This window comes from Electrophorus electricus, chromosome 3, assembly GCF_013358815.1.
Source record: "Electrophorus electricus isolate fEleEle1 chromosome 3, fEleEle1.pri, whole genome shotgun sequence".
NCBI lineage: Eukaryota > Metazoa > Chordata > Actinopteri > Gymnotiformes > Gymnotidae > Electrophorus > Electrophorus electricus.
Window position 1 is genome coordinate 17,654,205 of NC_049537.1, and position 144,179 is coordinate 17,798,383.

Below are 144,179 nucleotides of genomic sequence, written 5' to 3' on the forward strand. Positions count from 1 at the left end.
TCTCTCTCTTGCTCTCTCTCACTCACACACACACACACACACACACACACACACACACACAAACAAACAAACAAACAAATGCATGTAATTTACAACATCTAAACCTAAAGACAAAAAACATATTTTCCTCCACCAAACTGTCCTACTTAAAGGGATGTTTCACTAACTTCATTTCATTCCTTAGTACACAGCCATATTTGGATACCAAGACCTTTGAACGAACATCGACATGGATCACCCATTATCCAAATTTTTATCAACAGAAAGACAATGGTCCTATTTATCCATTCATACTATACCTTATTTTTAGAATAGGTTTTAAAAGTTACTAAAACAGCTGACAGGTAGCTATTATTTAGCTATTGGTTAAAATACTTACTCATGTGTTAGTTCAGGGCAAATTGCATGTCTTTGTTGAAAAAAGGTATTGGAAAAATTCTTAACATTGTAATTCATTACAGGTCTAGATAAACAATATGGGCATGAAACATGAAATGTATTAATCATATTAGAAAATGAACGTGAAATTCGCTGGTCAATCATCTTTTTTTTCCCCCAACATATTAGCTAGAATAGGATTAGATAATAATGATCTTTATGGAAATATGTCTGTATTTTTCCTGAATTAGCTGCCTGGTTAGCATTGAAGCTAACCAATCCCGTTCAGTCGAATAGAATGCTAAATAGCTTAGCTAGTTAGCTGGCTAGTTATCTACCCTGTTGCGTTTTATATCAGGCGACAGTATGTATTATGTACCACTACAAGCTGAGATATTTATACTTCACAAGCTAGCTAGGAAAGGTTATTGTAAAAGCTGTTAAATGTCCATATTCTGATGATTAATGGCAAATATCTGATATTACCACTGTGTAATAGAGATGCAGATATAAGTACTGAATTGTAGACGTATGTACATTAAATATATTTCTGATTATGTAAATAATATGGCTATTCTTATTCTCATGGCTTGGTAAATTGAATTCTAGGTTGTCGAACTAGAAAAAAAAACATCGTGTCTTTTCATTCACTGGCATACAAAATTATGTCTTTTCACATTGATGAACTACAACTATGATGGATATTTTCTTCAGCATAGTAATGACATATAAGGATAGTCTCACCGTATTGCCCTTAGTGGGCAGGAGGAGCTGTATTCATTTATTTCTTAGTATCTTACCCCATCTAGCGGTCATAAGTGGTTAGTCTTGAATTTATTTCTAACGTGTAATACTTTGGATATTAATGTTTAAGTTTTCTATTGCAGAGCAAGACATAGTTCAGAACAAGTATAGTCATCCAGTTCTAACCTTTTGTTACAAACTTTAACTTGAAAGTAAGTGAATATTTTTACCTAAATTGAACCAATAAGATGTCATATCATTTACATAACACCAATGCTTTACGAGCACTTTATGTGTAAGGGTTACTGTCAATGTGTTCTTTCTGCTTACTGGACAAACATTCTGAACTGAATTAATGCTTGATTGCATTAAATGAGAGGCTGTTATGTGGTGAAAGTACTCAACTGTGTGATTACAGTCAGTCGCAGAATTCTCCTTCCAGAATTCTCCATCCAGAGTCCTGCAACAAATGAAAATGATGTAGAGTAGATGGTTAACCCTAAGTGCACCAACAGTTTTAAGCCCATTTTTGAATGACTTGTAGTTGTCACTTTAACACTAGTTATCTGAAATTTTATTTTGGGGGATTTTATATTTTGTATTTGGATCCTGGAGATTCACAAACCAAGGTCTTGTCAAAAAAGTGAACAATTTTGAGCCCAAAAACCTCTCCAAAGGCATACAAATTCATCAGTCAATATATATCAAGCGGGCAAGAAATCCTTTTTTGCTAAAACATCACAATATTCAACAACTTACTAAACAACAATATTAGCTTCATTATAGCTTCATTGTTAAAGGCTAAACAATATCAGCTTCATTGCAATTAGATTCACTGCCATTAGGCTAAAAGGTTATGCTGGGGAATATACTGTAAATGCTGTAAAGAAATAGTATGCCTTCTTTCTCATTTATACTTAGAATTTGTAGCAGCATTACAAATTTTTCCAGCATTGAATAGAAACATCCAGTGATTTGTGATACAAACATAGTATTCCATGCAAGAACCCACTGTACTGTCTCTCAGCTTCCAGTTCATAACTGCACACAAACAACTCCACATAAACTAAAATAAGCCTAAAAAAAGGCTAAAATAAACCTTTTCCTTACCATGATGTGCAAAAGTATTGATCAAATTATTCAATAAAAACTATATTCACAACTGTATCAGTGTCAGCAAACAGTGTCACACGCATGCGCTACACTTTATCTGATTACTACTCACAAGCAATGTTTTGCTGTGCATATGGCTCTAGCACAGTGGGTGACCATATAAGCAAAGTGAGGTGTCTACGTTTTTGTCTAAGCATCTTCTATTTGTGGAAACAGCTGCCAATCACATCGTTTGTGCCTGGAAAACACTTGTGAAGTAATTTGATAGCTAACTACTACTAACATTAACATTCTACATACTATTTAAACATGACAAAATCTGAAGTTATCTTATACTGGAAGCATGTTTTAAAAGGCCATTTAAAAGGACAGGCATGATTGTTGTGGAAACCTAACAAAAAAACTTTCATTCAGTGTGGGATTTCTGGCTACGGTTGCACATAGAAGGCTGAAAATCAGTAAGCAGGTACTTATATTAGTCCTATGAAATTATATGTGGATAGATGGACTGTATTTTAAGAATATTCACTGCTATCAAGTTATTTATTTGATTATGCTAGATGAGGCCCATGGGCGAAGGGTCCAGTAGGTGGTTATGGTTTGTTTAATTTATGTTAATTTTTGTTAACCCTATTCAATTTTCATGCTGTAGACTGGTGTATTACTAAAATCTGTTGTCCGAGATCAATGGTCTTTTGTTGAATTGCTTAAACTTTGTTGAATGACAAAGTTATCCATAAAACTCAGTGAATCTGCTTCTTGGAATAGGTAACAATTGAAAAAGTCACATTCATAAAATATTAGTGTGACAGCCCGAGTGCTGCAGGGGAAGGAACAGGATGCACAGATCTCTCTCAATGAACAGATATTTATTAAGCAAAAGACAAAACAATGAACAAAGGCACTTCCACATAATGTGCTAGTGCAGCATGATATAAACTATACATAAACACGAAAGCAAAGCCCAAACATGAACGTGAGCAAGAATGCTCACATCAACACTTACGTGAACATGCACATGCTATACACATACAGGGGTTTAAATACATACATAACAATGTGAACAACAAGGTGCAGGTGTATGATAATAAGGGGACATGGTAGACAAGGAGCACTCACAGTCAAAACAGTCAACAAAGACAACTCGACATGCACATGGCAGGTCATAAAGCATGATAAGTGGGAAGGGTAGTGTACCATGACAATTAGGTGCACTGTTTATTTTAAAATGTAATATTTGAAAGAAATCTTGAAACAAGAATTGAATTTCACCCATGAGAATTTTTTTTTTTTTTTTTTTTTTTAAATCCTGGCTATTTCCAATAATACACTGTCATCACAATTACTGATGCATATTTTTTTTACAAATAAAATATTCAAAGGTGTCCAAAACCAGACTCTATCATTCGATTCTACTCGATATTAAAAAGTAGATGTTTAATTAAAACATGCATAACAACATATATAGTTGAAATATCTAAGCAACTCTAAATTCTTATAACCTATAATTTTGGCTGAATTCACATAAGAAGAAAAAGGTATTATTCTTTTCTTGTTTTTATCATTTATTTTAACTCCGTTAAGTACTCAGATTTACCATATTTCATATAGTTGTCCTTACTTCAGACACTGTTCATATTAATTAATATGATGATTATTATTATTAATATGATTATTAATGCTGTCTGATTTTTACAAAATAGTTACAGTTTTTACTATATGATTTCTGAGATATACTGTAACTTATTTTACTGGCACTACATTTACAGTTCTATGTATTTGGTTACTGTAGGTTTTATGCAGTTTTTGTAGCCTAAGCTTTTTCACTTGCATCCTGTTATTAATGTTAAGTTTGCCAAGTTTTAGTAGATTAAAATGATTCAAAGAATGGAAGGTACTTGTAAATAATATAAATTATGATGTGCTGGACATAAATGAAACAATTGTTCTCAGCTCGTAATCATAGGGCTGGATCATATGGCAAAAATATAATAATATGATATAATTTCTTCCTCATATTAATCAATATGAATATTTTTCACAGTATATCATTTGGTAATGCTGCAGTTAGAAGAGTATCCTGATGACTGAAGCCTGAGGAAACCATACGATGCCTTAATAAAAGTTAACTTCAATCTAAAAGAGGTGACTACTATCACAGATTACTTTGGCAGGGCAGCAAACATCTCAACTGTTTGTAGCAGTACAACCAAGACAAAAAAATAAACAAGTGGATCACAAAGGCCCTGGCACATTTAAATGTGTCTGTAATATAAACTAAAGTAATATTAAGTATGTACTGGTTTTATATTTCTCACATTTTAATGGTAAATATCAGTGTAAAAAGTTTAAATGTAAACATTGTAAACTAGTTATGTCATTATATCTAGTTTTTTTTTTTTTGAGTATAAATAAACTGCTCTGCCTTTGGAGGAGGTAAAGAACAATGTGTTAATAATGCAGGGCCTTACCAGTGTCCATATGCATACACAGGGGAGGACTTCAGGATGCAACTGGGGGTAAAGCATCTGGCTCATTTCCTCCTTACCTCGGACAGCCACTTCCTCCTCACGTTTCATGGCCACTTCTTCCTCACATCTCCTAATAGACCTGCTAAAGACCTTTCCAGCTGCATCATTTTGGTCTCCTCTGAGCTCTACAAGTACGGCAGCATCAACTTTGGCTTGAATAGTGTACAGAGCTGCAAGGCTTTCTGATAGAGCCAGAGCAAGCTCCTGGCCAAAGCTGTGGATAACCATGTGACCAAACACCTATGGGACCTGAGTGAAATCAGGGTGGAACTGAAGAGTTGAGTGGTGAGGCAGCCCCTTGTCTGAGGTCAAACTAATCTCAGAGAAGGATGGGTCAGTGGCCAGGACAGGAGGCTGGAGAAATGGGAAAGTAGAATTTTTGGTGCTCAGCCTTTGCTGTGTGTCTGAAAATGCCCTGCAGGCCTATGACAACACCTAGTTAAGAAGAGCAAATAGTGGAGGGTGCCATCAGTTTCCCTGAATACCAAACATATGAACCAAATGCCTATGGAACATATGGCTCATTGGAAATCTAAACATGAACCTTGAATATTTCATAGACTCTTGGCAAACTCTCCATAACAAATGTATTACTTTACATCAGAATTGTTATAAACTTGTAATGTTCAGGTTTTCAGCCATAATGTCTAATTGAGTTACAGCTTTAAAGTACAGCAACTTTGTAAAATTATGATCTTTATAATTCTGATCATTGGCTTTGGTAGCACTAGAAAAATTTGAACTTGTTTTGAAGTACATAAACAAGTGAGTGAACAAGTGAATGATTCTTCCAACACAGAATTGTTTTATTATCAGTACTCTGGAAAACAAATAAAAGTAACATCATTGCCTTTTCCACGTAAATCTGATTTAAACAATTTTTACATTCCTTTTGCTCTTTCTGGATATGGGTAGAACTGTCCTTGATCATATTTGTTGTCAAAGTATTTGATGTATAAATCTATTCTTGTTGTGTCCAGCCTGGATAGGAAAATGTGTAGTGGATGGGAGACTGTTGCTGTGTTGAGTGTAACTACCAGAGACACTTCCACTCTATGATGGAGTGAGCAGAGAGAAAGCAGACACTGTTATGTGTTAATACTGGCCTACACTATAAAACTTCACTTTGTATTTACTCACTTTGTACTTATTCATTTTTTGCATACATCACAGAGTGAGGCCTTATAGACAACAGATGAGTATGTATATATATCAGAGAGAGAGAGAGAGAGCAAGCACGAGAACCATGGTGCAGTGCTTCTGCTTTATTTAATAGAGAAAACAAAGCATAAGAAATAGTCATGCATCAGGGTGGCAGCTGATTAGGAGAAAAGGATCAGAGCGCATGAGGTAGAGAGGACCTGGGTGAGACTCTGACCACAGCAGGGACACAACTTGGAAAACAGCGAATAGAGAGCCACCTCAGATATTCCAGCCAGTAACAAAGCACAACAACAAATAAATACATACATACATACTTGCTTTCTAGTGCTTTTGTGATACTGTACTCCTATTGATGTGGAGCTAAATCTGAATAAGTAGACTTTTAAAAGAATATATGTATTAGTAGGATATTAACCTAACCATCCTGTTATTGTTAGCATAACCATGTCTTTATCAGAACTACAGACTAAGGATTCAAGTCAACTGTAGATTTACATTTTGAGGCTTTTTTTATAGCAATTGTATTTAGTGATTCCTCTGTAAAGATTATAATCTTAAGGGTTTATAAAGACAGCTGCTTCTCCAAGTGTTCTGTGCTTTCTGAGAGTCTCTGCCAACTAAGTCATCTGGCAAGATGTGCATATTGTTTACATTTTGGTACACATTTCCTGATACAAGTGATGCACCAATATTAAAATTATTGACTCAAAGTGAAATATGGCCACACTGGACCAAAGCTTCTTTACACTACTGCTTGTCTTCTCAAAAATTGTGGCTACAAATGGTGGCAGCATGCTAGCAGGGACCTTTCTTTTTGCTTCCGTAGTTTTGCTGCATTCTGCATACTGAACGGGATGTCATTTTTAAATGGTTTACCAGACCTGTAGTTGAGAAATCATTGGGTGCTATTATCCTCTTGAAACTTGATGTGAACAGTGATTACAAATTACTTGTCTAATATCCCTCTCAGAAACTATGAAATGGTTCCACATGGTTGACATTTTCACTGTTGCTCTGTGTCTACTGGCCTAAGAAACTAACAGTTCTGCATGACCAACCAGAATAAATGAACCTGCTGCTAACTACCAGCTCCCATCTGGGCTGGCTAACAGAAGGCTGGACAGTACTGTTCATGAAGGATAATAATAATAATAATAATAATAATAATAATAATAATAATAATAATAATAATAAGGTCCAAATATCATCCAACTGCAGAGCTTTAACCTGCCTACCCACAACATGGAAGCTCCTGTGAGGAATATTAGCAAGCAAACTCATTGAGTATAAATGCGATTACTGAGCACTGCTCAGAAGGGGAATGGTAACAACACCAGAAAAGCACCACCTACTGACAGATAGAACTGTTACCCAGGATTCCAAGATCAGGCTTCCATCAGGAAAGCATATGACTTCATATCAGACCTAGATACTTGCCTAGCCATGTATAAGATCAATAAGACTATAGGGCCTTCATCCAGAATTTAATGGAACACTGAAGGACAACACTAGGAGCCAACTTGAAGATAGTTGCCAAATTGAGCATATACGGTGGTACATATTAAGGGTATTGTCCCCGCTGCTGTTCTGCATAGGCCTGAATACTCTCAGTAATATCATTGATAAGCTTGGGGAAGGGTACAGTTTCAGGATTGTAACTATCATCAGCGATCTCCAGTATGTCCCTAGATGACATCCAGGGACATTAACTCACCGATCAATAGTGTGGGTTTTGGCCATTTTGGCCAAAATCTCTTTGTGTCCAAAATTTTGGTGCAGCAATAACTGATAGTGAGAATACGATATAATAACACATAAGTTAAATTTCATTGTCAAAATGATTTCTTTTAGAATACAGTATCTTCCAATAATCTCTGCAATAAATTCTTAGGTAATCTCAATTTGGCCCAGACTTGTTTTAATGTTATCTTAACCTACACACACTCTCACCCCCCCCCAACAACAACAAAAAAAAAACAAAGTAAATAGCACGGCATCTGTAACAAACTACAATGGCTAGTAAGATTCAGAGTATCTGTACAAATATTGTGATGGATTAGAGGTTCATACCAACTAGAGAATTTGGAGCACTTAATGTCCACTGTGTAGAAAACAACATGAACCTATGCAGAAGGAAATAGAGAAAAAGGTTCAATCAAAGAACTATGCATGTTTGAAAATCAGATGTTGAGATGGGGAAGCCCTGTCCTCAGTTAAGCAGAGTCCCATAGAGTTGAGCCTTGGTGAGACTATCTTTCCTTGACAAACCCAGCGAACTAAATGTTTGGTACTGTGCTGGTGGCTGGGGGGTGGGAGGATTGCTTCCCTGAGGGGAGGCACTATGTCGATCAGGTTGGTAGTGCTGGAGCTCTGCTGCAATCTCCAAGGAACCATGGTGCAGGGACCCACTGGAGCTGTTGGGGCTCACCTCCACGTACTCGCCTTGCTGGCTGGCCGCAGCTACAGCCTGCTCCTCAGGGCTATATAGGCTGTGCTCTGACTCCTGGCTGTCATCCTTGGCTTGGAAGAGGTGAGGCTGGCTGTGTGGCTGCCGAAGCCCTGGGCTCACCTCTGGGCTGGGGCTAGAGAAAGGATCCAGAACCCCCATGTGGTGGTGATATATGTCAGTCCCCTCCTGGAAGCTACTGTAGAGTGGCCCAAGCCGGATCTTTGCAGGTCGCAGGGAGAAATGCTGCTCAGAGAAGCTATAAGGTGAGGCACGTCCAGTGCTGTGATATGAGTGAGCACTCACATCCTCCACACTCAACTGCCTCCATCGACCAATCAGCTCTTCCTCCTCCGGGAGTAGTGTGCTTCCACGGCGACTGTCACCATAGGTGGTGATACTAGGAGAAGTGGAGTGTGGCAGGGGTTCATAAGGCTCACTGTAGCAGGAAGACATGGTCCTGCTGTAGATCGGCGAGCTACTGTTGTGGTGGGGGCTGGGCTCAGGTGGTTGGAACGTGTGCGCCTTGTTGAAGGCACTGGGGCTGTCTCTCTCCCAAGAAGAGTTACTCTTGTGTTCAAAATCAGTGGTATCTCTCCACTCCATATAAAGTCCGTGGGGTCGAGGGGAAGAGGCAGCACTGCTGGGAAGGTCTGCCCCTTTATCCTCAGAGCCACCCCCACTGAAACTGGAATAGGAGCTAGAGGCTCCACCCAGAGAGGTGGCAAACTTGCCAAAGTGCTCCTGGGAGAAACCCTGCTGTAGGGAAGGGGATCCTTCCTCTGGAGTGCTGTCTGTGGAGTTCTGAAGGCTGTAAAGTTTCTGATGGTCATGCAGATCCATGCTGGGCCTCCGTTCCCGTTGTCGCTCTTCTGGGCAGTAAAGAGCTGTGTCACTACTGTACAGGTCAGACTTAAATGTGGCACGCAGGCCAAGACGCTCAGGACTGCCCAGGCCGGTACCCACGAGGAAGCCCTGGGGTTGGTGGTGCTGGGGGCTAGGTGAACGTGATGCCTGAATACTGCACACTTCATCAGGCTTCTCCAACACACTGGCTATTACTGAAGCAGGGACAGTGTCAGAGTAGGGGGAGTGGCACAGGGATGAAAGTTCCATATGAAGTCTCAGCCTCTCCTGAAACTCTTCAGGCAACTGTGGAACAGGAAGAAGAGAAGTAAAGGACTTACTCTTACATAAATGAATCAAATGAAGTCCACTGGGACTTTATCACATCTCATCTTCTAGTTGTGACAATATTTGAATAAGTTTTATGTAATTTTTTTTAGTTTCAAGTCAGGTATTTTTATTGCCCAACAAAGGCTCAAAGTAGCTGTTTAAAATCTCTTGCTTATGTCCCATGCAAAGAAGGAAAATATTACCTTTAATCTGTTTCACTCACTTTCACTCCAGTGATAGTTTCACAAAGCAAAAAACATTGAATATAATGTGTAACACAATTATTACTGTTTCAAATGGAGTTACTGTTGAGGACATTTCTCCCACTTAAACCTGAAGAAAAAGAGATGTTTGTATTAGGCCCAGAGACAGCTAGGTTCTCACTCTCTAATTATTCAATTAACCTCAGTGGTCTCCCAATCATATCTTGTCTAATACTTCAGGGTCTTGGAGTAATTATGAGTCCCAGTCCCTCATTTGAAGCTCATGTAAATAATATTTTTATAAATGCCTTTAGCCACTTTTCTCTCCTCACATAATGCAAAAAAGCTAGTCCATACATTTTTCACTTTAAGATTGGATTACTGTACTGCCTTACTATATGACTATATCACTAAGTGCCTAAACAAGCTCCAGCTAGTTCAAAATGCAACAGCTAGAGTTCTTACTAGAACTAGAAAATTTCACTCCTATCTTCGCTACTTTAAATTGGCTCCCAGTAAAATTTTGTAATGATTATAAAATACTTCTAATGACCTGCAAAGCACTGAATGGTCTTGGTTCCTTCTGGCTCCATCCTTTTAGCTATGCTGCCATGGCTAGTTCTGTTGGAGTCCATCTTTGCACATTTTAGTTGCTTAATTTATACACTCTCATACCTGGATATGCGTAATCTTTTCTCACTTTTTTTCCGAGGTACACCTACCCCTGATGTCATGATGTCACTGAGTCTCAACCCATCTCAGCTGCCATGGCTACTCATACCACCCCCTGATGCCCCCTGCTATAGCCCACCATACCTGCAACCCAGCCAACTACTTCTCTGTTGCCCTTGATGAACTTTCTTGTGTGGGATGGGTTTTGGATATGCGCACACCATTGGGACCAGACAAGGACTTCTAGAAAACCAGACTAGACATTAATTGTTTATATTTTAGTATTTTATTATTAATGTAATATCATTTTTATCATTTTATTATAATTTATTTTTCTCTTTCGTTAATTATTCTGCTCCTTATTGTATATATTGTTACTATTATGGTGACAATTGTCTGCCAGAGGAGGATGCGCTAGGGAGCTTTTCCTTGCTACTGTCACCCTTGGCTTGTTCACTGGGGGGTTGGACTTGGACATTTGCAAAGCTGCTTTGTGACAACATCTGTTGTAAAAAGCTCTATATAAATACATTTGAATTTGAATGTAAGAATACATCTTTCTAGATCGCATCAGAACAGTATTGCAGTCCATAACTTTTATGTTAACATTTAAGTGTGGATCGTGTGATTTTTGAGAAATCTGTACTAAAAAACTCATCTTGAAATCATCTTAAAGATCATGAAACACTATAGACAATAAAGTGGCAAGTGTCAGATGATATTTATGTAAGTCTGTAGAAAAGTAGATGTGTATCTTGTGTATTTATTTTCATCATTCAGCTCTTCAGCCTGTTCCAGCACATATTTATGTAAAAGATTAGAATGGCCCTATCCATTCTCCATACCAAGTCTCTCATGACATTGAACTGAAATTATGTAGCAGGAATGAGACATCAAAAGACAAACAAAGGCACTGATATGACAACGGACATAAAAATGGAGATTCTTGACAAGATTGCTCATGCTGTGTTTGAATTAAAAGTATAACCGGATGGTGATGAAATTGAATCAGTAGCTTTGGCATTAGCACTAAAGTATATTTGCCTAAAGAAACCTGGTAGGGGCATGGGATATGAAGCATGGCTACTCAGCATAAAGGAAAATCTGAAAAACTATAGAGCAAAGTTGCAAAAGGCAGGCTGCACTGAAGTAAGTGTTAACAAAAAAGCAAAAAGCAGATGAAAGCCAAGAGAAGTTTTTGTTCTTCAAGTGAAGCATCATTATGGTTGCTTGGATGTTTTGAGACGTGATTTACTTCAGCATGCTTGGCCCTTTTAAGGTTGTAACTACATTGGCCCTTTTAAGGGTGTAACTACAACTAAATGTAGTTACACCCTTAAAAGGGCCAAGCATGGTGAAGTAAATCATGTCCCAAAACATCCAAGCAATCACAATGATGCTTCACTTGAACAAAAACTTATTTTGGTGGAAGAAACAAAAAAGGCAAGAAAAGACATGGGAGTTGTAAGATAGAAGACAAAGCTGACATTTTCCCTAAGGAGAAGAGAGATGATAGAGGACCAACTTAGTGGTGGTACTGAATAGGTGATGTCTTTTTTAGTATGCTAATGGAGTTTTAAGTATTGAGTAAAATTAAACTTGAAAATGAGGTATACACAAAATAGCATTGTTTGTGCTCAACAGATATGTGAAGAATTTTTCAAAGCTACCAACAAAAACCTGGTAGAAACCTTTAGGGCAGTCATTGACAAATGCACTATTAAATTGCTGAGAAAGCCAGGAATGCCAGGAAGTGAGCTTTTGGGCATGAAATGGAAGACTTATGGATGAAAAGGTTTTTTTATTATTTCAGTGTTATGGAACTGTAGCTACACTTGTTAATTAAACCACTAATTTGTAGCCCCAATCTTCATACTAAATATGCTATCATTTATATGTTCATTTTAAGACATCTGACATTGTCAACCAATTAAAGAGTGCTGTGCTAGAAGGTGTGCCTTTGTTTCTAAGAGAAGATCCCTGAAAGTTATTCAGAAATGTTTGGTACATAGTAGACATTAAGAAACATGTATGAGAGGTGAGAAAAGTATTTCTGTGTTTTCTTTGTGTCTCTCTCATAGGATATAGATCCTGAAAATGGGCAGAACAAAGGGGTATCTGTTGGAGTATTTGAAATTTTGGAGGATGATGTCTCTGTTGCAAGCTCTTCAGCAAACATACAGAACATCACTATTGTTGTTGAAGAGACTGGAGAAACATGCAGACATCTCTATAGGCTTGGCATACCTTTTTGGTCTTATGTATGCCCTTAACCTTTTTTATCTAAAAGGTCTTAATGTGATGCCATTCAGAATGTGTTCATGGAAAAGAAAAGATCTGTTAATAAGATACTGCTTTACAGTGCTTCAGATGTTAGTCCATTGTGCTGTTCATTGTGTTTTAATATATGCATGTGTGTGTCTGTATTGCCACGCCCTCTCGTGTTGTTTGCCTGATCCTTTTTGTGTGTAATTGTCATGTGTGTATATAAGTCTCGTGTCGTAAATCTCGTGTCGTGTTAATGTGTGTTTCGAGTCGTGAGTCAACATTAAAACGTATGTCTTTGTTTGATGTGTCTCATCCTCGCATCCTCTTTAATCCTTAATCGTTACAGAAACACCGACCTACCAAGGATGCCTGGGAAAGGCAAAAAGAAGAAGGGGAGGAAAGGAAGTCAACGCCCTCCCACAGCACGTGCAGCGAAGTCTCCCGTGTTCTTGGGCACCCTCCTGACTCCAGGCGCAGGTCCAGGTGCAGAAGCAGGGGAGTCATACGGAACCCTGGCAGGTGACCTGGACTGGTATAACGATTTCCAGTCCTTGGAGTCGGAATCTGTGGACCCCTACTGTCCAGCGGAGAGACCTTCCCTCATCCTGGCCTCGCTTGAAGGAACTACAGGAAGGGAGGAACCCGCTGAACAATTTTGGGGGGGACCTGTGCATGGTCTAGGATCAGACATTGCAGAGTCCTATGGAGAACAGCCGGACCAGGAGGACCGGTAGTCGGAGATGGACTCTGCTGGGTCCTACGACCCCTGCCTGGATGATCAATGGAGCTACACAGATTAAAGACAAGGGAGTGCAGTGATGTCTATCTGCAGTCAGATATGGGGTCTGATCTTGAGGAGAACCCGTCGATGGAGGTGGAGGAGGTACCTCAGGGGAATCCCTCCTCTCTGACTGACCTCACAGACTCCAAGGGTGATGAGCCTCCAGCACCCAAGGCACCACCCAGGGCACACCGCCCAGGAGCAAGCAGGCTAGTAGGGAGGCATCATTGTCAGAGGAGGACACTGCTCCGCCTAAGGCGAAGAGCCCCAGAGCACATGCGTCTACACCTAAGCCTCATAGAGGCAAAAAGGCACCAGCACCAGTGCCTGCACCGGAACCGGTCAACACAGCTAGTGCATGTCCTGATGTGCAAGCTCCAAAACCAGGACAGTCGGCGCTATCTAAGCTGGCGAGGGACACTCCCAACCAGGCTGATTGGTCCATGACCAAGCCGACGACTGGGGGACTGGCTGGGGTTCCTTTCCCCTTCCCAGGACTATTTAATGTATGTGGTGTTGTTCATGTGCCTATCCCTGTCATCGTGCCTGTCCTTGTAAATGTACCAGTTATTTTGTTCCCCTTTGTGTCTGTGCCCATGCCCATTAGTGTGTGCGTCCGTGTCCATCATCGTCTTGGTCCCTGTCCTTCCCCTGCTGCCCTGCTCGCGCTGGCCCGTGTTGGGTTGTCCGGTCCTCCAAAGTCGCCTTTTGGCTGTCAAAGCTGTCGGTGTTTAACCCAAGTAGTGTGTTAATGACATCTTCAATATCTCTTTCAGCTGCGCCGTGGTCCCAACATGCTTCAAGACCACCACCATCGTCTCCGTGCCTAAGAAGCCCACGGTGTCGTGTCTCAACAACTACCATCCCATCGCACTCACATCCATCATCATGAAGTGCTTCGAGAGACTCGTCATGATACACATCAAGACCCAGCTTCCCCCTTCTCTGGACCCCTTGCAGTTCGCGTACCGCTCCAACCGCTCTACAGATGATGCCATCTCTACCACACTTCATCTGGCACTCACACATCTGGATAAAAAGGGCACCTACGTAAGAATGCTGTTCATAGACTTCAGTTCAGCATTCAACACCATTGTTCCTCAGCATCTGATTGGAAAGTTGAGCTTACTGGGCTTGAACACCTCCCTCTGCAACTGGATCCTGGATTTCTTGACTGGTAGACCTCAGTCAGTCCGGATTAGGAGCAGCACTTCCAACACCACCACACTGAGTATTGGTGCTCCCCAGGGCAGCGTACTCAGCCCTCTGCTGTTCACACTGCTGACTCATGACTGTGCAGTGATGCACAGTTCGAGTCACATCATCAAGTTCGCTGATGACACGACCATGGTGGGTCTCATCAACAAAGACAACGAGTCAGCATACAAAGAGGAGGTGCGAGAACTGCTGAGCTGGTGTAAGGTCAACAACCTGTATCGGAATGTTGACAAGACAAAATAAATGGTTGTTGACTTCAGGAGAGCAAGGCGAGATCACTCCCCGCTAGCCATCAACAGCTCCTCAGTGGAGATCGTCAAGAACATCAAGTTCCTTGGTGTTCACATAGCGGAGAACCTCACCTGGACCCTGAACACCAGTTCCATCACCAAGAGAGCCCAGCAATGTCTTTACTTCCTTCAGAAGCTGAGGGAAGCCCATCTCCCATCACCCATCCTCACTACCTTCTACAGAGGTACTGTAGAGAGCATCCTGAGCAGCTGCATCATTACCTGGTTTGGGAACTGCACTGCCTTTGACCGCAAGACCCTCCAAAGAATAGTGAGAACAGCTGAGAAGATCATTGGGGTCTCTCTTCCCTCCATCACGAACATCTACATAACACACTGCATCCGGAAAGCCACCAACATTGTAAAAGACCCCACACACCCCTCACATGAACTGTTCACCGTTTTGCCATCTGGAAGAAGGTACCGCAGCATCCAATCCTGCACCTCCAGACTGTGCAACAGCTTCTTCCCAGAAGCCATTAGACTCCTGAACTCTGGCTGACTCCAATTCCAATTCAGATTCCAAAATGGGCACTTTTATACATGCTTATACACAGACACACACACACACACACACACACACACACACACACACACACACACATACACACATACGTACATACATACATATCTATACACACACTCACACATTGTTTTACATCGGACTAGTGCTGAAGTCAAACCTCACACAAATAAACTACGCACTCCTGTTGCAGTCTTGCACATTGTCCTACTTGCTGCTAGAGTACTGTATTAAACCAGCACTGTACTCTGAACTGTCCTGGCTGCTACCAGTGACTGCTATGTTCAGGGTAGCATGTCACTGATTGCTATGCACAACTCGCTTTACATATGCCCAGTACTTTGTACTGTACTAAATAATTGCACTGTCTACTAACTTTGTATTTGCCCTGTCCTGTATTTATTATTGTTTATTTAACGTTTATTTAATGACATTTTGCACTATATTGGACTGTTTGCACTTGTGTAGCATGTTGTCTGTTGCACTGTTGTTTTTGTGTTGCACCATGGTCCTGGAGGAACATTGTCTCGTTTTTGTTGTGTACTTGTATATAGCTGAAATGACAATAAAACCTCTTTGAACTTGAACTTGAACTAATGTGCATTTCGAGTCATGAGTGTTAAATCAACATTAAAACATATGTCTTTGTTTGACGTGCCTCGTCCCCGCATCCTCTTTAACCCTTAATCGTTACACAGACAGGACCAGGACCCCCAACATATACCTGGAAAGTTTGACTTTCTCAGTCTGGTGCAAGTTGTCCCACTGTTAAAGACCCTCTAAAACTAAAGAGGGGTTCCTGCCATAGAACTTCTGCAAGGGGAGACAAAGACTCAGACTTTTCCTTTTCTAAGTCTATAACCTCTCGGTAAGCAGTTAGACAGACTTGAATCTTATTTTATCCTAGTTTTTTTCTTTCATTGTTAGTTTACTTATTGTTAAATTGTATTCATTGGAATTTGCTCACAGCTTATGTCAAGCAAAGGTTGCTTATAAGTTTTTCTTTCTTTCTTTCTCTTTTCTTTATTACCCTACTAATTAGCTACTTTTATCCACTATAAACCATTTGTGTTCATTTTTGCTTGGTTGCATTGCTTTGATCTTTATTATAGTGATTCTAGTGAACTCAATACAGCAGTCAGTATGCAAACTAGATAAGTAATTGTATAAATACATAGGTGTATATATACATATCCTGTACTAGGATGTATAATATCCTACACCATTAGAGCTACATTGGAGCTTCACACAGGGGCCAACTTTCTTTCTTCAACCCAGCAACCACAACATCACAAGCTCTTCTCAGGAGTCATCAGGTAGACATCTCCCTTCATCTGTGTTTTCTTGAATTAAGAGCATGACACTTCCAGGAGGGTTAACAGTGAGGTCTGGAGTCCCAGTCTCACCCCCACCAAGCTCATTTTCAGACACAATCCATGATGGCCTTCCCAGGGACTAAGGCTGTACCCAGCCCCACTGGCATTAATGTGTACTCGGTGCCACCAGTTCCACATGGATTTTACCTCCTTTTAAACTAAGGCACACCTCTTTATTTCAAACGAGGTGTATATATAAAAATTTTAGAATAACGCAATTTGAAGTAAATTTTTATCTAAATGAATGAGTTGGATAATCCTTTTTCTACTCCATTAAATAAAAGTACAAGAGAAATGTAAACCTTTGTATCCAATTACATTCTCAGTCAGAAACTGCGAGTATGCTCTGTGCAAAAACACAACAACTTTTAGCAAGTTAAACCTGATGGGTACTGCTCTTCAGAAGAGTTTTTGCTTTAAACTACAAGAGTTCCATATACTTAGAAGAATGGATGCCCACAAATTTCAGAATAACAATCTGTTCAAACAAGAATATGATCACATGAATGGCAGTTCTTCCCATTGTTATAGTAATGTTTACACTAAATTGTGCTCCTTGTATTTGTACAGTTTTAGATCAGAGTTCATGGATCAGAGTTCACAGCCTGCCCCGTGCAGGAGGGGTTCACCTTTGTAGCTAGCTACAACCCTATAATGGCACGTGCCTGCACAGGGTTTAATGTCAAGTGTTTGTCTGTCTATTTAAACCCCCGTCAGTGCGTGCCTCAGTGTTGGTCATTGTCAATGTCAATGTTAATGGTCATGTACGTGTTGATGTTAGTGTTAGCTGTTAACGCCACTGTTCATGTTCACTGTTGTTACTGTGTGTGAGTGCTGCTGTTGTCATTCATGTTTTATGTCATTAAATGTTGTCACCATGTCAAGGGAGTCTGTACGTCCTGTTCCGCGCCCTGCTGCACTTGGGCCATCACAATTAGATTACTGAGTTTAATTGCATGTAAACAGTTCTGTTGTAATCTACAGAGTGAATTATTTCAGATTGAGGCAAAATAATCTTTGCATGTAAATGTAACCAGTCTAATACAGCAATCTGCCTGACTTGCTAATGCTAACATTTACATCCATGTTGAAAATTTGATTCTAGTTAGGTATATACAGCGGGTGAAATAAGTATCGAACACGTCACCAATTTTCTAAGTAAATATATTTCTAAAGGTGCTGTTGACATGAATTTCTCACTAGATGTCGGTAACAACCCGTCCCATCCACACATGCAAAGAAATCATAGATGTCCATAAATTATGTGTAATAATGAGAAATGACACAGGGAAAAAGTATTGAACACACTTACTGAAATGTATTTAATACTTCGTACAAAAGCCTTTGTTGGTGTTGACAGCTTCTAGACACTTCCTGTATGGAGTTGCATGCATTGCTCAGGTGTGATTTGGGCCTGTTCTTCCACACAAACACTCTTCAAATCCTGAAGGTTCCGTGGGCTCCGTCTATGAACTTCCTTCCATAGATTTTCAATTGCATTCAGGTCAGGTGATTGGCTGGGCCATTGTAGCAGCTTTATTTCTTTCTCTGAAACCAATTGAGTTTCCTTGGCTGTGTGTTTGGGATCATTGTCCACCCTCGTTTAATCTTCATCATCCTGGCAGATGGCAGCTGATTTTTATCAAGACTGTCTCGGTACATTTGTCCATTTATCCTTCCTTCAATTATATGAAGCATGCCAGTGCCATATGCTGAAAAACAGCCCCAAACCATGATGTTCCCTCCTCCAAACTTCACTGTTGGTATGGCATTTTTGGGGTAATATGCAGTGCCTCCAAACATGGTGTGTGACCTCCAAACATGGTGTGTATTACTTCATTCAAAGAGTTCAATTTTGGTCTGACCAGATTATGTTCTCCCAGTATTTCACAGGCTTGTCTAAATGTTGTTGAGCAAACTTTAAAAGCGATTCAACATGCTTTTTCTTCATTAATGGAGTCTTGCATGGTGAGTGTGCATACAGGCCATGGAGGTTGAGTGCATTACTTATTGTTTTCTTTAAAACAATTGTACCTGCTGATTCCAGGTCTTTCTGTAGCTCTCCACTCTTCTGATATTTCCTTTCACTCCTCTGTCTCAAATCTTGCGGGGAGCACCTGGTCGTGGTCAGTTTATGGTGAAATAATGTTCTTTCTACTTCCGGATTATGGCCCCAACAGTGCTCACTGGAACCTTCAGTAGTTTATAAGCAATATTTCACAACAATAAGGTTGCAAAGGTCTTGAGAGAGCTCACTGGTTTTACCCATCATGAGATGTTTCTTGTGTGGCACCTTGGTAATGAGACACCTTTTTATAGGCCATCAGTTGAACCAGCTGATATTAATTTGCACTAATTGGCAGGATTGCTTTCTAATTACTGATAGATTTCAGATGGTGTCATGACTTTCCATGGCTTGCACCTCTCTTTCTTCATGTGTTCAATACTTTTTTCCTGTGTCATTTCTCATTATTACACATAATTTAATTTATGGATATCTATGGTTTGATTTCTTTGAATGTGTGGATTGGCTGGATTGTTACCGACATCTAGTGACAATTTCATGTCAATAGCACCTTTAGAAATATATTTACTTAGAAAATTGGTGACATGTTCAATACTTATTTTACCCGCTGTACTAGTATAGCAATACTCTGATTATTACACTGCCATGTAATCATCTTATTTATGTAAACATACTGAGTGTGTTCTCACTATGCTCATACTGACTGAAGGGCTTGATTATGGGAGCAGAATGATTGCATGATCACTTACCTCTGAGAGCAGGGCTCTGTAGTGGGACTTATTGCACTGCAAAAGCTGGGCAACTATTTTACAGTCCTTCCTGTACAAGTCCTTCAGAGACAGACAAAAACCATGAGGTCAGACCATTGACAGTCATAACATCTCAAGCCTGCTATGAAGATTCTGATTCTGCCATGTTTACCTCCTATGTGTGGAGGAATGACAACAAACATTTCAAGTATCATTTATGCTATTTTCAATATCTGGTGATGTTTATGTGAGCATTTTTGTGAGTACTGTATTTGTGCACTAGTGTATGGTAACTGTGCCTGCAGCCCTTACATTGTCGTCCTTCAGCTTCTCAATCGTCATCTTGGCTTCCATGAGATGGCTGTTCAGGACCAGGATCTCCCGTCCCAGTGCCCGCTTCTCATCATCATGGTGCTGTGACTGAGAAGGGATGCAGAGAGGCACAAGCTGCGGCACACATCACCATAAGAATTAAGCTTCTCTCTCATTAACTACATTAATGACATAACAGTGCATTCCAACTGCTCTCTCAATACTTGAGTACCTCAAAACATTTTAGTCCAACTGCTCTTAATTACATAATAACCATGTAATCCTTCTGCATGCTCATTAATTTAAATATGACTTAACGATCAGTTGTCCTTTAATGACATCATATCCAGGTAGTCCTGCTGCTTTGATATTAAGTATCAGGGTTATGAACTGCAAAATATTAAAAATGTTTGTTTGATACTAATCTAGAAGTAAACTACTAAATATTAAAATTTTAAATAAAAAAACAATATAAATATGAAAAAAATACTGTTCAAAATCCAATCAAGTTGATTCATCTGTTTTAGATGAGAACATTCTGGATATGATACTGATAATTCCAATGAGCATGTTTGATTGACAGCTTGTTGTCACAGACTAGCAGCATGCTATGCTAATGAAGCAGAGTTGAATATAATGATGCAAGCATGGATTCATTGAATTATACAAGCATAAACGTGACATACCAACCTACCAATGAGGATTTTGCAAATCATTCTGAAGTTACAGCACTAGATATCTTTGAAGAGCTGATGGAACATTAACTTTTTATTTTCTATCAGGATGAAAAGAAATCTATATGCATAGGCACAAATGGCTAGCTTTGTGGATAGTAAGAAACTGACATGACCACTGCAAGATAATATAGCCTTGCATTGACCACCTTTTGTTTTGTTTTTTTAGTTAATGTTACTGTAGCATAATCTAATACCTGTTCTGATATAATTAGAATCAATTCATGATTCTACAAGATTGGTCAGGGTAAAGCTTATGTAAGCTTTGCACAACATTAGAACTGCCCATTTTACATTAAGGTGAGAAATTCTGGCAAAATATATTGGATGTTGGAATGGTATCCAAAGGGACACACTTCATATATCTACACTGCATTCCCAGAAAAGCCAGGTTAACCTTAATAGAAAGAAAACACAAATTAAGATTCCCTGGAAATTAATGTTGTCATCATAACCTTGTGTTTTAGTTGTTCTTATATTAATGACATTAGAGATAAGATCAGAATCTTGCAGCCCATTTATTAATGACATTCACTGTTGAGCAGTGCTAGCTCAGTGGTTAAGGTATTTGACTTATAATTGCCAGTACAAGCCCCACCATTTCCAAGTTACCACTGTTGAGCTCCTAAGCAAGGCCCTTAACCCTTAATTGCTCAAAGTTGTATTTAGCCATGATTGTAAGTCACTTTGGATAAAAGTATTAGCTAAATGCCATAAATGTAAACATTCATAGCATCACAAAAAAATCTAGTGCAGCTGCTATCTTAGTAATGACATTATTAACACGAGAACATGTAATAATGACATTATTAACATTATTAACATGTAGTGAAACTGTCCTCTCATTAATAGCACACATCAAACCATGTAGTAAAGCTACTCTTATATTCACGTTAGTGACATTGTCAACATGTAGTCCATCTCTCTAACACCAATCAATGTAATTTATTAACAGTAGGCTATAGTAGAAAATCAAAATTGTAAATAATAATGTTTATACTGTTGAATATTTTATTCATTTTAAAGGAGCCCACTAATATAAAATATGAGCAGTGAAGTAACCTACTCACAAATTTTAGAGATTGCAAGTGAATTGTTTAATAAAAGAACATGTGGCTGTTATACAATGATCTGTAGCAAGATGGCAAAATCTGTAACAAAATTATGGTCTATTGTATTAATCCTCCTGCCAACACATTCTATGTAATACCATAATAGATGGTACAATACACTCACCATCATCATACTATACTTAACAAAAACAGTGTGAGTATAAGGCATTGAAATTCAAATATCTGTTGTTGTATTTATTTAAAAAAGCACCAAGAGCTAGGCACTCAAGAGGAATTTGCCACAGAAAAATAAAAATCTAGTGGGATATAGGTGATAAACACAGTTGCACATGCAAATGCAAACAGACATGGGCACATAGCATACAACAAAGAAATAAATGTCCAGTAATGCACTCAGAGATGTATGTCTTTTGTCTTGGTTTTGAAAAATCTTTACTCACTGTTCTGTGTATCTTTTCTTCTAGGTCCTGGTTGATTCTCTGCAGTGCTGAATAACTGCTCTGTATTCTGCAGTGGCACACAGAAGACAATAAGACCCTCTCAAACACATCTTAGCTTTGGCTCACTTGTGGAAGCTAATTCCAGTTGGAATAAAAATGAAAATTGTATATATACTAAATTACTGCATAATCTTGTCTCACAAGGAAATATTAGAAAAGAAATATAAATTGTGGTATATTTTTAGCTCCTAGTGTTTATCTGCATACAAGTCTTGCCTAACCTTCAAGTTTGCCTCTATTTTGTCCCTCATATAAGCCCTAGAAATAATTCTACTTCTAAGCTTAATATAATTGTTAAGAAATTAATAATAAAAACCATGTCCTAAGGCTTTTTTTTTGGATGGATAGACTATCTAGGCAGACTCAATATTCTGATAAGAAGGCTTTGAGTATATAATTTCTGAGGTATGTCAGTTTCATTGGATGTATCAAAAGACAAATTCAGCACATTTCTAATTTCCCAACTAAAGTACTTGACATCTAGCAACATTGCCCGTGCTGTGATTTTTACAACCACCTAGTGTTGCAATAGGGAGCTGTTTACCAAATGCTTTTACTCTGTTTGAAACCCTGCTACATTCTCCAGGGATGCTTTATGCAGCTATAAAATCATGTCACCCATGATGTCACTTAAGAGGTAGGTCTGATTTCACAGTGGTGTTTTTGTGTACCCAGTCAATACTGCACTGTCTAAAATAATCTGTGCAGATGGAAGTAACATTTATTAGATATAGTCTAAGGCAAAACTTAATAGCAACGGTAACCTATCTATCAATACTAATTAAAGTCTTAAGAGGTTCAATTGAAGTTGCATCAGAGATGGAATCTCTGCATGAGTACTTGTTTCCAGGAATAGGGTTATGCCCTACTGCTCTGCAGAAATCACCAGCAGCTATAAAACCAGTTAGTGGGAGAAATGGTTGGGCGGAGATACTTTTACCGCCGAAGTTTGTCAGTGAACTTGTCAAGTTCCTCCTGAGCACGACGCAATTCAGTCTCCAGGTACTGCCGGGTGGAGTCAAATTCATTTTCTAGTAGTTCCAGCTTATGAGTGGTATAAGATAGCCGCTTCCGCAGGTCTTCCTTTTGCTCCTGCAATGAGCTGCTCTCCCACACACAAACACACACAGCAAATAAAATCAGTGTATTTGCCAGGTATGTGACACATGCAAGGGATTTGTCTTGGTGAGTGCACATGTAACATACCAAACAAGCTGACACACTGGACTACTTGCAGTAGAATACAGAGAAAAGGAAATACACTGAATTTCTATATATTAAAAATGATAAATTAGAACAGACATGAAAAAAATAATGATGCACATATGAGCAAGGACTGGAGAAATATAAGTGTTAGATACACTATAATATGGTAGTTTATAAAATGGGCATTTGTGCATAGTGTCACAGAACGCTCCCCCCCACGAGTCATGTGGTACGGCTGCCGCATGCAGTGGGAATCATGTCTGTTTGTGGCCACGCCCTCCGTAAGGACACACACCTGCATGGGGTTTATCATTATGTGTTTGTCTGTCTATTTAAACCCCAGATAGTGTGTGCCTCGGTGTGGGTCATTGTGGGTGTAGGTGTTGTTGTAAGTGTTAATGTTTTGTATAATCACTGTTGCTTAGCTTTTGTCATCATTATTAATGTTCACATTGTTAATGTAATAATGCTCACTGTTAATGTTTTGTTTGAGTGCTATCGTTGTCTTGTATGTATTATGTTATGAAATGTCTTTCATAAGTTACTGGGCTTAAAAATTTACTGGGCTATCTGTCATGATGGTAGTATGTGGTGGCAGTGAGAATGTGATCTTTGTTTCTGTTAATTTTGTTTTCACGCTTGTCAATGTTCTGTATGTCCCTGCCTCCTTCAGGTGGTATGTGCTGTCCATTAGTTGTCACACCACCTGGGGGTTATTATGTCATTATGTTGCTCCTTATTTAAGTCTCCTTTTGTTTCCATGTCCCTAAAGGTCATTGTAATGTTATGTTGCTTACTTTTGTTGTAGTTAGTGCACATTTATGTTCATTTTTGTTACTTTTGAGACTCACATTTGCTTCCCTCCCTTTCTTTTTATCTACAGATTCTTTGCCCATGATACTGTCTAACCTTTATTGTTTTAAGGCAGATGGCAGATGGTTGCACAGTTAATGTTTCTCATATTTTTGCAAATAAATTGGATTCTAAAGTTTACTAATTAACACTCTAGTTTCTGGCACCTCAACCTTAGCATAACCTAGTTTTACAACGAGCAATTTACCCTCAGAGCCAGTAAGTCTGCGTCACAACACCATTAAGAGGATTCAATTGTATTTAAGATGCACTTAAAGTTGCAAAGATTTAGGATTTTAGGAACTTTAGGAATACATTTTTTTTTACATCACCTCCGCTTCTGACCATTGGAGTTGTACTAGCTGGGAATATTTCCAACACCTTTTCAAGTTTCTAATGCCTGTTAAGAACTTGTGTGAAACTTCCAATGTAAGAACCATCCTGGTTCAAAATACACAGTCATATCAGAATATTATGGCCATCTAACTAATAGTGGGAATAACCAGCCTTTGCTCTGATGAAACTAGCAAGATGTTGTAGCATGGACTGTATTAGGTGCTGGAAAGTATCCGGAGGCACTCCTGACCATTCCAACTGCAGCACTAAGGTGCTTCAGTTTGTGTGCTTGTGGGTCAGCACGGTGAATTTGCATTGAATTTAATTATAAAAATATTAATACAATCAATAAAGGAAATGTATAACTTTTTGTTTGTAAACACAGGGAAAATGCCTTAGTAAAAATCCCTTCTAGCTGTGTGTGAGCCATTCAAACTATTACTCCTCCAGAGATTTTCTTAAAACTCAGGTGCAATAAAAGTAAGTAGCTTTTACCTGGAAGTCACGGTTTAGAAAAAGTGAACACCTTAAAAGTCCAGAACCTCTCACAAGAAGAACTTGAGTCCTTACATTGTTTAAAGTTTATTAATTTATTTGTTTGTCTTGGTAAGCACTCTGTTTTGTTTATATTTGTCTTATTCTGCTCATTATACACATTCTCAGTTAAGTTGATGTTTAGCAGATTCATGTCATTGACAGAGATGGAATTAGTTCCATCTGGCCAGCATTAATTAGTCCTAATTCGTCAACTAAGTAGTCAGCACCAAGTTACTTTAGAGAAGTGACCGCTCCTACAGGAACATCACAAAGGCCTATTAGATCTACTGTGGAATATAGCAGTTGCAAACAAAATTGGCTTGTGGTGGAGCTTGAGTCCCTCACCACCTCTTTTGGATGTGTACAGGGTCATCATGGTGCATTTGAAGCTACCAGCATCACATGCCAGCTCCCAGAGCCCCTAAAGATCCAATATTATCTAATTCAAGATAATTTTGACTTGAACTCATCCATTAAGTAAGGCCTTAAGGTTGTCTACATGGTCTGTTTTTATGCCAGTTTGCTATCTGTAATCATAACAATAATGTGCACATAGAATTAGTTTAGGGAACACCTGTCCAGTTCAACAATTAGGTGTCCTGTACCCCTTTCCTGGTTTCCTGGAAATCATACCCTGGTTTATCATATCTAAATTCTAAAGCATTTCCCCTAGATTCTGTTGGGGTTTCAGTGGTTGTGGTTATTTAACCTTATTGGCTGGTTTCATTGTTTTATTGTTTTTATGCTTATAGCTTATATGAATATAGCTTTCATGTGTTATTTCCATATACCTGAGTCATATCTGTTTATCTCTCATTTACTGTATTAATGTTTTTTATAAATAAGAACATAAACCTCAAACTATAACACTTGTGACCATGTAAAAAATACAACAGAAGTCATGTAATAGACATTTTCATGACTTTTCACATGACAGTTCAGTGTTCAGTTAACTGATGGCTTTCTAAGTCATTTTACAAAGAGGAAAATGTCTCAACTTTAAAGCTCATTAAAACCTGTCAAATGGACAAATATGTAAATGAAGATCAAGATGAAGCTGATCATCCAAGCTGAAGTCAGACATTAAAAGGTCCCAGGCAGGAAAAGCTCCATAAATACAGTGATGAATATTTAAATTTGGCTTTACTTGCACAGTATAACTAACTCCTCAATGAATTGGCAGTTAAAATTAAGTTATGATTAACTGGGGCACCTCCCTATTTTAGGGGAAAATAATTATTACTTCTAATTAAAAATTAATTAATTAATATTAGTTCAGTCTTGGCTCATAAAATTAGGAAGTTCTATAATGTAATTTCTAAAAACTCATTGACACATTCACCAAGAGATTAGAAACATCACCCACAAATCATAAGATGTAAAACTAACAGGATGTGTATTGATATGTCTGTACAGATTTCAGTATGTAAAACACAGGTTTTATTTTTGCTATTGCTGCAAAAAAAACCAAAATGTTTTACTGCCAACTAGTGGGTAATATGAGAGCAACTTTTTTTCCAGAAAAAAAATTATATTGCGATGCAGCAAGTACTTCTAGTACAATTAAACATTATCTAACAAACATTACCTTCAACTTAAACTTACTTCTGGCTTTAAAAAACTGTTATGCAACTGGAACTGTTTTTCTACCTTCGCTACTTTCTTCACCATTCTTCAATGAGTTTTTTTTGGTTTAAGCATTTGTCTACATGGAGTTTTGTGAGGTTGGCTTGGCAACCCCACCTCTGGAAAGCTGGTTATTGGTTGCTCAATTGTTTGCTTTTGTAATGGGCCAGGCAAAATTTAGACACTTGTGGATAAAAGACAGGGTTTTATTGCAGTTCCACATAATGGAAAAATGAGGTTGCAACAAAATGGGCCAGGTAGAGAGAGTAGCCTGGTAAAACAGTCCGTGTCAAAACCAGAAAGACAATCCACAAATCCAGGCAAAAATCAGTAATGAGAAACTGTAAATCTTAGGTACAATACACATGGTTTTCTTTATTTTAATTTATAGATGATTCTCGGTGGATTCTATGTATTCCTGTATCCACTAAATTATTTTCCCTAAAAGGTGAACACAAAGGCTATTAATATTCATGAAGTAGGCAGACCATTTTCTTAAGACATATCTGAAACACTGAACCCCATCTTCAGTCTGGTCCAAGGTGCAAGCTGCAAAAAACTACTGAAACAAAAAAAGGGGGGGTTGTCACGGACTGCTCCTCCCCCATAGTCACGTGGTACAGCCCACTGCATGCAGGGGGATTCACAAATGTACTGTGTCTTTGTTTTTGTAATCACGCCCCTGAGATTGCACACACATGTATAGGGTATAATGTTAATGTCTTGTGTGTCAATTTAAACCCCTATCCATGTGTGCTCCCTTTATTGGTCATTGTCACTACATATGTGTTACTGTCCATCTTTGTAACCGTAATGTTGGTTTGTGTATGTCACGAGTTACTGTGTATGTGTTAAGTGTAGAGTCACGATTACCGTAAATGTTGTATATGAGTGCCAATGTTGTGGTCTATGTTGTATGTAAATAAACGTGTTTCACCAACGAGGAAGTCTGTGCATCCTGCCCCATGCCCTGTGGCACTTGGGCCAGCAAACGTTACAGAATGACCAACCACCAGAGGACGCTTACTTCCCCGTCACATAACAGACTTCCTAGTGGACAGTGCTTAGGCACAACCTAACCCCCAGCCTAGATCCCAGAAGATTGGGGAGAGTACTGTGACCTAAGATCACAGAACCTCTGGAGGGGGAAAGGAACACCTCATGGAAAATTTTGGGGGGAGCCTAGGGCGATCAAGTCGGCGAGATATACGGCCAAAGACACGAGAGCCCAAGTTCTTCTGCTTCTACAGGCACACCAGGAGGAGGATTGGAAGGGCCCACCCAAAGTCCCTGAGGGGGAGTTCTTCTGGGGCGCTCATAGAGCAGCAGGATAAATGAGGACCGTTAGGGAAGGCTGCACATACAGAACCAGGGCAGATGTGCACCCCCATGTGACTAAAGGGCCCAAGGACACATTTACAGTGACTGCGAGATTAACAGGTGCTGCAGCACAGCACCTTATGTGTTTGTGGATTGACACTATTGTTTATGTGTATTCATGCCTTGTGTTTGTTTTCAGGAGCATCATGTTGTGAGGAGAGTGTCGGACTGACCCAAGAGAGCCAGGCACTCTGCTTTTTTCCCTCACTTGTGGAGGTCTCCCAAGTGGGAGGTTCCTGGTCTGCTTTGTGCTGGGTGGGCACCGGGAAATGCCGTGCGATGTTTGTATGTGTGCACGACGGTTCGCTATCCCGGAAAGGGAAGCGTCGGGAACCACGCCCCTAGGGAGGGGTCATCTTCGAGAAATGCTCCCTCCCCACACTACACATGGAGCATACCGGAATACCATGAGAGAGGCAGGGATGCTGCCTTTTTCCTTCAAGAGAAGTCTCCCCATTTGGCAGTTCCTGACCTGCCTTGTAGTAAGTGGGCCCCCAGGCAGAGCCATGCAGTGTTTATCTGTGTGTGTATGCTTGGCAGCCTGGGATTTGCAGTCCCAAAGGTGGACACTTCGGGAGCCGCGCCCCTTGGGAGGGGGTTCTGTCACAGACTGCTTCTCCCCCATAGTCACATGGTATGGCCCACCTCGTGCAGGGGGATTCACAAATGCATCCTGGGGGCAGTGGTAGCTCACTGGTTAAAGTACTTGACTTGTAATTGGAAGGTTGCCAATTCAAGCCCCACCACTGCCAAGTTGCCAAGTGTATAGGGTTTAATGTTAATGTCTTTTGTGCCTATTTAAACCCCTGTCTGTGTGTTGCCTTTGTTGGTCATTGTCACTATGTATGTGTTACTGTTGATCTTTGTAACCGTAACATTGATTTGTGTATGTCACGAGTTATTGTGTTACTTGTCTAACACTTATGTAGATTCACGATTACCGTAAATGTTGTATACGAGTGCCATCCTTGTCGTCTATATTGTATGTAAATAAACATGTTTCACCGACAAGGAAGTCTGTGCGTATTGCCCTGTGCCCTGCGGCACTGGGGCCAGCAATGTTATGGGGGTTAAGAGGTAAGTCCCCCCCCCCAATGGAACAAAGACTAATTTTTCAGTAACCTGTCACTAAGCAGCTATAAATACTCAAATACAGGTTATCTTAGTTTGTTTTCCCATATTTTGATTTTGATGTTTTTTTTAAATTTATTTTATTATTAACTTACTTATTTCTTATCAGTAGTGTGTATTTGTCAGAATTTGCTCATCATAGCTTATATTGACCAATACACTGCTGTTATCAAACCAGCTCCTGCTTCAGAAAGGCCTGCCTGTGAAGGCCTATATGTCTCTCATTCGTGCCAGCTCTGAAGACCCAATCCCTGATCCAAGAATCCTTTTCCTGGATCAGGTTGAACTCTGGCATCTGAGTTTGTCTTCAAGGTAAGTTCTCTCTCTCACTCCAAAAAAAAAGGGGGGGGGGAGATTAAACAAATAACAGGGACAAGAGGGAATTAATACATTCCCTGACTGTCCAATTAAAATCCCCAAATCATTGACCCACTCCAGAGAGTTGTGAATAACTGGTGAGGCAATACAAGCCTGCTCTCTAATGAGGGTTATACAGTAGGCTTCCCAGTGGACATAAGGATCGAGATGTTTGAAAAGGGGCTAGCTCAGTAGTTAAGGTACTTGACTTGTAATTGGGTGGTTACTGGTTCAAGTTCCACCACTGCCAAGTTGCCACTGTTGGGCCCTTGAATAAGGCCCTTAGTTTCTCAATTGTAAGTTGCTTTAGATAAAAGTGTCAGCTAAATGCTGTAAGTGAAAGTACTGATGAATAGTAATAATTCACTCTGGCCTGGACCTTTTATGAGATTTGTATTTCTGAAGATGAGTAAAAATGCATCTTATACTAGCTATTTTCTGTTTTGATTATAGATCTAGATTAAGTGGCAAAAATAGTATTTTTGCACCTGCCATGCACATTACTGTTGCTGTGCTGCATTCCAACTGCCTGATGTAAAACATTACATTATTTTACATAGCATAATATCACCTATGACATGATTTGCTTAAGGCACTCTCTATTTAAAAAACTTTAACCAAGCTTCAGCTACATTTTTGTAGACTAGGCTAAATTATAGCTACATTTTGAAGTAGGTAGGCGAACACTAACTGTGCTATAGAAAAATCTCTTTACAAAAATAATAAGCAAATTACAACTTTGTTTTTCAGTGATTGCATATTGATATAGTGTTTTTTAACAAGTGCAAACATCAGCATAAAACTGCTAGTGTTCAACCAATACTACTTTTAAGACATTTGCATGCGTTACACTTGTTGAATGGAGTGGGAAAGAAATGATTTTTGAGACATAACAATCATCAAAGTTCTGACAATTTAAAGATCCATTCCTTGCTCTAGTTAAAATTATACCCATCCTTATTCAACTCCCTCCCCAGACTACCCACTTTGTATTATTTACAGGCATAATCACACAATGCACAAGCAACACTGGTTGATGACATGATTCTGGTAGGGAAAGCCATGATTTATTTCCCTCTTACCTCTTTTTCTGATGTTTACCACCATTCCGAGAGGTTTTTGGGGCCGTTTTGCCGATATATATCTTTTTCATGGTTTACTTCTGAATACCAGCTCTCATTAAGGTTTTAAAGAGGTTTTCCCTCTTTAAAATTTGTTCCTTATTTACTGTTGACTGTTTATGTTTTCCCAGATGTTCTTGGAGGCCACAGGTTACCCCTGCAACTCCTGTCGACAGAGAAAAGATTTGCAAAATGACAAGTAAAATGAAACAATCCCTGCCCTAATCAATTAACCAACCAACCAATCAGTGTAGCTTTATTTATATAGCACCTTTCAAACAAGTTAATTGCAATTCAAAGTAATCAAATTGCTTTGCAAGCAACTGACAAAAATGTTAGATGATAAAATGGATTTTGAGACTAATACACATACAATTGAATCAGACAACAATAAAAATAAGATAAAGGATAGGTAATACAGCAAATAGAATTAACCAAAAAATGAAATTATTATTTCCTAAGAATACATTATATAGCAGAACAATAATGTTATATAAAATAACTATGAATGAAAGTAAAATTAATCAACAGTAATGTTGTAATGTTGAACGGTAAGGAGGCGGATGCATATGAGGAGAAGGTCGAGATTTATTAAGAGCAAATCCAGAATCGTAGTTGTTATAGCAATCCAGGGTCATAGAGCCAACACAGAGAGTACAGGGATACATTACAAAAAAACAAAAACACACGAAGGCAAACAGGGGAAGCAGGCTATAACAGAGGCTTGGAAACACGAAGACTAGGATAACAAAACAGGCTAGCATAAACAAAGGCTTTGAAACACAGACGAGCTTTCAGACTTCCACCAAACACATAAATGCAATTAAGTAAACATTTAAAGTAAAAATGCAATTAAGTAAACATTTTAAGTAAAAATGCAATTAAGTAAACATTCAAACAATGAACAGCCAAGACCAAGGGAAAAAGGAAGGGTTTAAATACATTAAGTAAATGCAGGACAGGTGTGGAAAATCAAAAAAGAAGCGGAGAAAATGAAACAATGGCATGCAACTAAAATACACAAGACAGGGAAAACATAGCACATGGAATCTGGGAGGGACTAATCATGGCAAAAATGTTAAACAAAAATAGAATAAAATATCAACAATAACAACAAAATATTGCTCTAACTACTAGAAATGACTTTAGGAGTAAATGTGTAAGCATGAACTGCAGCAGTCAGTGGACCTGAAGCGGTCATACTTACTGATGTCTAAATGTACTGTTCGTGTACAACAAAAAGAAACTTACAAAGTTATTAGGACAAACCATTAGAAATATTAGTATTTGTTCAAATCACTTTTTTGGGATATAATGGTGGCCAAAATCATTGACCCAAACAAGAAAATAGAACAGAAATCTCACTCTTATACCAGGAATGTACCTATTCCATGTTAATACCTGCAGCAGGGCATTTGTGTTGCTCTGCAGCTTCCTCAGAGGGTACAAACAATTACATGGCTGTAGGTGCCGTATACAATTCTACTATGAAGCACAGAATATTCCAATGCCAAGTAAAGTATTAAAAATGGAGTATTGTTTAAAAAAACAAAACCAACAAAACATGCAATCTCTCTCACACACTGCACAACACTGACTGCCAGCAAGCTAATGAAATTGCTATAATTTATCAAGCATTCTGAGCAGTTAATGTTTGTCTGCACAACACCTTGATAGCTAACATTTAATCACATTTAGATGTTAGCCTGCGAGTTAGTTTTACAAGAATCATAAAATGGTGTATGCTTCAGGTAGTGCACATAAAACATACTGAGAAAGGGCATAGTTCTCTAAAGATATGCTCCAACTACTGGTTACTTTGAATGAAATGGGCAAAGTGGAGAATGGCAATCCCCCCTCCCCATCCTCTTGTCCACACTCCCACCTCTAAACAACCTTCAACAGCCATCCTGCATGAACCAGGCCCAAACACACAATCGCTCCCTCATGTCTGGACTTTCCTACTTTATCAGCTCCCCAAATCTTCTTGGTAAGAGAGGTTTAGGACTTCTAGAAGGACACATGGTCATAACTTTATCTACGTATGGACGCATGGTCCAAACTTCTACATGATCCAAACAAGGACATATGGCTAAGGAACCTTGTTTGACCTCTATTATTGGATTTAGTGACCACTTGGAATGTAAGGATATAATCTACATTTTAATCTCCAACTGCACCCACGCCATAATTAAATAAATCACTTGAAAGCATCAAATATATCTTAAAATATATATATAAACTCCATCTATCAATAACAAAAAAATTCATACTGATTTTCAGCCATCTATGTGCAACCGTTGGCCAATCCAAATAATTTACCTGTGCTTTTAAATGGCCTTTTAAAACATGCTTCCGCTATAAGATAACTTCAGATTGTCATAGAAAATTCAATTACCATCAAAGTAACTGTGTGACATGTTTAAACAGTTTATAGAATGTTAGTAAAGTTCTTTATTTGCTTGCTTATATCTTTGTACAAAAACACGAGTTCATTCCTTCATAACCTAACACAAAATATGCAAGCCTTCAGTTACCACAAAATGCATGTTAATCAAATAGCAGTGTTCCTGAATAGACAGCTAAGACCCTCCTTTCTCAGTTTCCGTGGTTGTTATTGGGCCATAAAGAGCTATTTTCTTCCAGTGAGGCTCATTCACACCTACCAAGGTGCTAGGCGGGAAGGGGAGGGGGTGCTATCAAATTACTTCACAAGTGTTTTCCAGGCGCAAGCAGAGTGATTGGCAGCTGTTTTCACAAATAGAGGACAAATAGACAAAAATGTAGACACCTTGCTTTCCTTATTTGGTCAAGCACTGTGTGAGCTACAGCCATGCGCACAGCAAAAAATTGCTTTTGCACTGTAATCAGATAAACTGTAGTGCATGCATGCGACACTGTTTTGTGAAACTGATGCAGTCATGGATATTGCTTTTAGTGAATAATTTGATTGACAATACTTTTGGATATCTTGGAAAGGAAGAGGCTTATTTTAGCTGAAGTTTATGTGGAGTTGTTTGTGTGCAGTTATGAGCTGGAGATGGTTTAGTGGCTTCTAGCATGCACTAGCTATGATGTTTGCATCACAAATCATTAGATTTACATTTATGACATTTATCAGGCACTTTTATCCAAAATGACTTACAATTATCACAGTTTACAACTTGAGCGTTAAGGGCTTTGCTCAGGGGCCCAACAGTGGAAACTTGGTGGGACTTGTGGTGGGACTTGAACTGGGAACCTTCCAATTACAGGTCATATACCTTAAACATTCACTGCTGGAAAAAATGTGTAATTCTACTACAAATTGTAAGGATAAATGAGAGAGTATATTTCTTGATTTATTTTTTTACAGTATTACAGCATTTACAGTTTTACAGTATTTTCCCCAAGGTCACCCTTTAGCCTAATAGCAATGAAGCTAATAGCAATAAAGCTAATATTGTTTATCCTTTAATAATGAAGCTAAAATGAATTTATATTTGTCTTTTAGTAAGTTACTGAACATTGTTGTGATGTTTTAGCAAAACAAATCTTGTACTCTATATACTCTATACTCTTGCAATGTATATTGACTGATGATTGTATGCATTTGTAGAGGTTTTTGGGCAATTTGGAGATGTTTAGGACAGCTAGTGGAAAATACTGTGTAACTACTGAGTAATTTCATGTATATACTCAAAATTGTTCAATTGTGAATGAGGAAATGTATAGCATGACTGAAAATTAATCTCCAACATCCAAATACACATTATAAACCCCCAAAATAAAAGGCGCTTTTTGTTTTTAAAATATTTTCTCCTATATCACATGAGCTCAAATGGAACCTAAATGATGGAAAATATGCCTGGATGTGAATTAATGTCTTGGACCGAGTGTCTACTTCAGTTCCAATCCTGAATGATCATTGTGCTATGTGTATTATTTCAGATAACTAGTGTTAAAGTGAATATGTACAAATCATTCAAAAATAAGCAGGTTAATTAACCCTTGAAGGCACCTACAAGGTGCCTTTAGGGGTTAATTAAACTGTTCACAAAAGAGAACACTTACTGCTTAATGGTCTTTTTATTCTGTGAATTCACAGCACCCCTAAGTGACTGCATTCACGCATATATGGATCACCTTATTGGAAGTAGTGTTGTGAATAACAACTTGAATTGTACTTAGTCATGAACAAGATCCAACTAATCACCCTGGCATCTTTAGGATCCTTCTTTCTCTAACACCAACATATGCTATTTACTTTAATGTTTAAAGTAATGCCTTCATGTAATCTAAGCCTAGGGGGAGAGAAATCATGAATATTCATAATTTCCAGCCGCAGGCTAGTGAGGCAACCTATTCTTTGGGATGCCCCTAGAATCTTGGGGATATATGTACCCAGATGGAGAAAGAGAAAGTAGTTGGAATAGAAAAAAAAGGAAGAAGAAGCTTCAAGTCTAGAACCTCTTGTGAGATGAAACAGTTAGAAACACTTAGAAATGTGCCTGTATGTCATCCTATTAGTTCACTTTAGTTTGTTAAACTGTTTTTTACTGACCCCTATGTCATCATTCTAAAGTAAGTTTGTTTCATTGTTGAGAGAATTAGGATTAGTTCTGTTTGGCTGACTTTAATAGTGCGGCGGAAAAGACACATGGGTACACTCCAAGTGGGAGTCAAAAGGGAAAAGGTGTTTATTGACTCCTAGTGCTCTAGTGCAAAAGAAAAAACATACCAAATTTAAAAAGAAAAATCCAGCAATTATAAAATCTCCCTAAAAAACTTCAAAATCTTCAAAAAGCATGCCCTCTTGAATTTTCACTCTGAATCTTATATAGGGAAAAACATTAAATTAGGTGACATCGCGTCTTTCGGCGGGAAAATTCCCCATAAAAGTCCCCCTCAACACAGTCTATGGTTTATTTTCCCTCCAAAACAACATGGAAGCCTCCACAAAAATAATCACAGGTAAATTCATTTTTATCTACTTTTGTTTTACCTAAATATACAAACATTCCTGGCCAGATAAACATGAAACCTAAACTCTAGAAACATATTATAAGAACAATATTTAATTTATCCTACTTACAATAAATTTATCTTCCCCTGCAGGTCCTCACTAAATAGTACTTTTTCCATGCATGTTAATCACGTCACTCAATAAATCACATCAATAAAGTTTGATCAAACAATTTGTGTGTTAATTTGCATGCACACATATATAAATATATCCATACATAGCATATGTGCATCTCTAATAAAGAGTCCATATGAACACATTGTGGTGGAGGGTAGCTCCATCACACTGACAGTAATTAACTTTAATTAACTTCAAATCCCAGGCTATAGTAGCCTACGTCAATGGCCATTCAGATAACTATACACCTGAAAGCATCTTCGGGACACCTTTAAATGCCTTGTGGACTTTTGCAAAGTTCAACGCAATCCACAAGAATCGATCTGGCTTGTTTCATTGTCTTTTTCAACACCTTGGGACAGAAAAGCTGGGTTGCCGACAGAGTGAAGATTTTGGAATTATGCATGACAAATTACACATGTTTCATCCGAACTTCCAATACACAGAATTATTCCCTCCCCTAGCATGGCCGGGTGGATAACTGGTCTTCCATCATCCAGGAGTAGGCCTTTCTCCTTCATTCACAAGCTAACCTCTGGGAGCCAGCCATGACCCGTCATCCCCATAGATAACTTGTAGACAGAATAATATTTTTCCCATTTTAGTTCAGACAGTAGCCTCAAAGCTAACTTTCCCTGTCATGATGCCCTTGGAAGATTCTTCCCCTTTAATGGATGTTCCTTACAACAGTTTATGTTGAAGGTTTTTTTTTATTAGCATTTCGCTTGGGAAGATTGAGAGTTTGGGTTTATCCAATTAATTTATGTTAATTTTCCATACTTGTTAGTTAGGTTCTTAGGTTTTCTCCATTCTCAAATATTGGTTTTCCCTCAGGCCACTAATGTGCTAGCTAATTTTGCATATCTGAACCAAGTTTTTTTATTCCTCACCAACTATACATTATGATGTTTCATCAATAAACTTCACATGAATTATTTATTTATTTATTTATTCATTGTGGAAAGTATGTTTTTGTCATGGAACGCTCGCCTCTCGTGAGTCATGTGGTTTGGCCCGCCATGTTTAGTGGGAGGATCTTCATTTGTGGCCACGCCTGCACACACGTGCACCTTGCTTTGTCTTTGTGTATTTAAACCCGCATCAGAGTGTGCAGCGTTGTTGGTCATTGTTGATGTGGTGTGTTTAGGTGTTAGCATCTAAATGTAACATAGATAGCTATGTCTGTCTAGTTTGTGTTAATGTTAAAAATTGTTAGTATTAAGTGTGTCTGTGTTCATTGTTTGTGTTTCATGTGAGTGCCACTTTAGTCTCTATGTTTTGTGTAAATAAAAGTTTGTCCATGTCCAGAGAGTCTGTGCATCCTGCTCCATGGCCTTCGGCACTCGGGTCAACTCGTTACAGTTTTAACCAAAGGTCACTGCAAATGGTTTGAATTCTAGTTTCAAAATGAGACTGATACAGTGTTAATTAACCTAGTACACCATTGTTAATCATTTATAGATTGAAACATAATTTGCTACATTGGTTATGGTCTGAACCAGTTAGGTTCACTTTGCCTCCAAGGCAGAGCTGCCTTCGGGACAGTTTTGCATTTGCTTTTGCACATGAACTGTAAATACAAAGACCATAAAATTATAACACACTACATAAAAACAGGCAAAAATAAATGAGTTTTAAGTGTACTTAAAAGTATTCATTAAAGATTCTCTCACATCCACTGGAACGTTGTTCTAGCAGCTGGCAGTGAAATGCCTGACAGTAGCAACATCAATTTTTTTTTTCCTTTTGTGGAACAGAGGATCTGAGAAACCTGGTTCATAAACCAACAGCATTTCTAAGAGGGGATGTAAGGGGATATAGTTCCTTCTAAACTAATAAAAGATTTTTAAAATCAATGCGAAAACAGGTAACTAGTTTAAAGACTTTAAAATAGGTGTATGTGCACTTTCCTTTTAGTCTTAGTAAGTACTTGTGTCAGAGAAATTGTGTTAAATAAACTAGCTGATTCATTGTACTTTTGGTAAACCAGAAAGGAGAGCATTACAGTAATCTAGTCTGCCAGTTATCTAAGCATGCACAATTCTATCTGTGTTGCTCAAAGTGAGAAATGGCCTCTTTGATAAAATGTTGTTTTTGTTACACCCCACACATAAGCCATAATTATAAATAAAAGTCAAAAATTACTAGATTCCATACTTCTTGCTTGAGTTAAATTCTATTGTATTTAGGTTTGTGGTCAATTTCTCTCCCTGAGTCTTTCAAATTAATACTTAATTATTAACATTTAACCTGGCTGATCTGTAAAAAAAAAATTGGGATATCCAGGCAAAAAAATAGATTTAACAAGTATGTCAGTTGGCCTGATCCCATCAGGAGACATGGCCATATAGAGCTGACCGTCATCAGCATAGCTGTGGAAAGAGATGTCATGCCTCCTGATGACACTGCCCAGGGATAGCACAAATTGAAAAGTAACAGTCCTAAAATGGATCTTTATGGTACCCCACAGGTAACCTGATACTGATTGAAACAGTGGTCATATATAGATATAAACATTTTTACCTGCTAAGATATGAGGTAATCCAGTTAATAACAGTTTCAAATAGGCCAACATCTTCACTTGTATATAATATAGCACAAGTGAGAGCCAATTTCTTTCTGCAAGATGATAAGAAATTGGTGCATGCTTTTTTCTCAACTACTTATTTGTTTGGCCAATTTATAGGTCTATGTTTCGAGTTGAGATCATTGGTTTTATGAAATCAAAAGTGAGAGGTGATAGTCATAGTCATAGTCATAGTACAATACATTGCAATATACTTTGGATGAGCACCAGAGAATCTCTGTGGTTGGGATGCAGTACATTTAAAGAGCACAGGGGCAGCACCCCAAAAAGATCAAGAGTCTATCAGTTATAGACAAAAGATCAGTTGTCTATAAAAATTATCTTAAATTTGTCACATGCAATTTTAGCCATCAATGTAAGAACAGAAGAATGAATTATTCTGTGTCCTTTGTAAGTTGGTAGGGGTCATGACATTGCAGTGTTTTTCCAGCCTCTTTTGAAAGGGTGGTAAGAAAAGTTTTAAAATGTTTTTTTTGAAGTTGCAGACTTGTGGTGAGAAGTATCATTGCTGCTGACATGTGACAACACAGTACTCATGTTGGCATGTTTTTAAAGCACAGCGGAAACTATAATAATAATAATAAGAAGAAGAAGAAGAAGAAGAAGAAGAAGAAGAAGAAGAAGAAGAAGAAGAAGAAGAAGAAGAAGAATTAATTTATATAGCACCTTTCTCAAACTCATGTCATTCCTAGATCCCCCAGTCAGCTAGTCTTAAAGTTAAACATTCAAATATAAAATAAAGATGCAGACTTCAGAATTAGTAGAAGAGAAAGGCTGGTCCTGTCCTTTATTGCAGGTTAACGTTAACAAGCATTATTGAGGCACCCTCTGCAGAATGTCTAACAATCAAACAAAGAACCCAAATTTCTATACATTTGTCAGAAGTGATCATATATTTACCCCATCTTTTTTACATAGTAGTGTTTGCATTTGCCACTATTACATCCAAACCATATATTAGTCAACATATGCAAACTGATATTCAACACCCACACAGTTGGGTGTTTTCCAAGAAAAGACTTCTCTTAAACTTGTCCTAATGAAGTGTTTTTCTATACAATCCTGAGCCTGGTGGAGAGATCATATATCTTACCATGAGGTCCAGCAAAGTCTACCCAGGATCCTTTGCTGAAGCCTGCAGAGGCCTCTACAAAGACCTATGTCCTGTACGCAAATCATTCTGAAAGGACCCAGAACTCCCTTATGTTTTATGTTATTAATATGTCTAATGCAATGTTAGGCCTCTTTTCCCTTTAAACATCCTTTTTATTACCACACTCAAGGTCACTTTACAATAACAATACAGATGGAGAGAGAAAGAACAAAAAACACATTAATTAGCAGATTTAACACATTAATTAACTATTAACAGACAAATGGTGATGAAAAATATTGAGAAAGGTATGTTTTAAGTTTCCTATTTTTAAGGGATTTGGAAGAGGAAAGTGAAGACCGAAGTGTATGGATGGGGCAGTATGAATGCAGGAGTTCAGCCAGGTAGGGAGGTGCAAGACCATGCAGAGCTTTGTATGTAAGGAGTTTATACTGAATGCGTTCAGGGATAGGGAGCCATGATGGTTCTTGGGAAAAAATGGGCTGCTACAGTGGTGCTGTGGGGCACAGCAGAAGCCCCTGAACAAGGGAATCACTGATCAACACATTGGAATCAAGCACTGGTGACTGGGATGGGTGCCGTGGTGGGATGGTGGCCAGATGATGAGTTTGGGCTCAGTACTGTAAAACAGCTTTCCAGCCTTAGTTCCTGAGATGGTAGGGGCAGAGGATTTCCAGTAACACTTAAGTACTTATTAACTTGCCACTAGATAGTAAAGAATTACCATAGAATTATAATAGTTTTTCATTAATCACATTACACTATAATAAATTACTATGTTGGTTCAAGTGTAATTCATTAATAACCAGTCTTTAACTTTTGTGGTAACTACATGCTTAACTACATGTTTAATCCTTAATTAATACTTAAGTACTTACTAACTTAAGAAGAATTAATCAAGCATTAACTTAATAGTTCTCCATAAAGTATCCCTCATTATAATTACTTGTAATATTTTTGAAAGTGGTATAATTTACTAACCAATTACAGACTGTTATAGTAACTACATGTTTATGCTTTTAACTAAGCATAAAGTGATCAAATGTTACCAAGTTTATCAATTACTTTGAATGTTACTGTAACAGTGAGCGGTAAGGAGGCAGACGCATGTGCGGAGAACAGCGAGATTTATTAGGGGCAAATCCAGATTCGTAGTCATTATAGCACTCCAGGGTCATAGAGCCAACACGGAGAGTACGAGAGTACATCATACAGAAAACAAGGGCTAGGGTAAACGAACCAATGGCACAGGAAGGCAAACACAGGAAGCAGGCTATAACAAAGACTAGGGAAAACCTGGGGCTAAGCAAAATGAAGGCTAGGATACACGGAGTACAAACTTACAGGTATACAGAGACGGGTTTTCAAAAACATTCAGACATCAAACTAATCAAACATAATGAACCTAACAACCACAATGAACAAACACACAGATTCAAATAAACAACGAACAGCTAAGACACAGGGAACACAACAGGGTTTAAATACATGAACTTAACAAGACTAGAAACAAGGGTGAGGTGTGGAAAATCAAATGAGGGCAGAGAAAATGAAACTACGGCATGAAACTAAAATACCCAGGGAAAACATGGAACATGGACACTGGGAAGGACTAATCGTCACAGTTACATTCCACACTCCATTTAAATATATTTATTTAAGTATACTATTTTACAAATATATCACACTATTTTACATATATGTTGATTTAAAATGTCAGGCAAACTGTGAACGGCACAAAAAAGACCAAAAGAAAGTGCAACCATACCCGCTTCTCTCAGTTTAAATACTCTCTATGTCATGGGTCACAGGTCTTCTCCACAAAGGGCTGGTGTGGCTGCAGTTCACACAAGAATAAGCCCACTTGATTCCACTTGTTTTATCTTATACAGTTTGTGAATATGTTTGGTGACCCCACACTGAAAAAGAGGTTGCTTTAAATTTACTTGATTCAAATGTGTACACTGGATTCACAGTGATCGCAATGAACCATTTTTAGTGAATGCACTACACTAATAAAACCAGCTGCAACTGTTCTTACCTGTCAAATACCTAAAATTACATGTAGTGGTGCTGGCCTTCTAATATAAGGAGACTTCTAAAATCAAACATGGTGTAGTGTATAGGCTTGCCTCTTACCTCTTCAATGGATCATCTAAGTTTGTATTCTGTTAACACTAGTATTGGTATGTGCATAAAATACAAAAGCTGAAGTTTAAGCAAGTGTGTGCATAGTGTATTGTAGTAGAATGTAGTAGCTCTTCACTTTAACGCTAGTTATCTGAAATTGTATAGCACAATGATCATTCAGGATTCAAATTGAAGTAGACACTTGGGCCAAGACATTCATTCACATCCAGGCTTTTTTTTCCTCACAGATTGGAGATGTCTAGGAAACCTAGTGGGAAATGCTGTGTAATTCCTGAGTTAAGTGATTATCTGTCTAGAGCACACAAGCAACATTTTGCTTTGTGTATTTCCCTCCCTCAGTCAGTGGGTGACCATATAAGGGAAGTGAGGTGTCTATGTTTTCGACTGAGCGATCTCTATTTGTTGAATCAGCTCCCACTCAACCCAGGAGCATCTGAAAAACATTTGTGAAGTAATTTGATAGTGCCCCCCTTTCCCCTAACAGCTTGGTATTCATAGGTTTGAATGAGCGTCACTCAAAGAAAACAGCAATCATGGAATTTAAGAAAGTAGGGTTTTAGCTTTCTGCTTTGTCAATACTGTGCATTGTGTGGTAACTAAAGGCTTGCATATTTTGTATTTTATTTTAGGTTACGAAGATGTACAGATGTTTTTGTACAAAGACAAAAGCAAGCAAATTAAGAATTTTACTAACATTCTATACACTATTAAAATATGTCACACAGTTAATTTGATGGCAATTGAATTTTCTATGACAAAACCTGAAGTTATCTTATACTGGAAGCATTTTTTAAAAGGCCATTTAAAAGGACAGGTGTGATCATTGTTGAAATAAACAAAAATAAATATGGTGTATTCACACTGGGATTTCTGGAAAATGGTTGCATGTAGACATCTGAAAACTGGTAAGCAGGTACTTATATTAGTTCTAAGAAATTGTATGTGGATAGATGGACTTGTGGCATGGGAACAGTAGGAGGTAAATGAAGCATTAATTACTTGAACATCAATATTATGTATTATTCTTTGTGACCCCACAAATAAAGTGGAAAGTTAATGAGCTTACCTGTATTATTAACTGACTAGTAACTACTTAAGAACTAGCAGTAACTGATTACTGGTTTTTCATATGAGAGTGTCACAAGTACAAGTGCTTATGAGGAAATATCTTTCCTATGTATCTATAGAATTAATAACTTGATAATCCATTAATTGTATTAATACCTAACACAATACATCTCAAGAAAGACTACTATTATGCATTAATGTGTTCAAAGTTTTATTCAAAACACTGTAAAAAAGAAAGAAAATCACCTTTATAGTTGCATGAGCAGCCAAACACAATCTTCAGAACTGAACAGAGTACTTATAGGAGTAATACTGTTGCAATCCTAGGAGTTGTAATATGCGATACTAAACATATCACCTACATAGATAACATACTAACACTGTAATTATAAATAAGATATTTTAAACAAAAACTTTCAAGGGACCCAAACTTATTCAATATTTAGCTTCTTCAACATTAATCTTCTTCACATTACAGAAAATGGTGCTTTAAAATTCTGTGATTCAATTAAATCTATAAGCCATTTAGTTGCACAAACATCTGATCCATTGATATAATTCTTGCCAAAAAAAGTCAAATGAAATAAAACTATTTTGTTAATAATATTTTAACATTTTTTATTCATGTGCAAATCATGTAATCATGTAAATTTGAAGATCAGTTGTTTTGGTGCGTATTTAATCATGGGTATGAATATCTAGCAGGCTGCTATCTTCCTTCCATTGTTCCACTGTGGTTTTGAGCTCTGGTTCCTTTGAAAATACAGCTCTGCACTTTTCTGCAAAAAGGTGTGCCCTTTCCTTCCTTTGTGGAACGTAGCCCATATCTAGTAGTAAGATTCAGCTTCAATTCTGCAATGGCTGCTGTCGAAAATTGTTTTACGATTGACACAACCATAACCACAGGCACCGGTTTTCAACATGCCTCTGGACACAGCCTTCAGAACATCTCTATATCTAGGAATGGCATCTTCTGGCATCACAACTGACAAACAAACCAGATTTTTGGCTGTCTAACCTACACTGAGCTGGCAGTTTGTTAAGCACTCCTACTTTGTTCTCACATTAGTTTTATCATATAGGTGCATTTTGTTGTTTTAAAAATTACTGACTGTAGAACAGTAATTGACACATATGCCATACATATCACCTATTCATTAATGGAAAGAGACACCTATAGGACCATCACTCTATGGTATGGAATATGGTAATGTATATGGTATATGGTATTTGGGATTGTATCCAAGCACAGCAGTGTTGTTTTTCAACTCTATATAGACTGACAGTCTATACTACCAGACACACCTTCAACATCATACACACTTACTCTCTACACTAACAAACATACCTTCAACATCATATTCACTTACTGTCTACACTACCAGACACACCGTCAACACAATATACACTTACTGCCTACCAGACATGCCTACCTTGCAGCTCCACTCTGCTTGTACCCAATTCCAGACAACAGCTCATGTGTCAGTGCACATTATGTGTTAGCCATCCTCCAGCCTAAGGGGTTCCCATTTCCAGTCTCTTCACATTTTTTGTGTTTTTCCTATTTTATAGACATGACCCTGCCCAAGAGGGGCATTTTAATTATATACTTTATTCAAGTGTGCTAGATGTGACATAGCACAGAAATGTGCATAGTATGGGATCATCAGGGCAAGGATTATTAAATATTTCTCTTGCATTTAATCAGTGGTAACTTTCTGACTACATAACTGCTTTTGGCTGGGTCTTTTTTGATGAATTGGCAGGGTGGTCCACTCTCAACCTTAAAGTGACAATGGCATGTCTAAAAACTCCATCTACATATCTGTGTCTGATACACTCATAAAAGTAACACAAACAATTCCATGTCAGCATCACTGCTGTGCTGACAATGGACCACCACCCAAATAATATCTTTCAGAGGTGTTCCTGGGATGGTTACTTTTCATTAATGGACATAGTAGAAGGGGGGATGACAAATGCAAAATTACTTATTGTAATGGTTTAATGTGGTCTGCAAACCTACAAAGTGCACCTATATGATGGGTGTACTGATAAAAAGTAAAATGAATACAGGTACAATTTAGATTCAGGTACAACCTAACAAACTCGCAATAATAATTATTTGCAAGTGGTGTTACCTTTTTACTTTATATTCTTTCATCTTCTCTTGTACCTTCTTTTTCTTGCTCTTCTTTTTTAGTGGGCAGTTATCTGTGTAAGAATATGTATCAGAATCCTTAGCTATCTGTCCTTTCTTTTCCTCAGTGCCAGTGCTTAAATAACAATTGCATAATTACAATTTGGCATTTTCAGAATTGAATTATCGTGCTACAGCTATAATGTGAAATTTTAACTAACATTCATATTAAATTCACTTTATCTCTCCCTAATGTATAATGGATGAATTGGCAGCTTTTAGTACTCAAAGCACTTTTCAATGAAATAGATCCCACTCAAATAAAGGTGTCTTGATCAGGGACACCCCTACATTAGCCAGGTAAATTTGGGATGGAACTGTAACTTGGATAAGATTTTTAAACATCCTAACTCTGAACTTTTATCTTGTCTGTTTAGTCACCATGACATCTTTAGTTAGGACTGAATTTAGGACAGAACGTATTACAGAATAGCAGTTCCTATTCCTATAACAGTATTACAGAAGCATTGCAAATAAAATTTCCTATTGCAAAAAATTTTTAACAATATATAACAAGTTTTTTAACAATATATATTTTACTTACCTTCACTCAGTCTTTGCTGAAGAAACTGCTCAACATTCTTTTGTAATCTGGCCTTTTCCTCAAAACTTTCCACCTTCACCTTTAGAGCAGAATTTATTAATTTGCTTTCCTTAAAGCAGCCTGAAGTGCTGGTGATTCTCCTCTAATATAAACGCATATAAACGAATATAAACGCATTTTTGAATGGAGACAAGAGCAACTGTCAACACAAACTTATTGTTAATTTTTTACATTTCTTGCCATGTAAGTTCACTATCAATGTAAGCTTTATTTATATAGCCCTTTTTACAACAGGCATTGTCACAAAGCAGCTTTACAGAAAACTTGGCTTATGGTCAACACTGGATAGCAAAACTATAACAGCACTACCTCAACAATAAATATGGACAGAGTGTAAGACTTTATCATATTGAATATAGAGACAAGAAAAAAGAAACCAGCATGTCACTGGACAGAACAATTTATATTAAGCAATGAAAACAACAATGACTATTGTTAGAGGTCTATCAGAGTAACAATGATAAATAGATCTGTAAGAGTTAAATCCATGTATTTTAAAGACTACTACAAAAAGCCTATCATAATGATCTGTTAGTATGAATATAAGTTCAGTGTACTGGGATGCAGTTGAAACAATATCTATGATTAAATGGTTCTAGCTGGGGAGTAGTTTCCTTTGCAGACACCAATATTATCAGGAGGGAGAATGGCATGAAGGTGGTGGAACCTATCCAGAAGGCGGGTGAGCAGGGCTGCTCGATATGTGGATGACATGTTAAAATTTTTATTTCAAAGTATAGGGCCCCTCATTATTGTCATCTACTGATCAGTATATGGCTTAAAAATCCTTGTTATTATGGTCCTAAGAAGTAATGCTTTATGTTATATACCTTGGGTAAAAGCCTTGAAGTTATTTTTTTCCTGGATCTGAGTTTCCCATGAGTGGCCAGTAGCAGGAGGGTTTTGGTACGGAGAGATTTTTGGTGATACTGCCAAATCTAGTTGAAGATCTTCAGATGCTGCTATGAGAAAGAAAACAAAGTGTGAACACAGTGTAAGAGTAATGTCTCAATGTGGAAATGCCATGGACTATTTGCTAAAATAAACCGTAAAAAAAGCCAGTATCTCATAATACATTTAAGAGCCATACTTAACCATGTTTATAATTGGACCAAAATAGTTACACAACTTTTGTGACTTGACAAGATAAAAAAAAAAGACATCAGTACTTCTGTTCATAAGATTGCTGTAACATTTTTTGTATAAGTTGTGTTTTCCATTTGTGAGCATAAGATAGCTAATTAGATAGCCAACTTAGCTAGCTAAGTTAATGAAGTTATATATTTAATGTTAGCCAGCACAACCTATATTTTCTTCATATTATATTTATAGCTGCATAACTACAGTTTTGTTTTTTTTTACTTACCAGCAGTCTTTGTTGATGGCTTTTCATTTCCGTTCATTAATTCTTTAGATTTTTTGCTCAACCTCCATGCTACACTCTTCTTCAGACTCAGCTTGGTAGTTGCACGGGATAACAGCCACCCATGCAAGCTCATTTAGAGGCTCAGATTTATTGTTGTATGAGAATGTACTTCACTGCAAGTAGACTCTGTTTTTCTGTGGTGGCATAACCTGAAAGTTTAAGTGTTCAGTGAACAGTTACTCAGAATGGTGTCTATTACTGTATTTTAATGTTATACTCTCTCTGGCATTTCTTTCTCAGGGAGTATACAACACACACAGTCAAGAAGTCAGTCAGATCAAGACGTCAGTCAAGAAGTCAGTCAGATCAGGATCCATGTTTCAGAGGAACAACCTAAGCAAGATAAACTGGATTAAATTTAACTACAGGTATGTCAACATTATTTCAGACTCCAGTATTTTCAAATTCTCTTTTATAAGCATGACAATAACAGTGTATATATATATATACTGTTATATATGCTGTTATTGCCCCCCCCCCTTTTGACCAGGTTACAACTATATATAGTTCTAACCTGGTCAAAAGGGGGGCTCTCTTCCACCCCTGGGCCACAGACGGGACCTGGGATATGCTGGTGCCTGGTGAATTAGCAACAGAGCCATAAATGGCCCAGCTACCAAGATGGCCTGATCCCTGACCTTTTTGTTTTATAAAGTTTTATAAATGCCTGTTGTTACATTATTCTGTTCAGTACTTATCCTTCATTAATTTGTATTATTCACTCATATTACCTCATCTGTATGTTGCTTAACCTCATGTATATTCTAAACAAATTGTTACTCACACCTAGTCAAGTTTACAAGAAATACTATATGAACCAAGCAGACAATATTTTAAAGTTAGTAGTTGTAAAGTAATTAAAATGATTATCTAAATGTTCTACCCTCATTCTAAGACCAGGAGGTAGAAATGGATAGGAATATATGATTTTCTTTATTATTATTCCTTTATTGCTTTATTTCCATATTTTCTGAATATTTAATCTGTGGTGAATCCGATGTATTCCTATATTCCTATATTTCTTACATTATTTTCCCCAATTGTGAACAGAGGTTATTGAATATGCATGACCTAGGCAAGCATCATTTATTCCAAGAGATAACTGACAATCTACCCACTCAGTTGAGTGGAGAAGTTGGATGTGTGGAGTTGACAAGTTGAGAGGTGAGGAGAGGAGTATGTCGAGTCGATCAGTCTAGTCAGGTACATACATATAAACTACGACTGAAACAAAAAATGGTTAGGGCTAACCCCCCCCCCCCCACCACCCTCACACTAACCTTTGGCGAAGACAATGTTTTTTCCGTCTATTTCTGTTTCATAAATAAGTCAATAACCTCTCAATATGCAGCTAGAAATATTAGGATGTCTTGGTTTGCCATATGTTAATCATTGTTTATTTTGTTATTATCGCATTAATTTATTTTCATTAGTGTGTATTTGTTGGAATTGATCCATCATGGCTCTTATTGAACACACACATCTAATCTTTACTGAAATTCTAATACACTGCCAGTAAAAAACCCACTCTAATTTTGGAAAATGTCTGCCTGCAAAGGCCTATGTGACTAAAGTCAGATCCTGTCATGGAACGCCCGCCTCCAGTGAGTCACATGGTTTAGCCCGCCACGTGCAGTGGGAGGATCCTGTTTTGTAGCCACACCTGCACACACCTGTATTGTGTTAGTCTTTTGTGTATTTAAATTCTTGTCATTGTGTGCAGTGTTGTCAGTTATTGTTCCGTGTTAACCATGTGGCATTTATTGTTTGTAAATCATGTGAGTGCCATTGTCTTTATGTTTCAATTAAATGTTCATCGTTGTCAAGGAAGTGTGTGCATTCTGCTCCACGCCCTTCGGTACTCGGGCAGATGTTACAGATCCGAAGGTCCAATTCCTCAGTCTAAGAACCCTGGTCTCCACACCATCACTGAATGTCAAGAACTTCAAGGAAAAGCTATTCACTGTAATAAACTACTATGTTGGTTCAAGTGCAATTAATGTTACAGGTTTAATCAGTTCTTATCTAATGCTTAAATATATACTAACTTATGAATAAGCCAAGCAGGTAATGTTCTCCTGGCATTCTCCTGGTATTCACCAAACCCAGACTTGTTCATCAGACTGCCAGATTGAGAAGTGTGGTTTGTCACTCTACAGTTTACACTGCTCCAGTCTAGCGATGGCATGTTTTACATCACTCTATTCAGTGTTTGGCATTGTTGTTGGTGATGTTAGGCTTGTATGCAGCTGCTCAGCCATGGATACTGATGCCATGAAGCTCCTAATACACAGTTTTTGTGCTCATGTTAATGCGAGATGAGGTTTGGGACTCTGCAGTTAATGAATCAGCAGAGCATTGCCGACTTTTATGCAGTATGTGCCTCAGCAACACTGCTATGTAACTTTACATGGTCTGCCACATCATGGATGAGTTTCTGTGGTTCCCAAACACTTCCAATTTTCAGTAATACCACTCACAGCTGATCATGGAATATCCAGGAGAGAAGAAATTTCATGTACTGACTTGCAACAGTGGCATCCTATTACAGTACCACACTCAAATTTGGCGAACACTTTATAAGGGCCCATTCTTTCACAAATGTTTGTAAAGATATGCACCTGCATAAGGCTCTGAAGGCCCATCAGGCCTGCCCCATGGAACATGTGAGGTAGACTATGGGCCTGAGGAACAGTGCAGGGGCTCTTCTTTCCATTTGTTGCCTTGTGTTACAGGGTCCAGACACTGGCATGTGACAGCCAGCCTCCAGGCACCAGCAAGGAACACAACGGCCAGCCTCTGGATGTCGGCACGCTTGTGGTCGCTAAGGCCATGTCTGGTACACTCAGGGATGCGCAAGCCACATCTGCAACACCTCGGGACATGCCATCAGCAACAGCCATGCCTCCAAACCTGCTACTGACTGACACAGTGCCCCCAGTCCTGTCATCTGCAGCAGATGCACTCCCAGACCTGTCATCTGCAACAGTTGTGCCTCTGGACTCATCGAATGCAGCAGTGGTTGGTACGGACCAGCTGCCAGTAGCTGCTGCGCTTCCTGACCCAATGACAATGCCTGTCTGCGGCATGAGAGACGCCACCCAGCCAGTCCCTGTCTCAGTGTGAAGGGTGCCACCCATCCAGTTCCTGTCTCAGGCATGGAGGACACCACCCTATCAGTTCCTGTCTCTGATGTGGAGGGCACCGCTCTACCAGTTTTTGTGCCATGTGCCAGTTTCCCATTTAGGTCCCCTGAATCTACTCCTCGTCCTGAAGCATCTCCAGTCCCGGTTCCTGGTGTCACACCTGATCCTCTGTCTGATCACTGCCTCACCTCCTCTCCTGTGCCTGCTTTGTGTGTCATTCCTGGTCTTCCTACTTCAACTCCATGTGACGTCCTGCCTACTGCTGCATTTCCTGGTCCCATCTGTGTTTTGCCACCTGTCACAGCTCCAGTTCTGACTATGTTTCCTGTGCCTGTACATGTCTAGTCTTGTTTCTGTTCCCTAGTTCTTGGGTTTTCTGCTTGGTTTTGTTTTTTTAGCACATCAGGAACCGTGCATTGGCAGACGAGTGATTCTGTTACGTTCGTCCCTCCCTGGTGTCACGATTTTAATGGCAAAGATACCTGTTTCCTGGTTTTGTTTCCTCCTGCTTCCTTGTTTTGGTTTCATTCTGTTTCGCCCCTTTGTTTGCATCTCTGCCTATCATTATGTTCACCTATGTCTTGTTAGTCATTAGTCTCTGTGTTTAAGCCCCATGTATTCAGTCTATTTTTGCGAAGTCTTGTCAACGTGTTACATTACTGAGCTGTGCATTATTGTTGGTTGCTATTCGGGATTACTCCCTTTGCCTGTTCCCTGTCTGTTTTGTTTGCATCATGGACTGCTCTTTGGAGACTTCCTTTGCATATATATAGACTACGTTTTTGGACTACCCCTGTTCTCTATTAAACTGCATCCGCTATACTGCATTCAACTCCATCTATGTTCGTGCACAGAATCTGACAACAGCAAACAGTTGAAAAGCATATTTCTTAATTTAACTAACAGTGGTTTCTAAACTAGCACCTGATAGGTATTACCATGGCAACACATTCACCGACATTCTTTCAAACAAGCTTGCAAAGGGTAACACAGGCTGAAACAGTGAAGATCAATGTCCTCTTGTTAAACGGCAGACAAAACTCTCTCACCTGGATTTTAGCACTGGAAAAACAATTCTCAGTATGCCTGGACAACATTGTGTTTTATCACATAGGAACATGCGGTGGAAATTCCCTCCAAATTCCGGAAGTATTCCAGACAAACTTGGATAACCTCAAAATCACCACATGACTTTATAACATCTGGGTATTGTTCATCTCAACACCAAGGGCTATTTAACAGGCATAGTTAATCTAAACATAGTTTCATTAACAAACATGGTTTAAATAGTTAAATGCTATTTTAATGTATTTGTATTTTGTGGTTAATCCATCTTGTTTAGATAACCTTAACCTTAAGATTTGTAGCACACAGAGTTATCTCTCCTCTTTGCATGTGAACACTCTCCCTCTCTTTACTAACCATCATACGTGACATCTCATTATAATCTCTCCTTCCTTAGGATAAGGCAGACCACTGACTTTATTGTTAGTTGGTAAAACCAGTGCTATTGTCCTTTGTTCAGCAGTCACATTACAACAAACCAGCTGAGCTCAGTAACATACAGCCATGTGACTCTACTGTTCAAAAGACAGAAATACTACCTCCTTCCTACATCACACACCCACACTCATGTGGGCTTGCAAACATCTTCACTCACATATTCACTCTCCTCCCCTTTTCTACACACACACACACACACACACACACACACACACACACACACAGGCTAGAAAGCCATTTAGCTTGTTTCATTGTAAATATACTGATTGTTGAACTGTTTTGTCTTAGCTGTGTTAACAAATAAATTACTCTCACCAAGCTGTCTGTCTCGATAGCACTCAGATTCTGGCTGTTGACAAAAGCTAAGACTGTAAAACTGAGATAAATTGTGAGACTGGTGAATTGAGACTGGTATAGTAATTATATGTGGTTTACTAGGTAAAAACCCCATACATTTGTAGGCTAGCTAAAGGCACATATCCACTCAAATAGTTAGACATCTAATTAGTGGGCTATATTTACACTGTGTTGGGACATGTTTAAACATCTGTGATGAGCTTGCCTTTTATTGTCAACAGGTTTCAGTCTTCTCACTCATTAATGCATGACCTAAGAGATAATGAGCCAGGATGTCCTGCTGTCTGAAATTCTACAATGCAGTAGTAACGAATTCAGAAATTGGTATAAAACTCTTGTCAAAACAGTAGTGTCACACAGTAGTTTTGCACTGGCCTTGAAATGGCTCTTCTGCAGGAAGCTATAACCTTTTCACATTCTGGGATAGCAATACTGCACCTATACCCTTATACTTGCATAACAAAATTTCCACCTAACATTGAAGCATTGAGGACTAGAGACTGCTAAATAGAAATCAGTTGTCATTATGCATGAAAAATTATATAATTTAAATTACTTAATCATACCACAATTATGTAAATATTTTTTATTCCCATAATGACTGTATTAATACAATAGTATGAGTATGTATGCTATAATTATGTATATCATAATGATTACATATATATATATATATATATATATATATATATATATATATATATATATATATATATATATATATATATATATATATATATATAATAAAATTGTATAATTGCTCTCTGACTCTGAATACCACTAGAAGAGGTTTCATTTATGATTTGAGCCACCTCTACCAATGTCAGTTTACTTTCATCAAACCTGGAATATCTGCTTCAAGTACCTTGGCGGCTCTGTGCTTCCCTGAAAAGTATGTCTGTTCCCCCATCATTGAATCGGCTTATACTTGGCTGCTAGGGAACGAGTGGAGTTAATCTGACTGGATATTGCGAGAGCACACCTAACCACACCTGCTGATTGTGTATTCAACAACAATAGACAAGATTAAGTGTTATTAGCTCTCCCATTCATATTTCGTAGTATTCTGTCTCTTCATCGAATATGTTGATGAATATATCTGCTAGTGATGGCCACAATGAAGTCTAATTAAATGGCAAAAGCAGTTCTGCTGGAAAATATATTTTTGAAACTCTGTTTTATCTTCTGGCCATTCATATCAAAGCTTTACACAACAGCCATATTAATCATGTTAATGTATATAAAAACATGGGCATAGGATTTGTTGCATGTTGTCCCTAGGGTAAGGAACCAAAAGCCACTGAACCCCTGGGACAGAAATTGCTGAACCACATCAAAACATGAAGAAAACAAGAGATATTTCATCTGTCTTTTAAAAAATGGAAGGTTGTGAATTAGTCTAAAAATTAACAGTTAATCCTTTCCTTTAATTTTCCTAATGAGACTTGCAAAAGGAAATGTACATATTTGCTATACTTCAAACAGACCTGGCTACTGTTTGTAAATGGTTATTAGCATTTAATTTATTATACAAAAAGCCAATTTATAGTATATTTAGGAAGGGAAGGATACAGAAGCATTGTATTATTTGCTTTGCAAAATTTTATTTGTATCTGTTACCAACAGAATAATAGTGTCTGTTCTTTACAGTAATAAATCTTTAAAGTGTACCTCCATTTCCAAATAATTTCTGTGTCCATGTATAAAAGTATATATAAATTCTGTAATGTGACGGCACATATTCTAACAATAAATATTGCATGAATATTCTGTTCAAGGGTTCCAAAGATTTAGTTAGTTGAATAATGGGTAGTATGTGAGGTTTGAATGTTTGTTTATATTATAGTGTCAAATTTTATGCTTGGATTTTATTCGCATTTTATGAAAGATATAAATAATAAGTGTCCATTGCAACTGGAGCTGCCTGCCAAAGCTTTTCAAACCCTCACTTCCCTAAGATCCCATGACATGAGAGTGCAACCACAATTTGAAACATTGCATCAAAGTGCCAAGATAGTTTTGAAACGTTGGTATCTAAAATTAGTAAAGGAAGACCATGCTAAATATTTGATATGAATTATTTGTTATTGCTAGTCATGCTCCCAGCCTTGTGCTCTGGTCTTGTTCTGGCACCCTATTTTACAGGCCTACTAAGCTCCATCTGGAATCAGTATTATTGCCATATATTCACCTTTACTCACTCAGTTCAACATTAATATATTTGTGCACACATTTCTTCCAGTGATTTTATGCATAATTATGTACTCTCCGTGACTCACTTAAACAGGTTCAACATTTATTTTTGCCAGATGTTTATTCTTTTTAATAAAAACTGGATGTGAACACTTGGCAACTTTAGTTGCTGGTGGTAAAATAGCTGTTAAATATACACGCACGTGCATCTTAATCACAATACTACTGGACAAAACAGACTATTGCTTATGATTTGATGAAATATATTATAATTATTCAAAAAGAGCCTCATTTTCCTAAACACAGATTGTTAAAAACATAAAATTGTATTAATGTAAACAGGACTCTCTGAATAATACTATAACATTAAATTCCAACACTTCAAATATAAGAAAAGTAGAATTAGCAGCAGCATGTCATCCATTGTATACTGTGGCATGTTTTAACAAAAAACATTCTTTGAATGCAATGAGCATCAACAATTCAACATCTAAAAACAAATGTAAAAATGTAACATTTTATAACAATATGATAATTCACATAAAAAATGATTTGGTTGAAAGAAAATTGAACTTAACAAACTTAGTTATGAATTTTCAAATTTCAGAAACCTGACTTTAAAAGGTGTTAAATAGCTTTTTAAAGACATTTTCCTCTAAATAATTAAAAACGAAACACAAAAATTAACTGCAAATCGTAGTTTTACCTATTATTCCAAAATGCTTGCTTTAAAGAGCCTGTACAAAACATATTTATCACATATTTATAATATATTTATAACATATATTTGCCTATCAGCAACTTTAATTGCCAAGTTCCAATTGCTTGTATGAACATGTAAACATGTTGGAGGAATTGACTCCATTATGCTTCCATTAAGTAGCACCAGGAAGTTGTTTTTAATCACGACAGGTGTTTATATAAAATTCCTGTGCATCTACACAAGAATTCATAGTAAGCAAATCTCATATCTAGATGAAACAAATTCTGTGTTCATTATCAATATTTATTAGCATTTAAAATGTATCATGTGTGTTAATGACAGCAAAGAATGACATAAAGCATGCTATCGGAAACAACATAGCTTTAAAGTTCTGGGGAACTAGGGATAACGTATTTATGATTCCTGAACACTTTGTAATGGGAAAAGAATAAACAGCATCCCTACTTCTAAAGATCAAAGAACACTGGTAGCTTCTTCAGAAACATCCTGACCTGCACCATCACTGCACCATCTGCCAGATGAGGATGGGCCAACCCTTTGAGTCTTGGTTCCTCGGCTTGCTTACTGGGGGCTTGGACTCGGACATTTGTAAAGCTGCTTTGTGACAATATCTGTTGTAAAAAGTGCTATATAAATAAATTTGATTTGATTTGACTTTCTCGATTTATAACTGCCGTGCCTCAGATAGGAAATCATTGCAGTCTGCAGTATCAGGAAGGACCTGTTCCACCCCAAAGTTTGTTTCCAGCACTCCCATCTGAACTTAGGCTAAAGAAAAACCAGACCAAGAACTCTGCTCTCACTGCCTCCTACAGGCAGTGTTAAATGGACACTTGCATATACATTGAACTGCTATCTCACCTGACTGACTTGCAGACATTTGCACTAGGCACTGCAATTTGCAATTGTACACATGAAATTAACACTTCTCTTGCTTTAATCTGAGAGGAGCTTGAGCATTTCCAGAACCAGTGGTCATTACTCAAAATAGAGGTCATTAAGCTCGCTCATTTGAAGTGCTTAGCCTTAGAGTAGTAGATCGGTGTTACGATTAGTCCCTCCCAGCTTCTGTGTTCCATGTTTTCTCTGTCTTGTGTATTTTAGTTCCATGCCATAGTTTCATTTTCTCCACCCCTTGTTTGATTGCTTACAGCTGTCCCTCGCTTCTACCTTGTTAAGTTCATGCATTTAAATCCTGTCACATTCCCGGTGTCTTTGCTGTTCATTGCATGTTTATTCAAATGATTGTGTTTCTCTGTACTCTGTGCCTTTGTGTTTCCTAGCCTTTATTATAACCTGCTTCCCCTGTTTGCCTTCGTGTGTTTTGCTTGTTTAATCATGTATCTCCATGCTTTCCGTGTTGGCTTTATGAGCCTGGACTGCTACAACGACTCTGATTTTGGATTTGCCCATAATAAATCTTGCTCTTTTCCATACGTGTCTGCCTCCTAACTGCTCAACGTTACACCCTGCATTCTTTGAACCCAAAATAATAAGCACATTTCTAGAAAGTTAATTTCTAGGGAAAAAGATTATAGGAATAACATTAAAGTATTTTCGTTTTTATCGATAGAGGGGATAAATTGACAAAATGTAGCTATATTGCTAGACATTATTAAAGTAAGTGCATATGAATTGGACACAGTTATGATTTTACAGGTTTTCTGGTGTGTTCAAAGTATGTGGAAGTCAGATTTGTGCATGTTTAATGAAAACACTCTCTGCATCATTTTTAAGACAAGTCAACATGTTTAAACTGTATAAACTGGCACTTTGCATCCAATGAGAAAAACTGGAGACTTTCTGGCTCTTTAGGTAATTACCTCTCCTAAAATGTTTGTCAACTCTAATTCTGGAATATCGATATTTGTCAAAACTATCTACTTTAATCAGAAAGTGTTTTCCATGACACTAGTGGGCCATTGAATAGTGATAATGATCAACAGATTGGCTGCACTTGTATTTCTCTCTAGAAATTAGTTATATGCTGATATATTCCAAACAAGATTCAATCAATGATTAGCACTTTAAATCATCAAATCTAGGTGAGAGCCTAGTAAACATCAATAACATCTTCAAGTTTTTCCTGACCATGCTAATGAGCAGCACATAATTGCATCGATTGAAAACCTACATGAGAAATACTCATTGCCCTCCCCATCCACCCAAGTCTCAAATGTTGCCCATGAGCATGACCTAGAGATGCAGGTGTGCTGAAATAATATCCCTTCTCCAGTCCCCTTTGGAGTACAGTTTGGCATCATTCTATCAGTGTTCATGAGTTGGAGTTATATTTGCATAATAATGGCAGTGGACGCGCCACTCATTTTTGATTGGCATCTGTTGAAATGTCCAGAATTGTTTCATAATTATTACAATTAAAATTCTTGTGAATATCTGGAGGCCAGATTTGTGTAGTTTGAATAAATAAAACTTAGGAATTATTGTAAAAACCTAGGAATTCAACAAAAGCATTATGTTTGGCATGTAGTGTAGGAGTTATGGGCTGGAATGCATTTTGGTGCACTATAGTACCACTTATAGTCCGATTGAGCTGGTGTCATATGCCTCAGTAGTGGGAGGGTAAAAAAAAGCATGACAGGTCAACAGATCTCACAATTCTGTACATGCTAGGATACACCTGGGAAAATCTGTAGGTTTTTTAGACTTACAATGTCTACTGTAAGTGACAATCTTACAGAAAATGGTAAGAAAATAATCCATAATATGGTAAAATGGTAAGGGTTTCCATAATCTGGGGGCTGCCACAGAAAAAGAACCATTTCCTTTTAATCTCAATCTAGAGCAGAGAATAGTGACAAACAAATGATTTGAAGATCTTCACACTCAAGAAACAGAAAGTGGAAAAGAACATTAGAACTATAGCTCAGAGCCATGCAGTGTAGAGAGTTAAAAACAAATAACAAATCCTTAAAAGGTATTCTATACGTAAATGTTAATCATTGGAGAGATCCATTCTCTCTTCATTTTACCAGACAGAAGTCAAGAAGCTGCATTTGACCAGATGTAAGATATATAATGTAAACTGAAAAAAGTCCCATTTAAAGGAAATTACAATCCTTATATGACAGAACACATTTAAGTTTTATAAATCAGATTTTTATCTGGAAAAAAAAACAAAACTACCTCTCACCACTGCATTTATCTCGTTGTCAAAGTTTAAAGTGAAGTCAAAGAAGATGGTAGGATTTTTTGCATAACTATGTATGTTATTTGATAATGGTCTCTGTTAGTCAGCTATAATTTTAGTGTTCACAAGATTTCCAAAAACAATTTCTGTCTTGTCATCATGTAACATGACATTCTTGGACATCCAGCAATTGAAAAGACAATGAAAAGGGGGTTTCAAAGAGCTGTCACCCGCTTTCAGTTGACGCTATAACTGCATATCATCTGCATAACATTGGTAAGAGATTTTATATTCATGAAAGATTGGCCCATGAGGAATTATATACAACAAAAATAGAACAGGGCTCAAAACAGAGCCCCCAGGCAAACCACAAGTAATGGCTGTCATTGGAAAATAGAAAATTGCCAGTATTACAAATATTAACATTCTACTGAGGAAAACCACTTAAGAGAAGTAGCCTAGATGCCAAAACCACATTCAAAAGGATTGTACGGTCAACCATAGGAAACACTGCACTTAGGCCCAAAACATTTAAAACAGTACACTTTTCTGGTGCCAAGTAATGATATATTACTACATATTGGTTCTGTAACATGTATCATTTTGTATTTCCTTTTGCATTTTAAGAGAATTTGGCTGAATGTAAGGTTTAAAGTAGGATGCTTACAAATGATATAATATGATATAAACTATATAATAATAATAAAAAAATGAAAACTAGTGAAAACTATGAAGCCTGCCTAAATCTGAATTACTTTCAGAATTACTATTACTTATAGTACGAAGCAGCACCAACTAAAGTAACAAAATTTATGGTCACAGATTTCAGTGCAACAGGTCTTGTGTCTCATTGTTGTAATGGTATCACATGGAACGGTCCACCCTGTGCATGTCGAGTCATTGCTGACTGTTTTTATTATGACTGCCACTTCCAGTATCAGGAAGGACATGTTCCACCCCACAGTTTGTTTCCAGCACTCCCATCTGAACTTAGGCTACAGAAAAACCAGGCCAAGAACTCTGCTCTCACAAACAGTTTTTTCCTACAGGCAGTGTTAAATGGACACTTGCATATACATTGAACTACTATCTCACCTGACTGACTTGCAGACATTTGCACTAGGCACTGCAATTTGCAATTGTACACATGAAATTAACACTTCTCTTGCTTTAATCTGAGAGGATCTTGAGCATTTCCAGAACCAGTGGTCATTACTCAAAATAGAGGTCATTAAGCTCGCTCATTTGAAGTGCTTAGCCTTAGAGTAGTAGATCGGTGTTACGATTAGTCCCTCCCAGCTTCTGTGTTCCATGTTTTCTCTGTCTTGTGTATTTTAGTTCCATGCCATAGTTTCATTTTCTCCACCCCTTGTTTGATTGCTTACAGCTGTCCCTCGCTTCTACCTTGTTAAGTTCATGCATTTAAATCCTGTCACATTCCCGGTGTCTTTGCTGTTCATTGCATGTTTATTCAAATGATTGTGTTTCTCTGTAGTCTGTGCGTCCTGCTCCTTGCCCTACAACACTCAGGCCATCACAATGCTCCACCACTAACATTAGCAAACACATTTATATGGAAGAGCCTAAGGACAAGGTTAATTTCAAGCTAAAAACTCCTGTCATACCAAAGCTTACTCTATGAACACCTGTTTAATAACAGTCCAAACAGCTGATTAACAGCAGATTAATATTAGCTATATAACAAATAAACATTACTAAAAACTGCTTATCGTGGTAACAATAACATTAACTCCTTAAAGAAATTCACTAGATAGAAAATGATCTAAAGTGCTTGATGTGTTTTGGGATCGTGTTTAGGAGTGCAAAAGTGTTTAATGCTAACTAACTTAAAATCTCTTAATGTGAATTTATGTGTAGAGATATTCATATTAGAGGAAAGAGATGAGCCAATCATATCAAACTCTAACACCCATAACAAACATTTTACACACACATGCACACACATCCTCCTTTGCCCTCACGTCCCGCCTCATTCTTGCCCTACTAACCACCAGCTCTGTCAAAGCTCATACCTTTAATCATTTACATCTATTCCTAATTCTGTCTCATCATACCCTTAGATTTACATTTACATTTGCCTGGTTTACCATTCTCCTGTATTTTTTCCAGCCTTTGTTGCCCTTTTCACTATAGATTGATCTCTACCTAATTGATGCAGTGTTTGGATTGTCTGCCTGGTCTTTTAATAAGATTTCTGATAGGCAGTATAATTTTCCATGTATTACAAATAAAATTTGTTGGATATAGTTTACATATCAGCAGGCCATGAATGGTTCTTTATGAATTTATAGGTTATAGTAATTTGAAAGCTTATGCATCTGAGACTAAAACCATAACATAAATAAAACACGCAGACAATTAAGACACAAACAGTCATTTCGACATCCATTGACTACAGTAGCGAATAAAAAAGCCCCAAGGACTAAAAGACAGCATGTGACTTTGATTATATTATCTAGGCATATTCATGATGAGGCATGGTAGCATGTTTATCTCTCACCATTTTTATTCATAATGTGTCTCACCCATGGTAGACAAACTGACAAATGTTTTTTAAACTGATCTGTCAAACATGATATACTTGTTTATAACTCTGTAATCTTAAAACATGAAAATAATTCTATTACAATATATCAAAATATGTACTTTATTCAAATATGCATGTTGCATTGAAATGGTTCTCAGCAAAATTCTTATTTGGCCATGTTACTTTCACCCCTCCCTGGCATTGTGGTTCCTACAGCGACGCAACCTGTTTTGTTTACTTCCTAGTTCTGATTCCTTGTTAGTATCTCCACCTGTTATTGTAATCACCTGTGTCTTGTTAGTCCTCATTTGTTCTAGTATTTAAGCCTCATGTGGTTGATCTTTGCGAAGTCTAATCATCCTGCCTTGCATTAGTGGGCTATTTTTTTTTTTTTTATTGTTTTATGTTATCCTGTTTTGGATTTCTGTTGGTTTTATTTGCTTTGTGGACTACTCTCTGGATATTACCTTAGCCTGTCTATTGACTATGTCCTTGGATTGCCCCTGTTGCCTATTAAACTATATCCTTTATACTGCATTCGACTCTGCCCCTATTTATCTAAACCTGACAGTCCAATAGTGTTAAACTAAATATGACATATATTGCAATCCAAGTAGTTAGTCCAATCCCTATACATCCTGCAGAATGTCAGTCTGTCCTTGATGTTTTTCTTGGAGAGAAGTGGCTTCTTTGCTGCCCTTCTTGACACCAAGCCATCCTCCAAAAGCCTTCGCTTCACTAGGTGTGCAGATGCACTCACACCTGGCTTCTGCCATTCTTTAGCAAGCTCTGCACTGGTGGTAACCCGATCCTGTAGCTGCATCCTCTTTAGGAAACAGTCCTGGTACTTGCTTGACTTTCTTGGGTGCCCTGAAGCCTTCTTCACTGCACTTGAACCTCTCTCCTTCAAGTTCTTGATGAGTTGATAAATGGTTGATTTAAGCACTATTTTATAAGACCTTTTGATGCAATGATGCCTGCAGGTTTCCCTGGAGGTAGCCATGGTTAACAGAAGAAAACTTCAAGCACCACCACCCTTTTAAAGCAATGAGTCTGTTCTTCTAATCAGCAAGACAGCATGATATCAGCTGCCTTGTCCTCATTAACACTTTCTCCTGAGCTAATGAGAAGATCACTGAAATGATGTTAGCAGGCCATTTTGTGGCAGGGCTGAAATGCAGTAATTTTGTGATTAAGTTAATTTTCACGGCAAGGAATGACTTTGCATTTAATTGCAATTCATCTGATCACTCTCAAATTGCCACCATAAAAACTGAAGGAGTAAACTTTGTGAAAACCAAAATTTGTGCTATTCTCAGATCTTTTGGCCACAACTGTATAGTCTTCTAGTCATCAGATACTCTGCTGGCATAATCAGATGGCCAAAGGAGGAGATATAAGCCACCGACATCAAGACATGGAAACTCCTCACAATGCACAAATGGTTTCAGCCCAAATCCAGCACTCTGTATAACGATTGCCCACACACACAAGGAAAAGGATCCAATTGAAAGAGGTTTTATTTTTGAAATCGAACAGATTTGTGGGGTCAGGCAGGTATTCGTAGTCAGGTTGTTCCAAGGTCGATAACACAGGGCAGAGTCCGGTTGGTGTCCAGGGGTCAGGCGGGAGATGAGGTCTAAAAAAACAGGCAGAAGTCCCACAAACAGGAAGATAAACATGATACTGGAAAGCTCGGTATGCCACATAGGGTTAGCAATACTTCACAATGTGAATGCGAGGGAAGGGGGCAGTAATGAGGAGAATGAGGATCAGGTGCGTGCTAGTACTCTGGTGAATCAGATCATGGGTGTGTGCGAGTAGGCGTAGCAGTGTGAGGCTGAGTGTGGCTCCTGGGGTTCATCACACTCTGAGACTATATGCTATGCTGAAGGAAGGGGCTGAGGATTAGTGAACATCAGAGCCACTGTCCAAGAAGAAACATCCAATATCCAGGAGTACACCGGGAAGATGGCCTCAAGTGATCAAGTGCTTAGTGACATCTCAGACAGCAGAAACTCAAGGATGGAAATGAGGAGGAACAGGAGTCATAATGGGAGGATAAACCCTCACATGGTATGTACCACTGGCAGATAATGGAAAGAACTGATGTAGAGAAATCCTACCAATGGCTGAAAAAGGCTGAATTGAAAGATAGCACAGAGGCACAGGAACAAGATCAGTAGAGGCTGGGATCTACCAGATGAGGCAGAACCCCAGATGCAGGGTGTGCAAAGATGCCCCTGAGACATTCCAGCACATAAAAGAGGGATGCAAGATGCTAGCAGGCAGAGCATACATGGAACACCATAACCAAGTGTTTAACTGTCAGAGTATACAAAAACATCTGTGCCAAGTGCATGCTGAAATTTTGAAGGTGAAAGTGAGACATACCCCTGAAGGTGGTGGAGAATGAAAAAGCTAAGATCCTATAGGACTTCCAGATCCAGACTGAGAAAATGGTAATGGTTAATCAAGTGGGCATAGTAGTGATGGACAAAGAGCAAAAGAGGGCCGTAATTATAGTTGTAGCAATCTAAAGTGACTGCAACATCAGGACAAAGGAACACGAAAAATACCAAATGCTAAAAACTAAAAGCTGAAAACGATGTGGAAAGTGAAGGCAACAGTGGTTCCCATGATAATTGGAGCACTAAGGACTGTGACCCCCAAACTGGGAGAGTGGCTCCAGCAGATCCCAGGAACAACATCCGAGATCTCGGTTCATAAAAGTGCAGTCCTGGGAATAGCTAAAATACTATGCAGGTCTTTCAACCTCCCAGGCATTTGGTAGAGGACCCGAGCATGGAGAAAAAGGAGACCACCCAGAGGGGGGCAAATTGGAAATGTATTTATAAGATGAGTAATCAGAGCAATAGGGGCTGTGACCCCTGAACTGAATGCCCCAAGCTGATCCCTGGAACAATATCTGAGGTCTCCATCCAGAATGTCATGACGTGCTGGGCACCCAGCCAGAGGGACATGATCACTGATTCACACACACATGATCTATAAATTTATATTTATATGAAAGTGTTAAGAATCAACCAATCACATTCATACTCATGCAAAATACTGCTTACTGCACACCTGCCATCAATTAAAGTGACTGATTAACCCCAAATAATTCAGCTGTTCCTATAGGATTTTCCTGACATCTTGGAAATATCCAATGAGAAAAGCTATAGCTCCAAAGAGCAAACACAAAGCAGGTGCAGGATCTTATTATTTAAAAATCAATCAGCAGAGAGTTCCAACAAACATTACACTGAAAATACCAAGCAACATGTATTGACAGTCAACAAGTGGAGAAATATGGCACAACAGTGACATTACTAAAGTTAGGCATACACTGTGCAATTTTAGTCCAATTTCAAGACCAGTTTGAAAGTCACCAAATGAAACATAGCAATTGAATTTTCACTTTAATTTATAGGTTGCAGTTTCACGATAAATGCAGAAAGGTAGTACTTATAACATCACATAAAACTGAGAAGTGTGTAGACTTATTATTGCCACTGTATGAACGTATAGTCTACATAAAAATTTCTGAATGATGCTAAGTATCTACTGTAGGTCTATGTAATTGAAAAAATAATCACTTCTCTGTTCATTATTCATGCAAGCTGTATTATTCCTTTGTGTACTAGGTAGTTCAGCTGTTAATTATATTTATTCATTAGTTCTTTATTCATGAAGCATGATGCATATTTATTTATTTTTACTCATATTTACTCATTTTATTTACTATTTCATGCTTACTAAGTGCATCTATGAGTTACCTCTGTAAGCTCACTATATGTTAACTTCTGAGGGAAAAGGCTTTGGATTGTATTTCTTAATCACTTGTGAAAGATGTCTTTATCATGTCAAATAACATATTTGTCCTTGCATATTTATAGGTTAATAAGGAACCTCAGATTTATTCTAGTTTTACCCCTGATTTTTTGTTCTACAGAAGACATTTTTTCTGACAATATACAAAACACTCACACACACACACACATACACATACACACTTTTGTCCTTGTGCTAATGATCCTCTTGACTACTGTCTATACACAAGGATGTAGTTATGTTAAAAAAAAAAGCGCCAAGTGCTATTATTTTATTGTGCGCAGTATCATAGTTTTGTAAAATTTTAGAAGGATGGGGAATATGTCAGTTTTTCCCATCCCTATGTGTCATCATGCGCTGTATATATGTGCACACTCTCTTTCTAAATGACAACAGTAGTTTCAAATACCATTTCTCCAATAAATCTCAAAACCTATCACCAGTTCAAAATACTGCCCAACATTATGAGCCAGACTGTTGTGGTATGCCCCAAGCAGGCCATAGACTGAGCCACCAATCTTATAGTAGACAGCATATCAGTGGAAGTGGCTGAGAGCATTCGGCCCATCAGTGGAAGAGGCTGACATTTTAGAAGAATATGAATCAACTGCAAGGTGGCAGGGAAGGGAGCAGCCTATGTCAACAGATTATCTCCCAGAAAATCCCTTAACTGCATGCACAACAAGGAGAACCCAGAGAGGCTGACTCACACCTCATCTGTATTCTTTTCACACAGAGAAAGAAAGAAAGAAAGAAAGAAAGAAAGAAAGAAAGAAAGAAAGACACATGTACAGATGTAGCTATGTTTAAAAAGGGATCATTTAGTGGTAGTATTTTTGTGTGCCCAGTAACATAATTTTGTAAAATTATGAAAAATTATTACATATGGTTCACATAATTGTCTCAATCTAAACTGGACCAAAATAAAATATTTCAGAACTGTGCTGATCACAATTATCTCCACCAGCAGATAGTGGCACTCTTCTAGTCCAGCCAATTTTGGAGTAGTGTATGAAGTGTAACGTTTACTGCCCAAGTGCCGAAGGGCGTGGAGCAGGATGCACAGACTCTCTCGACGTGGACAAACATTTATTTACATAAAACATAAAGACTATAGTGACACTCCTGTGTAACACAAACAGTGAACATAGACACACTTAACACTAATGATTTTTAACATTAACACGCGCTAGAGAAACATGGTTACGAATGTTACATTTAGACATTAACTCACGAACAACATGCTACATTAACAATGACCAACAACACTACACACACTGATGGCATGGTTACAAATGAAGGTCCTCCCACTGCATGTGGTGGGCCAAACCACATGACTCAGTGACTTTCAGCATGGTACCATTACAGGATACCCCATTCTCAGTCTTTAATTTTGTCAGCTTTCTGTTCTGGTAAATCTGTAAAATGGAAATGTTGATACATTTAACAGCTATGTTGCAAGCTGGTAGAAATTCACAAAATCACAGACTAATAAGTTTCAAAGCATGTAAATCATAAGCATTGCCAATCCATGGATAGAACGTACTACGACAACTTCGAAACTCTGGAATGTCTCTGGAGGCAACATTGACATGTTGAAATGTTTTTGAAGATCTTTACAAAAAGGATTTTCAGGAGGGCAGCCACACACCATGTACAAAACCAAGAGTAGCTGGATGGTGTGAACCCCCACTGATCTCAGGACCAGTCGAAACATGATTTATGAATATTGATCTGAACATAATCTTCACCACCAGACAATGTGACAGACAAAATTATTTAGCTGATGCCAACAGAACAATATCTACAGTGTATAATGCCAGCTATATAGTTGTGTGGTGGAGAAAGAAGAATCAACCACTGTTCCAATGTAAGTACACTGCTCCAAAAAAAAATTAAGGGAACACTTAAATCACACATCAGATCTCAATGAACAAAAGATTAAAGTTGAAATCTTTATCTTGATCTTTACTGATATAAATTATGTATTTTGTTGAGAACAAAATGATGTAACAACAGTCAAAGGAAACCAAATGATCAATCCACTGAGGGCTGGTTCAAAATCATACTGAAAATTAAAGTAAAAAACAGAAATCACTGGGTGATCCAGTTTGATCACAGCAACTCATAATGTGACTCAGTAGTGTGTATGGCCCCCATATACCTGTATGCACTCCCGACAATGTCTGGTTATGTGCTGATAAAATGGTGGATGGTGTTCCAGGGAATCTCCTACCAGGGTCTGAGGAATGAGAGGGACAGTCAGGGCATCAATGCCTTCATCATCTAGGAACTGCCTACACTCTCTGGCCACATGAGGCTGGGCATTGTCCTGCAACACCAGGAAACCAGGGCCCAGTGCAACAATGAAAGGTCTCATGAATGACTCTGAGGAGTTTATCCCCATACCTAACAGCACTCAGGGTACCATTGGCTGTCACATGGAGGTTTGTATGACCCTCTTAAAATATGCCTCTGCCAACCATCACTGATCCACCGCCAAACTAGTCATGCTGGATGATGTTGCAGGCAGCATAACATTCACCAAAACATCTCCACTGTTTCATGTCTGTCACATACTTGGTGCAAACTTGCTCTCATCTGTGAAGACAACGGAGCACCAGTGGCAGACCTGCCAAATCTGGTCTTCTCTTGAGAACATCAGGTCCCACTTGAGGATGTCAGACCCTCATGCCACCCATTTGGAAGCTGTTTATGGCAGTTGGGTCAGAAATATGCACACCAGTAGCCCACTGGAGGTCACTTTTTAGGGCTCTGGGAGTACTCCTCCTGTTCCTCTTTGCACAAAGGAACAGATACCAGTACTGCTGCTCAGTCAATGTTCTCCTACAAGCCTGTCCAGCTGTCCTTGCATAATGGCCCCTGATATGTCCCTGTTATCTCCATGCTCTTTAGACTGTGCTGGGAGACACAGCAAACCTTCTTATGATAGCATATAGATGGCACACCTTGAGGTGCTGGACTACCATATATATTTTTGAATTCATGAAACTTAATATTTATTTTTTTACAATGTAATTGCTATATCCAAAACCAACAAAAATAAAATCTACTAGCTTGAATTAAGTAGTTAGAATGTTCATAGTAGTAAATTAATATTGGCTGTATGTACTATGGTGTAGTGGATAGTATTGCAGATTCCCACATTGAAGGTCCTTAGCTCAATTCTGAGTATGAACATATATAGTGTTTCATTTTATTCCAAGGTTTAAATCACTTCATTCACAAGAAACAAAACAATTTTCTTGATTGAAGTACAGGAGATTATTTTTTTTAATGTACACATTGTCACATTCGCAGACCAGAGCATTCCCCGTTTCCATGGCAACATAGTTACTTCCAGGTTTTCTAGTGGTTCCATGGTTCCGTGTCTCCTCCCCTTTGTGTCCAGCTGTTCCTAGTTTGTCCCTGATTGTAGTCCTATGTAAACCCCATTCTTATGTCTCTTGGTTTTTGGTCACTGTCTTTTTGTCTTTCTTTGTTTTTGGTAAGGTTGTCTTTCATGGTTTCTGGTTAATTCTCGTTTGTCCGCACTCATTGCATTTCTAGTAAGATCCTGTTTGTCCTAGCTCCTCGCTCCTCTGTCTGTGTTTAGTTAGATCTCGTTTGTCCTCACTCATATTTGTTTAGTTATCCCGTTTTATCTCGCTACTCATTCCTCGCCCCACGTTCTCATGTTTTCTTCCCGCGCTCTCTGTTTAGTTACCCTCGCTGTCTGTTGCTTTCCTTGTTTAGTTCTGTTACATGTATCTTTCTTTGTCGTGAATATTGTTTTGTTTATCTTACGTAGCCTGGTTCTGTGTTATTCCCACTTGTCTAAGTCTTTTTGCTCATCATTATGTTTATCATTGTTGTTCTCCGTTAGTCTTCCCTTAGTGTACGCCCCTTTTCCCTGTTCCCATGCTCACCTTATTAGCTTGTTTTCATATGTTAACCTGCCTGTTCTGTTTTGTTCTGTGATTGTTATTAAATATCTTATTTATTTCTTCGGTTCTATTTGTCACTTTCAATATGGCATCTCTTGTTAGTTCCATTCTGCATAAGATCCAAGGTGCCGGTGAAGTGCATGTGCGTAATGCATTATACACATTTAAATGATCTAAATTAAATTAAAGGTTTTTTCCAGCATAGTAGTAAATTATTACATGTATTCTTTGGTAAGAAGTTGCTACTAATTGGCCTACAAATCTTTTCACTAAATCAAATTGATCAATCAAATGTACACATATAAGTCACCTATAGTAAGGCTAACAATGGTGCTTGTGTGATGAACATGGTGGCTGTACAAAGAATAATGTTTTGAAATCAGAGTCATCTGTTAAGATGATAATGTAATCCATGAAGCCAGGCAATTCTTCTTATTGCAGCTCACTGTTTAAATATGAACCCCCTTTATCTTCCTGATGATGTGCTGCATGACAAATACCTAGGGGACCCTTTGCCCCACCATGCAGCTGCTGACAGCCCTCTGATTTTATGCCAATGGTGGATTTCTGTAGACTGTTGATGATGCCCATGGGCTAAGCAAAGTTGCTGGATGTAAATGTGTGCATGCTGTCACTAAAACGCTGCTGCACCATGCACTAATATGCATAGCATAACAATGGGCAGTGGTGGCTCATTGGTTAAGGACTTGTAATCAGAAGGCTACTGGTTCAAGCCCCACCATCACCAAATTGCCAGTGTTGGACCCCTGATCAAAGCCCTTAACCCTAAATTACTCAAGTTGTACTCAGTCATAATTGTAAGTTACTTTGAATAAGAGTGTTAGCTAAATGCTGTAAATGTAACATTTCCACTCACTAGCACATGTAATGCATGAAAACAATATAGGTTTTCATGCAACTGGAAACATTCATGGAATTGTTGGTGCAGTGGTTGGCATGCTGATCCCCATGTACACACCCAGCCTATTGAGCTCTAACTACATCTGCTGTAAAGTCTTCTCTGCATTGAATGTGCAGGTCATGTGCAACCACCAAGGATTTTTAATGGACATTGTCGCCTGTGAGCTTTCATGATTCCTTCATCTGAGACAATTCTGGAGTGGGTCAGATGGCAAGGGACAGTGCATTTGCTGTTGACTATGTACTGGGTGACAGCAGTTATACTCTCTAAAGCTATCCAGTATTGAATTCCTAGACTGAGGCTGGGGAGAGATACAAGATGGCACACTACAGAAAAAGCAGTATTGTTGAGAGAGTTTTGGGAGTTTGAAAAATGAATTTTGGGTGCATACACAAATCATCAGGGTGCTTTGGTGTTCACCAGAACATAGCAGTGCCATCATTGTTACATATGCTATGCTGCACAACACTGTGGTGCACATTGACATATGTATTCCTGATGAGGAAGATGATGATGAGAAGAGAGTGTAAGGAAAGTGTACCCCTGTTTTTTTCCCTGTTTGGACAGAGCACTCAAACCATTTCACTATGAGTTATACTGTGTATGACTATGTACGTGACAAATAAACCAAACTTGAACTTGAAAACGTCCTGTCGAATTATAAGTAGAGAGGAGAGAAGGACTTTACCATGCTGGTTGGAAACACAAAGGCAAATGATAAGGAATATTTTCACCTAAATGTACACAAAATAATAAAAATAAAATGAGTAGAAATTATTATTATTATTATTATTAAACTCCAACAATCTATTTGGAGACTTTTCAGTCAGGTTTCCATCCCAATCATAGCACTTAAACAGCTCTTCTTCTTATTCTCAGTGATCTCCTTCTTTACTCTGACTCTGGTTCTGCTACCATTCTGTTAATTTTGACACAATTAACCATAATATTTCAATTACATGAGTTTCAAAAATCATTTTACTGGTATTGTACTGTCCTGGTTTAAATTCTATCTAACTGATAGGCGCTAATTTGTTTCTATATGGAGGTATAAGTCCGACACAGCTATTGTTGGTCAGGGTATTCCCCAAAGATGTGTTCTTGGACCCTTTCTTTTTATCATTTAATGTCATGCCGCCCGTGTCTCAAGCACACTACAACACCCAACATTCTGTGTATCACCCAGATAACAACGCATCCAGTCAAAGACAATTCACAAGATCATCATCACCAGACTATTAGTCTTACCTGTTTCTCTTTACCCAGTATATTTAAACCTGTCAAGTCCATCTCCTCTTTGCGAAGTATTGCCTCCAGTTATTACTGTGCATACTGAGCGGTTTTCTGATGTTTGCCTTATCGTGTTTCGGATCTTGTTTTTGTATTACTCTTGACTGTTCTTTGTCTGCCCTGTTGGATTTGTCTTCCTGCTTTTATTTGCCTTCTGCTTTACTTCCTGGACTGCGTATCTTCCTGTTCGTGATTATCTCTGGCTTCATCTTTCTAGCTCTGACCCTTGCTTGTTTACCTACTACAGATCTGGATCTTCTGATTAAACCCAAACCTTTTTTATCTGTTAGTGTCTGAATTTATCTGCCACGTCACATTTACTTCCTGCCCCTTGGTGATATCAATCGTCATCACAATCATAACTTTCATTGCTATGCTGACAACAAACAAATGTATGTGAATATTAATCCTTCTGTACCATTCCCTACTCCTGCCCTGTACAATTGAATTCAAGAACTAAATTATTTTTCTTTGTTCAAACTTTTTACAGCTTAATGCACACAAGACTGAATTTCGGTTTACAAGCAATAAATCTTCATTTTCCAACTCTGTACTGGTCATCAGCGAATACTTTTGTTAGCTCCTCTACCACTGCGTGAAATTTGGCATTCTTTTTGACATGTGTCTGTCATTTGAACCACAAATTAAATCATTGACTAAGTCTGCATACTTCTATCTCCGAAATATTGCCCGCCTGTACTCTGTGATGATGCTTAAAGACTCCGAGCTCCTCTTTCACGCATTCATTACCTCTAGGTTAAATTATTGCAATTCACTTCTTTATGGTTTACCTTCTACATCTCTCTACCCCTTCAGCGTATACAAAATGCTGCAGCTAGAGTCTTGGTCCCCACAAAGAAATCAGTGCATATCAACCCCATCCTTCAGTTACACTGGTTACGAATAGCTAAATGTATTCAATTTAAAATTCTTCTGCTAACCTTCAAAGCACGCCATGGCCTTGCACCCTCTTATATTGCTAACCTACTCCACCCGCACATTCTGTCTCACTCATTAAGGTCCTCTGATTCAGGTCTCTTCACTGTCCCCAGGTTTAGGCTGTAAACAGTGGGTGGGTGGCCAGTCATTTTGTGTTGTAGCACCTTCCTTCTGGAACTCCCTTCCTACACCTATTTACTTCTGTTCCTCTCTCTCTACCTTTAAATCGCATTTCAAATCTCACCTCTTTTCACAGTATTTCCATTTCCCATGTTTGTAAAGCGTCCTTGACTTTTTTGTGAAAGGCACAATATAAATAATAATAATAATAATAATAATAATAATAATAATAATAATTTTGTATAAGTGACCTGTGTTTGTTGTTGGGTTTTTGTTTTAGTTTTAAACATAATGTAGATTCCTAGGTATTTATTGTGGTACTTTTACTTTCAATAAACTATTGGTGGCCACCACTTGAAACATAAATAATGTAATGCAACAATCATAGAAATAAATCTTGTTCTTGCATCTTTTTTCATTGCCTGTCACATGTCTACAGCACTGGAAGGAACATTTTAAAATGAATGACAGTGCCACAAAATATGAAGCATTTAGAAGATCCTTTAGTCAGAAATCAGTAAAGTATATTCGCATTTACTATTGTTCCTTGGTTAGGTATCTCACCTTGTTTAGAGGGTGATATAATTGATCAACTGAAACTGAGCCACCGAAACTGGCCATGATGTCAAATTTGGCCCTCTATTTATGGTGACTCTTCCTCTGTTGGAGAATTTCACATTTTATCTGTAGCTGCTCTTTTTCTACCTGTAGCCTTTCTTTACAAGGGCAATTAACTCTGCACTACACACAGAAGTATTTTGTGGAGTATCCTGTTCAGGTGGAACTCTTTGACTGGGCTCTGTCCTGGAAGGCCCAGGAGATGATCCAGGACTGCTGCATTTATTATTTTAATCTTTTTGTTTGTTTGTTTGTTTGTTGAACAAAAAAACTGGTTGAACTGGTTTGTCTCATTGGATTATTATCTGTTTGGTTAAGGTAGGCTCTGAGTTCACTTATTTTTGTCTTAGATTCTGTGAAATTCAAGGCTTGTTGTCTAAACCTAGTTGTTAGTTGCTTGGTAGTGGTAATTACTCATTACAAGTGTAGTTTCGCCCTGACCTTAGGTGTGAATTGAGGGGCGGGCTCAGCACTTATTAGGACAACTCCTAATCAACATCTGGAGAAGGTTTGGTGGTGTTCTCAATCAGTTCATCTACATCTCACCTACAGGACTTCACAAACTCATCTAATTATCTTCTCATATTATTTCAATCCTTTATTTCATACATCCACAAATCAAGCATCTGAAATGTGCTTCACAATTCCTGTTCACATATCCTACAGATCTCCTTGACACAATCATAGACATCGCAATCTCAGCAACCTTACTGACTCACAACGTTTCACACCATCACATATTGTGGTGGCAGGAGGGCTCTGGAATTGCCAATCTGCTGTCCAGAAGGCTGACTTCATCTCAGCATTAGCATCCCTCCACTTCCTCCACTTCCTGGCTCTGACAGAAACATGGATCACCCCTGAAAACTCGGCAACTCCAGCTCTGTCCTCTGCCTTTTCATTTACGCATTCTCTGAGGTTCTTGGCAGGGGTGGGGGCACAGGTTTACTAATGTCTCGAGAGTGGCGTTTCACTCCACTTTCTTTCTCTACACTTTCCATCTCCTCTTTTGAATTTCATGCCATTACAGTGTCTTTCCCCACCAAACTTCTTATCATTGTCATCTACCACCCTCCAGGTTCCCTAGATCACTTCACTGATGAGCTTAACATCCTTCTGAGTCATTTCCCCATTGAAGGAAATCCACTCATTCTCCTTGGTGACTTCAACCTTTCATCAGACAAGGTGCATTCCTCCTGTATTCTTCTGCTGCTGACAGCATTTGACCTCACTCTCAACCACTCTCCTCCAACTCACAAAGCAGGCAATGTTCTGGACCTGATCTTCACCCGTATCACCACAACATCGGACATTGCAGTCACCCCCCTCCACCTCTCGGACCATCACTTTCTATCCTTCTCTCTCTCCCTTCCTTCTCTTTCCATCTAGTCCTCTCCAACATGTTCCTCCTTCCTCCATCGCAGTCTGCACTTCCTAACTCCCTCTTCCCTTTATTTCTACTATTTTGTCCAGACTTCCTCACCCTGACTCTCTATCCTCTCTCTTTTTGGATACAGTTGAAAATACTTTCATTTCTACACTCTCCTCATCAATTAATCTTCTGTGCCCTCTCCCCTCTAGACCTGCTAAGTCCTCCCCACCTGCCCCCTGGCTAACAGAAACACTTCACTGCCACAGGAGAGAACTAAGGACTGCAGAGATGTGGTGGAGGAAATTTCACTTAGAGTCAGACCTTAGCTCATACAAGTCTCTCCTTTCCAAGTTATCACTGGAAGTAACATCTGCAAAGTCATCCTACTACAGAGAGAAATTCGAATCATCATCATCTGATCCACACAAGCTCTTCACTATTTTTTCTTCTCTCCTTAAATACCCCCCACCCCGCCTCATCTCTTACTCCGGAAGATTTTATCACCTTCTTTGAGGAGAAGGTTGTAGCAATCTACCAGTCCTTTTCCTCTGTTCCCACTCCTCCAACTAATGTGCATTCCCCAACATCCAACTCTCTGACTTCTTTTTCTCCTCTCTCCACAGATTAAATTCTTCAACTCCTGACTTCCAGCAATCCAACTACATGTCCGCTGGATCCAATTCCTTCTGCTCTGTTCCAGACTATCGCAAGAGATCTGCTTCCTTTTATCTCTGTCATCATCAAGAACTTCTTATCTTCTGGATACGTGCCTACTGCATTCAAAAACACCAGGATGGTACCAATTCTCAAGAAGGCCACACTTGACAGCTCCAGCGTTACCAACTACAGACCAGTATCACTTTTCTTTCCTCTCAAAAGCCCTTGAATGAGCAGTTTATAATCAATTGTCTCTTTTTCTCACCCAGAACCAGCTGCATGATCCCAATCAGTTGGCACATTCTACAGAAATGGCCCTCATAGTGGTAACTGAGAAACTTCATGCTGCTAAAGCTGCCAAACAGTCATCTGTTTTGATTCTTCTAGACCTTTCAGCAGCCTTTGACACAGTGAACCACAAAATCTTTCTCTCTGTTCTTTCCAGGCTTGGTGTGACTGGCTCTGCTTGGAGATAGTTTCAGTCCTATCTGGATGGACGGTCCTATCAGGTGACATGGAGAGGATCCACATCCAAACCTTGTAGACTCTCCACTGGTGTTCCATAAGGCTCAGTATTGGGCCCCCTTCTCTTCTCTTTGTATACTCGTTCTCTTGGTGATGTAATATCTTCTCATGGCTTCTCCTACCACTGCTATGCCGATGACACTCAATTATTCCTTTCTTTTCCACACTCTGACATGCAGGTCTCCAGACATATCTCAGCATGCTTGAGTGACATTGCATCATGGATGACAGCCCACCACTTGAAGCTCAACCCCAGTAAAACTGAGCTTCTGTTCATCCCAGGCACTCCCAACCCTTACCATGACCTCACTGTTTGCTTTGAGAACTCCCTGGTATCACCATCCGAAGCCGCCCGTAGCATAACTTTGGACAACCAGTTGTCGTTCTCAACTCATGTTTCTAATCTAACCTGGTCTTGCAGATTCCTCTTTTGTAACAAAGGAAGGATTCGACCCTTTCTTGCGCAGGAAGCTACCCAGGTGCTTGTGCAGTCTCTTGTGATCTCAAAGCTAGACTACTGCAACTCGCTACTTGCTGATCTTCCTCTAAGAGCCATCAAATCTCTACAGCTTGTCCAGAATGCAGCAGCACAACTGGTCTTCAATTTTCCGAAGTTCACACGTTACTCCACTGCTGCGCTCCCTTCATTGGCTCCCTGTAGCTGCATGCATCAGATTTAAAACCTTGATGCTTGCCTACAAATTCAAAAATGGACCAACCCCTTCATACATGAGGTCAATGGTCAAAACCCAATCTGTACCTCTAGTACTTCGAACCTCAAGTACGGCTTGGCTTGAAATACCTTGCTTCAGGTCTCATGGACGACAAGCATCGAGACTATTTTCTGTCCTGGCTCCAAGATGGTGGAATGAAGTCCCGCTTGCTGTCTAGACAGCAGAGTCCCTTGCAGTCTTCAAAAGCACACTAAGACCCATCTATTTGCAGAATATTTAAAGGTCAATTGACACTGCTTCCTTACTGACTAATTTAGTATTTATCGTAGGGCACTATTTATGCTTTTTAACAAACTCTTGCACTTATTGTTTATAGCACTTATCATTGTTTAAGGTAGACCTTATGTATTTTGCACTTCTAGGTATCAGTATTCATCCCTGTATTCTAGTTCATTGATATGTTTAATTCTAACCTACTATACTGTACTTGTATATATTCTATGAGTAAATGACAAAGCACTTTTGTAAGTCGCTCTGGATAAGAGTGTCTGCTAAATTCCATAAATGTAAATGTAAATGTTCCCTGAGTTTTTCTTTTTTCTCTGACAAAAGAGTATTTTTGGTGTTTTGGGTTTTGCTTTTATTTCTTCTTACATTTGGGCTGAGCTTCTCTAGGGAAAAGTTATGTTAGTGCTGCCAGTTTGCCATGCTTCATTGTCTAAAGCCTGAAAGGTTAATTGTGTACCTATTTATAAGCTCAATTTGTGATAGGTAGGAATTGAAAGTGTAATCTTTTTCATGTTTTTTTATAACAGTAAGTTTAATACTTATTAGTTTTTATAATAATTATTTTCATAATGATACATTTGGTATGATGAGAAAATGTATGAAAATCAGTTGTTCAGTTTTTGACTGGCAGTGCTGTTCCAGCTCAGATCCATAGGCAGAGACAACTAAGAACTACTTAAAACTCATTTGTAATTTTGGAGACTAAGAAGGCCTTTGACAAACACTCTCAAAACTGACATTACGTTATTATGTTTTTCCATAAAGTTTGCAAAGATTAATCTGGAATTATTTGGAAACACACCCCAGACTGACATTTCATTGACTTGGTGTTATACTGTGATGATTAAATATTCCCTTAATTTTTTGAGCAGTGTAAGTATTAATATTGGAGCAAAGACATGCAAATGCATTACAAACCTTTGGGATGAAGTGCAATGATCTCTGTAACTACATATAATAGCCCATTCTCTGATCTTGTCCCCACTCATTCATAGCTGAACAGAAGCATAAACCCTGCCACAATGGGATGAGGCAACTCCAAATTAAAACCCCCAATTTGGGATTTTGAAAGAGTAGGTGTCTGAGCCTCTTAGTATATTTTCATAGTTTAGAAACAATGGTATAAAATGTCTACTACTTAAATTTGGTATAGAATATTTACATATGTAAAGCAAATGCAATGAAAGGTGTTATCTTAGATATCTTTGAAATAAAATTTGAAATAAATTTGTAAAAATGTAAACATGGCTTTACAAATTCAAACACAAGAATCTACACAGTACTGGCAGGCTACAATAAAAATACATGTTGAGTAATCCAAGATACTCTCTCTCTCACACACATATCCAGGATTCTCTTTCTATCTCTCACTCACTCGCACACTCACACACTCACACACTCACACACTCACACACACCCCAGAGAGAGAGAGAGAGAGAGAGAGAGAGAGAGAGAGAGACAGACAGACAGACAGACAGACAGACAGAGGTGAAAGAGATCAAGAGTGTTAACTGACCTGATCCATGTCTGAATTTAATCAAACAGAATTGGGAACAAGTTTTGGCCATAACAAAAATAAATTTTAATATTAATTTCCTTTTAAATAGATTTGGTTCTAACCATCTTTCACTAATGTGACCAAATGTGAAAGACTCACCTTAAATATGATTCAAACCTGACTTTACCAGAATGGAGCCACTTTAGTTATATTCTTAAATCAAGTGTCATTGCTTAGCGTGTAATACATGAAGGAGGAATAAAGCAGCCACAGCACCCGATTCCATAGTGAGACTGCACTGGATCCAGATATCTCTGGGGAACCATTGACTTCTCTAATAAAGAATAAAGACTTAAGCATTAATTCTCAGTCTTGCAGTCTATCTGAACTAGAGATTGGGTGGATGGAGGGAGAAAGAGAAATAAACCAAATTCTATTCCAGACCTAAACCCAATATGCAAAACTCTAATCCAGATCAAACATTAAATCCAGACAAAATCCTAAAGTTAGGCCAAACTTTAAAACAGATAAAACCTTTAACCATATCAAAAGTTCAAATTAACCAAGCTGTAAACCATTCCAAACCATTATCCTGCATTCCATTTGGAAAGTAGTGTCCTAGATAGGGTTAACCCTAACTTAGCCCTGTGTAAATGCTATTGAAAAGCTCCAAAGACAAAGGCTGTGCTATTTCACCCAAATGTAAAGGTAGCATTGTATGTACTCTCAGTAGAAGGCAATGCAATAATCTTGGTCCTCAAACTTATGGTGGACCAAATACATTTATAAATAAAAGTTAGTTGCCTATCACATAGTTAAAACTATTGTTACAGGAAACAGGCAACAACTTTATTTGCAGTGTACATTTTACTTCTAGCCAGCATTAATTAGCTAGCTAATTATGCAATCAGTAGTATCAGCATGAGTAAAATAGTTGTCAATAGATCCATCCTATTAGATAACTTAAAGACCATGCCTTCTATGGCAGAATCTTGTGTACCAAAAGGTAAAATCATAAGCCAAGCAAAATAATAATATATGTAGTAAAACTGTGATGAGTCATGCACATCAGAAAAAAAGAACCTCTCTGTAAGTATAGTATGGAAGCAGTTTACCTACATTTAAAGGAGAAGGGATACTCCTTTGAAGATAACAAATGGCACACAACTTAAATTGAAGGGTCTTGATTTAAAAGAGAACTCAAAGAGGTTGCACTGACCATCCCAGAACAGAGGTGATGGTCATTGCTATCGTAATTGCTATCCTATCCAATCAGTTATTAGTTCACAGTCATATGACTTTAACAATTTTCATAACATCATTGAAATGAATCACCTAAATATAAACCTATTTAGGTAGTTGTGTAATTTCCCACAACTCCATTTAACAAATGAATACTTTCAGAGTGGCGGAATGCAATGCAATGATCAGGATGATGGAAACCATTTATAGGTTTCATCTACTGTAGGTTTTCTTTATGGAGTTCTGCAAAGATCCTTGATTACCAGCTAATTTTAGTTTAGAACTTAATATAGTTGTATCTGTTGGGTTACAAAGGCTTCTATTGTTTATTTGTTAATGGAAAGTCCTACCTAACCTCTAAGACCTCCAAAGATAACCCATCCTTAAAATGTGTCTTTATAGGTAGTGGTGTTAGTCTGCTATTTATATTTAGTGTTAAAAAGTATTCTAATACATTCCTTAATGATATTAAAAGAAAACATTTGAATGTGCCTTTTCAAAGTCACTTGTGTTAAGATAGGACATTTGTTCTGTGGGAAATAATTACCATGACACTTTAGGAGTCTGCAGACCAGCTTCTTCTGATTAAATAATGAATGAGCATTTATTTTTGATATACTAGTTTATATTGCTGCAGTGTGGTGTTGGATTAGGTGTTGTTGCACTTTAAAAGCGTCTACAAGACGCCCCCTACACTAGTTTCCACTAAGTTGTTTATCTGTGATTTGATGCTACACATCTTTGCCCTTTGCCCTTCCCATGCTCTGTAAATAGAACATCTCCCAATCTCCTCTTGCAGAAGCAGCACATAAGCTGTTCTAAAGGATTTGCTTTGCTCATTCTGCATCTTTACAATGGGATCTTGGGTCCTGCTGAGTACAGTGTGTGTCATGACCGTAATTCTTAGAGCACAGAAGGGAAGCTTTAAGATTTCACATTTGCATTTCATGCTGTGTTCTTTTTATATATGCAGACTGATGCTAGAATGTAAATGCCCATCAGGAGATTACCAGTTAAAACACTTCAGCTCATGTTCTGTAATTAATGTGAAGTGGGGATGTATTCCACCATAAAATCCTGCCAGCCTTTGTGGCATAAGCACAGGAGTCACATGGAAATAATGGTACAGAGAAAGGGAAGACTGACAGAACCACAAACTGAAGCTCATTTTAACAAGCAGCAAGAGTCCTGCCTCTACCCAACTGTAAAGCTCCATCTCCTGTAATGCTTTCTACACACAAACACCTATAACATTCTCAACAAACACACCTCCTGCCCTGTGCCTTTATGACTTAGAAGAAGACTTAGATCTTCATAGCAGAGAAGAGAGATACATAGAGCCATGGACTGAGACACATTCACACAAACAGGCACTCAGCACTAAACGCACACTCACACATGAGCACTAAGCAAAAAATATCCAGCTTTGAAGACATCATGAATGTTCTTGTACATATATCTTCCCATTCTACACGGCCTAATTTTCTGCAAATAGAAGCAGGGGAACACTACGTACTGTGGCAAAGAACTGGCCCCCTGCAATGCACTGTAAAACTGCTTTGACAAGCATTCAGAAGCTCAGCAGTGACTGAGATGGGCATGAAAGAGAAAGGAGAGAAAGAGGGGAGCAGAGAGGGGAGGAAAGAAAAGAAGGGCTTACCTCATGGTCTGCATCTCTTCATCAGATGCCTGCAGGGTTAATGCAAAAAAAGAGATAACAAACATACAGCAATCTGCTCTCTGCCAAAGGCAACCCTTCACTGCACAATCTGACTGACGCACAATCTGACTGCTTCTCTTGCTCTCTCTCTCGCTGTACCTCTCTGAATGCCTCTCTCTCTTTGCTGGTCTCTTTTCTACTTCTACAACGAGCTTTGCATATAAGGAGGGGAGGAAACATGAAAGCGATTTTTTTTTTTGCTGTCACACTGCAGATATAGAGCAATACACACTATTCACCTCCCCACCCTGAGAGACTCACTCAGTAACTGAACAGAGCCTAAAAAACAGCAGAGAGAGAGAGAGAGAGAAAGAGAGAAATGGGAGGGAGTGGGAAAGTGTGAGGGTGTATGTGAGAGAAAGAGAGGGCATGTGAGTGAGAGAGAGGTGTCGGATGAACAGGTGGCCTCATCTGTTGATAGAGGGACAAGGTATACAGTTTTCATCTCTTTGAAGCTGATTGCTTAACGGATTGATTTCGTTCTCTCTCTCAATATTGTAGGAGTGAGATTATGCCCAAAATGTTCACACCCTCATTCATATTTATAAGAGCGGTGTGCAGACATAATTTAACTGTTCTCTTTCTACTGCAGATTTCATATATTTACTACAGTTGTATGCCAGAACTCTCACAGCAAATATTGCTTGTTCACAGCTGTAAAACGATATCTTTACAATTGATGTGCATAATACTTAGTTACTAGGCAACTTGAAATGAATGAAAATATATGCTATGGCTTATCATTATAACAGCAAATTAGACACTTATTACAGTTATTCTATGTATTTGTTTTGCATCAACTGGAAACCAAACCCCATTTTGAGAGACATCACAGGAACATGCTTTTGTTACTGACAGGCACACAGACACTTTCTCTATCTCTCCTTCTCCCTCTTTTTTCACACACACACACTTCTTGTAGTTACACAGGCACATTTCTCTGCCCCCACAACGCCCACCTTTTTTCAACCAGTTGCTAAGGTGACGGCAAAGGCTCCATTTTAATCAGACAGTAAATTACGGAAATGTGGTTTTTCTGTTTCACTACAGAATGCTTGCTGATACATGTGGATTTATCATATAAACTGTCCAGGGAGAATTAGAAGCCAATATGCTGCATTGTTTTTTTAATGTTTTTCAACAATATTTTGTGAATGGCATTCACAACAGAAAGCAATATCATGGAGCCAAAGCAAAAGCAAACATCAAGTATGACATACACAGTTCAGCCAGTAACATAAAAATGGATCAAATTAGTGGACCATTACTTGGTCTATACAGCCTGAAACGTAACAGGTTCAATCCATTTTCTTTAGTTAGATTTTTTTTGAGTTGACAGTTCAAATGATATGCCTCTTTCAAAATGGACCTTGATACTTACAGTTCTCTTGCATATGCTGAAAGAATATTTGGAAAACTACAGTTCTGCAGCTTGTTTTTCATTATTGTTTTAAATTCAGTCTGTGCAGTAAAGTGCAGTGTCTGAGTGTGCAGTGTAATGCAGCAGTCCAGTGTTCCTGCTGCTAAAAGCTCAATTCACTGGTTCAGAGGATGAGTCAGGTACGGCCTGCATTGTTTACTACTCTACCGCTCATATAATGGACAATGCATCTCCATGGACAAAGCTTCTCAATGCCTGAAGAAGTGAAAATTTTTACAGTCACATAAAGCAGAAGGTTTTGTTTGGAAGCAGGGAAGACTCATCATGTTGATGTCCCTAGGCAATGAGGCTAATTCTGCTGGGGTTTCTGATGGAGCTTTGTACCACACCTCAACCACACCTCCATATTCTCTTCATGGAGAATGAGATCCAATCTAGGGAAAGCCATCTCTTTCTCTTTTTTCTTGAACATAATGGCTGTGTGCTTAACCTTGACCTTGTTTAACTCATGCCTCCCATGAACTCATGTGGTTGATATTCATATCTCGATATCCCCTTCGTACAGTCTTTGGGAATGCCTGCACATCCTTTAAGCGCATCCCAAGCTGGGCTCCTTCATGCTGGCCTCTACTTGGTAACCACTGCTCCCAGGGGGCTAACTGTCTGGCCTTGGCCTGGGTGCAGATGGATGGAATGAGGCTGGTTTGTCTGTGAAAGGCTCGCAGGCTGCAGAACTTGATAAGTCTTGTTGTACAGAACCCGAAAACTTTATCACCTGGGGTCTTTATCTTGAGCAGAGTGTTCTCTTCCCTGTGTAATACATAGATGAGCAGGTTGGAGGTGTTAGAGCCCACACTACTGCAACCACTGATGGAGCACCAGTTAAGGCATGGAGCTGCTGAAGATGGCTGAATTAACCGATTTAGCCAAGCAGGACTATAATGGAGATGAGAAGATTAGAGAACGATGAGGTGAGTCCTCTTAGACTGGCTGTACTGCATGTAGACTGCATGCCTTGGGTTGTCTCCTGTTGCTCTCATTTAATCTGCCAAATTATTTTAAATCATGAATTTATTTTAATCTTGTATAATTTATGACCATAAGAATTGGCATCAGTACTCTTGGAATTCTAAGATAATATGTTTTATTTGAAAGCAACCCAGGTCTGCTTTAAGTAGATATTCACTTCACCTTACACTACACACTCCACTACCCTAAATCAAAGGCTCCTTTACCGGCATCACATTACTGAGGCAAATACAGTAGAGTGAACTTGAGGTATGCTCTTGATTGCCCCCTTTTGGTACATTGTGTATGGTGCCTGCCTCTCTGGCTTACCAACACCCTTCCATTTTGAACTCATTCTAGTTGACACTCATTACAGAAAAAGCAGACGCCCCAATTGCTGCCAAGCATTGCAGACTTCGTCCTGAAGAATTCCACTTAAAATAATTGGACAGTTTTAACATTCTCCAATGACAGACATCTTTAATACTCTTCCCTGTATCTCCAGAGGAGCTGGAAGAAAATGTATCCTCCTTGCTTCTGACAGGAAGACGATGAGGTGATAGGCCCCCAGAGAGCTAATTGATTCTTAGTCTGCAGCAGAAGAGGGTAAAATAGGAAAAGCCTATGTGAGAGGCTCCACTCTGTTTCCCTATTTGAGAGAGACCTAAACCAGGAAACGTTGTGAGCTAGGAAGCACTCGACCTCTGCTCTGTAATTAAAGCTTCTGCACCAGGATTAAAAGTCTGGACCTGCTCTGTGTGACTGGATAACAGCTTGATCCCCTACAGGTTCATCACTGATCCAAAAACCACTAGTACCATTGGGTAACTACTACTGCCGTGTATTTCCCACTATCAATCAGTTACAGTATACTGATGGGGCATCAGTGTTCATCAGTAACATTATAGTAATGCAGAATTCTTATACATCAGTAGGACACAGTAATGTGGTGCCTGTGCCCTAGTAATAAGTACTTCTCAATTTAAAGTAACAAAACTCCTCTTTGGCTTAAGGACACTTCATTCATTCATTCATTAATCTTCACCAACAGCTTAAGTAACATTACATTAGCATTTGTTCAAAAGTCACCAGGGTTCCTCTGCTATAACAGAACAAATTATGTATTATATTTATGTTGAATTTACAGTCTTCGGTGGTCTTAATGTGCTTATCAGAATATTGTGAATTTGGAGACACGATGGCAGGGCTGAATAAGATAGAATGAACGATTTAAACGAATACTGTATGCGTATTTGGCAGTGGGGGCTAAAGAACTTTAAAGCCCCCCTAAATCAGTGCCATTGTTTAAACTGTAAGACTTTTTACAAAAAGCTAAGAGGCAAAGTGATAAAAGGCCATAAACATTAACATGACTAGGGAATAACAGGAGAAGTAGCATAGAGACTTCTGGATTTCAAGTCCACAAACAGCAGTCTGCTGTCAATCAACACATTCAAGGAATCTTCATTCATGAGGCTAGAGGATTTGCAAAACATTTAAATAATTAATAATAATAGATTCGTATAAGGTTAGCTGCATTTTGACAGAATGTTCTCTCCATGCTCAACTTTGAGTCTTGATGTGAAATAGACCACTGCTCATGCACATGGAGTAAATATGTTACCAATGTGCGGAGGTTGTCCATTATTTAAGGTTCTATTATCTTCATGAATAAAAAAAAAAACATGTCTTAATATATCAAAGTTAGTGTTAAGTAACAATATTTTCTTAAACTATTAATTTGATAATTAACTGATTTGCTGAATCAGTGTTCTAGAAGTGAGCCCAAGCCTAAATGGGTTTGAAAGTTAAGCAACTACTTAGAACGCAGCATGTCTAACATTTGCTATTTAGACTTTTATTCAATATTTCACATTTAAATTCAGATTTATTGGTAAGCAAAACTATGGCTCTCTTCTCTACTCCGTTCAGTTTACCCTCTTCTATTTCAGATTATGCATAGTCCTTTTGTGCTTTGAGACTTTGTGAAAGTACTACAAAAAGTAGTGCTAAAACAATAATATTCCTGTAGAGTATCTATTATTTTAAACAAAGTAATAAATATGCAATTTATTACATTTTTAAAGTAACTTCCCCAACACAACTGTTTATTATATACTAATATGATTTGTAACATAAGATGAAGGATGACCACAAACAGCTGAAACCAAGTCTACCAGCGATTACCTCATTATTCAGAGTATGTGTAATTTGAACACCATTTTATGACTTTAAACCTCATTTCTGATTAAGAATTTAGCTTCCAGCCATGTTGCAGAATAAATTCTAGTCAAAGCATTCAGCATTTGACTAATCAAACTCCACTAACAGGAATATTCTTCCTTCTCTGACCCACTACTGGGTGTATGCAGATCACATGCTTTCAGATACACTAAGCTCACATGCTGCATCTCTAAACACAGTATGTGTGCGCATACTCACATACACAAACATTAACTCACAAAACAAATTATTTAGCAAGTGTTTTCTATTGTGCACATCTGATTATAGTACCTGGGTGGCTGAACTGGTTGTTAAAGTTAAGATGGAATTTCTTGTGTTTCCAATCCTTTATTAATTATGTCTCAGAAATCCTGAGCCTACCCACTTCACCCTGAGCTAAAAGTATCCATGGCAACTAGCAGACAGGCAAAGATCATAGGGAGAAGCAGTCTGTTGGCGAAAGCAGACCTTCACAAGTTTCTTTTAAAAAGTGATACCACAGCCAGTTGGACCTGAACACTACTGTACTGCCCAACGTGAATCTGGGAATTTTATATTGGAGAAAAATATTCACTCACCAAGATTACTTGTAAGACAACGATGTTGTTGAGGGAAATGTCTTTAGGATGGCAAAGGAACAAAAGCAGCAATAGACTGAAGTGAAACACCACCATCTACTGGAAAAAGGATGTTTTACCAACTCAGGCAAAAACTGCCAAAAATATCCATTTACAGTAGAGTAATAACAAGTCTCCTTTCTATTGCAGTCTGGCAGTAATCTACTTTATTTAAAAATCCTGTATTGGTCAAACTCCAGCACTCCTAAAAAGATTTACAAACATGTTAAAAAGTGCCTGTGCAGTATAGTCAGAGACTATAAACTATATATTTTTTTTTTCTACACACTGTAGTGGTTGAATGTGGTCCAGTGTACCAGGATGTGGTTGGCAGGAAAATACCTCATTACTGGCTTACACTATTGCACAGAAGGAAATTACATAATTAACTAACAATTCAGTGTCAGTACAAAGACAACTAGAAAACTCAGCAGAGGAAAAAAAAATCTGACTGATGGGACATGAAATATGCAGCGAACAGTATTTATCAGATGAAGCATTACAAACAAAATATTCCAGTTAAGCTCTTGTAAAATGTATACAGAAGTAACAATTTATAATAAGGCCCGAATCATTATGTAGTGACTCTAGAGACCAAGCTAGGAAAATTGCAACAATTAACTACATGTTTATAACCACAGAGGATGTGGGGGGGAAAAAAAAACAAAACAAACAAACAAAAAAACAGTAGCACAAGCCCTCAGTGTATTGGCTAACAACACAGTGTCATTGCTGCTTCTGGAAACTTTTCTTTTGTTTCTTTGGCACCAAGTCACAATTCTAAATCTCCCAAGAGCAATCAAACTAAATAGCATGGGAAGAAGGTACTAATATCCAAAAGATTACACATTTTAAAGACATTATTTTCTTGCCTTCTAAAATATGCTTAATGGGGACAAAAAATAAAAAAAAATAAAAATAAAAATCTGTAGTAAATGGTAGAATATATCTGTTGGAAGGCATTTTGGGGTAAAATAAGGTATCATTTTACATATAAATATTGTTAAATGTAGTTATTCACATAAAAGGTTACCATTATAAAATATATATCCAAAACATTTATGTGTATCCTGCAGTTAAAATGATTATAAAAAGAGAACGTACAAAAAATGCATTTGTCAAACAGCTGATTAAAATAAAACTACTTAGAAAAGATTAGCCTTGACCTATCCTAAAGATGGATGGGACAGGACCAATTGCCATATTGCTGTGCTTCTTTGTGTGAAACAAGAAGAACTTGAATAAAGTGATACTTCTAAGTTTAAACTTTGCTGTGGTACCACTAAGAATATATTCTACTCCCTGAACTGGAAATGCACAAAAAAGACTTAATATAACAGTTACACAATATTTATATGTTCTAAGCTTCTCAGACATTGTATTGGGTGTTCTAATGAATCTTAGCATGCATATGATCCAATCTTAAAGTTTTGGAAAAATAATACAGGCAATCTTTGATCATTGAGCCTATCACTACAAGGGATCATTGTGTAATCGATATATTGAACAATATATTGTAATCACAATATGTAACAATATATGCAATATACTATTTTTTCCATGCTGCACTAATAGCTTCTTTAAAAGCTACTAACAGACTGTGTTAAGACTATTTGCTAAAAAACATTTGTGATAATGTTCTGGTGATAATGAAACTCCTACACCAGGTCTTTTAACTGTGCTTGGCTGGTTGCTCAATTAGCTTGCCTTTGTGGTCTTTCTGTCCAATCCCATAAGGTACATGGGCAGAGATGGTGCCCAGCTGTTTGGCTCCCTCAATGTGGAACATCTGATCGTCAAAGAAGATGTGCGGGCGAATCTTCTGCAGTAGAGGCCCTTTTGGTGCTCCAGCAAGGAAGACTGCTTCATCAATCTCCAAGCCCCAGCTCCTCAAGGTCTTAAGGACACGGGCTCCTGAGCTGGCTGCACTGCGTGCTGTTACCAAGTATGTGCGAATGGGGCAGTTCAGACGCTCATTCTGTGTATAAAACTTCTTCTGGAGCTTTCCCAGTGCTTCCAGAAAGCACTTCAGAGGACCCTGTGGAAACAGCCTGCTGGTTACTTGGCAATTTTTTTTGTTTTATTTTCTCAATATATAAAACCAGAAGGTAAACAGAATTTATGTGTCAAGAAACCTGAGCGAGAGGTTTGTTCTCATTTTGCTTCTCATGATCAAAGAATGTATCCAGGCCATGCTGCTTCACAATTATCTCTGACTCATCAGAAAAGAGCACAGCATCACCATCAAATGCCACTCGTAGCTGAGTCTCACTGAGCTCCACCTCCATGTCTGGATTAAACATGGTTGCTGCAGCAATGCCTGCAGAGTCAGAACACCCACTCTCAAACACCCGCACAGCGCTGGTCACCTACAAACAGTCCCACAGTTAAATGATTGATTACTGTCTTCTCTGAGACAGCTGAGCTCCAGATCTCCACTCACCTGCTTCAATGGCCTCCTGCACTTTGTCTGAATCCTTGGAGAGGTACAGGTTGGTTAAATACGCCTTCAGATAACCAATGGGGCTTTTACCTCCAGTCATACAGAATCTTTCAATATTCAGATCTGGTATGCATAAAAGACAAAAAAAAAAATCAAATCAAAATGTATATACAGAAACATTATGGTGTTAAGCAGGAGGGTACATCTGACACTCATGGAAGCTAAACCAATGTGGTCAAACAGAATAACAGATAGTAACTTTGCTTCAACAAGCTGAGGAAGCTCTGATGAATAGCCATCATGCAGTCAAGTTAGCGAAATGATCGGCACTGTGTGTATCTTTATAAATATATGAGGGGGTTCTGACAAGATGTGGACAGAGGAATTTCTATAATAAAGGATATTGTTAGTTATTACATGGACAGGGTCTTTTTGTCAATTACGGAACTAATTGCAGAAACTACTGAGGATTAGCCAATTTGCAGTTATTCTGTATATTTTTGTAAATTATTTACATTTTGTTACAAAGCTTTTACAAACTAGTCATTGTATTTATATTTAACAAAGCAAAAAAGCATATATGCTTTCTGCAAAGGAGAGAAATAGAGCATTACTTAGACTAAAGAAATAAGACAAGAAACTCCAAAACACAGATAACGGAATTCTTTCATAATTGAAAAAAAAAATGTAAGATCTGCTCTGTTTCTCTGCTGACTCATGTTTTTCTCAGACAGGGTGGTTTCAGGGGGAGTTTGTGTGTCGCATCTGCAGCCTCCAGCCTGCATCCCAAAGACTACATTCCCCACAATACTCCTGTGTGTTTCCCATTGATTTCTCCTGTGTCTAGTTAGGGTTAAGCCCTTCTGTTTGTACCTTACAAAGTCTCGCTCTGCTCTGCTATGTTTCCAAGCTGTACATATTTTGCTTTCTGGTTTTGATCTTTTGCCTGGTTAACAATCTGCTTCTGTTTAGTCTGTCTGGTTGGTTGTTTGATAAGCCTTTTTTTTAACACTGTTTTTGTCTGTTTTTTGCCTCTGCCTTTGGACTGCCCCTTTTATTAAACCTAGTTATCACTATCTGCTTTCAACCTGACAGTAGACATGCAGGAAATGGAGAGGTTTAGGGTTGGAGGGATTGTTAAGGAATACGGTTTAGTATTGTTAAGGAACACTACAGGTAACATCATACTCATATATAATAATCATATATTAGTAATTGTAAACTTACTACTAATAATAAGCTTAATGTCACTGGCCTAGAGTTAATGACATTCTAACACTAAAATGAAAAAGAAAGCAAGCAAGAAATGTGTCCAAAATCGGTATAGAAATGTGTGCTAATGTATACAGACCTACTATTGAAATAACATTCATTGGGTGTGTTTGTATCTGTTTTCTAAACCTATGTAATTAACCATATGCCAGGATCAGGTTATTTTATTTTATAGCCTTCAAATTTCCAGCATCAGGCCTGATTATAAGCATCACGAAAGAGGAAGGGGTCTTATAGTGCAACAATCGAAGAACAGCGATGTGGCTTCTGAAATGCCCCACCACACTCTGACAAAAAGACTAGCATAATAAGATACTTTTGTATTTTCCTGTCTAGTCTGACAACTCCCATGTTTTGATCCTTGATGCTGATCAATAGGATGCCCGCCGGTACACAAATGTAAACAAGGTGAAGAGAAATACTTATATTGCTATCAATTTCTCTTATAGTGAAGGTGGATTCACCTGATAAACATATTGCATCTTCATTTATCAAAATATACAATTCCCAAAGCCAAAGTTTTTTTTCCCTACACAAGACCTTATATGCATATGTTTACATACAGTGAACCTGGTAGCTAGCTACATTCATGTAATGTTCTTAACATGTTAACACATTAATTATCTGAAGTTCTCTTTGAAGCATAGACAGCCAATACTGTCCTTTTTGTGACACCTAGGGACAGTTTATTTAGTTTGTTCAATAGTGCTTTTTTCTTTTCTTTTTTTCTGAAAACAAAGTAGCCAGCATCACACAGTGCTTCTGTAGCCATGATTGACAATTTCTTGACCCTCCCAGATGACCTACGAACTCACACAAGGACATGAATAATATTTGCTCAGTGTCAAACATGTAATGTTGTCTATACCTACCAAAGACACAGGAAGAATTTATGCCACTATGATCACCTAATCTGACATAGTGAAAGACAAAGCTAACGTGTAGGCTGAGCTCAACATTACTAACATCCCACTGTAGTGAAGATAGACTACAAATTATTCCCCTGATGAAACTCTGACCTGGTCAAAGGGGCGCCCTCACATTCCCAGGCCACGGACCAGACCCAGGACACGCTGGTGCTTTGAGGTTGAGTGGCAAAGCCATAAACCATCTAGCAATCAAGATGGCCTGGTGTTCTGACCCTCAATCCCCTCTCCTTTGATGTCATAATCCACTGAATGAGGAGAATACTATACTTCAAGAAATTGTGACCATAAATTCCATTAGACTCAAATCCCTACCAGGACAACCAATTTCTCATCCCACAGATTCACAAAGTAACAACTTGCCATTTAATCTACTATGATGACAAATAATAATCAATCAATAAAGTATGATTATTTTAATATAATCTCTAAATTGTTACATTTGCTCCTGTAATTTATATGTACATTGTTGCATTATTCTGTTCATTACTTGTTCCTGACTAATTTGCATTATTCACCCAGATTACTTCATTTGTATGCTGCTTACCTCATGCTTTTGTAAACAAATTGTTATTCACTCCTAGTTGTGTTTATCACAAATACTATATCAACCAATAAGACAATATATTAAAGTTAGCACAGTGCGCAGACCTTTAAACATTAAAGGGTTGACTAAGGCAACCGAGGGGTCTACGTTTTCGTCTAACCCTCCTCTATATGATGAAACAGCTGCCAATCACGCCGCTTGCCCTGGAAACACTTGGAAATGCCTGGAAGTAAATGCTAGTCATCCACCCCCTCCCCCTTCACACATAGGTGAGAATTGCTCCAAGAGAATGGCACTGCAATGGCCAATAGAAATCAATATAAAATAGAAAAGGGGGGTGAAGCTAATGCTCTATTCAGGAACACATTTACGTCAGTAACGTGCATTTAGAATTAACCAAAATCTTGCGTAGTTTGGGTTTGTTACGAATGAACTGAACGCTTGTTTTTATGCAAAGAAGTGAGTACGCAATTAAAGAACTTTACGAACACTCTGTATACCATTGAAACATGTCACACAGTTGTTTTGATGGTAACTGAATTTATGACAAAATCTGAACTTATATCGGAAGAATGTTTTAAAAGGCAACTTAAACGGGCAGGCACGTTTTTTGTGGAAATTTAACCCCCCCCCCCCAAAAAAAACAACAAAAAAAAAATGGTGGAGTCAAAGAAGAGTGAAAATCTCTTGGGAAATTGATAAGAAACCTGCTAAATGCAAGAAACAAAATATTAGGAGAATACAAAATTATTAAAATATTATGAAAACTCTAGGATTTAAGCAGCCCAGAGGATCATAATGTAAAAAGGTATACAGCAAATACATTGGAGATCACCAAGGCCAAACTTCCGACAGCTTGCTTATAGGCCATTTCTCTTTTTCCTTCAATAAGCTTGATTTCTGTCTGCCATCTATACTGTCATTTATATTTCATTCATGTTTAAGACTAATATTCCACACTGAAAATTATAATACACCAGTACACAAATTCATTAAAATTAAGGAAACTTGTAAATTGTAAAGTAGGAACACATGTAATGGATAATGTATGTAGTCGTGGCTAATTTTAAATTCATACAGGTAGATAATGGGTTCCTTTTCAAATTTGAACTTTTTCTTACAGCTCTTATTACAATTCTATACTTATTGAAAATCTAGGCAGCCAACAAGAAAATCAATATTCAGGGCAAGATTGAAGATTCTTTTATAATGGTGTAGCCTTTATTTCATACTTAAATTTTATTTATACCAGTTTATTTATTTGTTTATTTATGCAGTTTACCACATCTTCTAGGCGTAACCTAATGTTAGAATCGCTAGATAAATTGTACAATCCAGCTAAAAACAGCATCGGGAGTAATGAGACAACTTAATCACTCACTTTATATTAAGTATTATAGCAATACGACTACTGTTTTCATTTATTAAATGTCGAGAATGGCTTTTGATTATTTTGCTTTGTGCTGTTAAACACAGCATTTTTCTGGACAGTTAAACAGTAGGGTCTGTGTACCACATGCCAGGCCTGGTGCTTTCCCACTGAGGAAGAAGCTAAAAGGAAGTAATCTACCGTCGAAACAGTGCTACGTCAGGCAATTGCATGGAGTCACATATGCAAAATCCGAGTTATTGGCCATACAAACGTTATCAAAATGAGAGACCTACCGTAGTGATTGATGCTGTTGATGAGCCGAACTCCTACCTGAGCGTGGTTATTAGTCATGAGTACAACATCAAACAGCTCTTCGCTGTCTGGATACAGCTTTCTCAGACGGGTGTTCACGGTCATAAGTGCCTTTTGGGTTAAGGAATAGAATGAAGTAATAAATGTTTACACCACAAAAAGATAGGCTTCATAATTTGATACAATCGCTTTCTCTTCTCTCTTCTATACACTCAGAGACCACTTCCTAGCGCACATATACCGTGTTGTCGTCGTCACCTTAACAAAAGGAAATGCTGCGCCTGGCTTTAGAGGCTCGTTTTCATGTTCCTGTTGGTATTCGACATACTTCTCGAGCCCCTCTTCCTCCCAGATCTTCCTCTCCTCAACCATGTTAAATAAAGTTCTTGAAGAAACTGCGACTGTAACGGCATTGGTGGGCTTGGGCTGTTTAACAAATATGTCGAGTTAAATAAGTAAACGTCCCATAAGTATTCAAGTCCCAAGACGTAAATCTTTTAGAAGTAAAGTAAAACTGCAGCTTCCACCAAGTGAGTGTGCCTACTTACGGGTCTTGGTTTTTTACTTTTCAAGTTGTCAAAGAAAGCTTTAGCGACTGCCCAGTCCTTTTCTGCAGCTACTTCATCTCTTGTTGTAAATGTTTCATTAGGCTTGAGATCACTCATTCTGTAGTTTTATCAGTTAAAAAAAAACCAGGGTCGCAATTTAAACCTCTACTTCTCTGTTCACAGCCGCTGACAAACCGGTAATAAGGAAGGTCAAACTCAGCGACGGATTGGTCTTCCACAGAGCAACCAATGATGATCAACGATGGGCGTGTCATTTCGGCATCACAGATTTACCTTTGGAACTGAATAGTATTCTATGCCTATAAAAAAATTCATGTCTTTTTTAAACAAAAAGTCAAAGTAATGTTCAAGAAAGTTGAAAACTATATGTTGGGATTCCTCTTTGTGTTAATAAGGGATTATTAACAAAAATTCATTAGCCCAATTAATCTTGAGCCCATTCTGAATTGAAGGCTCTCATCTAAAGAACTGCTCTGTTTGACCTGGTGGACCCAGAGGTGCTGCTCTGAGTACACCTTCCCCCTTTTATGTCTTTAAGGTAATTGCCATTCCCATTGCTCACCTCTGTTCCTGACACTTTCCTGTTCTCAAAGGAGATAAAGACTTCCTCAAAGAGTATTCTCCCTTTACATCCCCATGAAAACAATCTGTTTCCCAGTCTCCATCCATACACTCAATGGCATACCACTAGCTACCAGAGCCATTTCTGAAACATACTGCTATCAATACCTGAGTCAACTACAAATTGATGCTGTCCTGTCTAGTTATATGCTCCTGATTTATAATGTTACTCTTGGTCAATCATGGCTTCGAGTGCAAAACCCCCTCAGTGTTATGGCAACATACTTGTCCAGCTATTGTCTTTGTATGAAATATGTTAACATTTGCACATTCTGGCCATGATGAAGACCTAGCTATTCCTTTCATATTAGTAAGTTAGCTAATGTTTCACACAATGCCACTGATTAAATAATATCTTATGTAGGTGATGGTATCAATAATAGTAATTTGGTAATGAATATGTGCATGTTAGCTTGTGAACATATTACTCTGAATCTTTACCCTTAACATCGTGCTTCATACTATAGTCCTATGTATTTTGACACTAATGTTCTTAGATTGGTTTTTTTTTAATTCAGCAATGCATATTAATATGAAAGCTCCTCACAGTAAATCATCAACACATTAATAATAGGTGTAATTTTACAATGCCTATCCCACAGAAAATGAGCAGCACTCACTTGAGCAAAAAATTTCTTGTAATATGACTTTTTACGTATGCAGTGTTTAAAATGTGTATTTTTGAAATTGACACCAATCCCCCACCATTTTTCAGACTTGGTGCAATTTCCACTTCCACTTATTCAAATACAAATGATCTTTACAAATCGCTAATGTCTCCTTCCTCACTGTCCTAGTAACTTTGCAACAGGCCCCCCTTTTTCAATGTGTTCCAAGTTATCAACCATGCCTGTTATTAATAAATGCAAAGAAAACCCAGACTTCGACGAGTGTTCAACTATTCAGTAAAACATACTGCCTCATACTGGGATTTCACCAAATGCTAAAAAGAATCATACTGAATTTTAAAAGATTTAGATTAAATAAAAAGGGAGTACCCTGAAGCCACAAAGATTTAATTAATAATGCTACATTCTTAAAATTTGTAATTGCCAGTGATGCATCAATTATTCATATTTGTATGACTTGAATTTAAATGGTCCAGCAATATTCCAAATTTGACACCAAAACACCTGCTGAGCCCCTGTAATATTAAAAGAGACTGTATGGACTTCTGCTTTGCTGTGTCAGGATGAATGGTTGGGAAATGAGAAGAGAGGGGGAAAAAAAGTCCAGGCAGAAATTGAAATTTGTCAGATACAAATCTTTGAGATGCTTCAAAGATCTATTGAATCACAAGAATAAATTATTAAATGAAAAAGGGGAAGGATGAAAATCGAAATGTGGAAAAAGTGTAACAGACAACAAAAACCAAAGCCACAAACAACCCAGGTCTTCTTCTCTGAATTACATTCTCTTAGCCAATGCCTCCAACCTTTTCTAGGCATCTCAGGCTTAGCTGCCCATAAAGCTTTCATTCTCTACTATCTTATCTTTCCTAAGCCTTAAAAAAGGCTTTCCTAAGCCTTAAAAAGCCCCATTTGGTACCTTTCAGCAAAAAAGAAGACTCCCTGATTAAAGAATTAAATTTAGTCACTCCATAATGATTTTACATTGTCACAAACAGTAGCTGGAAAAAGTATTAATCTCTTATGTCAGCAGATTCATCTAGGTTACAACTGACCTTGATATTTTGTGTTGTACTTTAAAAATTAATTTTCATGCAAGAAAATATTCAATTACAAAATTTATAGCAAAGAAGTGTTCTATTTGCATAAATATTCAACTTTGTTTTTTGGCCAAAACTGTGTTGGGCACCTAAGACTGCTTAAAACCCAAGACTGCTCCTTTCACAACAAATACCATCCCAACAGTAAAGTATTGTAATGTTATAGCAGGGATGAAGGGAGAGGCAGAATGCAAATGCAGGAGGCTAACACAGGAGGTTAATGAACAGACAAGGGGAAAACACTGAAGCAAAGTAACATAAGCTAAGCATACAAATAAAATGAATACAACAAATGACAAGAATTACCAAACTTACCAAAATAACCGAGAACCTAGGGAACAAAAACACAGGGCTTAAATAACCAAGACAATCAAAGATTAACCAGATACAGGTGAACACAGGAACGGCAAAAACTTAAACAAGGAAGTAAAGGAAAACAGAGACGACAAGGAAACAGGGACGCCAGGAGGGTGGCCATTCGTGACAGAACCAACCCCCCCAATCAACGTGTGCAAAACCCAGAACACCACAACAGAACCAGGAAAAAAAAATTGCAAGACAGACCAGAGGCAAAGAGACAGAAATAAAGACAAGGAGACAAGGGCACAAGAACAGACACAGGAACAGACAGAGACAACATGGGCAACATGATGGACAAAGGCAGGTCACTGGCTGACAGAGGAAGCTGGTTCTAGGGCAAGATGAGGAGCAGGATCCAGGTTGGGACAGTAGAGCCGGTATGGGGACGAGGTAAGGCGGGGAATCGCAATAGAATCAGGGCTGACACAAGAAGCTGGGACGACACACGATGAGGAACAAACACCAGACAGAACTAGTATAGGAAGAGGCAAACAGCAAGTGTTGAGGACAGGAACCATCACGAATGGTGACCAAAACGGATTAAGGACTGGAAACAGGACTGGCCGCATCCACTATGCCAGGAACAGGAAAGGCAGTGTCTCTTGCACTGGGAACAGGAACTGGATCAGGATGGGCGGTGCCTCTCACTGGTGGCAGGAACTGGCTGGGCGGCTGAGAGGGGAGTAGCTAAGGATGGCGGATTTAGTGGTGTTGCAGCAAATGATGCTGTTAACAGCCAGAAGAACCCTTCCACAGTCCTAGCCTCTTGTGCTCTGTGCTGAAATATCATTTCAGCCCACACTAGTGCTTTACCCTGAAGAAAGGTTTTCATAAACAGTACTTTCACTAGTTCGGTGGGGCAGGGGGATCAGGGCAGGTCAGTTTCCGAAATTATAAGTGGCACTGCATAATCTCCCAAATGACTTGTCCTCCCCATCATACTCACTCAGGGTGGCCATAAGTGAGGGCAAAACCAAAGGCTTTCCATCCCTAAGTGTGGAGAGCAGAGCCTTGATATAATCAAACTCCTCTTCTGGGAGTAAGCCAGTGTCCCTCATCATGGCGTGGTGTGAAGGAGGCTGAACTGAGGCTGCCAGAACACTACGTGACTAATGAGAATGCACCAGGAGGGCCTCATTAAAAGATCAGTTATTCTGTAATGTTATAGCAAGGACAAGGCAAGAGGCAGAACGCAAATGCAGGAGGCTATTTAATGAGTGAAGCTAATAAACAGAGACAAGGGGATAGTGCAAAAATACTGGGAAGTACTGTAACGCAACCTGCCTACGCAACCTGTGTATATATACACACACACACACACACACACACACACACACACACACACACACAAAAAAAAAAATGCAATATATAAATTAATATACAAAATGTCCCTCAAATTATATATATATATATATATATATATATATATATATATATATATATATATATATATATATATATATATATATATCAGAAAAGGTGATCACTCCAGATCAGATATATATATATGAGGAGGACTGGGTAGTTAACAGTTTTCAGTACTTTTTACAGTGTCCCATTCTTCAACACTCCCCTGCAGGAACATGGAAATCCTGTTGGTAAGATCCGAAACATCATGGCGATTGATGGTGAGTGCTCAAATTATGAAAAAATAACATTACGTTCTCTCTCGATCATTGTCGCTGAGATTACATTCCATGTCCGGTTTATATATCTATAAACGCTGATAAAATATCTTCGTTGTTTGTAGTTTTTACATAGATAAGCGGTCGGTCCATTTATTTGCGAATGTGAGTTGTTTAACTGACATTGTACCAATGCGGATGCAGCGTGTGGTGTGGTGAAAGGACAGACAGGAGAATCGCGTCCTGGATTTATCAATGCAAGGTGATTGATAAGATGTCAAACATTACTGGTGAACGGTTTAAATCTAAAATTTGATTTGTTCTATAGGAGAGGTTCTTAATTTAAGGATTTAATGTTGAGATCATATCGTGTTGTTCTGAGACAATGCTAGTACACTACCTCGTCACGAATAAGGATTGCTTTCATGTTGCTACTCATGACACATCCTGTCCGATTTCTGGTTTGCTAGCAGTCTTCTCAAACATTTTTCTTCTGGTGAAATATAGTACAGATTACGATAGGTGCTTCATGCTGTCACGTTATTTTAGTGTATGGAAAAAATAATAATTTAAGTAGTACAGTGAGGGCTGTAAAAAAGTCATTAGGCAAAATAATAATAATGAATGAGAAGTTTGCTAGTGATTCAAAACAACAAAGGAAAGGAGCAGATGGATTTCAGAACTGTTGCATATTTTTTAAAATACCAGCTTCAAAATAAACCGCAGCACAACCGTTAACATATGTTATTGTAATGTGGTAACACAGGAAAGCTACTAGTTTCTGGAATTCCCTAGTAAGTGAGACATCTCCAACCCCCAACATGCAGTCCCTCCTTCATGCACATAGACACATACACACAGACATGCTAATTGGCCTGTTTGGTTTATGGAGGAAGACATTTAGGTAATGTTGAGTGTTAGGTAGTAAACATAGCTGTATGCTTAAGCCTTGTATTCACAGCGTACATGTCAGCAGGCACAGGTCAGAGACTTTTCTCTTGTATATTCTCATACTTCTTCACTCTACAGTCCGAGGATGTATGTTTTTGAATGAGATATTCTTACATTGAAAGTGTAATATAATGAGTGTAAAGTGTATAATTAGCTTTAGGTACATTATTATATTATGTCCAAGCTATCTTTCTTTAGGAGGGATGCGGAATTGTGGTGTTCATGAGCTCATCTGCGCAAGAAGAGGTAAGAGTTTAGGCCAGACCATGGTGAGTTGCTGGATATTTCACTCATTTTTTGTCTGTTAGTAGTTTTATTAGAAATGAAAATGGGTGGAGCTTTCAAAGCCCTCCTCAACTCTCTCTTTGAATTATAAATGATGTATCAAGTTCAGTGGACAAAAATAAGAGTCATTAATCATTTAAAGAGGACAACTTTGTTACATAACACAAGAAGTGAGTAATTTAATTAATCTGTGAGGAATCCTTTAGAGGTTTGTGAAGGTGACATATGGCCTAATAGACCACACTAAAAACAATAGAATAAATGTTGATATATCTGTTTAACAGTCATGTATATATATTTATTTGTCCGCTAATGGATGTATGAGTTACATAGCAAAAATATGCCCCTGAAGATTTTGTTACTGTAGCTTACCTGGTAGAACAAAGTGCTGGCAATACCAAGGTCATACTGTCATACTGATAATTACATGCAAATTGCTCTGGATAAGTGCCTGCAGTGAATAAGTGTGCATGCCAAATTCTGAAAATGTAAATGTTTTTCCCTGTTGTTTTGCCCTGTCTTTACAGCTGTTCTACAGTAACCCTAAATCCATGAACATCATGTATGCTCTCATGATAAAAGCACTCCCAAAAGTTAATATTATGGATATGTGAACGATATTAGCATGGTAGCTTGATTATCACTTGACTTTAGTGTCACTGTGTAGTAAGTTAGAATGGGCAGGCCAGTTGCATTGTGTACTTTGAGTATAGAGGGGTGTCAGGTTACCCTAAAGCTGTGAATTATTTAGCATTAGGAGAGATAGACCAGGGACAAGTATTCTGAGACTAACCTGCTTTGAAGGAGGGGTACACATAATATGGCTTAACCAACAACAAAACAAAGAAAGGCAAATGAGGAAGGCAAATATATATCGATTTCTGAGGTTTACCAGGATATTTGCAGTGCTACAATTGCCTGGGAAATGACTGAAATCTTTGGACTGGAGAGTTTTACATGGATGCATTTTGCAATAGCAGTCATACTGCATGCTGAACGCTGAGGTTTGCTTTACTTTCTCCCTACTTAGCAAATCCTAACTGAGTTAATGGGTCATGTTTCATGGTGTATATGAACTGAAAGTAGAGAATAATTAAATTGAAAAAGCTGGGATTTCATATTTTCTTTTTTTTCTCTTAGTTCAATGGTTTTACTTGGTATTTGCTTCAAGTCTTAATGATTAGATGTAGACATCTTGGCATATTACCAAAGTAAGGTTTTTTTTTTGTTTTTTTTTTTACACATCTGCTGCCCACTCTTCAAAGATAGTATGCATATGCAATATGACAAGCACCTAATGCAACTAGTTGTTACGCAGTTTTGGTCAGTGATTATTAGAATAAAATGACATGTTAGTAGTATTTTTCAATGTCTCTACCACATTCATATTTTGAGATCTTATTTCAGTCTTTGTTCTTAACATTTTCTTTCTTTTCTTGTCTTCCTTTCTCTGGCACTCTCTTTCTCTCTCTTCTGTCCCTCATCCTCAGTTTCCCCTGAGCTGCTTGGTGCCCTATCCTCTGTCGCTGTCTTCATGGCCGTGATTGCTTTATTTTTTCTTTACCTCAGCAACAGGCTATCAGTGGAATCCACAAACAGTCTCATAAATTTGGAAGGTTATAATAAGACACTGCAAGGTAATGGTAATTGTTGTTGATGTCAATGTGATGCCTACATGCATAAATATGTCATGTGTGTTCATCTTGCAGCAGTTGTTTGTACAGATATGTTATCAATGAAGAGTAATAAAGAATACTGTAACTTATGAGACAACTGGTTTCTTCATCAGAAACTAAAATGAGATGAACTAGGGGACAGCAATGGCGTTCTTCAAAAGCTTTCAGCAGAACCTCCCCTCTGTCTCCTCCATCTTGGACACAGTGTCCAACAGTGTGTCCAGCACTGTGGATGATCTAACCAGTGCTGTGAATGATGTGACGTGCACAGTCAGTGAGCAGCTAACAGTGCAGGTAAACACCATCATTAACAAGGTGCAGTCTGAAGAGCAGGCAAATAGCCAAAAGGGCACACTTACAGGGGAAGACGCAGAATCAGATGCAAACAATGCCCATGGGCAGAAGAAGTACAAAAGACATATCGATGAAGATGAGGAATTGAGGGAGAGACAAAAACAAGAGAATGAGAGAAGGAATGATGATGAGTGGGAGTGGTGTTACGCTCCCTCCAAAGGGTGGTTTCGCAGAAGAAGAGACCCAAACCAATCCCAAAACGAGAAACAGGAAACAGTGCCTGCAGTGGAGGGAGAGGCACTATCTTCACATGACCAGAGTAACAGCCTGTCTACGATAGCAAAAGAAGAAAACAAGCAACAGAACAACAGTGAAGAAGATAGCAAGACAGAATATGCTAAAGAAACGAATGAAAATGAGTTAACAGAGGCAATGAAGAGTCCATCGGGTGAGATGCACTGTGACAACATAAATGAATCTGGGCAAACAGGAGAGAGTAACACTGAGCAGGAGAACAAAAACTGTACAAACAACAATGGTAAAGGTGAGGTTGTGTGCTGGGACCAAGGAGCTGTTAACATGATTCTGTTCATCCCTGTATCCCTGTGCCCTCTCAAGTGATCTAACTGAAATGCTGATGGAATGATGAGGATGCTTTTTTTTATTTTTACTGTGGAATAATACATAGCTCCTGTGTATTAATATAAAAAAAAAACTATAAATTTAGCTGTCTGTAATGGTGCTGATAGATGATTATATTTTCTCCCTTAGATGGAGGCAGCTTAGAGGAAGAACTGAGAGAGACAACCTCCCAGCTTCACAGTGCCAGCAGTGGTGAGAACAGCAATAGTCAATCAGCTGGAAATGAAAATGAAGGTCAGAGGAATAAGACTTTTGCAGAGTAGAATGAGTAGAGTATTCAAAGGTTTTACATTGCATAATGTAATGTTGTTTTATAAAAAGTGAAGTTCCTGAAAAAATGCACGTAAGTGCATAGAATTTTATGCTGCTTCAATTATTACAATAATTTACTTTTAACAGATGTTTTTTTTCTGTCCAAATAGTTGCATTTAATTATTTTTTAAATATTTTCATTCAGTTATCAAAAGTTAAAATGCAATCATTTATGGCTTCTGTCTCTGTTCACTCATGCATTAGTTTTATGCAATGGAAGCTAAAGGTTTCAAAATGGGTGAATAACCAAGTCAAGTGAAAATACTGTTAACAAGTTTTATTATTTGTTTAGGTTATCAATTTTAAGGCCCTGCATTCATAAATGTGCTTTATTATTCACATCATTAACATTTCAATAAGTCTCTACTGTATGATTAAACCTAGTGGATCATTCATGTCAGTATGAAGTAAGTATGTGCTATCACTTCCTCCTCGTCTTATTTCTTAGGCAGCAATATCCACAAGACCACAGAGTCAAGTTTGTCGAATGAGCCGCTGGCCAACCTGAAGCAGGACAACCCTGAAGAGGGCTCACGGGGTGGGGTGGGCTCAGTGGAGGGCAGCAGCAATGAGACCAATGCGGGAGAGGACACAGTGAGCCCTAATAAGGATGTCTCCAAAAAGAGCAAAGCTGTATCGGGCCCGGAGGTGAGCGCTTCACCCCGCCGCTTGCTACGCTGTGCTCTCCTCTGAGCACCACAGGCCATGTCCCCAACACTCCCACTGACCAGCCCATCTCGTGAACTCTGATTTTAGGTTGACTTCTTGACAAAGGGAAACGAGACCTTGGAGGTCTAGTGTGTTGGGATGGGGGGCAGTTTGCAGAACTTGATGAATACCAAAAATAAAAATGTTAATGCTGCCTAGTTTTGATAAAATATTTAATAAGGAGTACAATTGTTATGCGGGCAAACATCTGCATCATTTTCTGGTATCTTGTGACATTTCACTTTTTGAATGGCCAAATTATTTGAACCATAATTTGTCATTTTCACTCAGTAAATGTGGCTTTCTTCAAATTCATCTATGTTTTTTCCCTTCATTTTATGTTTTAAACTTATTTAAGAACTGCAGTAATTCCTTTTTGGGAATGACATTTTCATTACAATTTGGTTGACTGATCAGTTTGTTGTGTTTTGTAAGCTGAATGCTCATGCACTGGTAGTTTTGATAAATAAGAAGCATGGAGGACAATTTCACAGATTCTCAGACTGGAGTTGGTTCACTCTGGTTGAGTTTGGTAAGTCCTGACCTCTGAATCTGCCTGAGACAGTATGGTGACACTGTAAGCATTTTCTTCAGCTTTCTCTGGTTTATAAACTTCCAGCAAGTCAGTTCAGGTCAATGCAAAATATGTCTTTTATTTTGTAGGCTGTTGGCTAATATGGATAAATTGTAAATGCTGCATGAGTTGTTTCACCAACATGGGCACCTCAAAGAATATGTATTTTGTTCACCTTTCTTGAAACAATGCACTGTGCATTCTGAGTGCCACCACTGATGCGTCTCTCCACCACTCGTCCTGAAATAGGTTCATGCTGTGCTGTGGCTACCGGAGATGTACGAGCCAGAGGCTCAAGGGAAGTATGGGACACTGGATGTGGCTTTTGAGTATGACTCCAGCGAGCAGTATCTAGCTGTGACTGTTACTGCAGCTACTGATATTCCATTCCTGAAGAGCACAGGAAACATCTCCTGGCAGGTTCATCTGGTGCTGCTTCCCACCAAGAAGCAACGGGCCAAGACTGGGGTGCAAAGGGGTCCTTGCCCCATGTTCACTGAAACCTTCCGCTTTTCACGCCTGGAACGTGATGCCCTGGGAGACTACGCCGTCCGGTTCCGACTCTACAGTGTCCGGCACATGAAGAAAGAGAAGGTTCTGGGGGAGAAGGTCTTTTGCCTCGCAAAGCTGAACCTGCAGGGGAAGATGGCCCTGCCTGTTACCTTGGAGCCAGGCTCAGCAGCCCCCGTGAGCGCTATTTCAGTGTTTATCTGACAAAACATAAAACTAATATGTTTATTGTTGACTTTTGTCCATCTTCATCTGTAAATCTTTCAAGACAAGTAAATTTACACAAACCAAAGTGCACGTGGCCAGTGAGATTTCAATACTCATTTCATTATTAGGTTGTTTTTTTTTTGTTTTTTTTGCGCATGATCCAGTAAATTTGACCTATGTACTCAAGTAGAGTACTAATGTTTAGTTAATAATGTGTAGTCAAAACATAAAAGCCAACAATGCATTAAATATTTTACATCACACCCTCTATTGTTAATATCTCTGTAAATGGTGTTATAGAGAACATCCCTCAAAGAAGACAGTTTTAAAGTAAAACCCTCTTACATCAGTTCAGTTTAATACTATTTATATGCTGTCTTTCACAACACTCACAGAGCAGTAATCAGTGTACACCAAATCAGGTGCAGAAAGACATCTTGCAGCAGTGTACCACTGGTCTGCAGGGCTGTGGTTCGCTGGTGAGTGTGTCTCGCAGTGTCGGGGCTTTTTCCTACCACTCGACTGGAGAGTCATCTATGCCAGAACTCCTTCTGGGCCTTCTCTACAACTCCAGCACAGGAAGGCTCTCTGTTGAGGTCATCAGGGGCAGCCATTTCAAAAACTCTGCCACTGACCAAACACCCAGTAAGAAATGCCTCTATACCCACACATAATCACCCACACATTTCCTACATATTAGCATGTTTTTCATCTACACCCAATCTTCTTCCTCTCACTGGTCCTGCCTACTGTACTGTCCTTACTCTGCCTTGATCCCAGATCTGTTTTGTTGTATAAAGCAGTTCACTGGGGGGCAGCTGTACATCATGCGAGGTGAGTTACAACTCTTCATCTTATAATTAAACTTTAATTTCCCAGTGAGCTATATTTCACTGAGCTGACAATTTTTTGCATATCTTGAAACAAAGACTACAGTACGTAAAATGTGGAAATGTACAGATTTAATAAATTATTAGTATTACTTCTAATCCTAAACTTGCTTCAGATTTTTAGAACCTGTCATGGCAGTATGCTGTTTTTTTAAAAATAACAAATATTAAGCAAATCTTAATGTTTTGCCATGTATGAGCAGGACTGCTTAAGCAAGCTAATGTCATGTTTAAGGCACCAAAATACTTTTACTTTGAGTAGAACTTAGAACATCCTTAAACTATAAACTCCAGTTAAAGCCATTGACTCCAGTTTTGTGGTAGTTGTGTGGTCCAGGTGGCTCTTTCCAATGCTCTGCTGTCCTGTTTACAGACACATATGTAAAGCTGGTCATGTTGGACTCGAACGGAAGAGAGATGTCCAAGTGCAAAACATCCGTGTGCCGGGGCCAGCCCAGCCCCACCTACAAAGAAACTTTCATCTTCCAGGTTTCGCTGTTCCAGCTATCTGAGGTGACGTTACAGGTGTTGGTGTACAGTCGACGTAGCAGTGTGTGGAGGAGAGAGCGTCTGGGCTGGGTCTCATTGGGTCTGAACAGTACAACAGAGGAGCAGGAGGAGCACTGGACTCAGATGAGGGAAGCTGAAGGACAACAAGTGTGCCAGTGGCACACACTTCTGGACTCATAGAAGGTACAATGTTCTGAGCAAGATTAGATTATGGCTGTGGAGGTTTGTGGAGTCATGTCCATTTGATTGTAGTGGTACATTAAAGTAATGAAAATGAACAGCATCAACAATTCTGACTCTTGCTGGGTATATGTACATGCTGAGAACAACAGACATAACCAGAGACTGAATCCTGATAGCCTAACATCAGCTCTGATGAAGATCTTAGAACAGTCATGAAGGTTATGCCTCTAAACTAGCCTTTCAATTGACAACCTGCCACTGGATTTTCTCATGAGTGGTTAAATCTTAAAATTGTTAGTTTTGTTTGAATTCAGATATGCATTGCATGTAATGTACTGCCATTATGAGCAACGTTTGTATGACAAACTACTCAGTGTAGGACCAAAAAGCCTGATCATCATCTTTGATTTACCTAGTCTTATGGAAAGGGATATGCTTAAAAAAGACACATACTATATATACATGGTAGCTCAGTGGTTAAGGTACTTGACTAGTAATCAGAAGGTTGCCAGTTCAATCCCCACCACCAAGTTGCCACTGTTGTGCCTATGCACAAGGCTCTTAATCCTCAAATTCTACTCAGTCATAATTGTAAGTTGTTTTCAATAAAAGCCAAGTAAATGCATATGTGGGGCTATTACAGACTGCTGTTTAACTGAAGCAAAACTATACTGCATATCTTTACTGTATAAATAGAATCCAGTATGCAATTTCATGACATTAATCATGAGAGATTTTATTTCTACATCAGGCGAATCTATGCAAAAAAGAATGATGCAACCTGTTCTTAGCTGGAATAGCAAGTGACGTTTTTCTTCTAAAGAAAGATTTTACGTTCTGACAACCACAAATGTTTCATAAAATTAAAGTCTGCATTCCATGACATTACTATGTTGTCCTGTTTCTGACTAAAGTAATTTTTCTCTACTTCACTATAATAAAATGTGAGATATGTGAGTTCTGTAACTGGGGGAAATAGTGGGGATAGTATTTGTGTTCATCTATGTTATGAGAATATTTTCCTTCACTCTGGATTGATTCTGTACATGCTACAGAGATGAGATGTATAATGAAAAGGTATTTATAATAGTCACATGGTGACAGATTTAGATTAGGTTACAGTATATTCAAAAGTTTCAGTCAGGTCATATTGTTAAGGTATTTCAGCAGTGTTGAGTTCCACAGGAACATTTGGGCTGAGTTTCACTGTAATAGAGTGAACCGAAACTTAGGGTTATGGTTTAATTGACAGAAAAATCTAAACTGCTACCCCAGCACTTGTTTTTATGCAAAACGGGCCTCATTAGCTTTGTACCTATTATTGTTCCTTTTTAAAACACTCAAAGGAAGAATAAACTGCTTTAGCATTATTTCTTTTCAAACTATCTTAAAATTTATCAAGATTTTGTTTACAGTGAACATGGAACAAAAAACAACCTGAAGATACAAATGCTGCTATGTTATTTAAGTAGACTTTCTCAGAAGCATTAATTATTTTACACTTCTACACACAACAGCTGAAAACAAACCAAAGAAATAGTAATCAAGTGAAGCAAAGGTCCCATATTTTTACACTGTGGACATTAAGGAAACTTAATGAATGCTTACTTTGAGTTATGTCATTTAAAATTGGTCTCTGCATTTACTTATAAATGTGACATCTGCCACTCTGCTAGCATTCACATTTCTCACTCTGTGAGGAAATATGTTAGAACTTCAATAAGACTCAATAAGATTTCAGCTCATTGAATAGCAGCTATCATTTGTTTCTACTGAAACATGTTATAACCGTATTTAATGAAGCTAAAAACTACTAGGCTACTGTGCAGTACTGAGCATCTTGAATGTTAGCATGATGATAGTGACTGTGACTGTTAGCATCCTGGCTATTAGTATAATGTTAGCATTGCCTACTCCTTTTTGTCAACTTATTCATCTCTAATACTTTGTTCAGCTATTGATCTCTGCGTCCTTTTTTCCTGCTTATTACAGCATGTCAGGGAGTTGTCCTTTTCACCAGCTGCACAGACTGCATCACTTTTCAAATGGGCTCCAGGCCACATAAATTACTGTATTAATTGGTATTGAACAATATTCTTATAATCTACTTACCATTTACACTTATCAGACTCAAAGTAAAAACTCATAAATTAGCTGAAGCATAGCTTGACAAGTTTTGCAAATTTGACAGTTAAGAATTATGTGAAGCCGCTCCATGGAGATGGTTTTAGATTCGGTGATCAGACCCTTCCTCACTCTGGCCCTTTTCTAACAAATCAACCTCATCGACTCTGACCACCGAGAATCTTGTTTCTTGTTGGAGTCCTGTGTTCTCATCAGACTTAATGGTAAAGATAGAGCTCTGAATGGGGTACTGGGCCACTGACAAACAGGACTGTTTGGAATCCAATGGACAATGCCACGGTATTTCCACATCTATCTTGTCTACACTGCTCTGCATTCCAATTTCTGGGTCTCCATTGGGTTCCTGAAGGTCTTTGGTCCTGAAGGGTTCCAGTGGTCTTTGCTCTTCCATATCACCACTGGAAGCCCTGACCCTAGAGATAATCATGTAGACATTATCTCCAATGCTGAACCTCCGCTTCTGTCGAGGGAAGTGGTCAAGTGATACCACCATCTGTTTGAGAAGATCACTGCAGCTCTTGGAGCGGGTCAGCTCCTCTTCTTCCTGCTTTCTTCTCTTCTCAGCCATGCCAATCGCTCTGATGACGTCACTGTAATCTTCACCTTTCTCAGACATGAACTTGAAAATATCAACAATGCTAGAGACATGAGGGAGCAGGGCATTTTTCATCCGATCATCTGTGTTGTGTGGGAAATGTTTGTGATGCATCTGCCTCCTTTTCTTCAGGACTTTATGGGCTTCTACCACCATGTGCACATTCCAGCTGAAGAATAGGGACAGCCATGCCAACCCCATATAAATCCACATCTCCACACAGAATCGGTACAGTGGCTCATACTCCACATTTGTGTTTACACCTGTATTAAGAGAGATTTATGCAAAAACATTAAAATGTTACTCTTCTGAATAATGTTAGGTTTTTGGTTTGTATACACGGGGTTTGTGAAAGTATCATAATAAATTTGGTAACAACCTTAAATAAATAAATAATGGAATTAAATGATATTATTGTGTCTTCCATGGTTCTCTCAAAATAAAGCGTTGCATTGGCAAAATTCCCATTAGATAAGCCAACTAATGTACTACAAAGACTTGAGTTAAAATAAGTTAAACAATAGGCCTACATGCTAAAGTTTAATAGTATATATTTTTTTCTAATCCAATAAAGAAATAATTCTGAAAGCTTTTAAAATACTTTAATCTGAAGCTTTCTGAACTGTATTAGTAACTTTATCAAATAAGTAAAATATTTTCATGTCTGATTAAAAAAAAAAATCAAGAAGCTTTCCTCATGATAAAGTTGCACACATTTTGTTTGTTTACATCAATGTTCACATTAGCTGGAAGTGTGAATGTGTTCAAAATGTATTCTGGACACTGCTGCTTTTAGATGCTGTGCCCTTCAACAGCAACATTTTAACTGAAGAGGAGGAACCTTGGCAAACATCACCTCCTAGACACTAATCAGGGTCATTGTATGCCATAACAGTGAAGTGGATGTCTCCAGTCTGGAGACCTCTGGATATGGGCAAAGAAATTGTCAATCACTTTTGCTGGGACAATCACATTAAAGGAAAAACTGTTGGTGGTCTTACTTTGCCTTGGAAAGCGGATGATGATCGTTCACTTTGTAATGCAGTTCCTCGCCATGGAATTACACTCAGCCAATTACTTTCCAAGTTATGTGATTATGTGATAGAGGTGTTGGAAAAGTAAATTAAGTTTGACTTTTGGCAACAGGTAAAAATGCTGTAGTCCAAAAAATGAATTGCTCTTGCAATATATTTGCTTAGAGCTAACTAACTTGAGAAATAATGTAGAATGTTATGCTGAATGTTACCTTGTTAGCTAACTAAGGCTGACTGTCTTATGAAGTGTTTTTGCAAAATGCTTTTTTTTTTTTTTTTTTTTTAAATTAATAAAACCTCAGATGGACTATTAAAGCCCAATGTACCCTTTAAGTTCATATAATATTTTGGCATTTGCAGAGTAGAAAATCAAAGTAAGTGGTTCATTGTTGCTCTGCTAAAAATTAGGCATTAAAAATGTTCATGCACTAATTCTTATCCAAGTTCAAGGGTTGGGTGGGGGGTTATAAGATGTGCACAACTAGTGTTTCATCTACCATTGGGAAACTTTCCCAACACCAAGAACAAAATTCCAAATGCTGAGAAGAATATATATGTGATACAGATAATGATGCCTTTGAAGAAAATTATTTTATGCTACTTTTTATTGTGGGAGAGCAGAAATGCTGCCCCAAATTCTGTCCACCTAGGTTGCTGCCTTCTAAATGTAACACAGAGGGTATTTTGATGGGTCCATTATATAGAGGTTGTGCTTAATATAATTTATCATCATTACATACTCACTTCACTATGAATCTAGTGACTGTAGTAAAGAAGGACATTTTCCAGCCAAGTCAATGTGATCCATCTGTTCTTAATATTGGAGCTACATTGCGCCCACCGGCTCAAACAGTCCTTTCTGTCTTATCTTCCTTAAGAGAAGTAATCTCTTATCTCATTGCTTTTTCATAAACTGACTTACATGCAACTTGGTTAAAGCAAGGAAATGAAAGGAACAAGTATTCAGATCTGGCACTGTCAGAACTACCTGCAACATAGTCCCCAAATCCAACTGTAGTCAAGGTGATATAACAGAAGTAGAGGCCCTCCAGGTAGGTCCATTTTTCCACAGCCATGAAGATAAAGGGTGGGATTACCAGGTGAAACAACAGGCCCCATAACAGGAACAGAGTTGTGCAGACAAGCTGGACTTTTTTCTGATAGACAGAAAAACAAAGCTCAACAAAGTTTATGACGCATTAAAAAAGGGCAAGAAAAATAAGAAAATAATGACTAGCCACTAGTACTTCATGTTTCCTTTTGTCAACAATCTAACTGAACGTATAAATACCTGCTTTAAACTTGTTAAAAGAAACTTGCTAAAAGAAATATGTAGCATGTACAATTTCTGTACTGTACAATAAAAAGGTGCTATGATAATCAAAGCAACAGGACTGTGGGATCTTGGCCTGGGAGGGGAATCATACCACACTGAGGCCTTTGTGGAGAAGCACCTGGCTGAGGCGCTTAGCTCTGCTCCCAAAGAACGTGCCCAGCTCACTGATCCAAGTAAGACACAGGGGGATGCCACATAGCCCAAAGAGGATGCAGAAGACACGGCCACCAGCAGTCTTTGGAGCAACATGTCCATAACCTGAAAGAAATACAGGCTAGAAGATTTTGGATGCAGGCAAAGAAAACAAAAGGTGGTAGCCTCATGGAACTCACCACATCAATAAATTGGTGAGTTTACCTCAGATTGCTGAATCCACCTGTTGCCTTATACTGTCATACTTGATTAAATACACATCAGACATTCTCTGTGCTAACAATAATTTATGAACGTGACAATTCTGACATTTGTCTGTTTCCATGCATAGGTTACCTATGGTGGTGATGATGGTAGCAGAAAAGATAACAGCATTATGCCAGGTCCAACTTTTAAAATACTTTTCTCCTGTGATTGTCACACCTTGGCCTGCTGCAGTAGCTACAACCTGGAGATAAAAGGTTTTCCAAATGAATAAATAAAAACAACATTCTAAATAGACTAATGTAATGATAAAATCTAGATTGAGACACTTATTCTCACATACTTAACAGTTAGTTTAAGGCTAGACTTAAGTTGTCTATTCTCTAAATGCTGTCTTTGGTGTGTTATATTAGGGGTGAACCTATGGTGGGTTTTGAATTGAGTATTTTTGGTCCATTCCAAATCTGAGTTTGACTCTTTTCAAGCTGCTTTCAAGCTTTTCAATTTTGCCAGTAGCGCATGTGCTACTTGTTTTACTTCCTAAATGAGTGCAAGTCATGATATGAACCACCATTCCCACCTATGAGGGCTGTACCACAGTTCAATTGGAACCATACTCAGTTCACCTCCCATAGGTAGAATTGTACTGTTCCTTGGTTCATTGACAAGTTAATAAAAAGTTTACAAGTTAGCAAACTTAAAGTGAACCATTTTCTGATCCACAATAAATGGAAATAAAGTGATGTTTAAATGTTTATAACAAACTCTGTTATAAGGAAGACCTCCAACAACAGTCAAGAAGTAATCAAAGTTATATTTGGATTTTGTTTTCCTCTTAACTATTACAGAAGAAACATCTTGGTGCATTGAGTTATTTTAGAGTATTCTGTAACAATCCTGGCCAAATTATTATTACAAATTATTACAAATTAGCATTAAGTGGGTGTTTTGATTTATAATGGAATTCATATGATCCAAGAGCAGAAATAATTTCAAAATAATACAATCATTTTTAACCATATCACTTCAAGGGTTTACCAACAGGTTTACATCGCAAAGTATAACAATATATAGCAAACATATTGTAATTACAATATAGTTTCAGTCCATATCATTTATCCCTAATTTATTTAAAATATTAATTAATAATTGCTGTTATTATCCAGTAGTTCCACATCTGAAACATGTTGCTCTGAGAATCCCCAATTTACATTAAGAGAATGACACATAAACTCAAAATGATTATGCGCTTTCATGTTAATGCTACTCATTCCAAACTGTAAAACAAATTCTTCCCTGATGTCCTGTGCATTTTTATCTAGTGGTTGTCAGGAATTGCATAATTCCTGTAAAAGATAGACTTGTAGAAACAGTAGAAGCACGCAATTCAGACACACTACCTCACTGTTTTGAACATCTGCCAACCACCACTCCCTATGGAAAACAGGACTACACTACAAACTTATTCAAGTTAGCCTATAAAGAAATTCCTCTGTTCACCTCTCTTTGTTAATAAACTTGAGCCCAAAGACTTTTATGACATTTGCACCCCTGGGTCACTTTTTCAGCATCAACAGCTGTACACAGACAAGTTTTGTGGTAAGATGTAAGACCTGTGTGACAGGTTCTTTGTCGCAACTTGTTGCATTAACTTACTTGCCTGTGGGACGCTGTGCGGGGAAAGAAAGAATAGTTCGAATATACGTAGCGAACAGTAGTGTTTATCGCGAGTTACATGCTTCAGTCCCATGTAGTCTCCCCAAGATCCCTTCGTACTCACGTCATCTAAAATGTTGCAGTAGTTATAGGGAACGCCAGCGACTTCAGCAGCCCAGGTGATTTAAAAAGCTGCAGTATCAAGTTTGATGTCGACTGAAACAAACTTCCCTATAATCGGTACTTAAAATACAACTGATTTTACGCCCATGAGCCTACCTCAATAATTTTGTCCAAGTCTTCTTTTGTTAAACAAGGATGTTTCTCGAGGATAACTGCCTTTTGCTTTTTATAATTATCAACTGCTGAGTGCCAGTGCGGTTCTTCGAGGATTTGAAATATCGTCGCTCCAATACATATGTAGAATAGAATGACCGAAGTTAAAACAGAACCTTTATCTGCCATGCTTTAGTAGGCTACTTTAACGCGCACCGATGACTATTACTTCTGTGTAGACCTACTTAGAAAAAGTTTCACACCTAGTCTTGTAACTTGAAAAACAGCTAAGCAGTTAAGTTATTATTCGCTGATATACTTCTTATTTTGTCCTTAACCTGCAATACCATTTACAAGGTGGGGGGAGAAAAGGAAGTCACATCTGAGAACCACCCGTATGCATGCGCGCAAATCCAAACTATCCGAGGACTTACTACCGACAAACATGCCTTGACTCCTGTTTGCCATTCGCTCTAAAATTATCATTCTACTCTGCGCTCAACAAAAAATAAAAATAAATAAATTAAATAAAAAATTATCACATAATGACGCTTGACGGTGACGTGGTAGAGAAAGAAACATTTTTATTCTACAATCCGTACTCATTCTAGATTCTTAAAGCACTAAAGCACAACGTTGTATACTAGCCTACTCTTAGCTACCCTGCTCAAATTGCCAGTACAAAATACGATCATTAAACCCGCCCACAGGAAGAAAAAATAAAAGGCCCCAAAGTTTCCTTTCTCGGCGTTTTCATGGAACATTTTAGAGAGAGCATCACACGATATGAGGAAAATAACTTTTGTATTTTCTTGTAGGCCTGTTTGAATACAGCCTACGAAGTTAGTTTGTATGTGTAACAATGGGGCTTCTAGAGACAGTAGCTTTTTAGATTGTCTAAGCTTTTATCGCGCGTTTACATCATCTAGCTAGTAGGCCTCCTTCATTTACTATATTCCATTATCAGTTTATCTTTTCCTCTTACTTTTTCACGTAAACTCACTATATAAATTGTAACAAGTCAAAACCATAGCCTTACCAATTGTGCTCGTTTCTAGAAAAGATATTTTGCTGCTTTCACAGGGACGCTCATACCTCGTTTGCTTTAAACAGTTGCTTTATTAGGAGAATCATTCACGTGGTGCTGAAACCCAGTGTAGTAGTAGTGTTAGTAGTAGTAATAATAATAATAATAATAATTTATTATTATTATTATTATTATTATTATTATTATTATTATTATTATTATTAGGTAGCCAAGCATTTCATGCTTGGAATTTTAATAAAAACTAACGAGTTTTCAACCAATAAGTGATGGAAATCTACAGTATTTTATATTAGTTTTATTTATAATAAGTGCTAGAAACCTATTGTATTTGTTTGGGTTTCTATTAGTTATTTTTCTCTGTTGTTCTCTGGTGAACTTCATTAATAGGGGGGATAACACCTAAGTGGACTTCCAAAACAGCAAAAACCCTTGATCTTTGAGGATGTTCAACATACCTGGTATGCATGTTTCACACTATGTCTCATTATGCTTTGATATGGCATGAAGTTACACATATTGTGCTGTTCACATTTACATTTATGGAATTTAGCTATAATATGAAGCTGTAATGTGATATGAAGTCACACTTATATTGTGCCTTTCACAGTAATGGCACATTAAAAAGATTCACATCATAAACTTTTCCTTTTTATCACAGCTCCAAAGGCAGCCTCAGATAGAGACTATCTAGCTGTACCATTAAGTGCCTAAACCAGCTTCAGCTAGTTCAAAATGCAGCAGTCAGAGTTCTTACTAGAACTAGATCACATCACTGCTGTCTTAGCTACTTTACATTGCCTCCCATTAAAACTTCGTATTGATTATAAAATACTTCTAATAACCTGCAAAGCACTAAACTCTTCATTCATTACCATCCACCACATCTGTTTTGATCAAAAGGTGCAGGCTCTTTACTAGTACCAAGAACAAGAAAATCTACCACAGGGGGCAGAGCCTTTAATTATAAAGCTCCCATACTATGGAATAACCTTCCTGCAAACGTTCGAGACGCAGACACAGTCTAATATTTAAGGCTAGGCTGAAATATGTGTACAGTCAGGCATTTTATTAACTACTTCACATCTTAGGTAAAGTTGCAGATCTGGACATCCATGGGCATTGAGAGTTATGGTAAAACGGAATGTTATGATGCTGTCACTTCACCTCTGTTTTGTCACTCAAGTTTCTTGACTGAGAGCGGCAGAGTGTGTGATGTTTCGGGGTGCTCTCGTGCCTGTTTCCTTCTGGCTCTTTCCTTTTAGCTATGCTGCCATAGCTGGATCTACCAGAGTTACTGAGCCTCAACCTGTTTCAGCTGCCATGGCTACTTCTACCACCCCCTGATGCCCCCAGCTGTAGCCCACCACACCTCCACCCCAGCCAACTACTCTCTGTTACTCTTAATGGATGTTCTCTTGTGGGATGTTATGATGTTACAGAGCCTCTACCCATCTCAGCTGCCATGGCTACTTCCACCACCCACTGATGGCCCTTCCTCTAGCCCACCAAACCTCCACCCTAGCCAACCTATTGTCCGTTGCCCTTTTTTGACGTTCTCTTGTGGGATGGGTTTCAGACACATGCACACCATTGGGACAAGACTAGGACCTCTAGAATTTTGGACATTAATTGCTTATTTTTGCATTTTTTTATTTATTTTTCTCTTAAAATTGTTATTATTGTGGTGACTGTTAGAGGGAGGATGGGCCCCCTTTGAATCTTGGTTGCTCTCAAGGTTTCTTCCTCATGCTCTAGGGAGATTTTCCTTGCCACTGTCGCCCTTAACTTGCTCACTGGGGGCTTGGACTTGGGCATTTGTAAAGCTGCTTTGTGACAACATCTGTTGTAAAAAGCACTATATAAATAAATTTGAATTTGATAACGAAAGAAAAAACACACTAAATAATCCTAACAAAAAGAAACATACAAAAGACTATCCTAACTACCTAACACATAAACAGAGGCAAAAACCCACACCCAACAAAAATGGCAGCCATTCCTTATCACCAGTATCCAACACCAAAGGATCATACACCAAACAATATTTATATTATCTATACAATATATAACAATATATCTATACAATATATACAACAGCAACCAAAGTAGGAGGGATGAAGCTAAAGTTTCAGGTCCAAATGGAGAAAACAAGGTCATACACACAAATTATACAATGCATTCCACATTATTATGCAAATTGTATTTAAGTGTCATCAAGATTAAATTTGTTGTTTTTTAATTAAACTCATGGATGGTATTGGGCTCTTTGGATCACTGATATCAAACACCTGTGATAATTAGTTTGCCAGCTGAGTCCAATTAAAAGAAAACTACTTAAGAAGGACCTTCCACATTATTAAACTGGCTACAGGTTTCAAGCAATATGGAAACGAAAAAGGATCTCTGCTGCAGAAAAGTGTCAAATAGTGCAATGCCTTGGGCAAGGTATGAAAACATTAGATATTTCATGAAAACTTAAGCATGATCATTGTACTGTGAAGAGATTTGTGGCTGATTCAGAGCACAGATAGTTTGTGCAGATAAAGGCATAAAGAGGAAGGTTTCTGCCAGACAAATTCCTTGGATTAAGAGAGCAGCTGCTAAAATGACATTGCAAAGCAGCAAACAGGTATTTGAAGCTGTTGGTGCCTCTGGGGTCCCATGAAACTCAAGGTGTAGGGTCCTCCAGAGGCTTGCAGTTGTGCATAAACCTACTATTCTGCCACCCCTAACCAGTACTTGCAAGCAGAAATGGTTGCAGTGGGCCCAGACATACATGAAGACTAATTTTCAAACAGTCTTGTTTACTGATGAGTGCTGTGCAACCCTGGATGGTCCAGATGGATGGAGTAGTGGATGGTTGGTGGATGGCCACCATGTCCCAACAAGGCTGCGACGTCAGCAAGGAGGTAGTGGGGTCATGTTTTGGGCCGGAATCATGGGGAGAGAGAGAGATGTTAGGCCCATTTAGGGTCCCTGAAGGTGTGAAAATGACCTCAGCAAAGTATATAGAATTTGACTGACCACTTTCTTTCATGGTACAAAAAGAACTTTATCTTCCTTACCCAATCATCTTCATATGACAATGCACTATCTCATGCTGCAAATAAGACTTCTGTGTCATTGGCTGCTATGGGCATAAAAGGAGAGAAACTCATAGTATGGCCACCATCTTCCCCTGACCTCAACCCTATTGAGAACCTTTGGAGTATCCTCAAGCCAAAGATATCTGAGGGTGGGAGGAAGTTCACATCAAAACAGCAGCTCTGGGAGGATATTCTGACAGCCAGCAAATAAATTCAAGCAGAAATTCTCCGAAAACAAGTTCAATGGATGCAAGGTGATATCAAAGGAGTCCTATGTTAACATGTAACTTGACCTGTTAAGTTTTTTTTTTTTTGTTTGGTTTTTTTTTGTTTGGTTTTTTTTAAATTGAAATGGCTTTTGATTTCAGTAAATGTGACCTCGTAATGCTGCAGATTCAACAAATGACCATTTTCAGTTCTTTACAACCTTTGTGCATAATTTGGAACAGTGCATTTTGAGTTTCTTTATTTTTGAAAAAAATACTTTATCATTGGGTTTGTTCAATAAAATTCAATTTATACTCTAACAGTTGATGACTTGAAAAATTATACTGTCATTTGCATTGACCACTTAGGAAAATCAGAGAAAAATCATTTGCATAATAATTTGGAATGCGATGTACAAACACAAGCCAAAACCATGCTCTGCAATAGTCACCAACATCTGTCTTCCCTATATGAGGGGCCAGCAGGCTCGTAGACCTGGAGAGGATTGAAGTGGAATCAGTCAGAAAGGATGAAAAACCCTGGTACAGGATTTACAATCTAAAATATACCTAGGGTAAATAAACACACACACACAACAATGTTGATGTAGAAATCATTCCCAACTCAATCTGTCTGTTTCTGGCTTGAGTAGCCCTTTCAAATATATGCACCTCAGTTGGTTGCAATCACTTTTAGTTGTAAATATGAAATATTTTCAACTGAGTCATCACTTGCGTTCACTTGTTGTAAGATGTATGACAGTTGTCCAGCAAGTCCTCTTTTAAATCTAAAAACTTCCATAAGATGAGCACCGTACCAATCAAGGCTTCCATAGAAGTCTTGCTTCAGATTCTTGCCAACAATCCTAATGAGTTCCATGCAGAGCTGGAAAATATTGCAATAACAGAAAATACCAAGTGATGGCAAAAATTAGAAAAGTTAACAAGTGAATGTTTTCTAAATACTAGTAGTTGCAAGGAAGTACATTTTGCCTGATAATTTTGTAGTGATGTTTTATAAATATCAAGTAGAATTCACCTGATTCTCCTGAAAAATGCAGGCCAAGCATTCAACAATAGCAATGATGGCAGGCTTCGAACCCACCACCTCTTTTCGCAGCAAAGCAAATGTCAAATCTATTTTTGCTGTTAGTTCATTTTCCACCTGCTTCAGACTTCAGAACTGTTACCATTTTTAAAGCACTCAAACTATTTTGCTTGCTAGTTGGCTTAAATTACTAATATGAATAGCACTGTTCTGCGCTCACACACAAACATAAGTTAGCTACATTTTCAAACTGGTGATGTTTGTTCAACTTCTTAGATTGAACTGATGCATAAGATGCTACGTTAGCTAGCTATCTTGCTTACTCAAGACTAGCTGTGCTGACAAGAAATAATATAGTGCACTTTTATGCACTCACACACACAAACATTGATGACTACACAGAATTAGGTGTAATAAAAATTTATATATTGTTCTGAGTGTTCAAATATGAACAAAAACACTTGTTCTATGAAAACTAACTCTAGCGTTAATAACATTAGCGGTAACCTCCTCAGTAGCATAACTAGCTTGCTAGCTGAATAGCTATCAACACCTCAACGTAGCTACAATTAGTCATGTAAGTGATTAGTGACTTTATATTTATATTTACATTTATACATTTAGTAATAAGCCCTTTTTTGTTATATGTATTTTGCTTTTATTTCCTGATGCAAAAAATGAAAAACTTGTACTTCATAGCTATTTTGACTAGAAGGGTAGTCTAAGTTTTTCCCAGATGAAGGCAATTTACATGCAAAAATGGCTCTAAAAGAGCCGGAGAGATACACAGCAAACTTTTTTGGCATTGGCTTCTTTTCACAGTTTTGTGGGGCGTCACTGCAACAACTGTTCTAATGATGTTCCACAAAGTTGGATTTTTACCATATAACCTGGTAGACACATAAATCATGAGGAAATGAGACTTGACTAATGAAATTAAAGGTTTTCTGTAATGCTCTTTACCCTTGTTATACATCTCACCTTAGCTGGGTGGATGCAGATATCCAGAGTTGCAGTTGTGCCTCATTTTCTCAGTTTTTGTAAGATGTTTGGTGCTTCAGTGTCCTCCAACTTTATTTAAAAGCTTCTTGGTTTTGACAGTGGTGTTTGTTCAGATATGCTGTCCTAAACTATGGGGCCATTATTTATGGCAGTGAGAGAACAGAGTATTTTCTATTTTCTTTCTGTTTGACATAAGATGACCTAATTTCATTGTTGAGTTTATTTTCTATGATATTAACAGCTCTCCTCTTATTTCTGTGGTAGGCTTTTAATGAAGGACATGCAGTCTACTTTGGACATTTTCAAGGGACAGTCAGGCAACATTTTTTTTCTTATGATCAGACAGCCCTAGATAAAGGAAAGTATTATACTGGAGACAAGCTGATTGCCTGGTCTCTGTTGGATGGGGGACCAGACATTAAAGTGTTAAATCCCTGCTTTTATCAATTAATGTGTGGTCAGGCTCCAGATCTAGAAAGATTTGATATTGCCATTTTGCCAGACAAGTGTGATCAGGATAAGCTTCAGCAGGTATTCTGACACTATGCCATTTTGTGCTTTGTTGAAGATATTAAAGTTAGAGCTCATTCTACATTTTGCAGACATTAACTTTGAGAAAACAAAACTGTGTATCACTCTAGATTTATTATATTGTACTTAAGATTGTAATGTTCAAAATATTACAAAGTACAATATAAGAAATATAAGGTAATACACAGTTCTGTTTTTGTTGCTGTTGCTTGTCTTGTGTTATCTTCTTAGATTAAAGAATTCAAAGATGAGGAGGACTGGAAGAACGTGCAGGACAGGCTGGGTGACTGGATTGCAGACTGTGGTGCATCATGGGTATTTGAAACCAAAGTCCAAAGATCACCTCACAAGTTGTGAAGCATTTTGCCTTTTGCAGGTATTATTCTCAGTGCTATATGTATGTATTGGACAGCAATCTGTGATAGATAGAATTTGTTAACTAATGATATTGATTATTGTTAATAATGGGCAAATTCAGACTGACTAGCTGGTGCCAGCCTTATATCTAATTATCACTATAGACCATTTCTTTTTGTAACGTTGAGGGGTAAGGAGGCGGACATGTGCGGAGAAGAGCGAGATTTATTATGGGCAAATCCAAGATCAGACTTAGGCTGCCACAAGAACTTCAAGCCAGTACCGCAACAGTGCCTGCCTTAGGTTGTCCCAGTGTACACCCAGGATCTTAGCTGTCCTCGGTCACATGTCTTCCTCGACTGACTATCATCACTCATTCCTCACTCAGGCAATGTCAGCCCAGTGGCTAGATCATCCATACCAATTACCCACCAGTAAGGCAGCCACTAATAACAGGTGCCCATCCAGTCCCTTTGATCAAATCAGTAAATCAGCAGTCTCTCATATACATTGTGCAACAACGCAAACTTACGAACCATATCAACTTAATAAGTGAAACCATTATAATGGAAATAAAAACAAAGGAGTAGCAAAAGCTCAATTCAGAGCATAACAGGGCATGGCTACAAATAAGGGGGCATGATTCCCACAGCATGTGGTGGGACATACCATGTGATGTGTAGGAATGGGCACATACCATTAGATAAACTCAATGAACAACTCAAAACAGATAAAACAACCCAAAACAGTCAAACATATGTAATTACAGAATAGGAGCTCCTTTTGGACACTAAGGCAGCAGCAAAGCAAACATCTCAGTCATGGTAACTGAGGGAATTAAGGGATTTCTTTAACCAGTTTATTCAGAGTGATTTTTGATTCCATCAGCCTGTAAGACATTTCATTTTAAACTATTTTGAGGTTAAATCACATCTTTTCTTGTTGAGCAGAGATTATTAGGCATGTCCAGGTACGAGGGTGTGTAAATTAGGGAACTATAATGAGGGCACCCTGGAACATCACACACTGCGCTGCTCTCAGTCAACAAACTTGAGTAACAAAAGAGAGGTGACGTGACTGCATGATAACATCCCAGTTTACCATAACAATTAATGCCCATGGACCCCCAGAGCTACACCTTTACCTAAGATGGGAAGTAGTTAATAAAATGCTTGACAGTATAGTTTTCATCTTAGCCTTAAATATTGAGACTGTGTCTGAGTCTCGAACATTTCCAGGAAGGTTATTCCATAGTGTGGGAGCTTTATGGGAAAGGGTAGATTTTTTATCCTTGGCACTAGTAAAGAGCCTGCACCTTTTGATCTAAGCAGATGTGGTGGATTGTAATGCACAAGGAGTTCTCTAAGGTACTGTGGGGCAAGACCATTCAGTGCTTTGTAGGTCATTACAAGTATTTTATAATCAATATGAAATTTTACTGGGAGCCATGTAATGTAGCTAAGAGGAGTTATGTGATCAAATTTTCTAGTTCTAGGTAAACTCTGACTGCTGCATTTTGAACTAGCTGGAGCTTGTTTAGCTAGAGAGACATAACTGTGGTCAGAAGCCAACAAGTAATTAACTACTTTAATCAGTGCTGTCTCTGTAACCCTTTCTCTCTCTCTCTGCGGCTCTCTAGAGAGGCTCTGTGTTGTGTTGGATAGAATGAAGGAAATCGGGGAATGCAAAATTGTGGTGCATCAGCTGGTGGCACTGTTTTATTGGCCAGCTTCTCTCTCTTTCTGGGTTTGTGACAGGCCACGGTTTCTTCAAGAAATAAAACAGCAATTAATCCAAACAGCTCAGTTTCTTAAAGCCACTGATAAAAGTTACAGCCAGTATTATCTCCTTCATTTCATGTTCCATTTTGCTTGCACTAGACAGTGTGCATAAAACTAAAATTCACAGAAAAAAAAACTTGGGACATATTCTAACCTTTATAAATGTTCCCAAATAACATTTTCAAAGAAACAGAGTACAAAAACAGCCCGTTTGAGGGAGTGAGTAAAGTACATGAATAATGCCAATATCTCAAAACAAATATCCAGATTAGCTAGTTAGATTGATAGTTAGAATTTAAAGATATGAGATCATAAAAATAAATTGAAAATAATTATTAGTTCCCACCAAACAAATGACATAGGGGTTATCACATGTCTAATCTGTGCGAGACATTGCTGGGTGGTTAATGTTGTCCAAGGATTAGCATTAATTATTTACAATGACATAATCAGCATGACTCACCTTCAAGAAATAAAACAGCAATGAAGCCACATCACAGCAAGGGAACATGGGAAACAGCGCATGCACTACCTAGTGGTTCTAATTATTAACACTACTTTACACCTCCATACTATGATGAGACCTAAATTCTGACTGAAAGACTTCAAATATCTAGTTCTGATTCAGGTATGAGCTTAGCTGCTGAGCTACAGCTTTTTCTAAGATCTTGGAAATAATTAGAAGGTTTGAGACTGGCCTGTAATTTGACATCTGACATGGGTTGAGTTTAGATTTAGTGGTCTGACTACTGCTAATTTGAATGATTAAGAACAAACCCAATATTCAAGGAGGAGTTTCTTAAATTTAGTAAAGGTTCAATTACTTCAGGTAGGATTTGTTTAAGAAAGTGTGTGGGCAGTGAATCTAGTCAGCAAATTGAGGATTTTGAGCGCGAGATCAGCAATTTAAGTTCTGGCTCTTGGATATGTGTAAAGGATTCTAGAGTTGTTTTTTGGCTTGGTTGTTCTGATCTCCAAGTAGCTGCCTGATATGTTAATACTTTTAATGTTCTCTCTAATGTGCTTAATTTTCACATTAAAGAAATTCATGAACCCATTACTACTGTGTGTGAATCTAAGCATTGTTGTCAGTTTTATTCCTACTTAGATGTACAATTGTACTAAAAAGAAATCTAGGATTATTTTTTAAAGTTTTCTATTAGGGTTGACAGATAAGATGTTCGAGTGGTAATAAGTGCCTTTCTATACTTGAAAACGCTCTCCTTCCATGCAACATGGACTACAAGCTTAGTGTGGCACCATTTACATTCTGTTTTTTGAGTGTTTTGTTTTAAATTGCGAATGCGATCTTTATACCAAGGTACTAATTTTTTGTCCCTAATTTTTTTATTCTTAAGTGGAGTAACATCATTGGTTGTGCAGCGGAATACTAATTCTAAGCATTCAGTTATTTGATCAAGTTCCGTGGGGTTTGAGGGTATTCTAGTCGCAAATAAGTCTGGGAGATTCGCAATAAATCTAGGTGCAGTGGCTGATGTGAACGTGTGTCTGGTATGGTAGCGAGGTGAGGTTACTATATTATGGCTCATGTAGTTCAGATGAAATGTGGGAATGGTCTGAGAGGGCATCAGACTATGGTAGTATGACTATGTTCTCTATGTCTACACCTTATGTCAGTACTAAATCAAGCTTATGTCCACCGTAGTGTGTGGGTTCTCTTATATACTGGGTGAAACCAATTGATTCTAATATAGAACTAAAGGCTGATCTCAGAGGGTCTTGGGCACTATCAAAGTGAATATTGAAATCACCAACAATAATGGCTCTTTCTACTCGAGTGACTAGATTAGAGAGGAAATCTGCAAATTCGTTAATAAATTCTGAATAGAGTCCTTGTGGCTTGTAGATGCCAATTAGTAAAACAGGCTGGGTGGCTGTCTACTGTGATGGCCCGAGTGCCACAGGGCAAGGATCAGGATGCACAGACTCCCTAGACATAGACAGACATTTATTAAACAAACACGATATGACAAACACAATGGCACTCACGTAAAACAAGCATGGTGAACACAAGCAATGTCAAACACAGACACGACGAACAGTAAAAATAATTTCAAAGGACTCAAAATCATAACCAGCTTTCTGGTTTATGCCTAAATAATTGCAATGCCACCTCCACGGCCAGTTAGACAAGGGTGGTGTACATAGCTGTAGCCAGAAGGACACGCTTCATTTAAAGCTATGTACTCCTTTGGCTTGATCCAGGTTTTTGTTAGACAAAGTACATTAAATCTATGATCTGTTAGGAGTTAATTTATCATGAGTGCTTTAGATGTTAGGATCTAACATTTAGTAAACCCATTCTTAGGTGAAAGGTGCAGACAGTGTTCTTTGAATCAGTTACTCTAATATTAATTATGTTATTAAGATGTTATTCTTTGTTTTCTGTATTTCTGCTTAGCTCGGGAAACAGACACCGTATCAGTATGATGAACCGCAGGTAACATCATGCAGCGACAAGCAGACGGTTGGTTTAGCCGCTTTGTCTGCTGCCTGGCCTCTGCTCTGGATTAACATAGATTAATTAGGTCTGTTATAGAATATGGTTTATGTTACAGGAGAAGAGAGCAGCACCCTCCCTGGTAGGATGGATACCATCCCGCCCTAAAAGGCCAGGATTGCCCTCGAATGTGTTCCAATTATCTATAAATCCCACATTGTTTTGGGTCTTTTAGGTTTTAGGTGGATCCAGAAAAGAACTTAGAACCACGAGATGAAGTACTTAGTGTCTCATTTTATGTTCATCTTATATTTAGCATGTCCGTTTGTCTTAAACTGTTTATTTTGTTTTCTGCTTTTCTGTCAAGATAGTGGAATTTTTGTTTTGCAAATTTGGTAATGTTAGAATTAATCCTGTTTGGCCAACAGTAATTAGTACTAATTAGCCAACCTTAGATTTCTACAAACTACATCTAGCATACGCTCTCGCATTGACACCAGCGAAGTGAGGGAACTGTTCATCTCAGCTCTACACTCTCAGTGAAGCTCAGGCTCACAGATTCGTAATAACCTTTGGTACAGGGTCCTTGGCAGCGCACTGGAATATTCAGGATTAGGTGCATTTCCAGCCTACCATGGCCACACCTAAACTACAGTGATCCCTTTTACATGGAAGGACCTGCCAACTTGACAATTGTCCCTGGAAACTGACATAAGAGCTACATTCCTAGCATAAATATGCTATCTCAGGGTGTCTCTAGCGAGTTGCATTTCCTGTAGATAATCCTTTTCAGGTTAATATTTCCTCCCCTAGTTAGTTGATACATTAAAAGGAATAGGAATCTCTTCTTTTAGGCAACCCTAAGGTAATGACATTCACCACCAGCTCTGTTAGCTTCTAGGATCGGCTAGTCCTAGTTAGCACCCTAGTTAAACAATTCTCTGATCTCAGTTATTGTCTTTGTTGTTGGTTTATTAGTATTATTGATTCATTTTCTTTACCTCTTCCACCCCCTTTCTTTCCTCACTCACTTGTTACTCGTTAGGTATTCTGTATGCCTGAGCCAAGTCCATCATAGTAGTTTCAGAAGTCCAGCCTCTCTATAGGCCTACTGATTCTGCCAGACCTAGTGCAGGTCAACTCATTGGGAGTACACCCATGTGAGGTACAAGGTTGATTCTTCGGGCTTACTGGAATACCTGAAGATTGGTTAGAGCTATGATATGGAGTGAATGTGGGTGTTGCAACCACTTTGCTTTGTCCTGAGGGCAAAGCCAGAAGGTGATGCCGGTTACTCTGAAGTGCAACAGCTTGTTTCATCTCAGGGATGTAGGACCTCAGCGTGATACTCTTATCAGTCACCACTGCATGCATTGACCAGAGCTTAGACAAGACAGTGTCACTTGGCCGCAAAGGGGTTTTAAACATTTTGCTCCATAGCATGTGTTGTAGTAATGGGCTTCCACTTTCCCACAGCATGCCTGTCTTTGATGAACTTTCTGTCCAGAGGACACATAACAGGGATGGACTTTTATTAGACCAGTGGTATCTGAGTAGTTCATAAAAAAAAATTATATTTGTGATTACCATGGATTTATCATTTGCTAGGCTGATACAGAATGATTTATTCATTCTTGCATGTTGATAGGTTGTGCTGTTGCTAGGTTATACTGTAAGGGTTGGTGCTAGGCCGAGGCCCCCCTCCAGCCACCAGAGAGAGGCCTCGAGTCAGGCACACCACTAATCAGGCTTAACACCCAACAGCTGGGCTAGACCTTATATAAGCCCAGTGAGCCAGTCATTCAGTGCTGTGTCTTTGCCAGAGTTCTGAGCCAAGCTCCTAGCCGCTAACTTCAGGTATTGAGGTCTGTGAGCCCTCGTGCAACACCTCACTTCTTGTCTGTGAGGGTGTTCATGTTTTTACACGTCCCCTTCCCTCTCCTGTTTTCCCTCTCGAGTCTCTCTCCCGAGGCTTCCCTTAGCCATTCAAGTTCCTCCCCATTTTCTGGTTTTGTTTGGGAAGTTTTAGTTTTCCCCAATCCTCTGGATTGCCATTTCTTCCCATGGCGTACTTTGTTCTCCCTTTTTCCATGCTCAGCGTGTTTAGTTTTTTCTTTTTGTTTTGCCTGCCCATGGGCCCACCATTGTTAGAGCATGGTTGCTCACCCAGTAGGCTGTTGGTGTCATTATCTAGCTAACCTGGGTTCAAGCCCACATTACATATACAGAACACAGCCTTAAAGAACTCTGAAAAAAAAATCACATTTAACATGACTACGATTTAGTCTTAATACCTAGCTAGTTACATTCAGAGTGTGTTACTAATTTACAGCATTCATTTTTTAAAGTTTTAATCCAAGTTTGATAGTTTAGCTGGTCTGCTACAATGAACAGCTGTTGAATTGTCTTATTCTTACTATCTTATCTGAAGTGTGATGTTTTTACATACATACAAAATATAACTTGAAATCCATAAACAGTGTAAAATTAGGTATATAGACAGAAATTGTGTGGTACTAGACAGTCTCAATCTCATTAGGTTGAACTGGATGGTAAAATAATAACACTCTGGATGTAGCTGGCTAGTTATTTACTGGTTTATGTTTGTGTTAAATGGGATTTTGTTTTATCAGCATTCTTTAAAGCTACATTTTTTTACAACCTATCAGCAGCAATAAATGGAAGAATGCAAAGCACGAATAGGCCAGTTATTCATTTTGTACCATATACCAATGACAACCATGGTAATCACAAATATGCTCTACAATGCTCTATACAAATATGACTAGCTGTTTGGTTGCCATCCCCTTTCCATGCACCCCAGAAACAATACTTGCATTGTGTTGTGACTGGATTTGCAGTGTTTCGGAAATTGATGTGTTTTCTGAATTTACACCGCATTTCCAAAATTTAATGCACGTTGTCATTTTGAATAAAGTGTTTTCTGAATTTGTATAGCATTCATGAATTTGCATCATGTTTCTGAAATGTAGCACATGTTGTCATTTTGATTAATATATTTTCTGTAGTTGTGGCACGATTGGTAACTTGCAGTGCGATGGGTCTTCCCAGCCACCATAAGCAACAGATCTTGTACTGTGACAGTCAAAGAACAGGGATTTGGTGTCTGAGATGCCCCATGACACGGACAAAAAGTCTAGCATTTTAGAATTTTTTGGTATTTTTTTCTCATCTAGTCTGACAACTCCTACAGGTTCATAGATCTTTCACATCCTGGTGTGAAAATATCTCTAATGATATCTCTAATATCTCTAATGTTTTATTAACAGATGCCAATACACTGACCTGTATTTTGATGACATTTAAATCATCCTTGTTTGTGGAAGAGTCATTTTTCTTCGGCTTATCCAGTTTGTGTATATCTTCAGCTCTATCACCACTTCTAGCTCATGATAAAAATATGGATCATTAAAGTTTTCAAGACCTTCCATGGTAAAAATATATACAGGATGTCCCACAACAGAAGTCGAATATCCACCGAGTTGGACAAAAGGCCAAAGTTTCAGGCTGCAGCAAACATTTTACTATATTTAATTAATTTCTGCATTCCCTGGATTCAGACTTCAAGCATGCTCTTCAGACACAGTCTGCTCCTCCCACAATCTTCTTCTTTCTTCACTGGTGCAATACTTACAGCACTGGCCCTTAGTGGGCAGACCATGTTTAGCCCTCATAAAAAAGACACTGTTGCCAGCCCACAGTGTCCCAAAAGTTTCAAAGCAGCACAATATATTTGGAGCATTTATAGCTGCCCAGCTGGTTAATTTTACCCAACATTTTGGCAGTTGGTTAATGTTTTACTTTTTATACAATGACCCTGAATGAAAGAAGTTATATTTATATATTGCCTTTCAAGGAAAACCAATGTTGCTTTACAGTTAACTGACACACAACTTTTACATCCAGTCACACACAGGTGAGAAGCGGCAGCAAATTGCACACAAAGGAGTCACTACAATACAAGCAATACCCATAAACCTCTTGTAAGTTCCTAGACAGCTGATTTTTATTAGCACCTGTGCCTCGTTTTCCATGATGTATTTCCCTAAATAAGCCCATACATTTCATTCAATCATTGCGAAGTCGTTTGCCTAGCCTTTTGATTCCAAGCTGTTATATCAACGAAAACTACTTTGTCATGGATAATTTATAAGTTTCCCTGGATTTTGTTCTCTTGTCTGCCCCCTATCACAGTATGGCTCCTCCTCCCAGATGTCTCAGTGTGTGTGTGTGTGTGTGTGTGTGTGTGTGTGTGTGTGTGCTCATTTGTATGGTCACGCTCTCCCAGTGTATCACACCGGTTCCTTGTTTTGTGTCATTATCGTGTGTGTATATAAGGTCTTGTTTAGTCATGGATGTTTGTCGGTGTTTAACCATACATTAGCCTGTGAGCTAGGTTGTCATTTGTTTTGTGTGAATAAACATCACTTTGTTTTACATGGCTCTTTCCTGCATTCTGCTTAACCTCCCGTGTTACACCCCCGTACTGATTTTGGATAGTACTACTGTGTTTTGGTTTTTGAACTCTGCCCATTTTGACTATGTCTTTGGATACCCCAATGCAGTTAAAGTAAGCCTGTTTTACTGCAGTCGACTCTGTCTCTGTGCCACAATATCTGACAAACATACTCTCAACCAGAAACCTCAGCCCACTGGGAGACTGAATTTGGTGCATGGAGGGGAGAGCAGCTAAAACCAAAAATAGGGCACAATCGACCACTGGACATGCAGAAACACAATCATTAACACACTAGGACAACTTTATTACACACGCAGACCAGGACAATTTATTTGGGATAGCAAATTTACCTAACCTCTATGTTTTTAGACTGGAAGCCCACTCAGACATGGAGAGAACATGGAAACTCCACCCACATAAGGACTCAAACTCAATACCCTAGCACCAAGCAGCAAACATGCTAACAACCAAGCTGCCGAAAAACAGTTTGAAATATATAACAATATATAACATTCCTTATAACATCTCATAAATAATAAAGAGACTGGCCACTTTATTAGAGACTTTATTAGAGACACCTGCCCTGAGCTTCCCTGTATGGAAATTAGTCATGGGTAGGGGCTTTTCCTGTTACATGTTTTTACCCACTAAACCACATGTAATTACTAAGCCTCATCTTATGTGTGTGTGTGTGGACAGGGGAAGGAGAGTGAATGTGTACATGTAGGTGTGCACACGCTCATGTGAGTGTTCATGTATGATGTAACATGTAGGTGGGATTTGCTGTTTTTGTTCTCCTGTGGAAAACAAAGCAAATGAAATGTTTTGAACATCAAAGCAACTTGCTTGTATGTTGATGAGCTCAGCTGGTTTGTTTTAGAGTGACTGCATCAAATACACCACTGCATCAGCGGTGTATCTGAGCCTGTGGAAGGCAAGATCCATGATATCATATCATCATATAGATGTTAGTAAAGAGAGAGAGAGTTCAGGTCAAAGAGAAGAAAGATGAGTTCCCATGTGCACAAATGGGATGGGAGTTTCATATGCAGTGTAACAAGAGGGACTTGATAGCCTTTGTTTCAGGCTGTATGACTGTATGACCTTGCAAGATTGTTTGAAAGAGCTTTGGTGAATCTGTTGCTGATACCTGTGGATAGACATTTGGAAAATAGGGATCCTAAATTTATCTTCACACTAAAATCTTAGCTGGCCACAGTGATCTTTTCTGAAACCTTAAAATATTGGTAATCTGGGATGCTGTGAGCCTGGAGAGTGTTTTTTTTTTGTTTGTTTGTTTTTTTTTTGTAAAATCTTAACTGAAAGGTGTGTTATAAATGAAAAGTGATAATAAAAGACTGTTGATGATATTTCCAATTTTATATAATTTTATTTCATCTGAGGTCATGTAAAAAAAAAATCACTTAATCTACAGGCAGTGAAAACAGAAGATCTTTACTGAACACCTTTGTCTGGTACAACAACTGAACAACATTTGAACAACTTTAACTCTAATTTTTTCCCTGTTCCTGTCCCTTAGTGAAGAGCTAAGTGCCAATCATTACTCCTTTTTTTCATATTGCTGCACCCACATCTTTAGAAATACTTGGGAAAATACACACCTGACTGAAGCTTTTCTGCACATTGTTATCTTCATCCGAAGGTGACACACCAGGCCTAGGCCCACAATGGCACCCAGGCCTCTGCCTTTCCACATACAGTATTTTCATACATAGGATTTACATATTTTCATATTTAAAGTTAACATACCAACCAATTCATGTTCAATCAAAGATCAGTTCAGGAGGATAAAATGTTTTGTTTTTTTTAAACATTATCAAACGACTCAATAGAATCAAACGTCCTGAACTGTCTGAGGTATTTTCTGTCTTTTGTACTTTGATATGCCCTCTATGTTACCAGAAACATCACAATTACACTACATTAAATCATTAACAATTCAGCTGGATTAAAGTCCTTACACAATTTTGTACAATGTAAAAAAATTATTTGAACCCACTTGACAGCTCCAAAGGCTCATGCGAGCTATAGGCAGCTTGCAGTTGTGCTTGAGAGCACACGAGTACCATACCAAGGGTTATCTGTCCATTCACTCCGCCTGCTCATGTCTTGCACTGCAGGTCGCTCCTCCCAGCAGTGTTGGTCAAGATGGGCAGACTCAAAGCACTTATCTGGGGTCTCGTCACAAAAACCGACTGAAAGTGACGAAACACCCTTATATCCACAGTGCCAGGGAATTTGCTGTCTCTGGCTTGGTGGTGCTGAGATGTAGCCAACTTGGACTGTGTGGAAAGAGCTGGAGCTTTGTCCCAGTGGAACCACCACATACTAGAGTCTCACTCTTTTACTGCGTCCTTGGTAGGCTGATCATTCTGTCATGTGGAGCGATCACGAAGTGGACGCATATGCTGAGAAGAGCGAGATTTATTAAGGGCAAATCCATAATCAGAGTCATAGTCATGTTCCAGCATCATAGAGCCAATACAAATAGAAGGGGAGTATGTAGTTCACACAAACATGGCAAAATAGCAGAGCTTCGGCTCACCCACAGGAGCACTACAACTCTCTCATTTGCGTGTCCATCGGGTTTGCCCCACTCAGCAAGGCACCAACTGAGAAGCCTGTTGAAAGAGCTCTGGTTGTAGGGGACTCTATTTTGTAACACGTAAAATTAGCTAGGCCTTTAGGAACACAAGCAGCAGTAGTTAGTTGTATACAGCCAGGGCACCGGACATTGCAGGTAGTCTTAAGGTCTTACTCTAGCATAGGTGCTGGTGTCCAAGTGGTGTTCACAATACAATATGGGGTTTCTAAATAATTAGACCACATTTAAAGGCAAGCCTGGCCTTTTAGGGTGGGATGGTATCCATCCTACCAGGGAGGGCAATGCTCTCCTTTCCTATAACATAAGACTTATAACATACCTATTTAATCTATGACAATCCAGACAAAGGCCAGGAAGCAAACAAAGGCTAAACCAACCATCAGCTGGTCGCTACGTGACGTCACCCAAGGTTCATAATACTGATACTATGTCTGTTTCCTGATCTAAGCAGAAAGACTGAAAAGAAAAACATGTTTTAATAACCTAATTAGTATTAGAGTAACTTATTCACAGAACACTGCATGCACCTTTCATCTAAAGTTGGGTTTGCTAAATGTTAGATCCCTAACATTTAAAGCAAATCCTAACAGAACATAGGTTTAATGTACCTTGTCTAATAGAAACCTGGATCAAGCCAAATTAGTACATAGTTTTAAATGAAGCATGTCTTTCTGGCTACAGCCATGTACACCGCCCTTATCTAACTGGCCATGGAGGGAGCTTTGCAATTATTTATATTGACATATTAGGCATTAACCAGAAATGGTTATGATTATGATTTCAAGTCCTTTGAAATAATTTTTACTAGCATAAATGTAGCCAGTGATAAGAAGCCCAGAGATTTCCTCTCTAATGTATTCACTCTAGTAGAAAGAGCCATTATTGTTGGTGATTTCAATATTCACTTTGATAGTGCCCAAGACCCTCAGATATCAGGCTTTAGTTCTATATTAGAATCAATTGGTTTCACCCAATGTATAAGAGAACCCACACACTCTAGTGGACATACGCTTGACTTGGTACTGACATACAGTGTAGACATAGAGATCATAGTCATACTACTCCAGTCTGATGCCATCTCAGACCATTTCCTCATATCATTTGAACTACATATAAGCCACAATATAATAACCTCGCCTCGCTACCACACCAGACACACAATCAAGTCAGCATCTAGATTACTTGCGAATCTCCCAAACTTATCATTTGTATCTAGGATACCCTCAAACCCCACAGAACTTGATCAAATGACTGAATGCTTAGAATCAGTATTGCACTGATCAGATTTGCAATTTAAAACAAAACACTCGAAAAATAGAATGTAAATGTAACTACACTAAGCTTGTAGTCTTCCAGCTTGCATGGAAGGAGAACCTTCTCAAGTATAGAAAGGCACTTATTACTGCTCGAACATCTTACTTCGCAACCCTTATAAATTTGTTTTTTAATAATCCTAGATTTCTATTTACTATAATTGCACATCTAACTAGGAATAAATCTGACACTGAGTTTATTGATTTCTTCAATAATAAAATTAAGCAGATTAGAGAGAACATTGAGTATTATCATGAGATTGGGCTACTACTTAGAGATCAGAACAACCAAGCTAAAAGCTAGAATCCTTTACACCTATCCAAGAGCCAGAACTTATATCTCTGCTCTCACACTCAAAATCATCCACTTACTTACTGCCCAAACATTTTCTTAAGAAAATCCTACTTGAATTAATTAAACCTCTACTAAATTTAATAAACTCCTCCTTGAACATTGGCTACACACCTAAATCATTCAAATTAGCAGTAATCAGACAATTTATCAAAAAATCTAACCTCGACCTAAGTCAGCTGTCAAACTACAGGCCAATCTCAAACATTCCATTTATTTCCAAGATCCTAGAAAAAGCTGTAGCTCAGCAGATCATATCTGAATCAAAACCAAATACATTAAGTCGTTCACTCAGGGTTTAGGCCTTATCATAGTACAGAGACAGTACTGATTAAATTAGTTAATGACCTGTTGTTGGCTTCTGACCAGAGTTATGTCTCTTTACTTATATTGGTTGATCTGAATGCAGCATTTGGCACTATAGATCACAACATTTTAATAGATAACCTCAAAAATGTTGGGATTAGGGGAATAGCCCTTTCCTGGTTTAAATCGTATCTAGCTGGTCGCTACCAGTTTGTTAACAGAAATGGAGATTTCTCAGCATACAACAAAGTTAGCTATGGTGTCCCACAAGGATCTGTTCTAGGGCCTCTGCTTTTTTTCTTTATATAAACTACCTCTAGGTGATATTATACGTAAACACTGTGCTAGTTTCCACTGCTACTCTGATGATATTCAGTTCTATGTCTCAGCCAAACCAGAAGACATATCATCTTAGTATTATTGAGGAATATATAAAGGACATCAGACATTGGATGTTGAGGAACTTTCTCTCACTTAATCCTGACAAAAGAGGTGCTTCTATTAGGCCCAGAGACAGCTAGATCCTTGCTCTCTAATTACTCAATGAACCGCAATGGTCTCCAAATCACGTCAGGTCTAACAGTTAAAAATCTTGGAGTAATTTTGGATCCTAGTCTCTCATTCAAAGCTCGTGTAAATAATATTTCTGGGACTGCTTTTCTGTACCTCAGGAACATTTCAAAGATTAGGAACGTACTCTCCTCACATGATGGAGAAAAGCTAGTACATGCATTTATCACTGCAAAATTGGACTAGCTTATTGCCTTACTATGTCGCTGTACCATTAAATGCCTAAACATGCTCCAGCTAGTTCAAAATGCAGCAGCCAGAGTTCATACTAGTACTAGAAAATTTTATCACATCACTCCAATCTTAGCTACTTTACATGGCTCCCAGTAAAATTTTGTATTGATTATAAAATGCTTCTAATGACCTACAATGCATTGAATGGTCTTGCCCCACAGTACCTTAGAGATCTCCTAATGCATTATGACCCACCATGTCTACTTAAATCAAATGATGCAGGCTCTTTACTAGTACCAAGAATAGGAAAATCTGCCACAGGGGGCAGGGCCTTTTCCTATAAAGCTCCCACACTATGAAATGACCTTACTGTAAATGTCCGAGCCACAGACTCAGTATTTAAGACTAGGCTAAAAACATACCTGTACTTTTTATTAACCACTTCCCATCTTAAGTAAAGGTGTAGATCTGGTGGTCCATGGGCATTGAGCGTTATGGTAAAATAAGATGTTATGATGCTGTCATTGTACCTCTCTTTTGTCATTCAAGTTTCTTGACTGAGAACGGCAAAGTGTGTGATGTTTCAGGATGCCCTCATGCCTGTTTTTCCTTCTGGCTCTATATTTTTAGCTACGCTGCCATAGCTAGATCTACTGAAGTCCATCTTTGCACATTATAGTTCTCTAATTTACACACCTTCATACCTGGACATGCCTATTAATCTCTTCTGTCTTTCTGCCACGGTACACCTGTCATGATGTTACTGTGCCTCAACCCGTCTCAGATGCCATGGCTACTCCCACCACCCTCTGATGTTCCCTGCTGTAGCCCACCACACTACTTCTCCATTGCCCTTGATGCATGGTCTCGTGCAGGATGGTTCTTTGACACACACACCATCAGGACCAGACTAAGACTTCTAAAAACTGGACTAGATATTAATTGCTTATTTTTTCATTTTATTGTTATTTACTTTTCTCTTTCACTATTTATTCTGCTCCTTATTGTCTATCTTGTTAGTATTGTGATGTCCATTGTCGGCCAGAGGAGGATGGGTCGTCCTCCCCTTTGAGCCTTGGTTCCTCTCAAGCTTTCTTTCTCATGCTCTAGGGAGTTTTTCCTTGTCACTGTCACCCTTGGCTTGCTCACTGGGGACTTGAACTTGGACATTTTTAAAGCTGCTTTGTGAGGACATCTGTTGTAAAAAGTGCTATATAAATACATTTGACTTGACAAACACACAGAAACAGAAAAAGGGAATAGGCTATAACTAAACATCACAAATACAAGCAGGAATCACAAGATATAATAAGATAGAAGTTTTGGCTGTTACTGAAAAGCCATCAAGATTTAAAGAATCAAAGATAAATTGCTTCTTGCAGCTTTTAGTCTAATCAATAGCACCTTCGTCTTATTGGAGATCAGGATCAGAAAGTTGTCATTCAGCTTTTATTTCCTTTAATATAACTGAGTATCGTTCACAAAGCAGTAGCAGCTAATACCATGCTTACGAATATATGTGCACAACAGTAGCATATATAATGAGAATAATATGGGCATAAGGCTGGGACACCCTTGTGGGACACCTTCCCATGAGTGGTGGATGCTGTCCCATTTCAAAAAGCCAGGTCTGCCTGTAAGGAATAGCTGCCCTCCTGGCGTCCCTATTTCTGTAGTTTCCCAGTCGTGTCTGTTTTCCTTTGCGTGTCTGGTCTGTTCCTTGGTTTCATTTCCTCCGCCCACTGTCTGTTCCTTCATTCCTTCATGTTTTGTCTTCAAGTTCATCAGTTATTTTGGTAAGTTACGCTCCCCATATTGTCATCACCATTGCTTAGTTTGTGTGTTATTTTGTCTCAGTGTTTCCTCCTTGCCCCTGTTATTTTGCCCTTTGTGATTGTGTGTTTTCTGCCATAAATAAACTGCCCTCTGCATATGCATTCTGCCTCTCGCATGTCGAGTTTGGAATCGCTACACTGCCATCAAAACAGGTCCAGTCACCTATAAAACCCACATTGTTTTCTTAGCAATATTTAGACATCTATCAGTTAAGCACACATAACCTACTGTAGGTTTCAGTGCCACACCAAATTGAAATGAAGCCCAAGTATATTACAGCATCCAACATTGTTCACACTAACTCACACACCCCTCTTTAAATTTTTGGTGATCTCTGACTACCTCGATCCCACTAAAATCATTACTGCTGACATGTATAACAATCTTGGAAAATCTACATTTTGCTAACACCTTGAGTTTTGCCTTGGTGTGTGAGATCACTTCTAGGCTGAGGTAGTACTGGGGAAGACTGAAGGGCCTCGTTCAACCTTATGAAAGCCTGTTGGTACTCTTCTGTTCACTTTCAGAACGTGTTGTTTTTCTTCAGCTGGTTTAGGGGAGCTGAAATGTCCAGTAGGTAAGGGATAAACTTGTGGTACCAGCCTACTAGTCCCAAGAATCTCTACAGACTCTTGATATCCATAGGTGGTGGATATTCACATATGGCTTACCTTTTCTGGGTCTACTTCTACCCCTTGTCCTGATACCACATGGCCAAAGAAAGTAAGTGGGTCTGGAAAAGTTGGCATTTTTTTATGTTTAACAAAGTTCAAAGTTAATCAAAGTTAATGATTAACCTACAATTCTCACAGATAAATGTATTGCTAATGATGAAAGAAGGGTAACTGAACATGCCAAAATAGACACTAGCAACAAACAAGTTGTAAGCCATTGTGAAATGGATATACCAGCTACTAGATTACATAGCTTTGGATAGATGCCAGGTCACACATTGACAAGTTTTTAATGAAAGATGTCTAGTTATAGCTGCCGATTTCAGAGTTGTATGTAGTCATGTCTAAGGAAAAATTACTAAAAATTAGATAACAGTAAGGACTAGAATGCTTAAACAGTGGGATTCACATGGAACAATTTCGAAAACAGGAAGCATCACAGCATTAACTGCTAACCTAGATAAAGCATTATCCTTTGTGCACTTAAATATTCCATAAATAGATGGGTCTTTAGTCTGCATTTGAAGACTGCAAGGGATTCTGTTGTCCAGACACCCAGAGGAAGTTCATTCCACCATCTGGGAACAGTCTCGATACTTGTCTTCCATGAGATTTGAAGCATGGTGTTTCAAGCTGAGCCATGTTTGAGGTTCATAGTACTTGAGGTACCGATCAGGCTTTACCATTGACATCATGTATGGAGGGGCTGGTACATTTTTGGCTTTGTAGGTGTGCACCAAGGTTTTAAATCTGATGCAGGCAGCTACTGGAAGCCAATGAATGGCATACAGCAGCGGAGTGACGTATGAACTAAAGAAGATTGAAGACCAGTTTTGCTACTGCAATCTGCTCTACCCTGCAGCATTGGTCAAGATGGGCAGACTCCCTGCGCTTACCTGGGATCTCATCATCATCAAAATAACCGTGATCCTGCTTTTTCCGGGAACAATGAGATGCCCATGTACCTGCAGTGCCAGGGGATTTGCTGTCTCTGGTTTGTTGGTGCTGAGACGTAACGAACTCAGACTGCATAGAAACAGCCGGAGTTTTGTCCCAGCAGAACAACCACCTTCCAGAGTCTCGCTCCTTGTTACGCTGTTCATTCTGTAACGGTGAGCGGTAAGGTGGCGGATGCATGTGCAGAGAAGAGCGAGATTTATTAGGGGCAAATCCAAAGTCGTAGTCATTAGGGTAGTCCAGAGTCATAGAGCCAACACAGAGATTCCCAGCGATGAACCTGGACCTTCCTGCCCCTAAACAGAAAACAACAAGCATGCAATAGCAACATTTTCTCCACTTACCCAAAAAAAAAATAACTAGGCATGTTTTAGCATAAAACCTTGGGCCCTTTTCAGTGTGTTTTCTTTCTCCTTTTACTAACCTCATTTAAATGAGATAATGGAGGTATACCAGAATTTGTATATTGGCGATTAATAAGTATACCACTGATTGTTGTAAAAGGGTTGAGCTGTTGTTAGCTGCACTTAGGTATGATCTATGTACATGATCTATGTGCATAAGGGTCTTCAGACCAGAAACTGAGCGTGTGTGCCACAACACACCCTAGCTGATTCAACAGGCAGTGAATTCTGACAGTGTTCACATGGTGCATAGAAGTATATTGGCGATTAATAAGTATACCACTGATTGTTGTAAAAGGGTTGAGCTGTTGTTAGCTGCACTTAGGTATGATCTATGTACATGATCTATGTGCATAAGGGTCTTCAGACCAGAAACTGAGCGTGTGTGCCACAACACACCCTAGCTGATTCAACAGGCAGTGAATTCTGACAGTGTTCACATGGTGCATAGAAGCCCTCAACCACTGCACTGGATGCTGTCTGGCCTGCTAGCACCCTCTAACTAGGCGGTACCCAGCATGCAGCATGTTTCAGTTTCAACAACCAAACGATCAAGTATTTGAAGACGTGCTGTAGTGTTCTCTAGCACAGACAGACCTTGATTCAGAAGGTGTAGAAGACAATCTGCAGAGACATCACATTTTGGATGGCCATAGTTGAGCTTGGCGAATACTTGAGGAAGCTGACCTTGCTTTTCCTGAGTAATCATCTTGTGTAACTCTGCGAGAGAATCAACAATAAACATTGGGGCAGGAATCTGATCGGAGAATGCACTTAAGAGATCACTTTATTGAAAACATAAATACTCTAAATAATCCAGGTCCAGAGGCTTTTGACTGAGAACATGCACAAATGCGTGTTTGAAGCCGCTCCAACATTGTGCGTATTATCAATTCCTATGAGAAACAGAGCAATACATGTAATAGTAGTAAAAACTGTTACTTGGATTATCTTTGTTTAAAACATATATATGAAAAGAAGCAATATCTAGCAATGACTATAACTTGATATATAGAAAAATGTTGACCCTGTCTAGGCTGTGGGGATGTAACAAGGAAAAGGAATGATAAATGGCTAGCGGCATGGATAATGTAACTGTTAAAGGATAAAAAGAAATGTAAACACAAATGGTAGTCTCTTTTGTGTATTAGTGTATAATACAGAGGTAATTATTTACAAACAAATAAACACACTGGTGTAATTGCTTCTGGAGTGAATCAGGCCAAAACTATAACCAAGATCCACACTAAAGAAAGAAAACACAATTATCCTAACAAAAATAAACAAAAAAAAGACTACCCTAACTATTTAACACATAAACCCACACCCAACAAAAATGGCTGCCACTCCCTACCACCAGTATCCAACACCAAAGTACTATACACCAAACAATATTTATACTGTGTCTATACAATATATACACTATATACAACAGCAACCAAAGTCAGAGGGATGAAGCTAAAGTCAAGGTTCAAATAGGGAAACAAAGTTATGCACTCAAATCACACAAACAAACACAAGCCAAAGCCAAAGCCAAAGCCAAAACCAATCTCTGCAATAACCAAAAACAACTGCCTTACTGCTTACCTCTCTTTTCTGCTTCCAGGAGAGGCCTGTAGCGGAACGGAACAGCGTCAAGGTCTGGAAGAGAGGGGAAATATGAAATCTGGAATACACCTGAGGAAAAAAAAAGAAAGAAAAAGAAAAACTACACTCATCGTCCAATTTATTTAGCAGTGAACTATAAAAGTTCACTTCACAGATGTATACGCTCACGCAGCCGAGCCCAGTTCGTGACTGCAACAACCTCACCAGATCCGCATTACCAGATTATTGATGTCAAATCTTTGCTAGGTTATATATTCGCTTCTGTTCCGTTTAACCTCTGCGAAGTTCTACAGCGTGTACTGAACGGTTCCCTGGTGTATATTCTGACTGCTTGTTACCGACCTGTTTTGTTTCCCCGGTGATTCCTTATTCGCCTGCTCCTTTGTGTTTGATTGTCTTCTGGTTTGACCCTGGATGTCTTTATTCTCTGTGATTCGAGTTGTTCTCCTTGGATTTGATCACCTCTCTACTCTGGCTTTTACCGTTGCCTGCTGAGCTAATATCATCCTGTTACTGTACATGGTGGAAGGTCTTTTAGATAAAGTTTAGAAATATAAATGGCCCACTGACTCAACTTCAGCTGAAGCCTAGCCTACGGTACACTAACAACTTCACCTACTAATAGCTCTCATGTTATTTATGGTACTTTTTTGAGGGCACGTTAAAACAGGACTGAGCTAGCAATCACAGGAAATTATAAAGTATAGGAAAACGATGGATACTAGACAGACTCATCTGCTGGCCACTCATTATCAACAGAAAGCTGCTGCCTCCACTTTGACTCACTGAAGTGCTTTTCTATGCAGTCACATCTTGTAAAGTGTACGCTCAGCGCCACCTACTGTTCAAGACTGATGTATTTGTACGAGTGCACTGTGTACTGGTGAGAAAAATCTCGACACAAGCTGCAGTACTGCACGTTTAGACCCTCACTATCTGCTCCTTACAATGTAGTAATGTACAGGTCAGTTAAGAAAGATAAGACCAAATCACTGCCAACAATAGTTACCTTTATTGACCTTTACCTATTTATTAACCTTTAAAAAGCAAAAAAAAAAACAAAAAAACAAAAACCCAATTCATTTATTTGTTTTGAATCTAGACAAATGTGATTTTGGTAAGCACGAGGTAGCATACTTGGGCAAACTAGTTGGCCATGGGATGGTTTGTCCTTTGAATGCCAAAGTGCAGGCCATTCTGTCCTTTCCTATGTGGACAACAAATGGAGTCTCAGACGTTTTCTGGGTATGGCTGGGTTTTACAGATGTTTCTGTAAAAAATTTTCTGTAATTGTGACACCCTTAACAAGCTTACTCCATGAGAAAGTTCACTTTGAGTGGTCCCCTATGTGCCAGGACACTTTTGATGTCATTAAAGCATTGTTATGCCATACACCTGTTCTGGCTGCGCCTGACTTCTTGTGTCCCTTTATATTGGAGGTTGATGCTAGTGGTGTATGTGCTGGTGCTGTCCTCAAACAGGAGGATAACCAAGGCTTAGAACACCCTATTTGTTATTTCTCAAATAAATTTGTAAAACAGCAATTAGCATACAGCACCATAGAAAAAGAGGCACTTGCTCTTTTGTTAGTGCTGCAGCATTCTGAAATTTATACTGGAAGCAGTTCTCAGCCAGTTACGGTATATACTGACCATAATCCCTTGGTCTTTCTTAGCCGTATGGCAAACACCAACCAGTGTCTTATGCGCTGGTCCCTCATTGTACAGGGGTTCAACTTGAATATCCTACACAAAAAGGGAAGTGAGAATGTGGTAGCAGATGCTTTGTCCCGGGCTTAGATTTATTTGATGGTTGATGGTATTGATTAATTTCCTAACGTAGAACTTCTGGGGAGAAGTCCATGCTTAACCCCCCCATGTCCACTTGTATGTCTGCATTCTGTGTTCCAGGTTTTGCCTCTGCCTCTCCGGTATCCACCATTCCAAACCACACCAGGTTTTCTGGTGAGCAGAGGACAATATAAAAAGAAGAGGAAGAGACAAAGGGCTCAGCTTAAGGCTCATTGGAGAAGAGTTTGGTGTTGCTGGTTTTGACTTGTTGCTGCATTTTGATCTTGTATTTGCTAGATTTTGTGTGTATGACTTTGGATTTGCCCCTTGTTTGTTTGATTACAAGAAACATATTTATCTAGCATTTTGTGTATATATTGTCCTGTATATAGTTACATACTGGTGGTAGGGAGTGGCTGCCATTTTGTTTGGGTGTGGGTTTATCTTTGTTTCTAAAAGTGTAGTCAGTGTAGTCATTGTCTGTTTATTTTTGTTAGTTTAGTCAGTCATCTTTTTGTTTCTAGTGTGGTTTTTGTTTGTTGTGTTGGCCACTCCTGATGCAACTGCATGAGTTTCTTATCTTTGAACACCAAAACTTGTAAATACACTTGATCTTTGCTGTAAACTTTATTGTTTGGTTATTGATTACAGCACTCATTTCTACTGCTGTAACACTCAAACCCCTAGACAGGGTCGTAACACATGTCTATTTTTAGATAGGTGAAAGGCTGTATCAAATATGGTTTGAGCTAGTGACAGATGGTCTCATTTTTGATACTACATATTCAAGTCTGAACATGTTGCACTTGCTATGTCATTTACAGATTTCCACTTGTCATCTTTTTTGCCATCTATATATACTGATGTATCTATGATTAATGCATGTGTGCTTCTAAGCATCGCTGACTCTGTGCCACTCACTTTGAGAAACATGCTCCAGGGCCCTGAGGAAGGACAACCAGACCAGATGAGGCAGACAGTGGGATCAGAGGGACAGGTTAATCTGTAGCACCATTTCACCATGCAAAGAACCATTTAAACACGAAATGGTTCTATTCAGAACTCATGGTTTTAAATAGTACCCTTTCCTTTCCTCAACCTTTGGAAGAGAATTCCTAGGGGCAGAAATGACAGCTGCCATGGCTCCCTGCTCTAGCCTACCACACCTTGACCGCAGCCAAATAATTCAAATAATTGCCCTTGATTAACTTTCTCATGTGGGATGAGTTTCAGACACGTGCACACCATAGGGACCAGTCTAGGACTTCTAGGAAACCAGACTAGAGATTGATTGCTTGGTTTTTTTTGGTTTTTTTTTAATCATTATTTATTTATTTTCTATCTCTATCTTTCACTATTTTTTCTGTTCCTTATTGTTTATATTATTACTATTATAGTGTCCGTTGTCGGACAGAGGAGGATGCGCCCCCTTTGAGTCTTGGTTCCTCTCAAGGTTTCTTCCTCATGCTCTAGGATGTTTTTTCCTTGCCACTGTTGCCCTTGGCTTGCTCACTGGGGCTTGGACTTGGACATTTGTAAAATGCAAAACATTGTGACAACAAATGTTATAAAAACTGCTATATAAATAAAATTGGCTTGCATATAATTAGGTTACAGCTTCAGTGTATTGATTTAAATATTCCTAATCTCTAATAAACAGTTAATAATAGTAGTTTATGGTAAGAAACAAGGGTGAACTACTTTTCTCTTAAATCCATTCCATCTGTGTTCTCAGAGTGTCATGTTTCCCAGCTCTAGCGATCGCTTGCATGTGTATTTTGTTTTTGTTTTGGTTGTTTCATTCTGTGCCCCCAATTGTCCCTAGCTGTTCCTTGGTTGTTGTTTTTTTTGTAATTCCTTGGTGTATTTAAACCCTGTGTTTACTAGTCAGGTTTGTTGGCTGTTGTCCTAGTTTATTGTTTTCTCTTCTTTGTGTGTTAAGTTTCTAGTTCTGCTTATTATTCTGCTTCATGTTTTATCTTTTTTGTTCCGTTCTTTTGTTTATCATCATGTATTCTGATTGATTGTTCTAGCAGGTTTTTGTGGTCGATGTATACCCTAAAGGGGTGTTGCGCTCCCTTGTGCCAATGCCTCGAGCCAAATTGGCCCCATTTCAGGCTAACAACTCGTAGTCTCCTACACCGTAGTTCCGTTCCGCAGGGCTTAGCTTCCGGGAAAAGTAGGCAATGGGTTTAAATCCCCCTCTCTCACCCATATGTTGGGACAACATGGCACCCACTCCTGTGTCTGAAGCATCCACCTCCACCACGAAGGGTTGAATTGCTGGAGTACCAGTGCGGTGGTGAAAGTGGCCTTGAGCTCCTCGAAAGACCTCTCCACCTCAGGGGTCCATCTGACCTGCTTAGTCGGTCCCCAGAGTTGGTTTGTGAGGGGTTTTGCGATGGAACTAAAGTTCTTCATGAACCTCCTATACAAGTTCGCATAGACCAGAAACCATTCTAGCGCCTTGAGCATGTGTGGTGTAGGCCAACCCCTCACTTCCTCCATTTTGCCTGGTTCCACACGCACACTGTCCTCCTGGATGACATACCCCAGGAAGTCTACCTCCCTACAGTGGAACTCACACTTCTCTGCCTTGCAGTATAGGTGGTTCCTTAATAAGGTCTGGAGCACGGCCCACACGTCAAGCACGTGTTGGTTCCAGGAGGAGGAATAGATCAAGATGTCGTCGATGTAAGCAAGGACAGATCTTCCCAAGTAATCCCTCAAAATCTCATTGATGTGGGCCTGAAAGACAGATGGAGCCATGGCCAGGCCATACAGCAAGACCAGGTAATCATAGTGGCCAGTGGACGTGCTGAAAGCAGTTTTCCACTCGTCCCCCTCTCTGACTCGTATCAAGTTATATGCACAACGTCCAGTCCAGTTTGGTGATATACTTATCCCCCCTCAGCTGTTCAAGTGCTGCCGGAACCAGCAGCTTGGAAATCTATGCGCGGTCTTAGGCCCCCGTCCTTCTTCTTAATGAAAAAGACCCCAGTTGATGCCGGAGAGATAGAGGGGCAGATGTACCTTTGCTCCAGTGCCTCTGAGATG

At 38.6% G+C, this 144,179-nt stretch overlaps 4 protein-coding genes across 9 annotated transcripts; 1 reads left to right on the forward strand and 3 right to left on the reverse strand.

Moving 5' to 3' along the window:
* Positions 1–5,980: 5,980 nt before the first annotated feature.
* Positions 5,981–80,600, reverse strand: si:dkey-174m14.3 (uncharacterized protein LOC563117 homolog). Its single transcript, XM_027003963.2, has 11 exons — positions 80,307–80,600; positions 47,036–47,244; positions 46,500–46,631; positions 45,610–45,688; positions 45,007–45,079; positions 30,785–30,989; positions 23,218–23,379; positions 22,218–22,284; positions 19,971–20,078; positions 19,659–19,739; positions 5,981–9,528 (listed from the first exon to the last, which is right to left on the reverse strand). Exons 6-11 carry the CDS (start codon positions 30,853–30,855, stop codon positions 8,140–8,142), a joined length of 1,878 nt encoding a protein of 625 aa, XP_026859764.2. The 5' UTR covers positions 30,856–30,989; positions 45,007–45,079; positions 45,610–45,688; positions 46,500–46,631; positions 47,036–47,244; positions 80,307–80,600; the 3' UTR covers positions 5,981–8,139.
* Positions 80,601–85,737: 5,137 nt separating this feature from the next.
* On the reverse strand, positions 85,738–93,196 carry nt5c1bb (5'-nucleotidase, cytosolic IB b). Its single transcript, XM_027003779.2, has 6 exons — positions 93,016–93,196; positions 92,726–92,893; positions 92,449–92,578; positions 88,039–88,161; positions 87,731–87,915; positions 85,738–87,633 (listed from the first exon to the last, which is right to left on the reverse strand). Exons 1-6 carry the CDS (start codon positions 93,130–93,132, stop codon positions 87,268–87,270), a joined length of 1,089 nt encoding a protein of 362 aa, XP_026859580.2. The 5' UTR covers positions 93,133–93,196; the 3' UTR covers positions 85,738–87,267.
* Positions 93,197–97,336: 4,140 nt separating this feature from the next.
* Positions 97,337–106,350, forward strand: syt14b (synaptotagmin XIVb). 6 transcript variants are annotated; one of them, XM_027005845.2, is made up of 10 exons: positions 97,352–97,374; positions 98,521–98,568; positions 100,177–100,244; positions 100,397–101,121; positions 101,349–101,453; positions 101,980–102,179; positions 103,063–103,500; positions 103,953–104,175; positions 104,311–104,364; positions 104,794–106,350. In XM_027005845.2, exons 4-10 carry the CDS (start codon positions 100,428–100,430, stop codon positions 105,108–105,110), a joined length of 2,031 nt encoding a protein of 676 aa, XP_026861646.2. In that variant the 5' UTR covers positions 97,352–97,374; positions 98,521–98,568; positions 100,177–100,244; positions 100,397–100,427; the 3' UTR covers positions 105,111–106,350. The 6 variants fall into 6 exon arrangements, with proteins under 6 accessions (XP_026861673.2, XP_026861646.2, XP_026861637.2 ...); XM_027005836.2 differs by lacking the exon at positions 97,352–97,374 and adding an exon at positions 97,387–97,633 and having other exon boundaries at positions 98,521–98,591; XM_027005872.2 differs by lacking the exon at positions 100,397–101,121 and having other exon boundaries at positions 97,337–97,374; positions 100,098–100,244.
* An 88-nt stretch (positions 106,351–106,438) lies between these two features.
* kcnk5b (potassium channel, subfamily K, member 5b) lies at positions 106,439–113,013 on the reverse strand. Its single transcript, XM_027005884.2, has 5 exons — positions 112,516–113,013; positions 110,713–110,824; positions 110,315–110,481; positions 109,876–110,044; positions 106,439–108,116 (listed from the first exon to the last, which is right to left on the reverse strand). The coding sequence occupies exons 1-5, from the start codon at positions 112,699–112,701 to the stop codon at positions 107,341–107,343; spliced, it is 1,410 nt and encodes a 469-aa protein (XP_026861685.2). The 5' UTR covers positions 112,702–113,013; the 3' UTR covers positions 106,439–107,340.
* Between the last annotated feature and the right edge of the window lie 31,166 nt (positions 113,014–144,179).

Coding starts and splice junctions, on each gene's coding strand:
- syt14b (XM_027005845.2), top strand. CDS start 100,428: ATGGCGTTCTTCAAAAGCTTTCAGCAGAACCTCCCCTCTGTCTCCTCC. Junction 102,180..103,062: donor AAGCTGTATCGGGCCCGGAG/GTGAGCGCTTCA, acceptor GTCCTGAAATAG/GTTCATGCTGTGCTGTGGCT. Junction 104,365..104,793: donor GCAGCTGTACATCATGCGAG/GTGAGTTACAAC, acceptor TCCTGTTTACAG/ACACATATGTAAAGCTGGTC.
- kcnk5b (XM_027005884.2), bottom strand. CDS start 112,701: ATGGCAGATAAAGGTTCTGTTTTAACTTCGGTCATTCTATTCTACATA. Junction 110,482..110,712: donor TACCATCATCACCACCATAG/GTAACCTATGCA, acceptor TATTTCTTTCAG/GTTATGGACATGTTGCTCCA. Junction 110,045..110,314: donor TCCACAAAGGCCTCAGTGTG/GTATGATTCCCC, acceptor TCTGTCTATCAG/AAAAAAGTCCAGCTTGTCTG.
- nt5c1bb (XM_027003779.2), bottom strand. CDS start 93,132: ATGAGTGATCTCAAGCCTAATGAAACATTTACAACAAGAGATGAAGTA. Junction 92,894..93,015: donor AAAGTAAAAAACCAAGACCC/GTAAGTAGGCAC, acceptor TTTGTTAAACAG/CCCAAGCCCACCAATGCCGT. Junction 88,162..92,448: donor CAACAGCATCAATCACTACG/GTAGGTCTCTCA, acceptor TATGCATACCAG/ATCTGAATATTGAAAGATTC.
- si:dkey-174m14.3 (XM_027003963.2), bottom strand. CDS start 30,855: ATGAAAAAGATATATATCGGCAAAACGGCCCCAAAAACCTCTCGGAAT. Junction 20,079..22,217: donor AAGAAAAGATACACAGAACA/GTGAGTAAAGAT, acceptor ATCCCTTCTCAG/TCACAGCACCATGATGATGA. Junction 19,740..19,970: donor AGAAGCTGAAGGACGACAAT/GTAAGGGCTGCA, acceptor CTGTCTCTGAAG/GACTTGTACAGGAAGGACTG.